Here is a 144,179-nt window from a genome sequence, read left to right on the forward strand (position 1 = left end):
CCATATTTTTATACGAAGTGGAAATATGGACTCTCGGAATTACAAGTATGAGGCGCATAGAAGCCTTTGAGATGTGGGTTTTTCGAAGGATGCTGAAGATCTCTTGGACAGAGCACGTGACCAACAAGAGGTGCTAAGAAGAATGGGTACTGAGAAAGAACTCCTAAATATTGTAAAAAACAGAAAAACGAGTTATCTAGGACATATTTACAGAGGAGAAGAATAAAACTTCCTACGACTTATAATGAAAGGAAAAGTGGAAGGAAGAAGAGGTACAGGAAGAAGAAAATGCTTCTGGTTGAAGAATGTAAGAGACTAGAAAGGCATGGACACACATTCGATACTAAGGACAGCTCAAGATAGAGAGCAATTTGCTGGAGTTATTAATTATACTGAAGCATCAATTATTACTTCATAATTTTCAAATCAAAATATTCCGAAAACGGTACACAGTATCCAGTTTTACCAAGAGTACCTTTTTCGTGTAAAATTGAATGATGTTTAAGTTTACTTAAAATTTTGATGGGGGATAAGTATGAATATGTCTAAAACAGAATATATGCGAATAGGCAGTGAAGACGAAGACCCAGATTTGGAAATTAGACAAATGAAAAGGTGCTACGAATACAAATATTTGGGAAGTATTATCTGCAGTAAAGGAACAACGGAACGAGATATAGACTATAGAGTGCAACAAGGCAGGAAGAGTGTTCAAATTCTGAATTCGATACTTTGGTCCAACAAAGCTACTATGAAAACTAAAATGACTATCTACAAAGTAATTGTAGAGCCCATTCTTACATATGGAGCAGAATGTTGGCAAATGACAGTAAAAGGAAAGAAAAAAGTTGACACGGTTGAAATGGACTACCTAAGAAGAGCTTGCCGTATATCAAGAGTAGAACGTATACCTAATTCTGAAATTAGAAGAAAAACAGATAGAGTACATACAACTTCTGAAAGAATAGAAACTAGCAAGTTAATATGGTATGGACACGTACAGAGGATGGACGACAACAGATGGCCAAAAAGAGCTATGGAATACAATCCAAGTAATAGAAGGAAACGAGGAAGACCAGCCAAGTCTTGGATACAAGGTGTTATGGAAACCATGAAAGACAGAGCCATTGATGAAGACACCTGGAGAGATAGAAAAAGATGGCGATCGAAATGCAGGAAGCGACAGAAGCTGTAGGATCCCCGCTTATATATATATATATATATATATATATATATATATATATATATATATGAAATTTTGATTAATAATTATACTTTTAAAAATGTTATATTGACTAATACTTAGTACGATCCGTGTAACTAGCGCCCTCTATGAGAATCAGATATAAAAACAAATTCATGGGATGTATCAGCTTCCAAAACATATTCGTATAAAATTTCATTACAATGTTGTCAGTAGTTTCGGTAAAATCGTAAAAAATGCGTTTTTTTTCTTCAACGCCCTGTATCTTGAAAACGGATGGCGTTACAAAAATTTTTTACTAAGCAAACCCCAATTATTTTTCAGTTCTTTACCTACCCTAGAGACGGGGTTACCTTTTTTTGAAACACCCTGTATAAACTGTAGTAAAGTGTGGATATTGAAAAAATCAAGTATTATATCACTAACTTTTCAATTTGTTTTAAAACTTTTCCCTTAACATAGGGTATGGTTTGTGAACCATCCACACCACAATTATACTGTTGTTCTATTGTGCTTCATCTAAGAAGATATGATTTATCTCTTTATTTAGGTGTAATGCTTTACATATACTTTGCACGCATTCTAAATGATAACTGTTTAACCTTTACACCTTAATATTGATAAACGTTTATATTTATTGCCAATCTTCATAAATGTTGAATTAATTAACGGCATATTTGGCAAAAGTGATAACAATATTTTAAAACGATTATTACAACATATTACATATTATACATTATGTTATGTTAAAATATTAATGTGTAAGAAACACCATACCACCACAAGAAATGAATTATTTTCTTACTGTAAATATTCATCGCTTTGCTTGAATCTGGTGTTGTACATATTTGGTTATTGTGAGTTGGACCTTATATTATTGTAAAATTTGTTGAAAATTGTAATTAAAATTGGTTAAAATTTGTAATGACATATTTTTTGTTAGCGAAACAATTGAACAACATATAAGTGAGCCAATACCAAGACCGCAACTAGTTATTACTGAAGTTTGAAGCATTATACATATCTCCTGAGTCATTATTCTCACAACGCAGGTTTAAGTTCGAAAAGGCAAAGTGGGACTACTTTGCCTAAGCCCTGTAAAGAGGAATAGCGCTAAGAAAGATACAATATTGTACATTTAATAACATTCTTAAGGCAAAATTAAAAAAAAAAGAAATGCCCCAGGGGCTATCTGTATATAATAATTTTAAAAAACTTACTACGAAGTAAAAATTTCTTGTGTAAATTGGTATAAGTTTATTAAAATTTTTAAAAAGTATTCAAAATAAATTTATAAAGTTTCAGAACGTTTTGAGACCTATCAGACCATCATCAGTGAAAAACATCTATATATCTCAAAAACATCTTAAATAGTAGAAACTAACTACATTACGAAGTCAGATGAACCTTAAATTAAATAATTAAAGTAATAAATTTTATAATTTTTTCTGACACTAGGTCGATGTTAACGGATTTTATTTTTAAGGGAACATACAGATCTCTGCTCGAAAGAGTGGATGTAGTCTAACAAGTGGTAAGAATTAAATGAGTTATACGGAGTCGTAATCACACCAAAATTCTCTCTTTAGTGATCTTCTTGAAGATCATGAGGAAAAACCAAGAAAAAGTTATGATACTATCCCGTCATAATAAGTATTTGGTCTTACATTTTTCTCAATATTAATATCAAGCTCTAATTGTAGTTAATGCTGAATAAAATCAGTAAGTTATGCTATTTTGTAATTAATAGTCCAATTTGGGGTTGTTTAAAGGTCATTTTCTGGAGTCCACGTTATTCTAATAATCTTCACAATTCTAATTATTCGTTTTTTGCAAAAGTTAAAAACAAGTTATGTGAATGTGTTGTTTTCTATCGATAAATATTGGTAGGGTGACTTTATTTAAATATACAGGGTGCGGCAGATAAACGGACAATTAGAAATATCTCAAGAACTAATAAAGAAGTACTTGGGAATGATTAGGTAAAACCTTCGTTTGACAGTCGGTTTTTTAACTGGTCATTGTCAACTAAGCAAACACCTCCACACACTGGGGCTAGCAGACACACCTCTATGTAGGAAGTGTGAACGAGAAAACGAAACTGTAGAGCATGTCCTATGTGAATGCCTGGAGTTATCGTTAATTCGACAGTACGCGTTCGGCGAGTAGTGGCCCACAACTGCCCACATAAGAGATGTCTCCTGGTGACTTGTCCACCTTCCTAGAAATGGCAGGATGGACAATGAGCTAAGGATTACAGCTCCCTGGGAGGATGCACAATGGGTCAATTGTGGCCTAAGTGCTGTAAAACTTAACTCGCCCTCTCTCCTCTACAGATACAGATAAAGGGAAACATTACATATTTATTTTAATTTCCCCTAAACAGTTATTACAAATATTCTAATTTATCAACAAACCTTACATTAAATTTACCCTTCTAACGAAACAGAATTTACACTATGTTTATCAACAAATGTTACATTAAACCTTCTATCAAAACAGACTTTAAAAGTTTGGTTATGTACCAAATGACATAAAAGAATAAACTGACTGTCCTATGTCGAAAAGAAATACCAAACTTTTTCTAATTATTAATTAATTATCAAGGTTAACGTTATTTAAAATAAAAGCTAAAATATGACAATAAGCTGATCCATAAAACGTATTTATTTATAATTTTTAGACTGACTTCCCTCGTTCAGACCCCAAGCTGTCCTCCTCCCTTCCTCTCTTGACCTTGACTCTCATTCCCTGCCAACTCGTCTCTTACCTTACTAGTTTCTAACTGCCAGTCAATTGATTTTCTTTTTAACTTTGCTTTTGATGCGATAACGGACCTTAAAGTGCTGGTCATTCAAATTTCGTGGGAACTTAGATAATTAAGACGCAAATAGACACTGCGCAGTTAATATATTTTTTAGATGACTCGCATATACACCTGGGTAAACAAAGTTCAGATTACTGTTACGTACCATCCAGAGGCGTATCAAATAAATTATTATACCTTTTTATATATTTAAATATTTTATACTTAAGGAAAAAATATCAGGTTACACACTCGCCTCCGGATTGGTGATACTCAACACATGACTACCCACTAAAACGTAATGACAAACCTTAGTGTGACTTAGTGTGTATGTGTAAAAGTATCTTAACGGTAAAACATTGTTTATTGCAGTATCCTAAATATAAAGGGCAACGCAAAATGTATAACATACCACCAACATTAAATAGTTCTCTAGGAAAAAACAGTAATAAAAAAAATTTTCATGTTCCTCAAAGAGTGCAAGCTTTTATCAGAAATCTAGTATTCTATTATATATAGATTTAGTGATTTTTCTGATGGAACACAATCCATATACTCTACTAACCATGCGTAGTTAATTTTGTTATTAATTGTGTATTTTGTTATTAATATAAAAATACTATACAATACACTACAAAATTCATAAGTTTTTAAAAATGACAATATACATAACTTACGCATATGTTTAATTTACCATGATAATAATAAAAATAAAAAAATAATAATATTATTAAATATTAAATATATTTACAAAAGGAACATTTTTATTCTCGAGAGACAATGAGAGAGAAAATATATCTTCTGTCTCTCTCTTACCTATATCTTACACATGTAATGTTTTGCCAATTCACTCCCGTACAAATTTCCAACGTCGAACTTGCATATAGAAGTATAACTTCAAAAAGGTCATTTTCTGTGTTTATTTCAGTCTTTTTAAAACAACTTGCAACCATGCAATAATTAAAATATAGTTGCTATGAATCGGTCTAGCTTATATGTAATTAAAATCTCTTAAAATAATTTGGGTTAAATATTTGTCAGAATATTGCAGTTCCTTAGGAAAAATATTCCAATTTTTTTGTAGAAGACTGTATAATACAGATAATCAAAAAATACAAATAATCAAATATTTATTTATATTTTTCTATGTTCTTTGTTATGATTCTTATCTATTTTTATTTGTATTGTATTTGTTAATTTGCAAAAAAAGGTTCGCTGAAACGATTAAGACAATAGTCCTAGGATGGTATACTTTAAGCGAATGGAAGAATTAAATATAATTAAATGAATATCATTAAAAACCAGAGTCAACATAAAGGTAGGTCAATAATATGATTGGACAAAAACCAAAAACGGGTAAACAATCAACAAAAATAAGAATTATATACGGCTGTAGGACTAATTTCACTCCTAACCGCTTTCCACTAAAAGCTAAAGACCTTTCTAAAAGTGATATCTTTACTGTAGACGTACAGACTATTAAATTAATATGGAATTACATGACCCTCATATATTATCTTTTCTTTACTATTGCGGAAAAATCCATAATTGTTTTGTATATACTGTTTGTTTTAAAAATAGCGAAGTGTTTGTTTCTTGGTCTTATCAATGGATAATGTGGACTAGTAGTTTCCAGTTTGACGAGTAATTTTAATATAAATTCGGATTCATGAAAAAATCGCAATTTTAATAAAAAATATTTTATAATGTATTTCAACAGTCTTGACGTGTATGTTATCACAATAAAAGTAATAAATATATTTTTATCAGTGACGGCACTAATTGTATCTAACACATTCAAAATTGACTTATATTGGGGAGAGTTGCCAATATTGTACCACTTAACATACACTGCGCTCCAAAATTAACGCATAATTTTAAAAACCCTGGTAAATCAAATAATTTTATTGTTTTGATTTTTGTGCTTATATATTATTGTTACCCCCGGTGTATTGTAAAATTTATTGAAAGAACGGTAAAAAACGCTGATGTTTTTACCATTTTTTGCAAAAAAATTAAAAACATGCTAATTGTGCTTCATTTTATTTCGAATTTAGTTGGGTTGGAATACATTGTGCTGAACGATTAAAGGGGGTTTTTAAGTTTATTAAGTGTTTTTTCTTTGAAATGAACCACCAGCCGCAAGAAAATCGAAATTTGTCAGAAAGTGACGGTTTTAGAATCGTTACTCTTCGCGAAGAAGGATACACTCAAGTAGAACTCACTGAACGTTTTAACGTCACCTAGTCAACCATTTCAAGAGTGTTAACACGTTTTTCTGTTACTGGAAGTAACTCGAGAAGACCCGGTCAAGACCGTAGAAGGGTTACAACTCCTAATCAAGACCGGTTTTTGACCCTTCCTACACTGAGACAAAGGTTTATTACCAGTACTTCTATACAAAATGAATTTTTGGATCGTTATAACTTTAGAATCAGCCAAAATATGATTAGAAGAAGACTTTCCGAAAAAGACCTACACCCTGGAAGGGCACCAATTGGCCCATTATTGACCAGAGACCATAGAAGACAAAGATTGTATTTTGCTCGTGAACATGTTGATTGGAATAATGATGATTGGGGAAGAATATTGTTCACCGATAAATCCAGGTACTGCCTTTCTTCTGATGACAGGAGAAACCGAGTGTATAAAAGGCCTAGGGAACGCTACGCACAGTGTAACACCGTAGGGACTGTACAGTATGGTAGCGGCTTAGTAATGGTGTGGGGTGGGATTAATTTAGAGGCTCGTACGGAATTAGTTAAAATAGATCGCGGTCGGCTTACATCGCAGAGGTATATAACAGACATTTTAATTTCATGCTTATGCAAGATAATACCAGGCCACACACCGCAATAATTGTGCAACAGTATCATCAGGAGGTTGGAATTCCTGTCATGGATTGGCCTGCAAGAAGTCCTGACCTCAACCAAATAGAACATGTTTGAGACATTATAGGCAGACGACTACGACAACTACCTAATGCACCAAACACATTAGATGAACTGTTTTTGCGGTTGGTTGAAATTTGGGATCAAATTGATCAAGAAGGAATCAGAACGATTATTCTGAGTATGAGAGGTCGTTGTCAAGCAGTAATATATGCCAGAGGAGGCAATACTCGATACTAGTACACGGTACTAGTATGTTCTTCAACTACATATAAAACTTTCAATTTCGTCATTAATTTATAATGTTAGTTTGTTTAGATCAGTTGTTCGTTTAGATGTTTAGAATTTTTTCATTACAACTCAAAATAAGAATTTTAAAATTATGCGTTAATTTTGGAGCGCAGTGTATTTTAAATTTTAATTTGAATTATATACGTCATATTTAACTGAACGATGTAAATGTAAATACACATTTACACACCCCTGATAATTTTTGTAACTTGATATCATTGATTTTACTGTTAGAAAAGTATGTTTTCCTGGTAGGTTGCAAGTAGTACAATTAAGAAAACTATTTGCCGTATCCCACATGGAAAGCGCTAAACAGACTAAGATCTGGCGTATCACGTTATGCTAGTAACCTAAAGAAATGGGGATACCAGAAGGACGATACCTACGACTGTGGCGCGGTTTATAATAGTCACCATTTACTATCATGCGCAGAGATGAGAGAGACCTGCACAGAAGAAGACAGGGCCATCTATGTGGCCAACCATTGGAAATACAAAATTTAAATCTGTTGGTGTTCTGGACATCGTAAGTAAGTAGTAGTGATGAAGATCATAAGTCTATGGTCGAAAGTGTTGACATCATGACCATGCATCAAACGTGTACGACTTTAAATATTGGTTATCACAAAACAATGAAGGTGGTCAAAATTTTAAAAATATAATTTTCATTTTTGTTTGTGACTATAGTTATGTCGCAAAGTTAATAATAAACGAGATAATTTAATAATTCTAGAATATGGGAAATGAGTCAATACTCACAATCTTAAGTAGTGTTTATTATTAAAGTTGGTAAATTTTGGGCTACCGGCTTTAAGGCTTATACCCCAGTGGGGCATGATGATGGGGCAAATTTGTATTAAAATATAATTTGGGGCATATTTGTATTAAAAACTAAAAGTTAAAACAATATAAAACAAGCAATAAACAACTGAAACACAATAAATGACACTAAATAATAAAAAATTAAGTGAGTGAGCATCTATAACATTGATTGAGAGTGAAATTGACAAACCAAGTATTGTATTGTGACATTAGTGCCATTGAGCATCACCAATATGATGAAAGCTGTACTAAATTGTCAATTAGCCGTTAGTGTAGGCTTTATTAGAGGATTGCAGCGAGGATTTAGTGCAGCTATCAGATTGGTGATGCCCAATGGCACTAATGTCCCAATACAATACTTGATTTGTTAATCTCACTCTCATTTATTGCTATAGCTGCTTATTTACTAAATTTGTTATTATTTAGTGTCATTTATTGTGTTTCAAATGTTTATTGCTTGTTTTATGTTGTTTTAGCTTTTAGTTTTTAATACAAATAAAAATAACGCACTGAGGCCTGATAATGGGGCAAATATTGTAAGCCAAAGTTACCCAAAATTTACCAATTTTAATAATAAAAACTACTTAAGATTGTGAGTATTTACTCATTTACCATATACTAGTATTATGGACTCACATTGGTAAGCTTTTCATCAATTTAATAATTTTACTTGGATCGGCGTCAATTGATTCTATTCACTTTTGTTTTCTTTTTTCTTATTATTGTTTACTTTTATTTCCTTCGTGACATTTGCAAGTATTTCGTTATAAATCAGTCAAGGAGTCATTACCATACAAAGATGAATTGACGACTCTGGATAAGGTTTACTCAATTCTTTACACGTTGCAACCTCTTCAACAGCACATGGCTATGGAATGGCAACTTTACTATTTTTTTGTTCAGGTGTTTCTAAAAAGATAATGCTAAAATGTGGTTTACATTAAATTACATTGGATAAGTTCTGCTAGAAAAAAAAATTTTATTGGTATAAAAATAGTATGCGCAATAAACCTTTCAAACTAAATCGCCCTCAAGTTAAAATTGCCCGTGGTCAAAAACTCAGAAGGTATTTCTAAAATAAATGAAAAATTACCGTTATTAGAATTTATATTCCCAGAAAATACTTATTCACCAATTGTGTATCTCCAGAAAACGAAATAATTGCACCGGAATTAAAGCAACACTAATCTTACTTTTTACTGGACACAAATGTGGTAATTGCATTATTGCTATTTAATTCAGTAGACATATATGTTATGTGCTCTTACATGATTTAATAATGTAAGGCATTATATATTTTTTTTATTATCTCTAGGCATTGTTTTCGACACTCGACGTACATTTAATGTTCTTTTGATTAGTGCCTTTAACGTTCATTCCTCACCTCCATACAACAGTATAGGCAGTACAGGATTTAATAGCACGCCATCAAGTAGTCAGACTCAGGTTTCTGTTTATAAATAGTGCTTTCGTTTTAAAGAACATACTACGACTATTTCGAATATCGATACCCTAATGCTGATAGGTCGTAACCCAATTTTAGAAAATTTTACAAGAGGCACAAAAAACTGTATAGCATCATTATAAAAGATTGCTTGTGTAATGTTTTCTTAAATGAATAATTATGTAATGGCTACTAAGTGAGTTTATTGTAAAAATATAAATTTGTTTAATTTTGATCAGGGTACTAAGAGATACGACATATTGTAACCAACGTCATGGCGGCTTACGAGTATATCGAACTCTTAGAAAATGTAGTAAGTTATTATAACTCAAGATGTTCTCATAAAAGTGTGGTTTACGTCATTTTAAATCATAATCCTTATTTTTTTATTTTTATTAATTTCAAATAAAAACAGATACAAATGTGTGTTTACTTTAAATAAAATGTAGCAAACTAAGCGAATACCATTTAAACAACGTTACAGTTAACATTTTTAGGAATAATTAAAATAAAATAACTAAACAATAAGTAAATAACTAAATAAAATAAGTAAATAATAAGTTTAAATCTTGGCTTTCTTTTTTTGATTTTTGTTATTGTCTTTGGTGATTAAGTCTTCGTGAGGCAGCGTATCATAGAAGTAGTGCACATCTGCAGGTAATACAGACTTTAGATCTTGAAGGTGCTTCCATTTCTTTGTGGTTATTTTTAATCTATTCGAATAAAGTTGATCGTAAACCAAATCGTGATTGACGGTATTCTTTCTCTAAGGAAGGAGTTCATATTTTTGATCATGAGCCACTTTGTATAATATATCCCCATTTGGTTGCTATTTTAAGCCTCTAAGATCTGTTACCTTCAAATCTCCTTTTGATTTACCTGGACGAATTGAGCTGTAGCGAAAGTTTTTAGAGTCATTGTAGTTTAGAAAAAAAAAAGTGGGGGTGAGATAGGATACTTCCAAAGGTGCAGGATTCTTCCTGGCTTCTGATATTACCGAAATATAGTCTGAGGGTAGGAATATTTGCCGATTTTTTAGTCTTCGTTCAATTAGACTGTGGGTAGAGTCACACTCCATCTGAGTGTGGCCTCTTTCTAAAAATTTTTGCTCAATCTCGACTTCATACTTGGAAGCTAAAACCGATAAACCATTCGCAAGGACGACATTTCTATTCTGATAACCACAGCCGTCCGAGAATATTATAACATTTTTCTTTTCAACGGTCAAATATTGATCTAGATGTTTTATTAAACACGTAGTAAATACAGATGAATCAAGGTCTGCCTCAGTCTCATTAGAAACGAAATTCATGCTGCGATGGTTTTCCAAGTTATATACTGTAAAGTTATGTACTTGTAGCTTTGTTTTATAGTACAAAGAACTAGCCTGTAACACAACACAATTTGACTGCCTGCACATTAACGACAAAACAGTAAATTTCTTTATGGATGGTTCTGGTTTTATCGGTTTCTTTTTCGACGCGTGCTAGGTCTTTTGCTCCAATGTGGGATGCGTAATGTTCATCTGTAACCTGTTTCATCTTGTAAGATGAACATATATCACATTGGTTTTTGCGTGGTTTAAACAATGCTAAATTCATTTCGCCAAATTCTGTAGAGAATTTACTATTTGATAAGGGTACCTCCCTGTCTTTACATTGTTCTTTATAAAAATTATATACTTCAGTTTTCGATTTGAAATTATGTTCCAGGTATAACTTTCTAGTAGACTTGCGGCAATAGTGGCTCTCTATTTTAGGAAGCCTGTTCAGAAACTCTCGTAAATTCTGTACTCGCAAAATGTCCTGTTTTGCTTTTGGTGTACACTCTCTTTTTTTTTATCCTTGTTTGCATCATGTCACAACTTTCTAGAAATCCATCTTTTCGTGCCGCACTTACCCAGTTCTGTACCATTTTTTCTCCTACTCCTAGTGTGTTAAGAAACATCAATTTGCAGACTTGTAATTTATCGCCTTTTACTGTCAGAAAGGTCCACTTTACCACTTCGCCTGGAAGGTCCATCTACATAACATCTTATTTTCTCCTTGTATGTAACCATATGAGCGAAGAACATCCTTTTTTGTTCCCATGACATTTCCCAAAATTTTAAAAATATTTCTTTTCTTAAGTTTTCTGATATTGTTTGGCAAAAGCGAGTCGACGTGGTAGCGCAAAACTTCGAGACACAGGCTGGCTTCATTTTACGTTCAGAGCGTAGAATATCATGTTCCACAATGTTTTGTAGCCTTCTATAACCAGTATATTCCCTTCATAACATTCTTGACTGTTTTGTCTGGTTTTTATTCCAGTTCTCCGGATTTGCAACTTTGCGCCTTTTCATTAATCGGACTTCTTGATCTTCTGAATCTTCTATGTTTTCTTTGAGCCTCTCACTTTCCAAGTCAATATCTTCGGGTTGTTGTACATTTCTTTGACCGCCCAGCTCTGTGTCATTAACTTCTTCTGATTCAATGACTTACCTATTTTATAGCTGATTTATAAACTAATTTTAAAGGTCAAACGAATTACTACCAATACGCTTTGCCATTCAAGCTACACTGTGGGATAAGATAAGTTGGAAGTAAACAAACAACGCGAGCGGGTTAGGACTTGTTAGAAATCGCGGGAATGGCCACCTTACTATTTTATTTAGGTTACGAGAATTTAACACCATATAGGGATGCACGGTTGGTTGCCTTTGACACAAAAATATGAATTTTCAATTTTTTGTGGGTTACGATCTGTCAGCATTAGGCTATCGATATAATTTTTTGACTTTATCATCATATCCTATTTATCGATTAGCCACTATCCCAAGTTATTATATATCTTTACTTAATAACATATGTCCTGATTTACAATCCGCACTATGACAATGTCTATAGTTTGCTGATGACCATAAGTTTTGCTTTGTTAATTTTTTTTGACCATAGTTTTGACTTCATTATTGGCTTGATTTATTAGGAACTGTAACTTTTTTTCATTACTGGCAATGAGGACCGTAGCATTAGCATAAAACAATGGGTAATAGGCAAATTTTTCTTAGTAAAGTGTAAATTTGATAGGTGTTCACTTTTTATGAACTTTAGAATTTTTTTATACAATTAAGGTGAAAAAAGCTTAACCCTCCTAGTCACTATCGGTGTCATACACCGACGACAGAATTATTCATTCGGGATTTACAAATAACTGTTATTTTTCTATCGCCACTTTCTGTACCTCTCCCTATCAACCAAACTCGTGTTAGTGTACATTCTTACCTGCCTGGGTACAGTTGTACGAGTTTTATAGTTATTTTCGGTGCGAGATTCCGTAGCGACTAACGGTGTAGCTATTACTTGTTGACATAACTTGCAGATCAGGTAAATATTTCATCATCATCAGTTGGCGCTACAGCCCTTCTTGAACCTTGGCCTGCTTCAAAACATTCTTCCATCCTTCCCTATCGAGTGTCTGTCTTCTCCAGACCCTCACTCCAATCACCCTCAGATCTTCCTGTACATCGTTCAGATATCTGAGTTTAGGTCGCCCCCTTCTTCTTCTTCCGACCGGCCTGTTTAGCATAGTTATTTTAGTGGGATCACTCTCATCCATCCGCATAACGTGGCCCACCCACCTTAGGCGGTTTATTTTGATGGTCTTCACAATATCTGCATCACCAAAAAGTCTATAGAGTTCAAAGTTATATCACCTTCTCCACAGACCCTGTTCGTTTACTCCGCCATATATGGTCCTCAATACTTTTCTTTCAAAGACTCGCAGTAACTTTTCATCTCGGGTCGTCATTGCCCATGTTTCCGATCCGTATGTGAGCACTGGGCGTATTATTGTTTTATAAAGTTTGCACTTTGTTGCTATTGTCATACTTCTCGCTCTTAGTTGAGGGCCCAGGCCAAAACAACAGCGGTTAACCACGCATATTCTTTTTTTTATCTCGTTGGATGTGTTATTTTTGTAGTCTACCAGTGATCCTAAGTAGCAGAATTCTTCTACCATTTCTATCGTTTCGTGTTGCACCTCTAAGTTATTTTGTTGAATTCTTGATATGGCCGGCATATATTTAGTTTTCTGGATGTTAATCAGAAGTCCGATGTTTTCTGTGGCATTTTTGATACGTGTGAAAGCCTCCACTGCTTCATTTTGGGTTCTTCCAATTATGACGATATTATCAGCGTATGCCATTATTTGTATACTACGAATATAATTGGGGTCTGTCAATAGTATCGTACACTGCCTTAAAGTCTACGAAGATGTAATGGCAGTCTATGTCGTACTCCGTCGTTTTTTCTAATATTTGTCTGATGGATGATATGTGATCAATGGTAGATTTATTTTTCAAGAAGCCTCTTTGGTAGGATCCTATTATATTGTCAGTATACCGTGCCAGTCGTTCGTTAAGTATCAGGGACACAATTTTATATGCTGTATTAAGAAGGGAAATCCTTCTAAAGTTGGAACATTCAAGAACGTTTCCTTTTTTGTGTATGGGGCATATAATTCCAGTATTCCAATCTTCTGGTAACGCGCGTTCTTGCTATACCTGTATTAGTAGTTTATGAAGGAGGGTTATAAATGTTTGACCGCCACATTTAAATATTTCTGCGGGTAGGTTGTCTGCTCCGGGTGACTTGTTTCTGGCTAGAGACTGAATTGTTTTGTTTATTTTTTCCAAAGTTGGTAGTTCAGTATCCTTCTGTTCTATTTCTATATCATATCTACCTTCAGCTCTACTGTCTCCATTAAGTAGCGTACTAAAATGTTCCTGCCATCTTTCTAGTACTTCCACTCTCTCGTTTAAAAGAATTCCGTTAAGGGCCTTGACTTGGTTCGCTTGTGGCTTGAAAACTTGTCTTTTTGTGTTAACCTGTTTGTAAATTTTTCTGTATTCGTGTTCTCTATTAAGGTTTTCCATTTCTTCGAACTCTTTATTGATTTGTTGCCGCTTTTTCTGTTTGTGTTTTTGTTTTTCCTCTCGTCTCTTTACTCGATATTCTTCAACATTGCTCCTAGTCCTTCTGTTGATCATTTTCAGATACGCGTCGTTTTTCTCTTTCGTTACTCGTTGGCATTCCTCATCAAACCAGTTGTTTTGCTGTCCCTTGGGTACTTCACCTAGCACTTCCTCTGCGGTCTCTTTGAGCGTGGTTTTCATAAACTCCCAATTTGTGTTAAGTTAAGTGGGATATACCTCACTTCTGGGATGTTCTGATATTTTACGATCTAAGCATATTTGGAAGTTTCACTCGACTTCAGTACACTTTAATTTATCAACATTATAAAGTGATTATTTTTGGTTTAGTTTTATTGTTCCTGGCGTTTGATATATGTGCTCTGATACGTCCAGCTATGAGATAGTGATCGGAGTCAATATTTGCACCTCTATAATTTCTGCAGTCTAGTATATCTGATCCATGTCTTAAATCAATCAGTACGTGGTCTATCTGATAAATATTTAGCATCTTATTATTGAATTTTATCGGTAAGTTTTTGTCAATTTTTATTTATAGATGGCCTTTGAAGCCGAACAAAAACGCTTGCTGGAATTATGGAAAATGGTTCCTACCGACAATGAAAATTATTTTGACGATGGGGGAAGTGAAAACAAAATCGACCAAATTGAGTAACGTGATAGCGGAAGTGAATCGGAACAAGATGTGGCAGACGAGGAATAAGAAAGTGGAAGTAACACCTTAGCGTTTTTGAAAAAGATGGAGTTACCAGATGGAAAAAGGCTGTTCTACCTAGAAATGTTAGAACAAGACAAGAAAATTACGTAGTACGTTTGCCGAGGTCACGATTACATACACGTGACTTAAAGACTTCCAGTGATGTTTAAAAATATTTTGTGAATAACGCTACGTTAGAAATGATTGTGGAAAAGACGAGCAAATAATATATAGACTGAAAATAAGAAATAACTTTGTTCGTGATCGGGATAATAGACACACTGATATATTAGAAGTGTAGGCACTAATAGGACTGATTTATTACGCAGCACGTCTGAAAGGTAATCGTGTGAATCTAGATGAATTTTGGAACACGATTTAAATTCCTTCTTCGGTGTATGCGATCCAATGACAAAGCAACTCGTGAAAACCGACTAAGCGAAGACAAGTTGGCTCCTATACGAAGTTTGTTCGACACTTTTCTAACTCATTGTAAGTGGATACAGTCTTTTCGAATATGTCACCATCGATGAGATGTTACCAGGATTTAGGTGTAAGTATCGATTTCGTCAGTATATCCCATCAAAACCGAACAAGTACGGAATAAAAATTTTTGTCCTCTCTGATGCTAAAATATTTTATACGGCTAATTTAGAGGTATATGTTGGCCAACAACCTGAGGGATGTTTTCAAGTTAGTAACAGACCTAGTGATGTTATTCAACGGCTACGTGAACCTATTTTTGATTTAGGCCGGAATCTAACAATTAATAACTGGTTTACAAGTATCGAGTTGATGAACAAGTTATACGAGAGGAAAATTATAATAATGGGAACCATTAGGAAGAAAAAAAAGAGAATTGCGGTTTGAATTCACTAAAAAAATGTATTGCTTGAATCCTCACTACATCATGATGATGCAATTGATTATAGTAGCGTTAATCAAAATAAACCAACAATTATCGCCCTATACAATTTAACAAACATAGGAGTAAACATGGTAGACCAGCTCAGTGCCAACCTTGCAAATGAGCTTATAGATCCCTATTTAAAAAGTCGAGTTACTACTACAAATCTGCCAGTTAGCCTCAAACGCAGAATTCGTGAAATTTGCGGCATCACAGATGTAACTCCTGCAATTCCAGAAAGAAATCAAATAAAGGGTCGTTGTGTATTTTGTACTACCAAAAAGAACAGGTGTACTCGCTTTTCATGCATAAAGTGCAAAAATTCATGTGCCTTGAACATATTCATGGAATATGTCAGCTTTGCCTGAGTGACGCTACAACGTAAAATGTCTCACTTACTAAATCAATTGAAATGCTTAGTTTATATTTTTGTTAAAAACCTTAGTTATTTTTTTTAGTTAATCTATATTCCTCTACGCTAAAAATTTCCAACTGTTTTTCCATTTCAAAGATTTGAAAAACTTTTTTTTTTAATTTAATTTTATATTACAAATAACAATATATTTTTATAGTAGTGTTTTTCATTTTGTATCTGTTGTTATCAATAAAATAATTCCAAATATATTGTTCAGTCATTCCTATAAACAATATAAAATATTTGTATGAATTTTATAGCAATAACTATTTTTTTAATTGTTGTCTCAGACACCGTAGCGTCTCTTGATGCTCAGTTTTTCCTAGCGACTCACGGAGGGTTAAACTTAAACATTACTTGCAACTTTGTGTATATCTTTTTCTAATAAATCTATATTAATACATTTATTAACTAGTTATTAATCTCTTTTCAGAATATCAAAAACAATATCTTATAAAAAACGATTAACAATATCTTACTAATTATGCTTGTATTAATAATATAAATGTTTTTGTTTACCAGATATAACTCTTTATCATGACTACAATTTTTTCTGTATGTATGCGTCTTTGTTGAATTTGCGCCTCTTTTAGAGGCCGAAATATTGACACCTGGTTTTTTCCTGGTTTAGTTTGTCTGCGTTTACAATTTTTATAATATTTGTTACATATTTGTTTTTTTTTCTGGTTGTTTTTTTCTATTTCTAAGATTTTCAAAATCGGAAGGACTTTTTTTTTATTTTAAACAATAAAAATATACCTAATCTACAAGATTAATGAGCATTTTTTTCTTTAACCTAATTTTCCTGAGATTGTTTGTAAGCTAGATATCACCTGGTCCACAAATGCCCACTTCTTTGTTGTGGCTACACAGCACAGCACTGACTCTTCTTTTAACTAACTGCTCACGTTGTTGTTGTGGATACAATGCACAACACTAACTAAGCCTTGCAGATTACATAAGCTTGAACGGTTTAGTGCTCTTAAGCTTCGCATCTGGGGTTAATTGACAAGAAGCTGAAGTACTTCATGGTTGGGATGCTTATGGAGCCTCTCTTCATGTCTCCTGGCGACTTTTTTAATTTCTTTGGAATATATTCGACTTTAAGGTCTCTACGTAAATCGTCATTCTAAACATACTAAGAAGCACCTACAATATACCTTGATATTCGGTTCAGGAGCGTTTCTAAATTTCTATAATTGTTTTTTTTATACATCTTCATAATTGTAAGCTATAGGTCCACACCGGTTTTAATATATGCTTGTAAATCAGTACTTTGTTCTGGATGTAAAATTGAGAGTCAATTGTTTAATTTTCTTTTTAACATGCTTCTTCCATTGGAGTTTGACATCAAGATGTAAACCCAGGCATTTTGGTGTTTACTTATTAAGAACCATGCTGTTGTTTAATAATTGGGAGATAATTGTTAATCTTGTTGGTAAAGTTAATATAAACTGATTTATGTTCATTAAACTTTGTACGCTATTTTTTGGACCAGCGTTCTATGCCATTAATTGCATTTTGTAGGTTAACCGTATATTCTTCTTTAATTAGTCCTATAGTCAGGACTACTGTATGATTTAAAAATGTGGCTAGTTAAATGTTTTCTCTCTGCGAAATGTCAGATATATACAAAAGGTATAGAACTGGTCTAAGAACGCTACCTTGTGAAACCACTACGTTTATGTTTATTGGATTAAACTCAGAGAACTCGTTTTCCTTTTTCACTTTAACACGTTCGCACCTAACCTATTGATACTAGACGTTCCTCAGAAACGGATATGGGTTTTTAGGTAAAAAACAGGAATATTGGATTAAAACTCGGACACATGGATTAGTATATAGATATTAAAACATTTTTTTTGGTTTACTTAGCCTGTCAGTATACTGGTAGTCAGGATATAGATGTACGTTTTTAACTATATACTAAATACCAGTATACTGGCAGGCTAATCTAGACAAAATAAACAACAATAATCGCTGTATAATTGGGAAAAAAATGTCTCTTATCAATTTTATCATTTTTTTTATTACAAAAGAAACATAATTATCATTATAAACTTAAAACTATAAGAAATAAATTTATTGTTTGACTTGTGTATGGAACAATTTGTAGCAAGGAACTATGCATAGTCCTGGTGAGCGCTGGGACAATAATAACGGGACCTTTTTTGGGTATTTTGCTTAGTGCAATATCGGCACCGAAAACATAGCACTTTTATTTTTTTCCGTGACAGAAACTTGTTCTGGGTAATGCATATTGTTTGCAGTTGTTTGTACCTGAATAGCCTTGTTATTGTCGATAAGGTCCACTACTATGCTCTCATGAAATTGCAAAAAAGAAGTTTTCTTATTCGATGCTCTCTTGTAGATGTAAAAGCTGTTCCAAATACATATGTCTAATAGATGGAAAAACAATTTTCTATACCACCGAAGTGTTTTTCTTGGTACCGAGTAATATGACAACATCTGGTCTGCTCGATCTATCCCAGACATGTGCTTATTGTAGTCAAGCACACAATCGGGTTTAATGTTCGTAGCACCTCGTTTACAAACAACCTCAGTCATAACGTGCTTATGCTTTGTGCTGATCATTCTGACATCACGCTTATCTTTCCATTTAGTAACCAATACGGGCCCTTTACGTTTCCATATAGCATCTCCTTTCTTTAGCTTCTTTTTTAACATGTCCTTGGGGTTTCCATTTCTGTCTTCTCGTAGAGTTCCAACAACGTGTGTCTTTTCCTTGAATAGGGCTTCCGCCAATCCTACGCTGTTGTAGAAATTATCCATGTATAAAACATGACCTTTTCCGAAATAATCCTTCGTCAACTCTTTGACAATATCCGCCGTTTTCAAGGTACCTCTTTCGGTATATACAATAATATTTAATATATATCCATCGTGTGTAGTGAGTTCGTATAGTTTAATCCCATACTTGTGACGTTTACTGGCTATGTATTGTCGAAAGATGAGACGACCACGCCACAATATCATGGCCTCATCAATAGAGAGCTCTCTATTAGGGTATAGACAATTTTGTATATTTTTTAGAACTGCGTCCAAAATATTCCGAATCTTGTAAAGACGGTCCTCAGTATTAACATCAGTATGGTCTACGAATCGTAGCATTTTTAAAATCCCTAGAAATCTATCGCGGGCCATAGTTTTTCCAAAAACAGGGTGGTAGTAAATACTTTCCCTGCTCCAGTGTTTGGCAAGGGAAGGAAATTTTACGATGCCTCCCAAAACACACAAACCTAGGAATTTTTTGATTTGCTCATTAGAAACTTCTTTCCATACACTTCTTTTTCGTTGAAGTGTTGTAGATGTGGATACAATGGGTCGTCTATTAGTTTCACATACAATTGTGTTGATTATATCGTTGTCGAAAAGCACATTAAAATAATCTATTGGTTTTGCATTGGCCGGAAAATTTACATTGATAGACGGTATTCCAGTAAAATCAAATTCTGTTACATCTTCTTCTACTTCGCCCCAACCATAATGTTCATCTGAAATGTATTTTGTAGATTTTTTCTGTGTCATAGTGGTATTTGTTGTCTTATTATGGCAAATATGTGGTTCATCTGTTAGATCAAAATATTGTTCATCCCCAGATTCACTTTGATCGGACTCTGTATCTTCAGAACTATTTACACTAGTTTCGCTAAGATAAGTTTTATCAACTACAGAATCATCGTCAGAAAAATCGTCTTCGGACTCATTAAGATTTTCTGGGAGACTATCTAAACATTCTGCCTCTATTTTATTTGCTTCAATCTGTAATTCTTGTTCTGTTAACGAGCGATTGCTAGCATACTTTGAAAGTCTAGGTTTTTTCATACCACTTGGGCTAAAACAAAAAGAAAAGAATTAATAATGCACAAACTATTGAACCACTTTGTACATAACTTTATTTTTCATCTAAATTTTATAATACTTTTAAAAACAATTAAAACATTTCAATATTATTTATTCGTCCAAGAAACATTCAAGTGTTTATAATGGGACAATAAAAAAAATCTTGTAACTAAATAAAGTGAACAAAATTTAAGAATGCTAAATTTAACTTAAGAGTGAGAGGTTTAAGTTCATACAATCAACTACATTTAAAGTAAAATTATCTAAAAAAATAATAAAAAAATTATCAAAAGTGGAATTAGTTGCACAAGTGCTTTTAATTAATCAGTAACTAAATAACACTAAAATATTAGACCAAAATTATTTTGTTTTATTACTAGCACTATTATGACTTATTCTATAAATGATATTTAATATTTCTTACCCTGGAATATTTGTATTATCCATATTTCATCAATAAAATTCACCAATATCACCATATAACCTTAAAATTATCACGTGCTCTAAATGTGTCAATAATATTCCTTTACTCCTGGTCTGTGTGAATATATAAAGCATTGAAATTAGTAGAGCTGTGAGCCAGTAAAGTGGTAGTCAGTATATTACGGAAAACTCGAACTACCAGTATAGTAGTAGTCAGGTGCGAACGTGTCAAATGTTCGCTGGTGTAGGTGAGACTGCAGTATTTCAACGAGTTGCATAGGAAATATTTTCTTTAGCTTCATTAACAGGCCCTTGAACAAATTTTGTCAAATGCTTTTAGGATATCCAGGAATACTGGTAAACAAATTTTTCCCCTTCCAGTGCTTTCTCTATTTCAGTTATTATTCTATGGATCTGGTCAAACGTGCAGTATTTATCACGAAATTCAAATTGATGTATCGAAATAATAATTTTTTGTTCAATTTAAGGTTCATTCTTCGTAGTAGCAATTTTTCAAACACCTTTGATTACGTATGGTAAGAAGGTTAGTAGGTATAGTAAGCTTGACTATGGCTTTTCAAGGATTTTTTTTTAGTAGTTCACTATTAATTAGGTCAAACCCAGGCGCTTTTTTTATTGATGTTTTTAATTAAGTTTTAAACTTCTTAGTTATATGTTAAATTGGCTTCTTTATCTTTCTTCATCATCATCAGGTATTTCTTTCAGGTACTTACTAATTGATTCGTTTATAATTTTAGCAATTTCTCTTTGCAGCTGTTGTGTGAGCCTGTTTAACTTATTCTTGTTTTCAGTCCTGTGTCATACCTTTCGAACCTTTATTTTTTCTGAATTAACTCGAATTTCTTTGGAATAATTGTTTCCTACTGTTTTTCTTTGGATTATGAGTGTTGTTCAACGCAGCCTGTTGGATTTTTATTAAAAATTGCTCAGTTTTTCATTCCAATTATTCTATTATTTAAAGAAATTGGATGTCCTAAATATTCTTATGTACGGTCGGTACAGTATAAATCCCGATGCATGTCGTCCTCCTCATAATAAGTGACGTCACATGATACCAACACAAAATATTTAAGTCATAGGTCTGTCCCTTCTTAGAATCTTTTAGGCAAATACACTGGAATTACAGCCACTAGATTATATTTTATTATATTTATACGCGCAGAAATAATATATTTAAAGATTTCTATTAATGGGAACTTTAAGAAATACACCAAATTTGTTTCACTTAATTTCTGGATTATAACTGGATTATAAAGCGTTTTCATGAAGCACACTTGTCCCGACAACACTTTAACTGTTATCGAACAAAGGTAATGTGTGGAAAATTTAAAGTAAGTTGCAAAAGGAGCATGTTAACTTGGGCAAGGATCACTACAGGAGCAATGCAACCAATTTGGGGCATTAGAGTTAGAAGAACCTGATGGTGTCCAGGGCAATAACTAACAATAATCACAGAGGAAGCTACAGGTACCTAGGGAAAGGAATGCCAAACGTTCGTCTTACGGGGCAAGATTAAGACAATAATTACGATTTGCACTATATGGCCGCCTTGACTGAACATCAGCATTTGAATGACTTTTTCCAGCCCAGTGTTTGATCTCTTCTAGCTTTCTGACTGTTGTAATATTTTCTTGCAATTTACGACGAATGTGACCTACGTTGCCACCATTCCAACGTCTGGTATCGTGCCTCTTCAGCATCGTGTTACAAACTACTTTCCGTACGATTTCCTCAAGACGTTTATTGTTTTGTTCGTGCTCTTGTGGTAGCACTTTCGTGTTAGTTATCATGGTGTCTAATTGTTTGATCTTCTCTTGTAGAAACTTCTTCAAATTTCTCATTGTTCTGACTACATACTTCTTTAGTTATTTAAGAAGTCTCGTCGTTTTGTCTAGCTACTTTTTTAATAATTTTAGATGTTTCATCAAATCTTTCATCATTCTTTCTAGAAGTTTCTTCAGTCATTTGCGAAACATTTTCAAATTTCTCGTCGAATCTTCTGGAAACATTTTGAAGTTATACTTCTATATGCACGGTCGGCGTTGGAAATTTGCATGAGAGTGAATCTATGAAACCATTACATATGTAAGATAGTGAGTAAGAGGGAGACAGAAGATATATTTTCTCTCTCTTTCTCTCTCTTTTGTATTTCAAAATAATCACTGTTTTACCGAGAACTGTCAATTTTGAAATCCGTTAGTGGCATGTCTAATTGGAAAAATCCTTTACGTGTTTGGTTCATACGCTGGTGGTTGTGAGTTCGAATCCCAATTATAAATTTCCTTTTTTATTTTGAAATATTTAAAAACCTCACGTTAATCTTATTAAATATATGTAATATACGCAAAAAACATAAATTTTAAAATAAAATAAAAATTTACAACATAATCCGAGTTGTTGGTTTTTTATTTTTATCTTCGTAAAGTAAGTTAAATGTATATTGGCAGTTTTAAATATTTATGAATATTACATTTTAATTTATATTGTATTATTATATTGAATTATGTTGCAGTGTATTTATTGTATTGTAATTTTTATATTAATAACAAAATAAACAATGAATTTTACTGCAGAGTATGTGTAAATTTTTTTTTTGCATTCAACTCCTTTTATACATATATAAAAATAAAAATATACATTTTCATTAAAATATTGATACAATCCTTCATTTACTATACTCCTATTACAGGTCAAATATTTATATACAGCAAACGATGCACCCTATACCTATATAACTAATTCTTTTTTTCTTTCTGCTCTCTCTTACCTATAGCATTACATATGTAATGATTGTGCAGATTAACTCCTATATAAATTTTTAACGGCGAACGCGTGTATAGAAGTATAACTTCTACCGGCAGTCCCACTGGACTGCCACACCCGTTTTTTTTTTAATTTATTATAATTTTTTCTAAGAGTTTCTTTAATCATTTGCGACACATTTTTTATTTTCGTTAAAACTGCTTCTTCTGCTAACTGGAACTGGAACGTCTCTGGGTCATCTCCATTCTTGTTGAGAACATCCTTTAGTCGTTTTTGTAGGATCTTCTAGAACCAGCTGCAGTCTTCATCGCGTTCTTCTAGTTGCTCACACAACTCTTTTACTGAAAGTTCTACTAGCAGCATCTTTGGTCAGGCACACACGTACTTTTTAAATATTCTTTTTTTTTTACAAAGTTCACTACCGAACTACGCGGATGTTCCCGACGAACAATACTTTTCAAAAGTCTTTTTTTTAGCAATCACTGCTGAATTTATTTTTAGATCTCACACGGGGCACCACTATACCGTTTTTAAATAAAACGAGCAGTTCTAATTTATATAAATATATTTATTTATAAGCTTACAGCACGATTATATCTTATCAACTAAACTTAGCTAATATCGGAGCTACTTATATATAAAAGTTATAATGTACTATAATATTCTGGAATAGTCCACCTCTATTCTTTTCGTGGAAAGCGCATTGAAGATGGGTGCTATTGAAGTGCCAACACTTAAATGTTCTAGATTTATCCTTCTAAGAATTGTGACACGTACCTCTCATCGGAAATGCGCTATTTCGTTACAATATATGGCATATATATATATATATATATATATATATATATATATATATATATATATGCTGGGTTGAAGTTTTATATTTAAGGTTCATACACCCAGTTAGGTTATGTCTTAAGTGGTGGTATTTTTTTTTTCATTAACTTGCATCTGCCGTGAGACCTAGCTGTGTTGGAAACGCGACTATAGATAGCGGATATAAATGAAGTGTCTATAGTAAAATGAAAATTAAAAGAGAGAGATCATCATGAAGGAGAGAAGTGAAAGAAGATAAAATAAAAACATTACAGATACAATTTTGAATGAACCGTGTTGTGGAGGATAGGAAATATACTTCGGTAAACAAGTCAAGCAAATTACACATTAAAATAAATAAAAACGTAAGCACAAAATAAAAATTCTTGTAGTAAAAAGAAAACCACATTTACCAGATCACGAAAATATCATAATTTAAATAAATATTTCGTGGTTGAAAACTGAATCGTTGCTTTTAAAAGTCCTCATAGGTCAAAAGTTCAATGTTGATAAAGAATGAATTGATCGAACCTTGTTTGCTTTAATCAATTATATATTTTTAAATGTTTTTGTGGAGCGTTTAGTCGTACAGTGTAATCGCGTAGGTTATGGCAATGTTACCAAGGACTAGACACAAAAAGTTAGTTTTAGGATTTAAAGTGTTAAGTTTGGTTTCTGTTTCGGTTGTTTATTTACTAATAAGTGTATTTTCGAGTGAAGAGCGGTCAGATACTTACAATGTTCTAGGTAAGCACAATAATCAATGACGAAAAAACTATATATATATATATATATATATATATATATATATATATATATATATATATATATATATATATATATATATATATATATATATATATATATATAAATTTCATTTTTTTTTAATTTTTAATTTTGTATATATGTATGCTATAGTCAAACCTCGAAACTCCAGCGCTCCTAGGTTTGACTAGTTAATCCTTATGTCCTGACTTACGGTCCTAGTCAATCCCCGAAATAAATTCCATTTTCTGCCTTTAACTAAAGAATTTTCGTTAAACATATGAGAGTCCAATTTGATCAGGCAAACGTCGAAATTTAATTTCATCAGATCGTAGTATGATCAGTCAAACTCCGGTCAGGTATTAAAACATCATAATTTACTAGATTTGATTTAATAAAGTGTCTGTTTTTAATTTTAATGTTTATTATTCTTATATTATCGACATTAAAATAAAAAGGTAGTCCTTATTCTGACATAGTGAGGCTTTATGGCATTTAGAAGAATTGCACAATACATTAGACCTTTTACATTTACATAATTTTGAAAAGCATGTTTTATTGCAGTAGTATTTTATAAAGCCTTGTCCCCCAAATTTGAAATCTTTTGAACTGATTTCTCTTGGAGACAGCTGAATTGTCCTTGTATTCTTTTGCATTATTCTTCGAAAAAAGTGTGTTTATTGTTCTGTGTGGCATTCGTTCTTTATATACACCTGTCCTGAAATCAAAGAAGATTGACTACAACGACCTCAGGATCATATCAAATTTATACTATAAACAGCGAGCAAAAGTACGTGTTAACGAACAGCTGTCAGAAGAAATTGAAATTAGATGTGGAGTAAGACGCTCCGAAGAGGTCCTGAAGAAAGCTCTTGAGGGTGAAACAGCTGGAATAAAGGTAAATGGAGTTCCCATTAACAACATTAGATATGCGGACGACACTGTGATCTTAGCCGAAAACATTGAAGATCTTCAGAGACTGTTGACCAGAATAGCAGAGTATGAAAAAGAGTATGGTCTAACAATGAATATCAAAAAGACGAAATTTATGAGAATATCGAAAACTCAAAGAAATAACGAGAATCTTCTAATAAACGAAACCAACGTCGAACAAGTGGACAAATATGCATACCTGGGAACAATGATTAACTCCACAAATGATTACAATCAGGAGATAAAAATAAGAATAGAAAAGGCTAGAGCAAATTTCAACAAAATGAGAAGAGTTCTATGTACCAGGGATTTAAAACTGGAACTAAGAGTTAGGTTGGCGAGGTGCTATGTTTTTTCGACTTTATTTTATGGAATGGAATCTTCGACCTTGAATGCGACATCAATGAAAAAACTGGAATCATTTGAGCTGTGGGTGTACAGAAGAACTCTGAAAATATCATGAACAGAACACGTCACAAACAAAAAGGTTCTGGGAAGGATGAACAAAGAAATGGAAATTTTAAATTCAATAAAATCAAGAAAGTTAGAATATCTCGGACATATTACACGTGGAGAGAAATACACCTTGCTCCAACTGATTATGCAGGGAAAGATCCAAGGAAAGAGAAGCATAGGGAGGCGTAGAATGTTATGGCTGCGCAACCTGAGAGAGTGGTACGCATGTACATCAAATGAACTTTTCAGAGCAGCCGTCTCAAAAGTCCGAATAGCTGTGATGATTGACGACCTCCGCCGGGGAGATGGCACTTGAAGAAGAAGATACACCGTCAACTGTTATATATTGTGGGATACTCAAAACATTTCGAGCATCTTCTTTGGTTCTATCAAAGGGAATAGGTATGATTACTCTATTTCCAATCGCAATCGGCGAAAATTTTTGTTCAATTAATTATTTCATAACATTAGCCTAAGCATGAGGACCTGCAATCGGCGTTTCTTTATTTATTTTTATATTTTCTGTTGGTGCAAAACGCATGCATGTAACTTTACTTTCGAAGCCTAAAGAATATGCTCCAAGTGTGCTCTCAGCGTACACAACTTAATTGTTGAACAATTTTCTTCCTTTCTTATTGACGACAGTCCAGGGGCTTTGTCAGTATGATGATCTTTAGTTTTTTCTCCGATTATAGTATTTTCTTTCACAGTTAACGATGACCAGTTGTTTCCATTTCATATCTTTGAGCTAAAATAAAATAATATACTTAGCTAAACCAAATTACATGTCAAAATTAAAGGATATATTTTCAAGGTGTCCTGAATCCAACATTTTGATTTTTTGATGTTTTTATTTTATTAAAGATGTTATAGATTTCTTCAGGCCTAGAATAAAGTTTTATGCAATAAAACGGCCTATTTAAAATTTAAAAGTGCATTTGAATTTGGTATTTATTTAAAAAAAGTCTTATCTCCCTACTGGTTTTATTTCCAAGGCATCTTAAATCCGCCTGGCTAATATATCGCATAAAAGTCACGTGACTCATCATGGTTTTTTACTTGTTTACTTTTATAATGGTTGAAGTGTACAGTAAGCAACTAAAATCTGCGTTACAAACGTGCATTGGTTTTTTTATTTATTTGTTCATAATGGCTAGTTTTAAAGAAGAGCTCTCATATGTATTGTACCGCGAGAAAAATATCATCATCATCACCGCCATCAGCCGTTTTGCGTCTACTGCTAAACACTGCTAGACTGCTACTTGCGTCTCGTAAATAATTCTATTTCATCTGATCTAAAGTACTCTATATCCAGTTGTGCTCGATGCGCTTGATGTCGTCTGATTACCTTGTTGGAGGACTTCCTCCATTAAAATATGCATCGTGTCTAGGTCTTCATTCTAAAATTTCCTTTGTCCATCTTTAATCTCTGTCTCTGGCAACATGTTTTCATTTCAGCGTTGTAATTCTTTTAATTGCGTCTGTAACACCAATTTTTCTCCTAACTATTTGATTTTAAACTCTGTTTCTGAGGGATATATTCAACATTGACCTATTCATTGGTCTTTGTGCCACTCATGCCACTGTCATTGTTTCTGCTTCAGACGTTAGAACTGGAAGTACATATTGATCAAAAACCTTTTTTGAAGTTATACTTCTATACGCATGGTCGGCGTTGGAAATTTGCATGAGAGTGAATCTGTGAAACCATTACATATGTAAGATAATGAGTAAGAGAGAGACAGAAGATATATTTTCTCTCTCTTCCTCTCTCGAAAATAAAAATGTTCCTTTTGTATTATATATTTAATATTATATATATTATATAATAATATTGTATATATATTCATAATATTATATATAATATAATATGTATTAATATTATTATTTATGTGATATGTTTTATATTATTTAAAATTAAACGTTTATAATTATTTTAGGCTTTTGTATTTCAAAATAATCACTGTTTTACCGAGAACTGTCAATTTTGAAATCCGTTAGTGTCATGTCTAATTGGCAAATTCTTTACGTGTTTGGTTCATACGCTGGTGGTTCTGAGTTCGAATTCCAATTATGAATTTCCTTTTTTATTTTTAAAATATTTAAAAACCTCGCGTTAATGTTATTAAATATATGTAATATACGCAAAAAACATAAATTTTAAAATAAAATGAAAATTTACAACATAATCCGAGTTGTTGGTTTTTTATTTTTATTTTCGTAAAGTAAGTTAAATGTATATTGGCAGTTTTAAATACTTATGAATAATACATTTTAATTTATATTGTATTATTATATTGAATTATGTTGCAATGTATTTATTGTATTGTAATTTTTATACTAATAACAAAATAAACAATGAATTTTACTGCAGAGTATTTGTAAATTTTTTTTTGCATTCAACTCCTTTTGTACATACATACATACATGTAAAAATAAAAATATATATTTGCATTAAAATATTGATACAATCCTTCATTTACTATACTCCCATTACAGGTCAAATGTCTATATACAGCAAACGATGCACCATATACCTATATAACTAATTCTTTTTCTCTTTCTGCTCTCTCTTACCTATAGCATTACATATGTAATGATTGTGCAGATTGACTTCTATATAAATTTTTAACGGCGAACGCGTCTATAGAAGTATTACTTCTACCGGCAGTCTCACTGGACTGCCACACTCGTTTTTTTTTAAGCAAATCGGAATATCTGATCTAAAGACTTTCCTCAGTTTTCCGTGAGCTGGCCATATTTATTCGGTTTACAATAAGGACTATGTCGTCTACAAATAAAAATCTCGGGAAAGAGAGGAGAAATTTAAGGGAGTGGTATGGGTGCAGTTCAATACAGTTGTTCAGAGTTGCAGCCAACAAAGTAAAGATTGCTGTGATGGTAGCCAACCTCCGATAGGAGATGGTACTGCAAGAAGAAAAAGTCTACAAACCTCAAGTTGTTCGGAAACTCTCCAATTATGTTGACTTCAATATTTTCTCAATAATTATTTATTATTCAACAAAGCGGTGAATAGTTTAGGAGAGATGGTGTCTCCTTGCCTAACACCCTTATCCAAGGGAAATTTGTTTGTGCCATAGTACATTCTTACTGCAGCTGTTGCGCTATTTCTTATTATTCGAAGAAGAGTTGTGTACCTATGATAATTACTGCACCCTGTAAGAGCTCTCAACATGAAGCTATGCTGGCCTGAGTCAAATGCTTTCTCAAAGTCTACAGATATTATCATCATACAACAATGGCTTGTTGTATTATTTAATTTTCTCTATCAAGGATTTTATTACTTGTAGGTGGTCATTCGTTCCAAAGCCTCTCCTACATCCAGCTTGCTCTAGTGGTTGGTGAAAATCTAGCTTAGGTCCCAGTCTGTTAGTAATTATTCTCATAAAGAGCTTATATAAATGAGATCAAGAAAAAGAGCACTAACAAGTTATTTGTTAGTAGGTCGGGTTTTTAGAAGAGTTTAAAAACATTACGGAAAATTGAAGAAGCTTTGCTCCCAAATGATAATTACAGCACTCTGTAAGAGCTCTCAACATGGAGCTATGCTGGAGTGAGTCAAATACTTTCTCAAAGTCTACAGAAATTATTATCAATGGCTTTTTGTATTATTTAATTTTCTCTATCAAGGATTTTATTACTTGTAGGTGGTCATTCGTTCCAAAGCCTCTCCTAAATCCAGCTTGCTCTAGTGGTTGGTGAAAATCTAGCTTAGGTCCCAGTCTGTTAGTAATTATTCTCATAAAGAGCTTATATAAATAAGATAAAGAAAAAGATCACGAACAAGTTATTTGTTAGTAGATCGGTTATTTGGAAGAGTTTAAAAAACATTAAGAAACATTGAAGGAACTTTGCTCCCAAATTATTACCACATTATATTTGAAGTTTTGATATGTGCTATTTCTCGGAAAGGACTGGTTTGCTATTGCATAAAAACTATCAGTAAGAAGGTAAATTAAATCTAAAAGGGAGCTCAATATAACAAAAATAAAATCAATAAAGATAATATGTAGCAGAGTGTGCTGTAAGTCCTGATATTCGTATCTTTTTGTATGTTCACACACGGGTAAAAAGGAGTAAGAAATGATCATCTCTTAAGCCAAACAGATATTGTATACCATTTAAGTAAAAAAGAAAAGTTGTAAGATGTTAAATTAATTTTAAGTAAGCTAAAAATCTTCGAAAGCATTCTGTCTGCCATGTCATTTTGGCAGAAAGTTTTATCAGCTGATATAAGTAATGCTGTTGAAAAGTACATTTTTAATGACGATGATGATAAATAACTTTAAAAAGCTGCTTTATCTAATATAACTTACTGTTCCAGAAATGAACATACCGTTTTAAAATATAAAATAAAAATATAATTCCTTAGACTTTTCTTAGTGTAGAATAAGTAAAATAGTAATTTCATCAAGTTTGCTCGGGATACCCGACTCATTGGCGCCACAGCCTCTTAAATAGTTTTCACACCTAAATACAAGAGGGGTAATCTTTACTTTTACGCATCAAGTAGTATTTTATCAGTTCGTTCTCACACATCGCCCTTGAGGCATGTGCATTTTAAAACACTCTCAATTCACGTATAAAATATTTCTCTACGTCGAAATCGGGCATTTTTCTCATAACGGTTTTCTCTAGCGAAAGATCGCGTGTTATAAAGAAAGAATTATTTGATATTGTATAGTCAGCTACGGCCGTGTTGAGGCTTCTCTACTCTAAAAATAGTTAATTATAAGTCGATAAACTAAAAGTCATTTTACTTCTCTGGAGCTATATTTGCCCACACTAACAATCTTTATCCTTCAACGGTCACTGAAGAACCAAACCTATGGAGATACATCCACTCACAAGTCCTTTGAAGTAAGGCTTGGAATCAAAAGATTTCCAACCCTCGAGTGTAGGTAGCCAGTTACAAGGCTCCCACACTTACTTTAAAGTAATTTAAAGAATAAATACACAATTTTCATTAATTACGTTTTTCTAAAATTATTCTAACAAATTAGGTATGACGTTTTAACATCTGATCGGAGTTTGACTGGTCAAACCCCGATTTCATGAAATTAAGTTTCGACGTTTGCCTGACCAAATTAATCGCTACTGGGTTTAATGAAAATTCTTTACTTTAAGGCCAAAAATGGAATTTATTTCGGGGTTTAACAAAGACCGTGAGTCAGACCTGAGAATTGACTAGTCAAACATATTAGCGCCGGAGATTCGATGTTTGACTATAAAATATATATAATATCTTTTGTCGTAGACAAATATCAAACATTTTTTTATCCTCCACAAAATCGTATTCCGTACTTCTTATTTTCATGTTTTCCTTAGCCTTCCTTTTTTATGCCATTAGACAGTATCAATTTCATAATTTTTTTTGGTACTCCTACTCTGTGTATGTAACCATGTATCAAAAAACTTTCTTTAAAATGAACATAGCGAACAATCTAATATGAAAAACACCGAAATAATAATATTCTAAACTTAACCAGTATCTGGACGCTGCTGCTATGGAAGCATAAGATGAGAGGAACACAAATGTCAGGAATCCACAATGGTATTGATGAACATGCGAGATAGAAAACCTACTCAAGGAGAAAAGGGTCAATTACGAAAAATTGTTTAGTACAGAAACACCAAAGGATGAAGAAATATATAGGTACCAGATACAATTATGAAAAAAAAAGAACAGTAAAGAAAACTAAAAACGAATTATGGGTTAAAGTTAAAAGCTGCTTGAAAAACTGTAATAAGAAATATTACAAAAATCTTTTTAGTAAGAATAGGGTAAATTTTCTCGAAGTGATAAATGAAAAAAATGTAGAAGAGTACTACAAGAACTACCAGTTTTAAATCTACTCTTCTTAAGCTGGTAGTTCTTGTACAGATAAATTATTCTGTCATAGATAGCTAATAGGAAATGCTAAAGAAGTGAATAATGAACTAAACTTAACAGTTATTGACGTGAAAAAAGCTTATGACAGCGTTTCCCTAAATAAGTTGTGGCTGGCATAAAAAAAATATTTGTAAATAGTAAATTTATGATAGTAGTATGTAAGTGATGTTTCCAAGCCTGCTAAGATTTCTATGAAGGCAATGTTAGCTTTATAAGAACATGAAACGGCTGTTCAGCGAAACACGTGTCATAGAATAATAGGTTTGACGAAATGATAATATTCTTTTTCGTATATTTTTAACACATTATTTTATACCTTGCTTAAAGTAGGAAGATGCAAATTATTTCTATATGGCGGAGAATTCTGTAATATTTTATGAAAAAGATCAGGCGCCATCTAGTGACCTTTGGGGAAGAGTGGCAGATAATGTCATTGTATTTGCTTCTATGTAAGCGATATATACAGCCTGTATATTAAACCATATTAGATGGTTACCTTTTCGACGACGAACATCGGGCAAACATTTTAGCCTATACTCTTTCATTTTGGTGTGCATTTTTCCAACTTAAGACTTTCCGTAATATAACCGTTCTCAATTTTATTTTTTTTACGTTAGTTATCTACATCCTTATTTTCTCCTCATTGCTTTTTATTTCTTCTCTTTTTTATGAATGTCATTTTTAATGAAATTTAACACTAAGTTTCTGGCTCAAAGCAGATTATTCAGTTACGAGGAAAAGTAATACATGGCCGTTTACAATATTTTGTTCATTATGGAATATAGTTAAAATAAAATTCACAAATTTTTGTACAAAGAAGAAAGTATATTGCAGGCTAGTTTTGGAGTCTTTTGATACTTTATTTAGAAAAAAGGGCTTCAATCACAGCTCTGCATATTTTATTACGCCAAAAGATAACCAACGTTATAGGAAAAAAGCGCACCATCCCGCAAATCAATTAGCATTCTCTAAATGCACAGAAACCTCGATTTTAGTATTGTCCGATTAGAAAAAACAGGTTCACGTGGCATTCCTTTTCGACTTGTGGGAACCTCATCTATAAGGAGCATACGTCCACAACAGCGTACATATTATGCTGTCAATGCACAAGGCGAAATAAACAGCAGGGATACGACTCGTAAATAATTATATTGCGTACTGTTTTGTATTTTATTCTATTACATATTGTGGTTATATTTTAGTATTTGTTCCGTTTCTTTGTACCTGTTACCTTTTATTTTATCGTTTGTTCCGTTTTCGTATATCCCTTGGGTTTTCATTTAAATTTAGACGTATAACTATAAATCGCAGTGAGATAGGACAAGTCCAGAAATACATTTACCTTGACTTCATTCTAAAATGTAACAAAGAGATTTAAAGAGAGAAAATTTCCAGGAGAGCAGGATTGACATAGGCAAGATTTGAAAAACTCAGTTAGATACTTAAAAACCGCAAAATATCTTAATACTTGGGGAGCAAAGTGTTTAACCAGTGCATTCTTCCTATCACGATATATGGATGTCAAACCTAGACCCTAATCAAGGTAAATATCAATCAACTAGCCACAACAGAAAGGACAATGGAGAGAGCAATGTTATGTATATGACTGTCAGATAAAAAGAGGAACAAATGGGTAATGTTAAAATCAAATGTCGTGGATGTCACAACAAGAACACTGAAGATACAACATTGGAGACCTAACAAAGGTAAATGACCAAGAGGTAGACCACAGATGAAAATGGTAAATGAAATAAAAAGAATAGCCGAAACAAATTAAAAATATGTTGCTCAGGAAAGAGATCGATGAAGGAGTTGGGAGAGGCCGATTTCTTCCTGCCAAATCCTTTATATTTTGGTAATTTCGGATATATGAATATTTATACTACGATTACACTTATCCTCTATAGTATTCCCTTTACTTTGATTTTATGAATATTTATTCTATGATTTTTGATATCAAGTCTAGTCTATTCATAATATTCTCGAGATTTTTTGTTGATAAACGCTTTAATAACAACATTATGGTATCATTAGCATATCAGTAGTTACAATATTATTTTTTTTGAATAAGAATAATAATATACATATTCACTCGATACGTTTAATAGATTGAAAGATTAACACATTCTTGCTAAAATCGGGCTTTTAATTTTAAGTTCTTAGCAAGATGTTTAATCTTATATTGGCTGCATGGTTTACATATTAGTTGATATAAAAACTAGATGTGAAAAGTTTATTATAAAGAAAATACTGCTAAAACAAGACAAATTGTTTGTAAAAAACTTTATATACTCCAAAGAGAACACAGTAGTAATCAAAAGACATATATTATTAAATAATATGCCCAGATAACTGTGTAATTATTGATCTGAAGCTTTTTTTTTGAGGCATATTAATACAGTTTACTATTTTTACTGAGAAGAAACCAGATCGTACTTTAAAATAAGTTTATTTTGACGTTTTAATTTTACTTTGGTAATCGTTCTCAAAATAAAGAAGAGAAAAGTCAAATAAACTTGATAAACTGCGTTAGGTATTCACGGCCATCGTCTAACTTGTTACTTACCCACTTAAAGCAGTGGGTCAAGGGTTAAAGTTTGCCTCAATTTCAAAAGAAAATTTAGTTCGCTATCTTATAATATTATTTGTTACATAGAACAAATGCTATCTATGCTTAGAACCTATGCTTTCTACAAATCGACTCTGAACCAAACTAAGACCGAGAGTAATTTCGAAAAGAGAAGGGAAAATTTGCTAAATGAAAATGGGGTAAAGTCAAAAAGCTTGCTATAAGTCAAAAATACCAAATTTATTTCATAACAGTGTTAAAAATTGTCATAAAATAATATTTTATCATAATTACAATTTTATTATTTGTTTTAGACAATCCATCAAGACGACACCTTCTGCAGGTCAACAACGTGACCGATCATCCCGGTGAAAATTGCACTCCCCCTGCAATTGACGAATTTCCCTCAGATGGCTTTACCAGGGAACAACGAAGACATGGCGCCATCGTTCTGCATATACTGCTGTCTTGTTATTTGTTTGTATTGCTGGCGACAGTATGCGACATCTATTTTGTACCCGCTGTCAAAAAATTCTGTAGTAGTAAGTATAATATTATTGAAATTATGTTTTTTACGGCCATTTCGTAAGCATAATATAAATATTTAGCATTTTATTTAAAAATAAGCTTTATGCGCAATTTATACGCAATAAATTGATATTAAAAATAGAATATGTTATGACAAGAACTTATAATTGGATTAACCCAGCTGAGGCATGTTTATTAAGACTTCAAGGTGAACTGTATATTTTTTTAGAATTGTGGAATAAAAGAGTACGATACATATCCCTCATCAAACACATATATAAGCATGCTACAGCTTGCTTAACTTATAGAGTATACTGGTGGTACCTTTTGTATTGAAAAAGGCGTTCGGATAGGAGAAACATGTCTTCCAAATTAATAAAAACTGTGCTAAATTATACCTGTAAAACAATAGATTGGAACGAGACGAGGAGGGTATCCATGTAAATGGAAAATTCTTAAATAACCGTAAAGTTGAAAATAACATTGTTTTCATTCCCAACAGCTTTGAACAGCCAAGAGCCCATACTGTTACAAGAGTCTTAAACTAAATTTTTCAAAAAAGTAATTTATGACCAATTTGCCCCACAGCAAAAATATCTCAGTTTAAGACAAAGTCATCGAACAAGTTGACTTCTACAAGTATTTGGGCTATATACGAGAATAAGTCAAGACAACCAATCGGTCGAGCTAAAGAGAAGAATAAACCTAACTGGGGTTGCGTTTTGAAAGATGAACGATATTTTTAGGACAAATATTAATTCAGTGCATTATGCCAGTGATAACGTATACCAGAAATCCTACAGTGAATAAACTACAAGTGTGTCTTTTGGAGTAATGTTAGACACGAGGCTCACTTGGAACCAACAAATAGAACAAATAACCAAGAGAACGATAACTACATAATGGTAGCCAGACTCATCTGGTACGCAGTAGGAACTAAAAATGCAGAAGGGTTGGGCGCAGGAATACTCGGTAGTAATGGAAATATGTCGTGTCTGTGCAATATATTTTAAAAAAGATTTTGACAAGTCCGATATAACAAAATCCTAGAAATATTGAAAACAGCTGGATTGAATGATAAAATAATTATAAATCTATACTGGTGTCAAATGGCAAGAACAAAAGTTGAACAAGAACTCTTGGATAAAATAAATATAAAAAGAGAAGTGAGGGAAGGCTGTATACTATCGCCTTTACTTTGTACCTTGTATTTGGAAGAAATATTTTAAAAAGCCCTAATAAAGACAACAGAAGGTATTATTATTAATGGTGTAACCGTAAACAATATAAGATATGCCGACGATAACTTAGTGCTGAATAATTTCGGAGAAACCCTTCAATATTCAAAGAAAAAATACAACAAAGTAGTAGATAGTAAGCAAACAAAACTATATACAGGAAGACGGTATATACTCTGGTATCTCGGCAGTAATATCAATGTCATCTGGGATCTAACCGTAGAAATTAAAAGCCGCATAGAATAAGCCCAAGCTACTTTTGTAAAAACGAGGAACGTACTTTGCAGCCACGATCTTAATATTGACCTTCGGTTTCGAATGACATATTACTATATTTTCCCGTGCTACTATATAAAGTGAAAGTGTGGACCCTAAATAAGGCACTGCTTAAACGCTTGGAAGCCATTGATATGTGGTTATTCAGACGACTACCACGAATAAGCTGGGTTGACAGAGTTAGAAATGGGGAGGTCCTTAGACGATTGAACCAAATAACATAACTGGTCAATATAATAAAGAGACGCAAGCTGTAATATCTTACATTATAAGACATCCTCAAAAATAAGAACTTTTACATCATTTAGGGAAAGATCCAAGGTAAACGTGGTCCTCGTAGAAGAAGGTTAGAATAATATGGCTAAAAAATCTAAGATACAGATACTAAAAATCGACTACATCATTATTTAGAGCTGCTCTCGATAAAATCACGATATGAAATATGGTAGTCAACATGATATCCAACGATCTATAACGGTCATCTAACTAGAAGAAGAAGGTGGAAATATTAACATTTCTGGTATATAGGAAATGAGTAAATACTCACAATCTTCAGCAGTTTTTAATTTGTTAATGATGGTAAATTTTGGGCTAAGCTACTAATAAACAAGCTGAGAACACCAAAGGGGCTTTTTCCCAATTAGTAAAAAGAGTTTTACCACTTTGCAGCCAGTAAAAATATAATTATGGGTTCTACCATACTTTTCCACAAAACATACACAGAAGCACCTGGATATTCTCTGAACAGGAAGTTGTGAACCAGATAGACCACGTGTTGATAGAAAAGCGATCAGCAACAAGCATTCTGGACGTAAAAAATAGACAAAGTTCATGCTGGGGTTCAGACCAGCTGCTAGTTAAGGTACACTTTAGATATATAATCAGTCTACATGTCAAAGATAATCAACCAAGAAAGGAAATTCTAGATATATGAAAACTAAAAAGACCTAAAACTCAAAAGAAGTTTAAAGAAGAATTAAAGAGAAAGCTGACTGAATATGAAGACAATAAAGAAATATCATAAGAAGACCAGTGGAAGCTAATGGGTAGAATCACATTACTTGCAGCAAAATCTTCATCTTCTTCTTTCTTATATGTAGGCTTTAAAGCATGTTTCTTCTTCAATATCTCGACTTATCTCGTGCTATTTGTACTATCCTACCATCTGCCATTCTACTAATGTGATCGTTCCACTTCCTGCATGCTCTTCTTATGTTTTCGTTTCTCTCCCCATTCAACATACTTTTCTCTGTTATTCCTCGAAGTATTTTCATCTCTGTTTCTAGTAGTCGTCTTATTTTAGATGTGTCAGGTCTTCTCTCCGTCTGTATGTTATTATAGGTCTACTGCTTTATAGATTCTTGTTTTTGTGTCTTGTCTTAGGTGTTTATTCTTTCAGATTGTTTTATTAAGAGATTCCGCCGCTTTACCTGCTTTTAAGCTTCAACATCTCCGTAACTAGTTATATCTATTCCCAGATATCTAAATCTTACTTTCTCGCTTTATTATTTTCCCATCAATTTCGATTTTATATCGTCGTGGGTATGTAGGCGTTGTCATACATTTGGTTTTTTCTGCTGATATTATCATATTATTGTATTTCTTGGCTGCTGTATTAAAGAGGTGTAATAATCTTTGGAGCTCGTCTTCTTTCTCGGCGATTAATGCGGCGTCGTCTGCATAACATATTATTTGGATTTCTTTGTTCCCCATTCTGTAACGATGACCTTTAGGTACTGCTTGTACTATTTCGTCGATTATTATATTAAAAAGAAGTAGGCTTAACGAGTCTGACTTAGCTTTGTACTGGTATACTCTGTGTTAGGTTTTGATTTATCTTTGCCTGTATTTGATTATGGAAGTAGATGTTTTCGATGGTTTTGTATAATATTGATTGGTATATTTCTTTTATACAGTAGTGTAAGACGTCTTCGACTTGGATGCAGTCAAAAGCTTTTGTGAGGTCTATAAAACATAGATATGCTGGTTTATTGTACTCGATGGCCTTTTCTGTGATTTGTCTTACAGTACAAATCCGGCGTCTAGGCAGGATTTTCTGGATCTGAATCCTTGTTTTTCATTTGATAGGTTGTTAGTTTATTGATTTTGTTGGTTAGGACTTTGTAATAAGCTTAAGTGCGGTGTTAAGTAGATTTATACCTCTATAATTGTTGGGGTCTTCTTTATCTCCTTTCTTGAACATTGGTATCATTATGCTGTTTCTCCATCTGTCTGATATCTTGCAGTGCAATATTAGTTTTTGTATAAGCTTTGTCATCTTTAGGGTTATACTTTCTCCTCCGTATTTTAGAAGCTCGTTGGTTATTCCGTCTGATTCTGGTGACTTTTTATTTTTAAGTGACTTTATTACTTACTTACTAGCCAACGTCCACCCTTGGCATGTTAGCCATTTGGTGGCTCGCTGACCAGTATAGACGAGCCGTTTCTCGTAGGCGATCTTCATCCTTCTCGGGTGGGTGTTTTCGGGGCTGGGCACTCTGGAAGGTGAGCAGCATCCATCTGGGGCTGATCACATAGTGGATAGTTGTCATTTTCGCGGACGCCGATGCGATGTAGATGGGAGGCCAGGTAGTCATGCCCCGTAGTTGTTCTGAACACGGCTACACTAATGGGTCTCGGCAAGTTGCTAAGGGGATTGGTGACTCTATTAGGTGGGCCCAAGATTTTCCAGCACCGGCTTGTATTTGCTGCTTTTATCTTCGCTTTGATTCTTCTTCTAATGGTGGACTTTGCTGATGTGTACGATTGGAAGCTAGGGGGCTGTGGAAGAGTAGTGCCTTGGGCATGACTAGGGATCCATTGTAGAGTAATCATCCACCCTATGTGGCGGTTGGTGGGGTTAAGTGAATTTATGGCTATCTTTACTTTCTGAAAACTGATTTCTATTTCGTGTCTTAATTCAGGTACGTTATTGTGTTGATTGTTATTTTATTTTCCTTTAAACAGTTCCGTCTGGTATCTTTCCCATTCGTTTGCTGGTATATTATTGTATTCCTTCAATTCTGTCATTTCTTTCCGTTGATTTCATTTGAATCTTTAACTTTGTTTTTGTGTACCGTAGAAGTCGCTTTTTATCATTTTTGAAAACTGTTCCCAGTGTTCATTTTTTGTTCTTCTTACCAACTGCTTTGTTTCATTTCGTATTCTTCTATAGGTGTCTCGGGATTCTAGATTATTTTTTGATGTTCTGTACTTTTTGTAGGCCTCTCGTTTCTCTTTACATTTCTCGTTTATTTCTTTTCGAAACCATGGTGTATTCTTGTAAATTAAAAGAACATTAAAAGAACAGTGGGGAGAATATTGTTAGGGGTCTGTCTACGTGATAGAATATCAGTGTTGCTGTACACATGAGACGTTATTGGAAGACTAACAGCACTAAAATAAAACTAATTAGCTCATGTAGCAGAATATTTGAGCGCAAAATACTAAGGAAGATATTTGGACCAACCCAATGCGGCGATAGTTCGTGGAGAATTAAAATGAACCACGAGCTGGATGAACTAATGCAGAGCGCAGATATTGTCAGATTTGTAAAATCACAAAGACTAAACTGGCTTGGTCACCTTGAAAGAATGCCAGATAATCGAGCTGTAAAAGTAATCCAGAGATGGAAGCCCCAAGGAAACAGAACAAGAGGAAGGCCCCGTAAAAGATGGATAGACGACGTAGAGAGGGATCTTAAAACCATGAACATCAGGCAGTGGCGAAGGAAAGTATCCGACAGGGCAGAATGGAAGAACATTGTTAAGCAGGCCAAGACTCACAAAGGGTTGTAGCGCCATTAGAAGAAGAAGAAGAAGCTCATGTAGCAAGACAAGTTTATGATTGGTGGACGAAAATAATTGTGGAATGATGGATGGCATAAAAAGAGTAACTACAAATTAGATTCAGATGGCGCAAATGACTAAGTGAAAAATCATGCGAGAGGCCTATGTTCAATAGAGGATGATGATTATAAAGAACTTATAGAGAAATATAAATAGAAGATTCGAACCATTATAGAGAAAAACATTTATACACATTTATAAAACCATTATAGAGAAAATATTGATAAAAATATGTTGCTCAATGAATGTTTAGAAACTTGTCAATTTTCTAATGAATTTGTTATAAATTAAACGTATTACATTTTTAACTATATTTTATTAACATGTTGTGACTTCTTTTAAAAAATGTCTGCAATTAGTAGCCTGCAAAAAATTAAATATTACTATAATAAACCGAAATTTACTACAACTCTTTATCAACCGATAAAATAGATAAAACTAGACTAGGTTTAATCGCTAATGATATTTTTTTAAAGTCAATGTTATCGTTACAACCAATATTATGTACATACATATTTACTAATTGGTAGGTTTTTTTATCTAATGATAACAATAATAAAAAATGACAATTTCAACATCAATTAACAAAAATACGATTGCTAAAATTCACTATAGTTTACTTCCTTATACTCAGTGGTTCCCAAAATGTGGGTCACGAATCTGTAGGGATCGCGATAAAAGACAGAGGGGGTCGCGAAATGGTTAAAAAAAAAGAAACTTTTTTTTTTAATCATTAAAAGAATTAAATTAGTTAATTAAAAGAAAAGAAAGAAACGGCGATGGTTTGCGAGGTACCTGGTGCACCTGTCTTCCGACGTTTTATAAAAATTTGATAGGAAATTAGTGCAAACTCGTTATTTGGGAGTTTTTGGGATCGCTGATCAGAAATATCATGACGGTGATGTCTCCAATGCTGCCGGTGCGTAGGACGAGCTTCCTCTCGTAAAGTTTTGTGGAAATTGGATACTTAATCAGTGCAATCTCGTTACTCGGGGTATTTGGGGTTTCAAAACACCAATATTATATCGGAGATGATCTTTGAGGCACAAAAATTTAGTAGGTTTATTGTTTCATTGCCTTACCTATTAACCTTTAACATTTTTTAGATTTGAAGATGAAAGAAGATATTGCTGGAGCAACCATCATGGCGGTTGCCAACTCCAGTGCTGAACTATTTATTAATTGTGTTGGTACGTTTGTAACCGAAGGAGATTTGGGAATTGGTACAATTGTCGGATCAGCAGTATTTAACATATTAGCTATACCAGCGAGTTGCGGTCTTTTTGCAAATATGGTAAATATGTTAATTTTATATACTTATTATATTTTTCTCCTTTTTGATATTAAAAAGTTTAAAGGTAGATAAAATTGTTAATAATTTTCAGTTTGGTCACATGTAATCTATTTTTTAGTTCAAAATAACCTAGGAAAAGGTAAAAACACGATAATGAAAATTTTTGAATGTAGTGTGTATGTATGTATGTATGTGTGTGTAGGTGTGTGTGTGTGTATCTCTGTGTGAGTATGTTTCTTGTGTGTGCTTTACCAAGTAACAACGGATGAGAAAGAAATAATATATTTAAATTTATAAGCAAACATCCTTAGAGATATTTTGCCTGCCTATATGTAGACGATCTTCCTATAGTTGTTCACGGCAAAATCTTCGTGGAGTAGAGACTAAGCTAGAAGCTGAAGTATGTCTCAATTCTATGACCAGAATATTCTAAAACCAAACCCAAGTAAAACAAACAATTGCTCTTTCACTTTCTAAATAAGGACAAGAAATGGCCTTGGAATATATATCCAGTCTAAAATATCTCGAGATGGTACTGAAAGAACACTTTCATATAAACAGCATTGCAAATAAATATCAAGGCAAAAAAGTATCAAGTTCCAGGAGCAAATACCTTAGAAAACTCGCATTAAGTGGATGGAGTGGAATCTCTACAGTTCTTAAAACAATCACGCTACTCGTCAGGGGAATATGCTTGCCCAGTTTGGTAAAGATACGTCCATGAAAGACGGGTAGATGTAGCCTTTAACAAAATATGCCGAATAATTACCGTGTATGTGAAACCTGCATCCCTTACGTGTCTCTAGAGAGACACTGTCTTCGCAACTTCACAACCATAGCAAAACGCCGCAAAACGTATTAAAGGTTTCAAATTAGAGTGAAAATTCTTCATAAGAAAATCCCACTAGAGCCACCTGACAACTATGCATCCCGCCAAGATATTCATAGCAGCACACACCAGGTGTGTACAAACAGAATAAGAACAGATCAAGGCAAATAAAAGTCAGATGGGTTAAGATAAGATCGACGCATGGGACTCACTATACGAATGCAGTGAAGTTCAGAACATTGGAATACCTACTATACCAAAAACAGCCCCTAATACCAGAAGCAATGCCATTGGTGCCGCCGGTTACTCTTCGGAGAAACTTTAAACATTTGGATCCGGACATTAAAAAGTAAAGTAAGTCAATACTAACTACAATTGGCAGGAGCAAGTAGTTTATGTCATATTCACAATGATAGTGAAGTAAAGAATAGTAAGTGTTAATAAAATAGCAAACTAATAATTATACGCTGCTTGTGCTGGACATTGAAATTAAAATCGAAGTGAAACGAAAATATGAGAGAGGAGTAGAAAATATTGGATATTAGAAGGTAAAGAAGAATTTTTACAAAATACTAGAAATAAAAATAGATGAAAAAATCATGAGTTGGAAACCTAAAGGTATATATTATACAATATGGAGAAATGTGGTTGGCATTCCAAGAGAAAAATAATTGGTTTAAAACGAATAAGCAATAAGAGATAAGAGCAAAATACTAAACTTAGAACAATGTGCTAGATGTCAGAATACAATAATGCTTTGTAGTATTGATCGTCAACGTCGGTTAGCACTAATGTGACACATAAAGAAGACAAAGGGGTAGCTAGCACTATTATAAATACTGCCGATAAGAAACTTTAGATGAAAAGTTTAAAAAAAGGACTATCCGGTGTCGGTAAAAATAATTTCCAAAAAATTATACCAAAAGTCTAAAAAATATTTTCGAAATTTTAAACATGCCAAAAAATAAAAAAAGAAAACGATTTTTACCAAAATCTAAAGCAGAAAAGTATAAAAATAAGTTTAATTTGAACCTAGGTAAATTTAATATATTGTTTAAAAAATCTACAAGAAATTATTAAAGATTTACGATAAAATACAATATTACAATGAAACACTAAAAACTTTTGTTTTCAACACTTCCACAAAATTTATTTTAAATTATTATCACTATAGGTGTTTCGTCTTTTCTCGGAGTGATTTTCTCAAGTGATCTATTTTTGGTATGTGAGTACACTTTATAGTTAAGGAGAGAGAACTATTTGTCTCAAGTTAGTCATTTAGAAATATGTCTGTATTAGTAATTTTTAATTTCCATACATTCTAATAAAGATAGCTTAAGACCTTTATTTTGAATGTAAAGAATTTAAAATTCGTCATTGAAAGAATGATTATAGTCTAGAAGGTGAAGTGCTTACGTAGAATCTGTTTTTCTATTACTTAAAGCCCTTTTATGTTCTGCTTTACGTTCGATAATAGTTATACCGGTTTGACCGATGTAAGTTTTTGGATACTCGCAACATTTAAGTTTGTAACACCACTGTGTAAGTGCTTTTTTCTTATTGTTCTTAATATATTTGCCTAAGTTGTTGTTTGTTCTAAAAGCTGGAAATTTTTTTTATGTGCTTGGCTATTTTTGTTTATATCTTGCCTATATATTATGTAAGCCAGTAGAAGGCACTGGATTCTTTCTCTGGTGGTGGAAATACTAATATAAGAGCTATCTTCTGTAGTTTTTTATTTAAAATTTTATTTATTGTTTGCTTGTTCATTTTTCGACCATAAGCTCCAGTATAAATATACATTTAAAAACTACAGGGAGGCACAAATCTATGATTGATTTTATAATCACTAATAGAAAAATCTACCCAAAGCAGATTCTAGATATCCAAACTTTAAACTCAGCAGGGAGTGAACACAGTTAGTACTACCAAAAATAAGAATGAAAATAACACCAAAACATTTTCAACATGAAATCACTGACGAAAAATTTAATGTAGAATCACTGTGGAACGATTCTTCAAGAGAAATGTACCTAAAGAGGCTAGTACAAAAAATACAGCTGAAACAAATAGACGACATCGAAGACATACATGCGAGCTGGAAGAAAATTTAAAACAACATTGAAGAAGCAGCAACAGAAGCTCTAGAAAAACGCAAACTATAGAAAACAAAAGAAATAAAAACAATACACAATGGATCGGAAAAGTAATTAAAGAGAAATGTAAAGAGAAACAAGAGGCCTACACGAAGTACAAAACATCAAATACTTCAGAATCCCGAGACAACTATAAAAGAATAATGTGATGTAATGAAACAAAGCAGTTGGTAAGAAGAACAAAAAATGAACACTGGGAACAGTTTACAAAAAGGATGGAAAGAGACTTTTACGGTAGACACAAACAAATATGGAGATGACAAAACTTATACAAAAACTAATATTGCACTGCAAGATACCAGACTCATGGAGAAACAGCATAATGATACCAATGTTCAAGTAACGAAATAAAGAAGACCCCAACAATTATAAAGGTATAAATCTACTGAACACCGCACTTAAGCTTACTACAAAAGTCATAACCAACAAAATCAATAAACTAACAACTTTATCAGATGAACAACAAGGATTCAGATACAGAAGATCCTGAGTAGATGCCGTGTTTATACTAAGACAAATCACAGAAAAGGCCATCGAGTACAATAACCAGCATATCTATCTTTTATAGACCTGACAAAGGCATTCGATCGCATCCAAGTCGAAGATGTCTTACACCTACTGTATAAAAGAAACATACCAATCAATATTATAGAAACCATGGAAAACATCTATTTACATAACCAAATACAGGCAACGATAAATGGAAGTACAAAGCGGAGTCAGACAAGGTGACTCGTTAAGCCCACTTCCCTTTAATATAATAATTGACGAAATAATCCAAGCAGTACGTAAAGGTCATGGTTACAGAATGGCAAACAAAGAAATCCAAATATCATGTTATCCAAATATTATGTTATGTTATGACAAAATGATAATATCAGCAGAAAAAACCAAATGTATGACAACATCTAAATATTCACTACGATGTAAAATCGAAATTGATGGGAAAATAATAAAGCAGGAAGCCAGGTTTAGATATCTGGGAATAGATATAATTATTTACGGAGATGTTGAAGAAGAAGTACTACAACAAAGCTAAAAAGCAACTAAAGCGGCGGAATCTCTTACTGACACAATCTGAAAAAACAAACACCTAAGACAAGGCACAAAAACAAGAATCTATAAAGCGGAAATTAGATCTATATTAACATACACGGTGGAGACAAGACCCGATACATCTAAAACAAGACAACTACTGGAAACAACAGAGATAAAAATACTCCGACGAATATTAGCGAAAAGTTTATTGAATAGGGAGAGAAGCGAAAACATAAGAAGAGCACACAATATAGAAAACATAAATAAATGGGTGACAAAACGGAAACAGGAATGGAACGAACACATTTGAAGAATAGCAGAGGATAGGATAGTACGAATAGGACGAGATAAGTCGCCAAATGGACGAAGAAGTATTGGCAGACCAAGAAAAAAATGGTACGGTAATTTAAACAACTTATTAGGCTAATATTGAAGAAGAAACAGGCTGTAAAGCCTACATAAAAGAAGAAAGAAGAAGAAGTTTGCTTGCTGTGCCCATTGTTTACTGCTATTTGCTAAATGATATTTAATTCTATCTTGAAGTTGTTTTTTGACATGAAAATTTCTATTAATCTATGTAACATTATAAGGTAGGCTATGTAACATAAGGCTTCCAATTTATGTTATGTAGGATGGAATGATTAATTGTGTATAGTCGCGTCAGTATGGGTAGATTTATGAAATACGATGAACTCATGTGTGTTTTTTTGTCGTACAATTTTTAAAACTAGAAAATTATGGATTGATTCTGTTCTGTTTCTATAACAAATTTAATATGACTATGCAGTGGATTAAAATAGGATAAAAATTAGTCAAGTTGCCTGTTAGTTCCTGTAAAACATAAAAAGATCTAATAGCAATGGGCTTGGAGGATTACCCATTATAAGTCCTGTACTTTTATTTGTATATATTTAAGTATTAAATTCAAAGTAGTTCTGGTTTATGCAAATTTCAAGAAAATGTAACATTTTAGATGTAATGATTCTCTTCGCACGTCAACTTATTCAGTTAAAGACTATAAAATGTAAACTTATACCAAAAACAGATCACTTAAAAAAGGCACTCTGCAGAACAGGCTGTAGTGATAATAATTTATAATAAATGTTGTGGAAGTGTTGAAAACAAAAGTTTTCAGTGTTTTATTGTTATATAAGATGAATTTCCATCAAGTAACGGTCGAATCCATCACTTATATAAAATTAAATGTTTTATTTTTGGTACTTTCACCATAAACTCTTAATAAATATGGTAAATGATTTGCAGAATCGTTGTGACGATTATTTACATCATTATGTGCACGTTTTGAACAGCAATTAATCTATAAATATAATTTTTTAGGCGGCTTGTTTTAAGTTGTTGTCAACTGTGTTATAAGTTGCCTATCTAGTTACTGCGTATTGAGTAAAATTTTTAATATTTTTACTTTCTAAATAATATTAATGAACAGTGACGAACTATTAAGTAAACTAATTATTAAACATGAAAAGTTTTAGTATAATAAATAACTACAAACATTTCATCAAATTTTTTGTCTCGCGATTTTTCGACTAGTATTTTCTGATCTTTTCAGCCTTTAAAGGAGGTATCAAATAATATACTAATTACTAGAAAAACTGTTATACAATAGATGAAGTATAATAATACCAGGTTGTTTTAAAAAAACATAGCATAACAGGTACTGGTGTCACTTTTAACCCTGCTGTCCTGTTCGGGTCTATTTGACCCAAAAAAAATTTATTTCTTATTTTGCAAATTATTACGCGGCGTAACGTTTTGGTGTTTCGTGACTTTATTACCTATTATGAGGTCTTTTAATTGCATAAGAGATAAACAATCAACTTCCTGATTTTTTGATAAAATTGTTACCTATAGTACGTTCGGGTCAATATGACCCACGTATTTAAACCGTTAAAAATTACCTGTGTACTTATGTTTAGTTGGCAGTATTGTATATATGTTCTAACAGTTTGTCAGGCTGGTAGGACACTGATATGCCAAGCGCATTTATTTACATTTTACATTTTAAATTTCACTCCATGTTTGCATGTTGATAATGTCGCATCGAAGAACGCTAACCGAAGATGAGATTTGCGAGCTTTCGAACGTGTCAGAGAGTGATGAGCGCATCAGAAATTCATTTGACGTACTCTTTTCTGACATAGTTGCAAACCAAATTCTAAATATGACCAACATGGAAGGACAGCGTTTTTTGAAACCAACTGGAAAGACTTGGATGAAATTGGTTTTTAAGCATACATTGGTCTTTTATATCTAGAAGCAGAGGACGACCACGAATGAGATGGATTGATGACGTGGAAGAAGACCTACAGATTCTAGGGGTTAGAAGATGGAGGGTAGTTGCCAGGAATCGACAGGAGTGGTGACTTCTTTGTGAGCAGGCCAAGATCCACAACGGATTGTCGAGCCACCTATGATGATGATGGTCTTTTATTGTTAGCTGGAGTTTTTAAGTCCCATGGCGAATCACCTAAAAGTTTGTGGAATAAAGAAACGGGTCGTAGTGTATTTCGAGCCACAATGTCCCTGGAAGTATTTACAAAAATTTCGCAAGTAATACGTTTTGATAACAAGACTACTAGACAGGATAGGAGACGTACTGATAAACTTGCTGCATTACGTGAAATTTGGGAATAATGGGTAGAAAATGACCAAAATTTGTTAACCCTAATGAAAATGTTACCGTCGACGAGCAATTAGTTGCCTTTAGAGGCCGCTGTCCCTTCAATCGGTACATTCCAAGCAAACCAGCGAAATATGGCATAAAAATTTGAGCTTTATGTGACAGTAAAAGTTCGTATGCTCTAAAATTGCAGATCTATACAGGAAAGGAAGCAGGTGCCGCGCCAGAACGGAATCAGGGAATGCGTGTGGTGTGCGACTTGTGTAGTGATTTGAAAGGCCACAATATTACTTGTGATAACTTTTTTACATCATAGAATTTAGGACAACTTCTTCTAAAAAGAAAAAATACAATGCTAGAGACTATAAGAAAAAATAAGCCAGAGCTTCCAGCACAAATTGCGAATAAATAAGTTCATACTTCGTCTTTTTACTTCACGCAAGATACCACTGTTGTTAACTATATTCCTAAAAAGAATAAAAATGTTATTCGTATGAGTACTTCGCATCATGATAAGGCTATTACTGACAGAAATGAAAAAAAGCCCCAAATTATTTTAGATTACAATTTCAGTAAGGGAGCAGTGGTTACTCTAGATCAGCTTATTGATACATATACATGTAAGAGGAAGACAAATCGCTGCCCTATGATTGTTTTTTATAATATGCTGGACATTTCTGCCTACAACGCGATCGTTTTATGGACATCAATAAATCCCCAATGGAACACCAAGAAACTTACAAAACGGCGAATTTTTCTTGAGGAATTGGGAAAAACACTGATGAAACCACTTATCTTTTCCAGAAAAAATTTACCAAGAACTAAAGACTCACAAGAACTGGTAAAAAAAACACGAACAGAAGCGAGTAGATCAGATGGAAATTCTAGTGAATCGTCTATGAACAATCCAACTCCGCCTGCTAAACGAGCACGCTGTAATTTTGCTCTAAAAACGATAAGAAGACACGATAAGATTTTATGTTGTGGATGTCACAAACATATTTGTAAAACCCATTCTTTTTATTACTGCCCCAGTTGTAAATTAAAATTAAATTTTGTAGATATTTGTTCTTAGGCTTTTCTGGGAAAGAAAAAAATGTCTTACATTTTTGTAAATAAGGTTTAATTAACATTAGCAACATAATAATTTTTTGTTAATAAAGTTTTGTTTAGCACCATTAGCTTATTTTATTTTGATTAAGGACCGTAAACCATAGTTGGGTCATATTGACCCGAACAGTACATTTGCATAGTTGATTCGAACGGAACAGCAGGGTTAAAACACGAAAATTTCTAGCATAATCTAAATAAGACTTGAAGCAATCAATGTGTACCATGTAAACCATGTATACATAAATAAAATAAAAGTGACCTTACATTCGACTGCGGAGAACTTAACCACTAAATACATAATGAAATTATGTCATTAAAGATAGGGGCCAAGATCTCTTGCTTTTATTTACTTTTTTAATATTCCACTAAAAATTGTTTTACATTAAGTAAATATTATTTATTAATTTTAATAATTTTAAATATACAAAAAATACAAAGACTTGCTCTTGCTTTTATTTACTTTTTTAATATTCCACTAAAAATTGTCTTACATTAAGTAAATATTATTTATTAATTTTAAATATACAAAAAATACAAATATATATATATATATATATATATATATATATATATATATATATATAAATATATAAATATAAAAAATATAAATAAATGTGATATAAAATGAACTTGAAAATGTTTTTTTTTAATTTTAATAATTTTCAAAAACAAGTCAAACAAAAGTTACAAAGTTTTTTTTTTTAATTTAGGCAATGGATATTGAATGGTGGCCCATCACCCGTGATAGTACAATGTATTGTTTTGCAGTAGTTGCTTTAATTGTAGTTGTAGAAGATGGCACAATTCTACTTAGTGAAGCTATTGCTTTAGTCGTGTTATATTCTTTATATATTTTATGTAAGTATACTTTATTATTATAATAGCAAACGTAATAACTAACATCATATCTCTTATTCTCTGTCTTTATCCCTATGCCAGATCGGCTTCCCTAATTCTTCTTATTCTGGTTGACTAACCTTACAACTCGAAGTAAGTCTTCGCGGCATCCACTATTATACCTCTCGATCTTCTACTATCTTGCGCTTTCATTTCCATTACATTTCTTTATGCGATTGTATTTTGGGTCATATCTATATTAAACCCCTTTACCTATATGCCCTGCTTAAGCGTCTTCTACCAGGTCTTTTTTGGTTTTCTTTTCCTAATTATTTCGAAAACTTGCAAGTCAACACTTTTTCGTATAGACAAGGAGATCCTTTTGCCGATTTGTTGTTAACAGGTTAAGCGACATGGCGGACACGGGTGTCCGATTTGAAAGTCGCCACCTGGGCCACGGCGGACACCGGTATCCTCTTGACTTTAAATTTTTCATCACCCTTACCCGGCCGCCAAGACAAGATTTTATGCGGTTTTTATCATAGGAATGTGTCCGCTATGTCCCTGCAATATAAAATGTTGAGCCAGGTTCTGTGTAGCAATTCCGATTAAAAAAATATAGTGTAAAAACCAACTTGAGGTCTTTCATTAAGAATAGAAATAAGAATACCTACACTTGATAAAAAAATGTATTAAACAAATAAGCTATAGGAATACATATCCATTAAAGGTATGTACATAATATGTACACTTATTTTAAAAAAATTAATCAGTTTTGTGAAATAAATTGAAATATTCCAGACAAAACCTAGGACTATTTTCGCACTGAGCACAGTACGTTATTACTATCTTTACTTTATTTTTATCTATCAGTTCATCCTGTTTTCTCTTGTAACATCCATTGCAGTACCGTCTATTTTCACGGGCCTTGCAGTCTAATTTTGTAAATACGTGAGCATTGAGGTTTACTTTTGCATGACGTGTACGTTCATAAAACTGGCCGCCATCAAATTTTAACAATTCTTCAATAACTGCATATCGAAAATCATTTATGAATATGTTAGTCAGTTCGGCCTCCTTGTATATGAAATGGGCATTAACAACTGAAGTACCTAATAAAATTTCTATAACTATTTTTTTACCAACGGACAGTTCGTCGCAACGCCGTACTGTAACTCGATATCTGATCGGATAAATCAATGGAGACTTTACCTGAATTGTAATCAATTACCGCTTTCGGTTTTTGAATACTATTTCCCCGACGTTGAAGTTGGACCATTTCAGCGTTATGGAAGGTAGATAAAACCAAAACTTTTTGTCAATGGGTGTTGATATCCAAAAGTCTGTGCTCTAATTGAAGGCTTGTGTACCAGTTATCAGTTGCATAAATTCTACCAGACCCTAAAAGACCTCGCGACAATTATACACTTAGGTTCCACGTATAACCATTCTGACTACATAATTTAAATATTTTAATGCCATATTTATAGCGCACTTTTGTGGATTATGCTGCTTGAAGAGTAAACGTTCCCGAAACGGTACCATGGTTTCATCGATTCAAAATGTTTTCCCTGGTGTAAATATTTTTTGATAGTTGCTTATGATTTGGTCTATAAATGGTTACACTTTATACAGTCGGTCTCCTTCTAGCACTTAGAGTTATCTGAGAATTGCCACATTTTCAAACGTAACTTAAATCGGTTGCGGCTCATAAAATTAGGAGCAACATCCACTTCGTTGAATAATAATCCTGAATGGAATTCACTCGCACTATTCTCATGTAGCCCAGTAAACCTAGAAATTGTACAATTTTTTTTCGTCGCGTCATCTGACACCTCGATGAATATGGCTCGTTTTAAATGTCTCCGGTGGGCCATGGCAAACACCGGTGTCCATACGTAGTTCGCGCCAGGCCAAAGCGGACACCGGTGACCGCTCTATTTTGTTTAAAAACTGTTAACAAAAAATGGTTCAAATGGTGGGGATTCGATTTAATTGCGGATTAAATGTTAAAATTTTGTTTAATATTGCTTTGGCCCTAGGGAACATTTTGGTGAAAAATCCTTGGTGCTTAACCTGTTAAACTTGGCCTTGCAATATGCGTTAAAAAAAGCACAGCCAGAGTTGACAAATGGCTTTGCTACCGAGGTATTAAAAATGTTACTGTTGCTTTTGCTAATTACACAATATTTTTTCACATTTAATGTACTATATTATTATTCTTATCACTACAAAATTATCAATAAAAATTATACTAAACTAATTTTTGGAAAAGAAAATGCGAAGGCATGGGAGTACCGGTACGGAACGAATACCTATATACGTTAAGTTTTGCAGACGATCAAGTAGTGATTGCACAAGACCAAGACGACCTCAGCTACATGATGAAGAAACTACAAGAAGAATATACCAAGGCTGGCCTAGATATTAACCTCGCGAAAACAGAGTACCTATCTACAAGTGAAGAAGACATAGAAGATCTACAGATTGATGACAACGTAACAATCAAAGGAAAGGATAAATTCAAATACCTGGGGTTTATAATCACGAAAAAGGCAACAACAGAGGAAGAAATTACACAAAGATTAGGACAAACAAGAACAGCAATCCGACAACTTAACTCAGTATGGTGGGATAGACACCTAAATATGAAGACAAAAACGCAGATTTATAAAACATTAGTGCGAAGTATTATGACATATGGGGCCGAAAATTGGATCATAAACAAGAAAAACAGCAGTAAGATAATAGCAACAGAGATGGACTGCCTGCGAAGATGCTGCAGAGTAACAAGAATGGATAGGAGAAGTAATGACGAAATAAAGCAAAGAACATCAATAGAAACAGACATACTAACATATATAGAAAAAAAAAGACTAAAGTGGTATGGACATGTAAGAAGAGCTAGCGACAGCAGATGGATAAAAAGAATAACCGAATGGAGCCCCATAGGAAGGAGGAAAAGAGGACGACCCCGAAAATCCTGGAGGAACGAAGTAGACAACGCCATGAGTAAGAGAGGAGTAAACGATGGAGAATGGAACAACAGAGAGAGATGGAAACGGTTGAGCGAGGGAAGGCAGTGAATACTGTAGAATCCCTAAATATATACTAATTTTTGCTGATAATTTTGTTTGTTTTGTGTATTTTTGTGTTAAATCTGGATGTTTTTAAGTTAGTTTGTAATAATTTTTTATATGCAATAAGAACGTCATTTATTTTCCTTTCTGACATTTGAAATGTTCATAGAACGGGTGCTTCACATTGTTCTTTTTTGTTTAAAGAAAATGCTCATAATATATTCAATGTTTATTCCATGTTACTTGTTTAATAAAAATAGAAATTTAAGGCAATTTGAAAAATATTAATTTTTTTTTCTCTTTTATTAATTTTCATTATTTTTTAGAATTAAAATAGTCGTATCTCGGCTTCGTAATGACCCACAAATTTTTTTTCAAAACTTAAGAGCGTAGGCGCAAAATTTCGGACCAATGCTTTTTAAATGCATTTATTTTTTTTCGAATCCTGAGAAAACTAATAAGTATTTTTGAAAAATTTAAACGCAGAATGAAAGATTACATTATTACCGAGGGCAGAAAGTCCCTGAAAACTTCTATGATGTTTATTTTAATAAGATACAGAGGTGACAAAGAAGAGAAATTTAAGTGTGTTTTTTAATTTCAAATTAAAACTCATTCAAAAGAAACTTTCTGTTTATTCTTAGGGACTTTCGGCCCTCTGTAATAATGTAATCTTTCATTCTGCGTTTAAATTTTTCAAAAACATTTATTAGTTTTCTCAGGATTCGAAAAAAATTAATGCATTTAAAAAGCATTGGCTCGAAATTTTGCGCCTATGCTCTTTTAAATGCAACTTCTTAATATCAGCTATTTTATAAAAATATTGAGACACACCTATGTAAAAAGAGTCATGAAAAAATCGAAAAATATGTTCATATTATAGCTGAAATTTTGTTAAATTTTCAACCATTTTTTTTGACAAATTCGAAAAATGTTGCTTAAACGGAGTGGTGCATGTTTTATTTATTTTATAATACATCACAAGCTACCAAAAAAAGAAGTTGCAGAGGTTTGTCTTAAAATTTTGAGACACTGATTTTTCAAAAACTTTTTAAAACTGCTTCAGTTTCAGATTTATAAAAAGTAGGCAGGTAAATTGTATGACGCTAGTTTAGAAAACTGAAGATTTCACCTTTATAGACCAAAACGTTCAAAATTGTCTATAAAAGTGGCTTTTTCTTCATCTTAAAGTTCCATCTCCTATCGGAGGTTAGATATCATAACGGCTATGGTCACTTTGTTGGCTGCTGCTCTAAAAAGTTGTAGTGAACTACAGTTAAACCATTCTGTAAGGTTCCTCAGCCAGGAGATGCGTCTTCTTCCTATGCTTCTTCTTCCTTGGATCCTTCCTTGCATAATAATTTTCAGCAGCTCATATTTTTCTCCTCTGGTTATGTGACCCAAATACTCTAGTTTTCTTCTTTTTATGCTGTTCATAATTTCTAACTCCTTATTTAGACGTCGTAGTACCTCAACATTGGTAATCCTTTGAACCCACTGAATTTTTAATATTCATCTGTAACACCACATTTCGAACGCTTCTATTTTTCTTATGTGTTGTTTCTTCAACGTCCAAGCTTCCATTCCGTATGGTAAGATAGAAAATATGTAACATCTTAGAGCCCCCAATCTGAGATGCAACTGAAGGTCTATGTTGGTAAGCATTGTCTTCATTTTCACAAATGCTTGCCTTGCGGTTTCAATTCGGACTTCTGATTTTTCTGCTTTGGTCATTTTTTTCATCAACCCAGGTTCCCAGATATTTGTATGTCTCTACTTTTTCTATTTGGGTTTGCTCTATCATCAATCTTTCATTTCCATATTGCGTTTTTGAGACAATCATAAATTTAGTTTTGGTCTTATTTATTTTTAGTCCGTATCTAATGCAATAATCGTTAATTCTATTTACCAATTCTTGTAGCGATTCCAGGGTGTCTGCCATTATAACGGTGTCATCAGCGAATCTTATGTTATTTACTATTCTTCCGTTTACAGAGATTCCATCACCCAGATCCGCTATTGCTTCCTGGAATATGGCTTCACTGTACACGTTAAACAGTAATGGTGACAGAACACAGCTCTGTCTTACTCCTCTCTTTATATCTATATTTTCGGACTTTTGTTCTATCTTTATATTGGCCTTTTGATTCCAATACAGATTGATAATGATTTGTAAGTCTCGTCTGTCTATATCTTTATTTCTCAGTATTTCTATTAGTTTTTCATGTCGGACCCTGTCGAATGCCTTCTCAAAGTCGATGAAACAGGAATAAATATCTAAGTTCATATCTAAGCATCTTTTAGAGAGGACATTAAAAGCAAACAATGCCTCTCTCGTTCCCAGTCCCTTGCGGAACCCAAACTGAGTATCATCCATATCATCTTCTAGTTTTCTATATAATCTTCCATGAATCACCTTTTGAAATATTTTGAGGGTATAGCTTATTAGTGATATTGTCCTATAGTCTGAACAACCTTTGGCATATACTGTTTTTGGTATTGCTACAAAGGTGGACACCAACCATTCCTGTGGGATTTTTCCAGTTTTATATACTTCATTAAATAGGTCCAGAAGTACAGGTAGAGTTTCATCGTCTAGACAGTTCAGTAGTTCCGCAGGTATTTCGTCTGGACCTACAGTTTTTCCGTTTTTTGCGTTTCGTATTGCTTGTTCGATTTCCTCTATTATGATCTTTGGCCCCGTTTCGCTGTAGATTTCTTCCGGTTCTTGTCGATTATCCTCAAACAGATCTGTTATGTATGTCTTCCATTTTTTTAATTTCTCTTTAATTTCTATAATGATTTTTCCATTTGCGTCTTTCAGAAGGGCATCTTTTGTTTTTCTCAGTGTATTTGTCATTTCCTTTATTTTCTTATGCATGTTGAAGCTATCATACTGTTTAGCATATGCCTCTATTTCACTGCATTGATTAGCAAGCCAGGTGGATTTGGCCTCTTTTATTTTCTTTCCTATCAATCTCTGTAGTTCCTTGTATTTTGCCTTACTCCTGCCTTTATGTTTCCTCCATTAGATCTAAGATTTCTGAAGTCATCCATCTCTGTTTTTTTCTTATTTTTATCTGCAGTAGCTTTTTTCCTGCCTTTATTAAAGTTTTCTGTACCATGTTCCATTTGTCATTAACATCTGTTGTTTTTATCACGTCTTGTTTGATTTTCTTTAAGTTATCATTTATTTCTTGTTTTAAGCTCTGACGTATAGGTTCTTCTTTTATCTTTGAGACATCAAACCGTGGTATATTTGTTTGTTTTTGGATCTTCTTCAATTTTATCTGCATTACGCCTACTAATGGATTATGGTTTGAGTTTATGTCAGCTCCGGGGTATGTTCTCAGAGACTTTATAGCGTTTCTATCTGGTGAACAATGTTGTCTTCTGAATTCGCAGGTGATTTCAACGTTCAAAATTGTCTATAAAAGTGGCTTTTTCGGCTGTATAGAAAAGAGGGACAAAGACATTTAATTTTATTAGTTTAAGGAGTACTACTTGGCTAAGTAGCTGGTTTCTTAGCTAAAAATCCGATTGTCTAGAAACTACGATATATTTATACTAATTCAATATCTCTTTTGTAAAGCGATTAAAGTTTTATTTTTTTCTTGTTTTTAAGATGGTTATTTTGCATACTAATTATTTTATTTGATGTTTAAAGTGATGTGTTTCAACAGCAGCCTTAGCAGAATAGCTCATAAAATAGTTGCGAAAATTAAAAGAAGAAATTATTATGTGGAAGTGATGGGAGAGACGCATCCTCTTCTATACCGGAAGAACGGTAAATATCAGGGAATTGACGAAATCCTTCAAGAGGAAATAACGCTTGAGGACTGCGAAAAATTTGGTAACCAAAACTGCATTATTAATCCTAGAGTTAAGGCTTATTTAAAGCTATAGTATTCAAGTGCATTTTTTTTACTGAATTAGTGTATGGGCTAAATATAATATATCCCATTTAAATTAATATTTTAAAAATAAGTTAATTTTTTATGTAAAATTATTGAAATGCACCGTGCTTAAGCTTTAAATTAAAATATTTAACTGATGTAGTTCAATATACGGTTTCAGACGAACTAAAATAGACAATCAAAATAAATTTATTTACAAATATTTATTTAAATTACCTAATTATTTTAATTTACTGTAAACATAATCGAGTAATATTTAGAAAGAAAGTAAAAAATAAAACTTGGTGCACAAAACAAGTAGGTAAAGTAAAAGCCATGTATGGAGACCGGTTTACCGTTAAATTCTGATAACTTTATTAGTAAATCAAGCAAACGAAGATATCTATTACAAGATCTTTATGTATAACATTTTACTGCTCTATTGTGTCAATCAGCGCTGCTCATCAAGTTTTCGGAATAGTGCGGAATATAATATTATCGTACTTTATACAGTGAATTTATTAATAAACACGTTTTAATGATTTTTGTTTAATTTCTTGTGATGCCTTATGTAGATTTAACAAATAATCAAGGTAATGCCATTCTTGTTTATGTGTCGTCTTCTACTGAAGGTTGCCGATCATCAAACAATAGGTTTCTTTGTTTTGTGCCGCATGTGTTATGTTCGCAGCTTCTGGTATTTGAAACCATTCTCTAAAGTTTCTCAGCCAGGATTTTTTCTTTCTGCCCAAACCTCTTCTACCTTCAATCTTGCCTTCCACGATAAGCTGTAGCAGACTGTACTTATCATTACGAAACACATAACCCAGGTATGACGCTTTCCTCATTTTAACAGTTGTTAACAATTCCACATCTTTACCCATTCGTCTTAATACCTCTGTGTTGGTCACTCTGTCTGTCCAAGGTATTCTCAGTATGCGTCGATACAGCCACATTTCTAGAGCCGCTTACTTTTTTATAGTTGCTGTTGTTAACGTCCACCCTTCAACTCCGTAAAGTAGCGTAGAGAGTACGTAGCATTTCGTGGCGCGCCATCGGAGATTAACACTGAGGTGGCGGTTGCTTAAGAGCTTTCTCATTTTGATGAATTTGGATCTTGCTATTTCAATTCGGATCTTAATCGCTACATCTGGGTTCCACTTATCATTTACTGTATATCCCAGATATTTAAATCGGTGTACTCTTTCAATACGTTCGGCTTCAATATTCAGGTCGATATGTTGAATGTTCTTTTTACTGATCACCATAAATTTAGTTTTCTTTCTATTGATCTTCAGTCCAAATTGGTTGCCAGTTGTATTTACTCTATTTAGCATCATCTGTAAATCTTCGGTATTATCGGCCAGTATAACAGTATCATCTGCATATCAAAAATTACTTATTGGTACGCCATTAATCTTGATGCCCTCGTTGTACTCTTCCAGTGCCTTTAGAAATATTTGTTCCATGTACAGGTTGAAAAGCAGTGGCGAAAGAATACAGCCATGTCTAACCCCTCTCAAAATGGTTACGTTTTCACTCACCATATGTCCATTCTTCATGTGGGCTGTTTGATTCCAATATAGATTTTTTATAATCTGGATGTACTTAGTGTAAAGTCTACATGACCAATGACAATGCCATTAAAAGAACATACTATTATTAAAAAAATTAGGTTCCATCCACATAAATATCATTGAAAAATGATTCATGCTATATAAAAACTGTTATCGACAAAGATATATGTATTGAAAAATGTTATTTAAAACTATTATTTTTATTATAAGACTTTGTTTCCAATCAGGAAGGTTTAACAACTATAATAATTTTCCTAATAACAGGTATTTAGTGTCATAGGTGTTTTTAATAGTGGAATAATAAATGAAAACTTTAAATACTATAATGCAAATTTTTGATAAATTTTGCAACATATAATTCCGAGTAAGTTTTTAAAATTTTAACAAAACAAATAATCTTACTAATTTTTTCTGTTTATAAATCAACACAATAACTACACTACAGGCATGTTTATTTTTATATTGATAAGTTGGGCTTCTTTAATAGCTGAATATGCTTTTTATAAACAGCTGTACATAAGGAGAGTTGCTAAATAAGTTTTGAGACAGTAACACAAATTTAAGTTTATAATTGTTGGTCTTCAAGACGAATTTCGTAAAGGTCTGTCTGTTGTGTCAAACGTCAGCTCTGTGCATAAACTAATACTAGAAATAAAGCAAAAAGTAAAAGTCTGACAAAATTCAGATTCTCACTCAAATTTGTGTCTTCTACAATTTAAAAAGCAAATAAACGATGAAATAAATCGACGTGGGGAATACAAAATTGCATTGCACATCATAGCGCTTCATCTAAGTAAGAATCTTTCATAAACTAGATTCTAATACTCAAAATACGAGTAAATAAAGACACTAAGACAGTTAAAATTTGATTTTACATATAGTGCTTCTACGATTCACTTATACATATTACGTCCTATTTGGAATTCCTACGAAAGCAAACATCCATCTGGACCATAACCAAAGCTTTTAATGTTTTTTTGTGGAGTCTTTTATTATGCTGTTTTTTTGATGTTTTTTTGAAAACTTTCAGCGTTTTTCAAATTTTGAAAATGTTTTTGTATTTTTTAGTAGCGGTAATTTTTAAATTTTAATCATAGCTCTAACGATGGGTTTGTGAGCCGAAAGCTAGGAACTAAATGCTTTATATACTTTTAAAATACTTTTCTTTGCAATTCATTCATTTAAGTGTGTACAAAAGATATCAGTCTTTTGCAATCATTAATATCTGCCCCTGGCGGATTGTTTGATATTTAGATTTTTATCTCTAAGGTTTGTTTTAATAAATAAAACTATCAAATTTAACGAAAAATATTTTTTTACTGGTCTGTCTCAAAACTTCTGGTATTCCACTAATATTATAATAACTACAATCTAAGTGATGATAACAGTCCGATTTAAAATTTTAATAAATTTTTATCTTCACCAGGTTTTTATTTATAGTCCAATTTAAATATATTTTTTTTAATATGTAGACGGTAATGCTAAAGCATTTTACTTATTTTAGATTTCCGAATAGGGCTCGATTTACGCATAATATATATATATATATATATATATATATATATATATATATATATATATATATATATATATATATAAGAAAAAAGAAAAAAGAAGTACTTGTGACTCGTTTGGAAAAAATATATAAATGTTTTTGATAGGTTCGAGTCAATAAAAGGGGCTATTGATATATCTACATATATATATATATATATATATATATATATATATATATATATATATAAAGCTATATATATATATATATATATATATATATATATATATGAGGCTATATATATATATATATATATATATATATATATATATATATATATATATATATATATATATATATATATATGAGGCTATATATATATATATATATATATATATATATATATATATATATATATATATATATATATATATATATATATAGCTTTACCTGCCTAAATTTATGTTTACGAGATACCACGTATTACCTGTGATAGTGTCTATATTGGGCATACCAGTCAACTGCTTTAATCCAGAATTTGTTCTCACAAATATGACACGAAAAACATCACTGCGTCCATAAAATATGGGAATGAGAAGAAAGCATAAATTTGACTTCGAAAATATTAAAATTGTAAAAACCGAGCAAATCAAAAAAAAAGAGGGAGAAATACGAATCAATACAAATAAAAAGAAATCCTAACGTAGTCTTCATAACATAACCCATATAAAAATAATTATATATTAATGACAGTAAACCACGAGATTACCACCATTTTAGAACCTTGACAAATTCAAGCGTTACCTACAGAAACGTAATTCTTTTAATATTATTTTGAGTTGTAAATAAATTTATATAAATATAAACTTTATTTTCAAGAAAAGATCAAATGTTTTGTATAAAACTTAATGAGGTCGCTGGTTAAATGATATTCAATAAATAATAATAACGAAAAAATAAAATAATTTGTTTTTAAGTAAATTAGCGAAAAATAGCAAATGTCCGTAAATGGATATGTAAAATAAAATGCAATTCAAATAACAATTGGCAGATTTAATATCTTATTGTCAATTCTATATGAGATTCACTTACCTTTTGTCTGTGGTTGGGCCTCGCTCGGAGTCTAAGGTCTAAGGGTAAAAATGGGATGCACACCCGATGCTGGTTTGCTTGCTTGTGTTCTTGACGAGAGGTTGGTGTAGAGTGGCCGATCATACGAAACAAAAAATGTATGTACGCGAATCCATTGGGGTGGTTCTTCTGTTCTTAGGACCTCCGTGAATAGCCGTAAATTAAGCTTAAAGTGGCATTTTAAACTTTCTACACAAAGAATGGGTACGTTTCCTTAGGACTCTGAAGTGTTTGGGTTGATAAATGTTTCCCAAAAACATGTTGTTTTCAGACAAGTGAATTCTCAGAACTTGACAATAATTAATCAGCCAAATTGAGTTCGAGAATTTAAAAGATGAACTAAAGCCATATTATACTTAGCTAATATACTATGATTAAATAAAAGATTTAAAACTAAATAAGGTCATATTCTGAATATTAAAAATAAAATATTTAAATGAGTCTTGACACTTTTCCAAACATTCTCCGCCCCAAAACGAATGTTTTTAAAAACAACTACAACGATAAGGATAAAAAACAAACACTGAACTATTAATGTAATAATAATAAAAAAGAAGAAAAATATAGTTGTTAACAAATAGGTAGTGGACAGATCTTGACCACCGGACGTTGTAGGATGCCATCTGAAGCTGTTCTCAGACTAACAACGCGTACAATACCGTCGGTGCCGTAATGCAACTCAATGATTTAGAGAAAAAATTGCAATCATACATCTTTTGGGATATATTGATAGAACTACACAAGAAGATTTTACAATATTTAACGACAGACATGTAATCGTCCTAATATTAGCTGTAAGTACGGGGCAGTACAAAAGTAAATAGTGCAATAAAAAGTAAACCCACCCCATATAAAGAAGAAGAAATAATGATCAAATCTATTTAGACTTAAGTAGGATGTCCTTAACAGGCAATATCTTCGAGTAAAATATATTCATTTTAGTAAGGTAATAAAATATATAGCCACTTTTACTATGAATGTAGTAGCACCGTAATAATTGTACCGACCTTATTGATTGTTTTAATATTGTCACTATAACGTCCGTAAAAGCAATTTCAATACACATTTGGAATATCCTAAAACTAAAACTAAATTTATTTTAAATAAATAAGTTTCTTATTTATTTAGTTGATATTTACTAAATCTGCTCTCCATTTTAGGTATCTTTTTGTTACATTTGTTAATACTTATATACTAGACTAGTTGTTATAATTTGTACTTTATAAACTCATTGTTATGAAACTCTGGTTTTGAAAAACAATAGATGTTTATCTATCTATCGCCATTACACAATTGTCACTACTGGACAGCAGATTATCTTTATTAAGTCAATATCTGTTGTGGTATACTCAACGAGCAAATTATTAATAATTTCGTTTTTGAGGAAAACTTAAACGCACAGTAATTTTTAAATTCAGTTAGTTGACTGTTCATTTTATTTTCATTACACTTATGATTTAAGTTGAAATATTACAAAAACTGTATTTAAAAACTTATTTACAAAAAATGTATAATTAAAAAGACCTTTTCGGTCTACAGACCGAAATATAACAGAACGTTTTCGGAATAACAAGTTCGTCATCAGTGCAGTTACCAGGTCTAGATGAGTGAAGCTACTAAATATGTGGATAAAAACCATTTAAATGATATTAAATTTCGGTAAGATAGTTTCGAAACAAATTCAGATTTCTGCTTTAATCTGGAGCCTTCTAAAAATTGCAAGACATGACCAGACGATGATAAAGATGTTAAAGAAGACATGGGGAATCTAAAATTTGCATTCCACGACATGTCTATTCATCTAGGCAGAAATCCTAACGAATTTGTTTCTCGTACTCATACAGAGTAGATCCGAATAAAATGAAAAAGACAGAAAAGATTTTATTTCACGTTCAAAGCGTCTATGTATCTATTGATACGTATTTCGACTTAAAAAGTCTCATCAGACTTATAGAACGGCTATGAATAACTATTCTGATGAGACTTTTTAAGTCGAAATACGTATCAATAGATACATAGACGCTTTGAACGTGAAATAAAATCTTTTCTGTCTTTTTCATGATATTAAATTTGTTATTTATTACATCTTTTCTGATAAATTCGTACGATGTTAAAGTTTTAAATAGATTACTGCATGTGTAATGTGGAATGTGGTTTCATAGACGTGATTAAAGATAAAGCATTGCTAAGAATTGGAACCGGAAAATGTCTTATGTGGGACATATAGTGAGGGGAAATCGATATATTACCACTGATCCTTAAGGGAAAAATAAAAACCCGTAGAGGTGTAGGAAAACAACCAGATTTCTTGATTAAAAATATTCGTAAATGGACCCAGATAACAAATGCAGGACAATTATTTCATGTGACAGATCAAGAAGCCTTGACAATGGTGATTGTTAACGTCGGATAACTCTGACATGCCACGTGAAGCAGAAGAATAATGCATGGCAGCGCAAGACTTCCAATTGGAGGTTGCTAATCCTGAGTCTCTAATGGACATTATCATAATTCCCCTAGTTCCCTATGACATCACTTAGACAATACGTTTCTTCTTGTGCCATACACCACTTGAGTACGTCAAGATTGGGGAGTGGAGTAGTCGAACTATAATTCTCATCGGAAGATGACTCAGTTAAAGTGCTATAAGCTAGTTGAGGGGAGTTCTCTTCTTCTTCAAGTGCCATCTCCGCGGCGGAGGTGGGCAATCATCACAGCTATTCGGACTTTTGAGACGGCTGCTCTGAAAAGTTCATTTGATGTACATCCGTACCACTCTCTCAGGTTGCGCAGCCATGACATTCTACGCCTCCCTATGCTTCTCTTTCCTTGGATCTTTGCCTGCATAATCAGTTGGAGCAAGGTGCATTTCTCTCCACGTGTAATATGTCCGAGATATTCCAATTTTCTTGTTTTTATTGAATTTAAATATCCATTTCTTTGTTCATCCTTCCCAGAACTTCTTTGTTTGTGACGTGTTCTGTCCATGATATTTTCAGAATTTTTCTGTACACCCACAGCTCAAATTATTCCAGTTTTTTCATTAATGTTGCATTCAAGGTCCAAGATTCCATTCCATAAAATAAAGTCGAAAAAACATAGCACCTCGCCAACCTAACTCTTAGTTTCAGTTTTAAATCTCTGGTACATAGAACTCTTCTCATTTTGTTGAAATTGGCTCTAGCCTTTTCTATTCTTATTTTTATCTCCTGATTGTAATCATTTGTGGAGTTAATCATTGTTCCCAGGTATGCATATTTGTCCACTTGTTCGACGTTGGTTCCGTTTATTAGAAGATTCTCGTTATTTCTTTGAGTTTTTGATATTCTCATAAATTTCGTCTTCTTGACATTCATTGTTAGACCATACTCTTTTCCATACTCTGCTATTCTGGTCACCAGTCTCTGAAGATCTTCAATGTTTTCGGCTAAGATCACAGTGTCGTCCGCATATCTAATGTTGTTAATGGGAACTCCATTTACCTTTATTCCAGCTGTTTCACCCTCAAGAGCTTTTTTCAGGACCTCTTCGGAGTAGGCATTGAAAAGAATTGGCGACAACACGCATCCCTGTCTTACTCCACATCTAATTTCAATTTCTTCTGACAGGGGAGTACGGCGACTTTTACTTTCTAAATTGAAAAAAAAACAATTTTTAAATAAAAAAGAAAAACCATTACATTTATATTTATAGTTACATTTTTTTATACATTGTTAAGAACATATTTAGGTATACAAAAGATTTTTTTTGCACTTTTAGTGGTTTTTCACCACTGCAGAAAGCATCTTCCAAAATGTGTATTTTAATTTGGGAGACACTTTTCTGCTTTTTAACTTACTTATTAACTTTTTTAACTTTTATTACTAAAAAGTAATAAATAAACCTTTATAAACTTTCTAAGCTAAATCTTTACAAAAGATCTACCAGTTTCGAAATAGCCATTTCGAGTAAAAACATAAAATGGTTATATTAATTTTTTCCATCTAGTCAGCCGTTTCTGGTGAATATTGGATGCACTTATTGCCCAATGAAAATTGTAAATGGTCTATCAAAGCCTTTTTTCATAATTTTACCCTCTCTTGGTGTCTCGCTGCTGATTCAATTTGCTTGAGCAATAAGAGCTTTGTCTATATTTTCCGACCAACTCCTTACTATTTCTCCAATTGTTATTCCCATAAGGTCTATTACTTTGAGGTTGATTTTATTCAATTTCTTTTTTCATGTCTTCGATATAATTTGGATATCTCTGAATAGCAGTACATAAAAAACTGACATTTCTGGAATACTTTTAGAGATAACTTAGTCGTGTTAGGGACGTTAGTGGTTGAAGATTTGGCATTTTCAATCTTCTACCTCTTTTTTCTTCTTTTTCATTTATTTCTTAACATTTTTTTAAATCTTGTTCGTGGTTTTTTCTTTGTTTTTCTGATGGCGTCTCTTTCTTTTTTATATTTAATAATCGCCGATAGGATATTCGCCTACGTTTTGCTGTTGCCTTACCGATGTTATTAATGTAAAATACATTATACAATTCTCTGGATCTTTTCAAAATATTTATGGTTAAATCAATTTTTATTTTTTTACCAGATTCTTTGTGATTGGCCGAAGAATAAGTTTTGTGAAAAACGTATTACATGGAAACCTCAATCTTATTAAGCTCTGATTTTTTTACTGCATAATAATCAAAACGATGATTTTTACCTCCAACTTTATAGCTTTTTCTGTTCATTTTCCAATTATTGAAAAAATGCCCACCAAAGACGTAAAATCGCTCTTCATCCATGGGCTATCTTCAGATCTCCTTAAGGGAGATCCCCATTACTGAAGGTTGGCTATAACTACAGCAAATTGCTCTCTATCTTGAGCTGTTCTTAGTATCGAATATGTGTCCATGCCTGTCCAGTCTCTTACATTCTTCAACCAGGAGCATTTTCTTCTTCCTGAATCTCTTTTTCCTTCCACTTTCCCTTCCAATATAAGTCGTAGGAAGTTGTAGAAAATAAATCTTCAGATACCGTCAAATAATTAGCTTCATTTTCATCTTTCTCGCTCAATTTTATTTCATCCTTTACTGACTTTTAAGTTATAAACTCAAAATAATATTTTGAAGCTTTATGCATTTTAAAAATTGCAGAATAATAAAGAATAGCGGTAACAGTAAAGTTTACGATATATCCATCAAATTCAAGAACGTTTTAGGTCATTATACCCTAAATCAAGAATTCTCGTTACGTGAATTCTCCGCACAACACTCGACATAAATTTTGAAATTTTATTGTGTAAATAAAATTTCTTTTTTGCACTTAATATGTTAAGAAAAAGTTAAAAACAAAAGATTTAAAGCACAATATTACATAATTTATATAGCTTTATTAGAGCACAATATTACGTTATTTTTTGTCGATCAGCTGGGCAATTCAGAATTGTTTTCTGCAGCAAACTGGTTTGATTTTATTTCATGTTATGCTTATTTTGATGCCTTTTCTTACTTTGATTGTCTTTTAAATGACCACCAGGTCCAGACGTTTTTTCCGATTTTTAAAACAATAAATGTCAATAAAATTCAATATTGAGGACGTGCTGTCGTTATAAATTTTAGAAAGCAACTATTCAGTTGCAGTTGTTCAAGTAAGGCGTTGCGCTCCATGCTTCGGCCACAAAAAAATATAAAAACACTAACAAAAACCGGCGGAAGCCACCAAAAAATTAACAAAACCTAAAAATCAGTCCACGTAGAGCCCAAACCCTTTAGCACCAAGTCAAACTGGGGACACAAGTAAGCAATTTTAGTTTGGCGGCCAAGTCACAAGAGGATAACAGCAGTAAAGCGCTTAGCGCTAGCCTAAATTTCAGTCGTTTTTTTTTTATTTAGAAAGTAAAAGTTCCCATAACTCTACATGTGTGTATGGTATTCTATGCTTGTGCATATGTGTGTCATGTATTATTAACCAATATTAATGTGCTACATGCCCATAGTATGTATGGGAATAATAAATTACTCGACCAGTCTGTCCGCGCGATGTCTTCTAGATCACACTTATAGTTTGAGCCTGGCATGGAACCTAAACAAAATATTGTTTTTTCTTATATATTGTAAATAAATCCAAATATTTAAAGATTATAAATTAATTTGGGATTATTTACCTTCGACTTACCCAAAACTTATCAAAATTGGACCATAAATAAAAAAGATAGTTAAGATCAAAAAAATTTTTAACATTTTAAAATGGCTCGTTCTAGCACCTGAGTGCAGTTTAACCTAAACAACAACGAGATCTAAACAGGTAATAATAGTTTTAAAATTTTACAGAGGAATCTACAAATATCTGGATCTGGCCCAAAGAGGAGACAATCAAGGGGAAGCTTTGGTGGATATTTACCTGGCCTTTATCATTTCTTCTCTTTCTGACTATACCAGACTGTAGAAAGTATCCCAGATTGTATGTGATTACATTTATTATGTGCATTATTTGGATTGGGATCACTTCCTACGTAATTTCATGGCTAATAACTATTATTGGTAAGTACTGATCTGTAGTATCTCGAGTTGTAATGACTCATTGAGAAAAATAATTATAGTTGGGGTATATGTAAAAGTAAATAGCTGTTATCAGTGGTCAATTCAATAATCAGTAGATTTTAGCGAAGAAAATTAAAAGAGAATTAAAATATATTTAATTAATTAAATCTACATAACTGCAAAATTCTGAAAACATTTGTTTGGAAACTTCGACAAAATTTATTATAATTTTTTATCACTACAGCTCATCTATTTTTGGTATTCGTTTACACTTTATAGTCCTTAACTGCAAGTTGAGGACGAAAAAATGTCTTAAGTTAGTCAATTAGAATTATGTTTGTATTCTTTAATTTTTTAATTTCCATAGGTTCTAATCAAGAAAAATAGCCTTTTATTTTAAATGTCAAGAATTTGAAATTCGTTATTAAAATAATGATTATAGTCCAGAAAGTGCGTACATAGAATCTGTTTTTCTATTATTGAAAGAACTTTTATGTTCTGCTATACGTTTGTTAAAAGATCTATCAGTTTGACCAATGTAAGTTCTTGAAATTTAATTCTATCTCGAAGTTGTTTTTTGACACGGAATTTCTATTCATCTATATAACATGCTATGGTAGGCTGCCAATTTATGTTGTGTAGGATGAGATGACGATTTTTGTATAGCCGTGTCAGTATGGGTAGTTTTATGAAATACGGAGAAGTCATGTTTGTTTTTGAGTCTTACGATTCTATTTTGTTTCTATTGTAAATTTATAATGACTATAAAGTGAATTATTGTAGCATAAAAATTGGTCAAATTGCCTGTTAGTTCCTGTAAAACCAGTACATTGTCTACAAACCTTCACCAATTTAAAAACTGTTTGAATACGGGCTGTTTTGAAATCTTTGTTTCTAGATGATCCATAAAAATTATTAATAAGTTATATAAGCACTGTTATTTATATACATTTAATTATTAAATTCATAGTAATCCTCTTTTATGAAGATTTTAAGAAGACCTATGTTACAAATGTAATATTGGATTTATATAATCATGGTTATTTACTAGAACCAAAGTAAACTCACCAAAATATCACATCTCTTAGCTTAGCAATATCTTACCTTAGTGCATTTTAAATATGTAAATATTTATTTTTTATTAATAAGAATATTTATTCTTTCAGGTAATACTTTATCAATACCTGATTCAGTAATGGGGCTGACATTTTTAGCCGCCGGAACTAGTGTACCTGAAGCTGTTTCTAGTGTTATAGTAACTAAACAAGGTAAGACTTAAAGCAATGTAAAAAGAGCATTATTTATTAGTAAACAATAAGGTAAATATATAGCGTAAAACATTTATTAATTGGTAAAGGTATCCTTCAAAATAAATTTAGTAGCTCAAACGATAGTGTTTGATTATTATGTGAAAGGTTAGGGTTTGACTCATGGCACAAACAAAATAGTTTTTTAAAATTTTCATAGGCCTCAGATTTATTAAGACTGTATAGAACAAAATGTTGGGTAAAATCGACTTGATGTTGTCGCTTTGAAGCCCAGAAGTTCTATGGAAGGACGGAAGATTTTATTTCTTTTCTATCAATTTAGTGGTGCTTCTATTCCATTGGTTTTGCCAAACATCGTGCAGTTTTGCTTTTAACCTTCGGAGTACGGAAATTATTTTACTTACTTAGATTGCGATGATGGGTCATGCGTGATCCTTAATTCAACAACAAACACAGGAACATAAAAATTATAATCCTAAATTATTGTAATTAATTTTTTTACGATGGTTTACCATCCTTGGTTTTCTTGGCAGTAGTTGCATTTAATTTTGACAATATGGACTTCTTCGCGTTTTGAATGAGGATTACAAACAAATCTTTTACACATGTCACACCTTTTTGAATATTTATTGTCACTACCCCTACAAGAATAACAACGAACTCATTTTGTTACAGATTGCGGTACTTATATTTGCTTTTTTATACTACCACCGGTGGTCTCTATTGCAGGGATTACGCATTTATGGTACCCGGTGGGTTCTTCTTGTATTGATTCAGCTCTTCGTTTTATATTGAGTGAGGTTATTTGATTTTCAAGCTCCTCCAGAAACAGTTTTCTGTCATGTTTTATATTTACTTGGGTGTTCTATTCCGGATTTTTCATATTCCATAGAACGAAAGCATTGTATCATGCAATATCCTAAAAGTTAAAAAACATACGCAAGGGCCATGTTCTTGTTGCTTTTTACATGTGTACTCTCTTATCAATGTATCTTAAATATCAACTCCACTTTTGGTTTTGTTGTAATCCAAAATATTCTTTGGTTTAAATTTTTGGTCGTCACCAGAAATTTCATGTTCATTGTGTAAGGTCGATAATAATACAACAAACTTGTTAGACTTGGTTACATATGAAACTAGAGTAATATTTCTGAAGAAAACAGTAAGAGATTTGTCATTTTAAGCAATGATTTGGGTAAACTCTTTCTATTTTTTCTGATAGTACCCAAACGAGTTAAATTTTTGGATAAAAGTTCTTCAGATAAAGCAATGTCGGTAAAAAAATTGTCAGTTGTAATATTTTCACCAGACCTATACCAATGTTCTGCAAGTGTTTTGACTCTTGGGCATTGGTAACGTTCAGATTAATCACCAATCTTTCCAGTATATATCTCAAAGTTACAACAATAAAAATTTTTAGCGTCAAATAGGGTCCAAGCCTTTATACCGTATTTTTTCGCTTTACTAGGTATATAAATCAGAAAACGTCCCCTAAAATCTATAAGCTGCTTGTCGATAGTACCAAAAGCAGATGGTTTATATGATTTTCTACAATTTTGGGCAAATAGATCAGCGAGTTCTCAAATAGGAGCTAATTTATCTCGTTCTTTTCTTTCTGTTCTCGTATCCAAACTATCAAAGCGAATATACTTTAAAATACTTATAAATCTATTTCGGCTTAGAGATGCTTTATAAATAGGACGCGTAAATGTATTATTTGTATTGGACCATAAATTGTTCACCTTCTCATGAGACTCTCTGAACCTTCCACATAATATAGGTATACCAAAGAAAGCACTCAGTTCGACTAGATAAACGTCAATCCAACACTTCATTTTTTTTCTCGTTTTTAATATTATACACAGCTATGAACCCAATAGCTCTCTTATTGGTATACTCGAGACTCATTTTGACTTTTCGTCATGAGACCTATATTTTTCTGTAATAAATTACATGCCAATGTCTTATCCTTTTTTGGAGCTAAATAACGCCATGTTCGTCCTTAGCACATAACATCAGACACATTATATCGTTCACTATCTGTATTTTCAAAAGTTGTCGCTAAAACTTCCTCGTTTTTGAGTTCAGTAGTTGATAAATTACCTTCATGTATTACAATCTGGATTACAACCGTCATTTTCACTCGCTTCACTATTGCTTTCATCCAGCTCTGCAACGTCATCTTCTTCAATATCTGATAGGAGTAAGGCATACAACTCAGCTTCACTCAAAGATTTATTATTTTTTCACATTTTAATATAATACTGTACACTTCAGATCGACGCTTGAATTAAATTTATAAAAAAAATCGGTTGCCTGTAAAGTCGGTTTTACGGGCGAAGATTTTACGTGACGTCTTTTTCTCGGTAGAATATTTATTGATATAAATATTATTAAATTGCACAATAGTTGTTTGCAGTTGAAACGCGCTGTTTCTTCTCAATCGATTGAATTACGATTAATTGCAGAGTGATTTAAACTAATAATTTACTTAACACTATCAACATTTGTCAATAGTATGACATAACCTATAAACTCAGTTTCTCAACTTTTGTGTCAATCTAACAATTAATCAATCAATCATAGTTTACGATAATGAAATATTAGTGTACAATTATTTACCTTTATTGTTGTAGTTGTTGTAAATGACGAATCTAAGCACTCCACATTTTCACTACAGACACAGCTGACGATACTTTAACCACACGTGTGAACTTGTATTATGACGCTTTCTCGGTTTTCCAACGCCAAGAACGCTCGAGAAAGACAGAGACACAAGCACGCACCGATTCAACGCGCCTAATTCTCTAGTGCTGCGCGCGCAGCGGACCGATCATGTTTGAGTGGGAGAGAGACGCAAGGCATTTGCCGGTCCGGCGGGCCTTTCTCTCGTTCGGTGACTCATCGTAACAGACGTGAGCGAGCGTTACACTTTTTCATGAGTGACTTCGAGCCACAACCTAATTTAAGACGTTGTCACGTCAAAACGTGAAATACCGCTTTACACCAAAGTTAGACCTCTCGTCTCGGACGTTCTCATAAAATATGCCTATTAGACACTACACTTACTCCCAAAGTTAATTACGATCTACTAATATTTCTATAAACATAATCGTTTGGCCTTGAATACGTTCACTAGTAACCAGAGACAGCTGCGTCTTACGTGTACCTACAAATATATTGAAAATATTCTTCGAAATCCGAAGACCGGGTCAGGACTAACCCGACGTCATAGATGTTACGTATTGGAAAAACTGTAATTTGCATGTTCACGAATGATACACGAAAAATTTGATTGAAACAAATAAGGAGAACTTACGATCAATCGGATTTGTAAAAAAATTATTTCATGAAATATTAAGAAATCAGTGAATTTCGGGTTACGCTTGACCCAGTCTTCGTACTCCAAAGGTTAAGCAAGGTTTTAAATCTAAATGCACCGTTAGATTTTCCACGGATACGGCTGTACTGGTTACTGCGGACGTAGCTAGACTATCTGCCTTTTCGTTACCATCTATTCCAACGTAGACAGTAAGTACCTAGAGGAACTATACTGTCAAATTGTTTTGGTATATACGGTATAAAATTAACTTAATCTGTTCTAATGTTGACTGAGAGGGATAAATCTGAGAAATTGATGTTAGACTACTAAGTGAATCAGATATTATAAGGGATTTGGTAAGTTCTTTTTTCTAGAATAAAGGTTAAGGCCTTAATTATGGCAAATAGTTCTGCTGTAGAAATACTTGTCTCAGTAGAAAATTTATAGATGGAATGTTCATGTCATATCACAAAGCATGCTACTATTTCATTCATGGTCTTAGATGCGTCCGTGTATATAAGACGGTAATTTTTGTACTGTGTTGAAACATGTAGAATAAAGACGCTTTGTTTCGTTAATAAGGTAATATTCTACAATTCACTATCTGTATGTTCACTATATGTAAATAGTGTGATATTTTGCCCAGATGAACGAAAGCTGTATAAATATCACAGGTTTTATAGTACTGTTTAAATTTTTAGTTTTATAATATTTTAACATTTTTATTAAATTAAGATTGTATTGCATTAAAAAATTGGTCAAAAGTGAGTCAAAATGTTTTTTTTTTCAATTCATCTGTGTACCTATTATAATACTAATCTTATAAATATTATGGCAAATGACAATTGATGTCAATGAATTAACCCAATGGTCCCTTCAATTAATCCATAAAAAATATATTTTTACTATTTTTACAACCTTTAATTACGTTAATACTGATTTAAATGAACTTTCACATAAAATAATTTTTAACTCTAAAAAGGTAAAATTTTTGGCGGTAGCTAGAGTTTTCTTATGATAATGTCTTATAGTTCGATAGCTCTGTCAAATCATTTCAAATGTATACGGACATATATTTTTCAGGACATGCAACAATGGGGTTAAGCAGTTCAATCGGATCTAACACTTTTGATATATTGTTATGTTTGGGAATACCTTGGTTGATAAAAGCTGCATTTTATCCCAAAATACCTGGCTCACACTGGGTAGAAATTCACTCTGATGGTATTAATATTTGTACAGGGGCACTACTGTCTTCACTAGTCTTGTTCTATGCATCTCTCGCTTTTAACAAGTTCAGGTAAGTCAATATTTTTTTTCCTAATCTAGATCTCAACTACATTGTGGCATTTCATTAGTTAGCCCATTTAGGGTAAAAATTAATTTAGTGTTATTTACCAAAATACTAAACCTTAAACGCACAGCGTAGTTTGTCTCTTTATATGTATACAAAGAGACAAAATAGTTTATAGTAATACTCGTCGGTATCGGTACTAATCTGACGCCAGCACAAAAATATTAAGCGTGTTATCATATATCGCGACTAGCGATTTAATGTATTCTCGGTGTATTGACTGTTGATGCTATTATTAGAGATTCATTTTCTCTGCGAAAAATTATTTAAATAAAAAAAATTAATCAATTATGAAATGATTAAAATCAATTCATTTTCCAAACAATTTCCAAACAATGGCTATAGCGGGATAAGATGGTCAAAATTGCACCATGCTCGATTCAGTTAAATTTTCAAGTCCCTATGTGCCTCTGGGGGTTTACTAAGAAAAAAAAAAACGTATTAAAAAAAATTTTTAGACGCTGTATTACTGCAAAAAATCTGAAAAAATTCATGAAAGCGTATTTTAGTAATAAAAAACTGCCTGATTTTTTTCAGATGCTTAGCTTGAAAATTGAGCCAAGAAAGAATATTTGAAATTTTCAGGGATATTTTAGGTTATGTCGGAAATTGTCGGCCAACTTTAAAACAAGGTTTTTTTATGGGGCTTTTCTCGTTCGTTCAAATAGTATAGCTATTATTACCATTTTCAACGTGGAAAATGCCTAAAAATCGAAAAAACTGCTTTTTTTTGTCATTTTTCTGAAGTTTTTGACTCCTAACCTCAACAACATACACCTAAATTAATGATAATTCATATTTTTATATGTATTTTCACCTTTACAATCGAAATAAGCTATTAAAACTATTATTTTTTGTACAGTATGCTCCAAAAACCGAAAAATCCCGTTTTTTTTGGCGTTGTTTTTAGCTTTCGCTATATAACCTCTAAATTCAGTGTCTTGAATGGTAATTTACATTTTCACATGTATCTTTCCCTTTACAATCAAAATTAGCTATTCAAAGCATTAGTTTTATCTCACATTCTCAAAAACCGAAAAACCTTGTTTTCTCCATGTTTTTACTACATAACCTCAAAAGACTCTGAAATATGAATCGTGAATTAGAACGCACTTGTACACTCAAAAGTTGTAGAATTTTAAGCTAGCGAATATATCTCTATATACGTGATATTATATCACAATGTACATCCATTTATACACAGACGCATATCTATAAAGTTCCATGACTTTTGAGATCCTTGTTATATACATTCATAAGCTCATACCACGCTCGTCCATGCCTTACTCTTCCGCTTAGATACAAGAGCGTTATACCCATGCTTATATCATTATTCTTTTATTTTATATTTTATATTTACTTAACTGTTTTGGCCTTCATGTCTTAGCCCTACATCCCGCATATCCAGGGAGCCTGATTGTAACATAAAGCATGGCGTTAATAGTTGCGCCGTACTGTAGTTGGTATTACGCGGCGCAACTACCAAATTTATAAATGTTACATTGAGTATAAGCTAGAATCTATTGGCTACAATGCAATTTTACGTCACTCGTGCGATTGTGCTAATGGATTGAGAACTGTTGGATCCCACTCACATGTTGCTGCTATTATATATTATTTAAGCAATGCTAGGTACAAATCGGACATTATTAGACCAGCTAAATTTCTTTCAGAAATATTTGGTGAAACGGAGATTGGTCCGGTAATCGACGATATAGTGAGGAAGATTCATAAAATGTAATTATTCTGTCATTCAATGTAACTAGATTAAATAGAATATTGTAAATATAGGTTGTTAATTAGTAAATATATAAATTTTATTTACCTCTAAAAAAAATATTTTGTTTTCGTGCGTACGATCAGCTGTAAAAATTAATCAAAAGATATCGAAAATATGGTTAATTTTTTAGAGTCTTTTGAGGTTATGTAATAAAAGCAAGGAGATAATGGGGTTCTTCGATTTTTGAGAATGTTGTGAGATAAAACTAATGCTTTAAATAGCTGATTTTGATTGTAGAGGGAAAGATACATGTGAAAATGTAAATTACCATTTATTTAGACACTGAATTTAGAGGTTACATAGCGAAAACTTAAAAACAACGCCGAAAAAACGGGGTTTTTCGGTTTTTTAGCATGCCGTAGGAAATAAATAATAGTTTTAATAGCTTATTTCGATTGTAAAGGTTAGAATACATATAAAAATATGAATTATAATTTAGGTGTATGTTGTTGAGGTTATGAGTCAAAAACTTCAGAAAAATGTCAAAAAATCAGTTTTTTCGATTTTTAGGTTTTTTCGATTTTTCGATTAAAAATTTCCGACGTAACCTAAAATATCACTGAAAATTTCAAATATTTTACCTGGGTTCAATTTTCAAGCTTAAAATCTGAAAAAAAAATCAGGCAGTTTTGTATTATTAAAATACGATTTCATGAATTTTTTCAGATTTTTTGTAGAAATACAGCGTCTAAAAAAAATCTTTTTTTAAAAAATACTTTTTTTTCCTATAGCTAACCCCCAGAGGTACCTAGGCACTTGAAAATTTAACTGAGTGAGTTTCTAATTATGTCCTTTCGAATGGCCAGACCCAAAACTGAATCGAGCATGGTGCAATTTTGACCATCTTATCCCGCTATAGTCTTTCCAAACAGTTTTCGAACAATTTGTATTTTCTCTGCTTTCGTCCGCCTTTCATAGGTCACTCAAATAATGCAGTTCATTTCTCTTTCTTTTCATCCCATATATTTATTTTTTAATTTCCAATAATAATATTTTCATTATGAAAAACAGTTTACAATTTTCTGAAATAATTTTTTAAATTCAAAATCATTCAAAAGTTTTTTAGAACAGTAAATTTTTGAAACCAGTTACGATTGCTTTTATATTAATTTATTGCGTGATCATAAAAAAATATGGCTGGGCACAGTCGCATAAATAAAAAATACGTTAAGAATTCAGATTGACATTAAAAATTTATTATAACAACACATTACAATACCATTCATCGCTGGAATGATAAGATTTTTTAAAATTCGTTAACTAGACTATCTTTATCTATGTTTAGAGCAAGCTCTTGTTCAGCAAAATGCACCATTATATTATGTTCTAAATGGTCTTACAGCATCGTCTACAGAAGTTTCGATTTTATTATGCTCAGCTTAAAGCTATTTGAAATTGTGTCAAATTTTACCATAAGTTGGTTAAATACTGGAAACATTGATTTTCTATTATGCTAAGACATCTAATGGAGTCAGTCGAGAGCTTTTGAAGGTGGAAAATTTTACTTTTCTCTTTTTAAAGCCTTTTAAAAACGTTTAGCTTCTAATTCTCAAAAATTCAAATCAAAATGTCTGAGGTGTATTCTAAATCTTGATTTGCTAGCTCATTTATATTTAATAATATGATTTTGCCTACTGAATAAATTTTTTTTTATTCTTTACTGACTGAATCATTCGGTCTGATAGAGCATAAAATACAAAGTGTTTCACTTCTTTTTTATGGATGGCTGTAAATGCATTCCCAGCATTACTATTTAATCTATTGGAAACTTTACGTTTTCTCGGGGTATGAATCTCAATTTTAAGCTTATAACAAGTGCCTTTTACTTTGGAATAAATATTATCAAATATAGATGGTTCGTTCTTTAATTCTTTTAAAGAAAGCGCCAAGTTTGAAACTTCTTTATTGTTCAATTTTTTCATGTCATTTTTTCGTTGTATTACTAACTACCATTCTACCACAATTTTACAATTATTTCCCATTCTTTAACTCTTCCTACTCAAATTTTAACCCCACCTCATTAGAAATACAGAAAGTTGTAACATAGCAAACAAGAAGACGGCCTCTTGGCTGTTTTCTATCGCTGAGAATAGACGCTCTCTCTTCCCTGTTGACTATCGTTAGTAACAGAGGATACTTTTTACTGTTGACTGCCGCTAACAACAGACATTCTCTCTCTTTCTCACCCGCTTTTCTTCTTCTTCTTTGTTAACCATTTTCCATCCACTCCTGAATGTAGGTCTCTCTTCTCTATCTTGCGCCAATTTAATCCACTGTTTGCCTGCCACTGTTCTTATGTCATCTACCCATCTTTTTTGAGGTCTTCCCATGCTTCTTGTTGTCGTCCTTGGTCTCCATTCTAGAATTCTCCGTGTCCACCTGTTGTCATTATATCGGGCTCCGTGACCTGCCCAGTGCCATTTCATTTTTGCAATTTCTTCCACAATATCCCTAATCTTTGTTCTACGTCTTATCTCGGTGTTTCTAATCTTGTCTCTTAGTGATATTCCAAGCATGATTCGTTCCATTGTTTTTTGCGTTGTTTCTAATTTTTTAGCAGATTTTTTGGTAAGGGCTACTGTCTCCAAGCCGTAAGTACAAACTGGTAGTATGCACGTGTTATACACCTTTTTCTTTAAGTTTTGAAGGAATGGAGGTGTTTTTCAAGATATATGCTAATTGGCCGAAAGCGCCCCATGTCAGTTGTGTTCTTCTCTTAATTTCAGCATCCTGATTTGGTTTTCCTAGTTTGATAACATGACCTAAATATACATACTGTTCAACATTTTCTATGGTATGATTTTGTATTGTTATATTTGTCTGGTCTCGGCTCAGTATTTTTGTTTTGCTGTAGTTCATTTTTAAGCCTACCGCTCCTGAAACTGCATTTAATTGTTGTAACATATCATTTAGTTCTTGGATATTATCGGGTAGCGGGTAGGGACTCCTCTGGATAGTCCTATCAGGGAAATGAATCAATCCCTGCCCTTTGCAGATTTCAGGGGTTTCCTGACCCGGGAAACTAGTACCTGCTTAGGATCCCTTATCCAGGGTCACGGATGAAGTCCACAACGGCAGACACGGTGGAGAAGAATACCTTCGGTACGGTGTGGATGGCGGAAGTGGCAATTCCCTGATTTTAGGGATTGTATAGAATCACTCGCCAACGCGCTCGGCAAGCGTGGCGTTTTAAATATGCTAAATCCTCTCAAGTTGAAAATGTCGAGTATCAATACAAAATTACCCCAGGTGAGTAGAGTTAAACACTCAGAATCTTACACTGAACAATCGGTCAGCCTCGTAGATTATGGGGGAGGCAAATATTCGACTGAATCAAATAAGAAAAAAACCCGCTTTTAGTTACTCGAAAAATACCGCAAATATTGTTTTAAATCGTGTACAGACGCAAATGTGCTCTATCTCGTGATCTCAGTATTAGTACTGCGAGATACTTGTTTAGAAACCGGTACCCGGACAGATTCCCCGTATGAAGAACCACCGCGAGAGAAAGCCTATAAATACCGCGAGTGTGTGTGCACCAGTAGTATTAGTAAGACTTTATATAAACTTAATTTGCTATAATCTGTATTATGTCCAGTGATTAAAGTAATTTTCTAATTTTGACAACCATTTTCAGAATTGGGTGCATTATTTCTCAACACATAATAAAACCAAATAATTTTATTTGATGTAGTATCCCTATACCGTTATCTCTAGCTTTTGCATCAGTTGCATCATCAGCTGTCTCTTCAATGGCTTCTATAATAATTGGTTCAGGCTAATTTTTGACCAGAACAACTGTCAGCACGACATGCCCAACGTGTTTCAGATTAAAATTTCAATGTTTTTAACTTATTATTCACAACCTTAACAATTTCTTCAACAACAGCGTGCCTTTTGGAATGTCTTCAATATAAAAATAAACCAATTGTGTTACAACAAAAAATCGAAAATTATTGGATTTTTTTTTATTTTCAATATGATTAACGCAAGCGGCTACCAATGCTAAGGTAAGGCAATAAGCCTTGCAATGAATATATAAAATTTTAATATTTTTCTCTTTACATCTCTTTTACACCAGTAAAGTTTCCTGACAGCGCTGAATCTCCGTCAAAGCATACAGCTTAACGTCCTCCCAGAAACATTCATATCAATCAAATTAGAATTTATTATTTCAAAAATGGTTTCTTCGTCAGTTAAATTTAAAAGTTTTAATATTACTAGGTTTTCAACTAAAAACGTAGTATCTTTAGGGACGTATTTAAAATCAATAACAATGCTCGTGACATCAGAGGTCTCGTCTGAAATTACAAAAAGAGGCTGCTCTTTCACTTTATTCTAAATATCTCTTACAATTTTAAGAGAACGTAGAATATCATTTTGAATGTTGTTGCCAAGATAAGTGCAGTTTTCTGCAGCAGATTCCAAGTACCTATACCTTAAATGTAAGGTAATATTTTTTTAGGAAATTGTACAATTTCAAAAAACCATCCTTTTTTGTTGCTTTCTTCCGTTTCATCATGACGACAGGTATGTTTTCCACATTTTATCAGAACTATAATTATATCAATTAGTTTCTTCATATAATCTAATTTTTTTGTCGCTACTTATCTCTGGCTTTCAGTTCAGCCTCTTTTTTCTTTTGAATATAAAGATTAACGGACTTATTCACGTTATAACCTAAAGTTTCTATTTTAAATTCATGTCAACTTGTATTTTGTATTTTGATGCATTTTAAAATAGTTCTATAGCTTTATTCTATGACGAAAATGTACTAGAAATAAAAGCAGTCTTTATCAATCGTAAAAACTGGTGTTTTGTATAAAACTTAGAGGTCGCTGGTTAAATGAATTCAGAAATAATAATGGAGAAAAATGCGATATTTTGACTATAAATAAAAGTAGCGAAAATGACAAATATTTAATCGTAAATAAATTACAAGAATTAACTAGCTTTAACTCATTACTGTTAACTGTACAAAGAACATAGACTTACCCTTTGGTATACTCGTATATTCAATCGTAGCCAGTGGAGTAGATTGGTAGCGTTGACCGTCGCAACGCCATCCGAGGCGCAAAAAGAAAGGACGTCCCGTGCTTACTGTACGCTGTCTCGGTAAGAAGTGTTTCTTGAGATGATCAGAAAGAACCCTCTGACCTCTAGGTGGTTTATGGGACAAGTGCATCCCATAAATCAACCCTATTGCAGGGCGCTTCTGAATAGCCACAATCCAAATCAATGGTCACAGTAATATGATACTTTACACGTTTTGTGTGTATTGGCGACAGACACAAAAATAACAAAAGAGAAAAGTCAAATTCTCTGAACTTAAAACAGAATAAATAAGCTAGCCAGTTTAACAATGCGATTTTACTGAATAACAGGAAACAATATATTTTAAAGCAAAGTCGATATAATATACGATTAAACTAGATCATATTATGGTAAAGTAAAAGAAAGTAAAAAATGTAAAAATATGAAAATAAATACTACATACTTTCCCAAACAACTGGTAACACTAGACTTTTAATCAGTCTCATTTTGTTTACAGTTTGTGTGATTTTTATGTTTTATTCAAATTGTTGGTAATTTTGCTTAGAGCTTTTTGCAACTGGTGATCGGTGCTTTATTTCTTCAATACAACCAATATTGTTAGTGATTAAATGCACATATACAAAAAATGATCTACAACTGCGATATTGTTTATTATTCTTAAATGATTTTGATTTTCTCCTATATGATAATATAGGTAAAGGATTAATTTACCTCATTTTTTCATTTAGTTTATCATGTAGTTTTAATCATTTATTTTGTCAATAGTAGTAATAAAATTTATAAAAGCTATTGAAGTGTTTCTATTATCTATTTTACGGTGAACCCCCTATGAAGTACCAAATTTACTTATCAATATACAGTGCATGTCTAAGAGGGAGTTAGCTCCAGTCTCGTGTAAGTAATATTACAGTAGATATTGCCAGCAAAACTGCTTTATTTTATAAAATCGGCTCTGAAATATTTGCAGATATTCGACTGTATCGCACTCGTCATTGTCAACGCTTTGAGCTGTCGTGGTTAACTAGAACGCTGGAGCTCAAAGGATGAGTAAATAAGAAAGATGTCACGTCAAAAATTAATAAATGTACTAGATTAAAAAGTATTTCTTAAGCAGCAATACATGTCACTCTCGTGTAAATAATAATAGTTATATACGAGATATTCTCAATAAGAGGCACAATATAAACGTATACATTTTTGAAAATTAGAAGAACACCATATTTAATTTTATTGACATGCACTATATGACTATACGACTTAACATGCACTTAAGAAATTTTTTACTGTTTAAATATTGGATAAAAGTTTAATAATTTTTTCATGGGAATAACAAAAAAAAACATATTTTCTTTTGGTACATGAATTACAGGAGCATTAATTTAAAATTTATTTTTTCAGACTGGATTGGAAGGTTGGACTAACTTGTTTATTGATCTACATGGGATTCATAGTGCTGGCATGTCTGGTGGAACTGAACGTCTTCTTCGTGGTCAATGTTCCCACCTGCGATCAGTGATATTTAATATTTATTTTTATTTTTAATGTTATGTATATTTTATTAATAATATTACTGCTGTTTTTTTTAATAAAACTATTAAATTTGTATAGTTTTTGTCAATCCTTATGTAACGTGTAATCCATGTTATTTTGCTTCTTGCTCTAGCTTATCTCTGAAAGAAAATTGTATCTTATAAGACACAATAATGAATAATAAAATATTTTAGAATATTTTGTTATGTATAGTGGAACATTTTAAAACAAATTTTCTATAACTCTAGAGGTGGCGTCTTATAAAAATATTTAATTTACGATTAAATATAATAAGGAAAATTTATTGCGATGAAAAATATCCTATCATATAAGTTGTTCCAAGCAATATGTGTACTTTCACAAAATAAACTTCATAATTCCATTGTAATCGGTTCAAATCCTATTTATTGAAGTTATACTTCTATACGCGCGCTCCACGTTGGAAATTTGTATGGGAGTGAATCTGTAAAATCATTACATATGTAAGATAATGAGTAAGAGAGAGACAGAAGATATATTTTCTCTCTTTCTCTCTCGAATATAAAAATTTTCCTTTTGTATATATAATTTAATATTATATATATATTATATAAAGATATTGTTGTGATCTGCTTTATGATGTTTTATTATTAATTAACAATAATTTAATTAATCCAATTATTTAATTAATTAATTCACTAATTTATGCAGAGTCATACAAATCAATTACTATTAAAAATTCTCAGGGTGCCTTTTTAATTTTACTTTAATCAGTTTACTTTATATATCTCTTTTAGTGGGTTCAGTATCTCCCAGTTGCTCATAATCGGGATAGAACAGGAAACGGAACTAACATTAAAACAACATAAATATGCACACAAATTATTATTTATTTTCAATAAGCAATACGATGAATATTAATAAATAGCTTTTGTGGGCAATTATCTTTCCCAACAAACTCCTATACTCTTAATTTTATTTTAATTACAAACTATCTATTGATCTGTTTTATAATAATATCTACTAAAAAAAAATGACCATATAAAAATATAATTTATTCACAAAAAAAATAACTCTTTGAAACTTAGAATCTTAGTTCGTATGCTTATATTTGATTTTATCTTTAGAATATCTTAAAATTTTCTTTCATTCAAATTATTTGACTGACCTTTATTTTTTTTTACACCAATGATGTCTCCTCTCGATCAAACCACAGTTCCTTCCTTGATTGATTATGTCCGGCTACCATCAAATCTTTCCCGTTCTCAGCATCGATCCAAACCGCATACCAGCAAACTACTCCTCCGAAAACACAAGCCCAAGCCTCTTTTGACAGGTACTCTTTATTCACAAATTCTCCTTTCTTTCTCAAATATATGTCGTGGACTATGCAGACTCAAAAGAGGTATTAATCTTCCCGATTTTGATCTGCTCTCAGCTTCCACCTTTTTCACTAACAAACGAAAACACTGGTACTCAGATTTACTACACGAAAACACGTCTTCTCTTCTGGTCTGCCGCTAACATAATAATCTTTTCAATCTTCCCAGACAACCTTCTCAACTCTCTCATTCCCCATCATTCCTTTTTAACCAATCATAAGCATTCATCTTTCCCACTAATTTTCGATTTAGAAAATTTTCAACATAATATTTAAAACAAATAAACTACTTTCACTCAAATTACTTTTCAGAAACCATTAACAATTTTGCCTTTTTCAACAGAAATAAGTTTCCAAATTCTTGTTATCTCATATCTAAATCTAATTCTTATTTACTTTCGAAAACGCCCACCGCAAAATACAATTACAAGTTTATTCTTAAATCTATAATGATACGGGTTCCATTGTCCTTTCACTATTTACTCAGTCTTTCAGGGAAAAACTCGTCCGGGTACCGTCACGGAACAATGTCTTCTCTTATTCTAACTATTACAAATAAGTACAGGGTTGTATTTTAACTTATATGCCCTCGGTATATTAAAATAATAAAAAAACTCATTATTCTATTTCTGATCGATAAACTGATCCATAACAATATATATACATATAATATATATATATATATATATATATATATATATATATATATATATATATAATATATATATATATATATATATATATATATATATATATATAATAAAATATTTATTAATATGATTATTTATGTGATATGTTTTGTATTATTTATTAAATGTTCATAATTATATTAGTCTTTTGTATTTCAAAATAATAATCTCAATAAATCACTGTGTGACCCAGAAGTGTCAATTTTGAAATAGGTTTGTGTCATATCCTCGGTAGTATAGTAGTCAGTATCCCCGCTTGTCACGCGGGAGACCGTAAAAAGTTATGTATATTATTGTCATTTTTAAATACTTATGAATATTGCATCTTAATTTGTATTGTATTATTATATTGAATTATGTTGCACTGTATTGTAGTGTATTTCTTTAAGTATATTATTGTTATTTTTTAATACTTATGAATATTGCATTTTAATTTGTATTGTATTATTATATTAATAACAAAATAAACAATGAATTTTACTGCAGAGTATGTGTAAAAAAATTTTTGCATTCAACTCCTTTCATACATATATGAAAATAAAAATATACATTTTCATCAAAATATTGATTCAATCCTTCATTTACTATACTCCTATTACAGGTCAAAAGTTGTTTATTAATGTTAGTAAGTTGTTATTAATTCTGTTTCTCTTTCTGCTATGTCTTACCTATAGCATTACATATGTAATGATTGTGCAGATTGACTCCCAAATAAATTTGTAACGGCGAATGCGTGTATAGAAGTGTAACTTCCACCGGCAGTCCCACTGGACTGCCACACCCGTTTTTTTATTATTGGTAGTCAAATATTTTCGCCAAATAGGTGAAACTACTATTAATTTCAATGGTTCAAAAGTTCTCAGGGCTAATCCTGCTTTAATTTAAATTTATTTTACATTCAGAATAATACAAATAGCAACTGGAAACAAAAGACAAAATATATATACAAAAAATCAAATTTATTTAAACTATCAATCACTCAAATCAAAAATATATAAGTTCAAAAATACAAAAGTTTTTATGTAGCTTTGCTAATGCAACAATTAAAATTTTATATAATTTATTTACTCTTTATCTGATCAGATATTGCAATAAACCCCTATTATGAAAATATTTATATGTACTATGATAACAGTAATAACAGTTGAGATTGTTTTTATATAATTTATATCAAATTATAGCAATGATTATCTACCTCTATGATTGACTAAGCTTATATGAAAATCTCTTTTTACATCTGAATCAAAATATTCAAAACTCCCTTTCTTCAAAATCAAATGACTTACAAATTATCCCCAATGATGCTCTGCTTTCAAATTTGGTATGATGCACTGGTCTCAATACTCTTACTCACAACAGAAAAAACTTTTTATCATTACAACAAAATTTTTAATTTAAATACCGTATTTTTTCTTGGTTACTTCCTTTCTTACTGCCATCAACTGTCTACCTCAAATTTTGCTATTCCACACCAGTAAAACAAACTTTCCTGAACATCCTTATTTCCAAGTGAAATTAAACAACCATTTTAGAAACAAATTTAATTTCTTTGTTAATCTTATCTAAATAATCGATTATCATACTCTCCGTTCAAAATTCAAAGTATTGTATCGTACATCAATTTCTTCGATTTAACCACCCAATAAGTCCCGTACACACTTAATGTATATGTTAAGAGCAATGTCCGAAACTGGACAATCCTAGCACTGTACAGAAAATCTTGTCCACTTCTAGCATTGTACCCCTTTATTGTACAATCTCCGACATATGTATAATCGGCGGACTTTGTATAAAAGAATTGCTGTACAATGTTCGAATTTCAATAAGTAGCCATGCGTCAAAGTTTGAGATAATATATCAGATATCGATTCATATCGATTTTTACGATTATTCCCCATTTGTTATTAACGACAAACAAACATCAATTGAGGTAATAAATCTATAATTAATCAGCGTTTTTGACTTTTGGATTCGTAGAATTAAATTATTGTAAATTATCATAAATATCTCTTGAAAATCTAAGATGTTTTACAAACATCTTCCCTATATTATAGTGATGTATCTATCTCTTAAAGCTTTGAAATGTTTCACTAACAATATTTCTATTGTAGTTCTTCTTTAATTCGATTTTTCAATTTTTGATTTGGTGTGTCGCTTGTCAATAATAATCGATTCGAACCGATGAGCGTTTCGATAAATATTTTGATTATTTCGGATATTGTACAGTTTGGGGGTACAATGCTAGAAGTGGACAATAATTTGTGTACAATGTTACGATTGGCCAATTTCGGGCTTTGCTCGTAACATATACACAAAATAAAACGCATTTCACTCTACTAAGCGTCCTTCAAAATTTATATGAATGATTAAATACTTTTCTTTACAGCAATAATATTAACTGATTTCAAACTATACTAAACAATTTCGTTTTTTTTTCTAAATGTCAAACTGTCTTGTTCATTTAAATCATTTGTAATAATATATATATATATATATATATATATATATATATATATATATATATATATATATATATATATATATATATATAAATAAGTTCAAATTATCGGGTATAGTGGTCTATAATAAAAATCTTTCTTTTTTCTAAATTACTCAATATTTCGCTATTTATTTAAAAGCTTCCTCAGAAGTAAACTAAAAACAATTTGAACATTACAAAAAACGGCGTACAAATACATTTTAAAACACTTACAGAATTTAAAAGATTTCGCAAATAAAAACTGACATTGAAGTATTTGAAATATTGAATGTCAAGATTAAATTGTCTTAAGCACGTTCGTTACAGCTATACGATAAAAAATTAAAATTATTTCAAATGTAAAAATAAAAATAACAATAAAAGAAAAATTAGAAGAATAGTTAAACCTTAATAATTCATCAAATAAATATTATTCTTCTAACTTTTCTTTTATTGTTATTTTTATTTTTACATTTGAAATAATTTTAATTTTTTATCGTATAGCTGTAACGAACGTGCTTAAGACAATTTAATCTTGACATTCAATATTTCAAATACTTCAATATCAGTTTTTATTTGCGAAATCTTTTAATTTCTGTAAGTGTTTTAAAATGTATTTGTACGTAGTTTTTTGTAATGTTCAAATTGTTTTTAGTTTACTCCTGAGAAAGCTTTTAAATAAATAGCGAAATATTGAGTAATTTAGAAAAAAGAAAGATTTTTATTATAGACCACTATACCCGATAATTTGAACTTATTTATAAATTATTTTTTGGTCGAAATAATCACTTCTAATATATATATATATATATATATATATATATATATATATATATATATATATATATATATATATATATATATATATATAAATAGTAAACTCTTAAATATTGGGGAAATCTGCAAGAAATACTCTAATGTGTATCAATTGTTTCGCCGAACGTTTTCGCCAAAGAGAATTAATTTGGCTTCTTCAGGGCTGAAAGAGAATAAATTATAATAAACTTAATGTAGCTTGTAGATCAGCCCTAACAATTAATAATCTTTATTCTAAGATAAAAGATAAGACTCCCATAGATAGGCTTAGTAATATTGTCTACAACATTCCATGTCTCTCTTGCAACAATTCCTACATCGGTCAAACATCTCAATTATTGAAATCACGTATTACACTACACAAAAGTGATTCTCGACTTCACCCTGACCGTTGTGCATTAGCCAAACATGTCCATTCCACTGGTCATCTCATGGACTATACCAACACCACAATTCTCCACCGTGAGAACAATAAATCTAAAAGAGAGTTCATTGAAATGTCTTATATTTTTCTTAACGATTTCTCCATTAATGTTAAGAGTGACATCAAGAATCTAAGCGATATATACCACCTGTTACTTAAATCAGATACCAAGAACAATACTATATCACAGATTACTAACTTGACTGATATATCCATTAACAACTAACATACCTTTATAATTAATTTTCATTAACAAAAAATATATAACATTCCCTTGCTTTTCTTAGATACGTCTCAATAAGATTCAATAATACATGAACAATATAATATAATTAAATAAAGAAAATCAAAATAATATTTCCCTTTACTGGGATTTAAATTCATTCGTTTTTTACCAATGAACCTTAACGACATTAAGATTCATACCAACGATAATGAAGTTGTCAGCGCTTGCGTTCTGGCTTAAACAGAACCTCACTTTTAACTATCTAAAAATCAAAAATTTAGTTATTGCCGACATTTCAAAGAATTACCTCCTTTTAAATGTAGTTGCATTGGGTTTTTCGATTAACCTTGGGTAAGCCTTTACGTGTCAAGTTCGAAGCTACCATACATTTCAATTCTTATAAAAAAACTTTTTTTGCACATAGTAACAAAAAAACACCACTATGTTACTAGCAAAGTTTTTTAATATTCTAACTCTACAATTCTAAGTTACGGTAAGATCAATAATGTTTTAATAGATAATATATGGTAGCTAATTATAATTTATTCTCTTTCAGCCCTGAAGAAGCCAAATTAATTCTCTTTGGCGAAAACGTTCGGCGAAACAATTGATACACATTAGAGTATTTCTTGCAGATTTCCCCAATATTTAAGAGTTTACTATATATATATATATATATATATATATATATATATATATATATATATATATATATATATATATATATATATATATATATATATATATTCAATAATGTTTTGTATTTAGAGAACGATTTCCGAAGTGAAAAGTGAATGGTCAATAAACTATTTTAAACTTAAATTATTGCCCTAGAAAAGGCAGTTCGAGACACACGAATTAGAGACGGAGGTACTATTTACAAAAAATTGATATACACATTAGCCTACTACGCTGATGAAATTGACCTATAGAGCATAGCAAGGGAGATGTTAAGCAATATTTTCTAGCTTTGGAAACGGCGGCGAAATAGGTTGGTCTAGTCATCAACGAAAACAAGGATCCTACAGCAAATGAGGAAAGAGAAAAAGTCTTTGGAAATCAAAATAAGCCTAATAAACCAAACAAATGGAACATATTATGGTTTCCAAAAACAATTTCACTCAAGAAACATTTAAAGAACTGAAATTATTATATACAAAACACAGAAGAGTAAAAGACTTTTGGGAGTATTCGAACGTAAAATACTACTCAAAATATTTGGAGCTATAAACGATCAAGGGCAGTGGAGAAAAAATATAAATTCGAATTATACCAACTCTTTAATAAACCGCGCGTCGCAACGTTCATTAAAATAAAGCAACTTAGGTAGGCTTGAATATTACGAATACCAAACACGATGGCTAAATAGCTAACCACAAGAACACCTGTAGGAAGAAGCATTGGCCGACCGCGAATTAGGTGGTTAAATAGAGTTGTAATCAACTTAGGGGTATTAAAAATCAGAAGTTGGCAATAGGTCGCCAGAAACCAAAGAGAATGACGACGATTTTTAGAGCACGTCAGGATCCACAAAGGATTGTCGAGCCAAAGATCATGATGCGGATTATGAAGCCACACCCTGAGGAAACTGACGAGCCACGATGGAAACATCGCCGACCAAAAATACAACTGATATGATTACAGGTAAAAAAAACTCCAGGATAGAAAGGTACATGTAAAAAGAGATTTCAATATAATTTACTTTTCCTTTGGTTATAAAAACACCAAAATATCGACTTTTACTTGAAAAAAAAAATGAAGACCAATAATACCAAAAATTATTGGCCCCTATACAGCCCCTGGACGGAGAAAGACTAAATACACTGAGTGCATAAAAATGGAGGACTGACTATCTAAGGCTACCTCGTCGAACAAAATAATTAAATAGAACTTTTAAATTAAATGATTATAATATACTGATGCGAGAAACTTAGTACTATTTTCAAAATTATAAATATAAATATATAAATTTCGATTTTTTTGGATATTTATACATTGTCACAACAATGCGCCAAAAAGATCAAGATAGTACCTACATACTTTTCATTAATGACAATTTATATAAACTTTTTTTATAAATAATTAAACCTATGCTCAGGTTCCAAGTAATTACAGATTAAGTATGGATAATATAACAGCAAATAACGGTTTAAACAAATAGTCTTGTAGTCTTCTAAAAGTTTCTATGGAGTTGAATAATTGAATCCATACTATTAAATAATAATTGTTTAGGTATTCAACTTAACTGACGTAACTTCTGCTAAAAAATTATAAACATATAAATTGAGATCACATGTAAAATTCATCTTTATTTGCTGCAGTATAATCCATTTGTCCCTAGATTGGATATATCACATGTAAACAGTCTAAGTGTTCTTTGATAATGTTAATATTATCTTATCATTTGTTAAGTATTGTTCTTTATGAGACATAAATTACCTGTCAATAATCTTATAAACTTCACAGCATTCTCGTTATTTATAACATAATAAATATATCCTAGAAGAAAAACATGCATAGACTTTTAGAAGTGATTTTATATGATTTTTTTCAGTAATAGGGTAATACTCCAGTCGTCAGTCAATTGCCAGTCAAAACTGCCAGACAAAACTGCCACTGAACCTATAAGAAGCAAACGAACAAGCTGAATTTTGCGAGGTATTTCAATTTTAAGATTCCAAAAAATATAATATTAAATAAGTTTACCACTATTACCCCTCGGCTTCCCCCTAAAACTCCTTTTTGTGAGGCGGTAAAACGAAAAAAATTATTCTTCGAAGAATATGTACGCCGTACAATATAATGTTTTAAATAAAAAAATTAGCAGAGATAACTATAAATAAAAATGTTTATTCGAACTTTTTGTGTATACTAAACTGTTCTCTGGGAAACAACACTTGCGAAGCGAAATGAAATTTTGAATGTCATTTACGCGACCGAAATCAATTTTAAATAAAACTTTTATCCACTTGATAGTAAAAATTCAATATCTTTTGACCAGAGTGTCCCATCGACAAAAATTACTTGGATCACCTGTCAACGTTCGGTAGAATTTCTTTATGTTTTTCACTATTTTCTGAAAAAAATCCTTTTTATATTTTAGACAAGCTAAAAATCAAAATTACCCTTATATATGTTTTATCTCACTCTTCCAAATGCTTCCAGAACCAAGTAGAATTCTCCTGGCGGCGTTGAAACACCTGTAACTCAAATCGTCGCCTAGCATGTTCGATCAGAAGCATAGCAAGGACATGGCTTAAGAATATGTTTTCTATTTGATAAGGATTTTTTTTTTTATTTTCAATCAGTCTGAACTGAGAGCAGAACAATATTCATATATATATATATATATATATATATATATATATATATATATATATATATATATATACTCAGGGATCCTACAGTATTCAGTGCCTTCCCTCGCTTAACCGTTTCCATCTCTCTCTGTTGTCCCATTCTCCATCATTTAGGCCTCTCTTACTCATGGCGTCGTCTACTTCGTTCCTCCAGGATTTGAGGGTCGTCCTCTTTTCCTCAATATTCAACACTTCATTATTAAGTAGAAAATTTACTAACTTATTCCATCAGCTATGTTTTTTTATCGAAGCCATCTATTGTAAACCGGCATTAAAATAAATTCAAACAAAACCAAAATTTTAGGTTTTAGTTGTAATCCACATCCAGATGCGGAGCTTCAATTAAATGGAATCCAAGTTGAAAAAGTTCACAAAATTACGTATTTGGAAACTGTCATAATGGACTAGCTAGATCTAGATATAGAAATAAAATAGAAAAAAAAAATAAAGAATAGCAATTACTAAAACTACTTTTATGAAAATAAAGACATTTCTTCATGCAATAATCATCTCAGTTTAGAACTAAGACAAAGAATGGTTAAAATGCTATATTTGGTCTGTACTCTTATATGAAGCAGAAGTGTGGACACTAAAAGTATTAAGTATGAACAGAATTCAGCATTGGAAATATGGATTCATAGACGGATGATAAAGATACCTTGGGCAGCAAGAAAAACTAATGACGAAGTACAAAGGAGGGTCAACAAAGATATGTATATAATTGCTAAAGACTGTTAAACACCGGAAAATGTCTTATTTGGGAAAAATCGATATAGAATATTACAACTGATTAATAAACGTAAAATAGAAGGGTGTAAAGATGTAGGAAGAAACCAGGTTTCTTGGTTAAAAAAAAATTCGTGAATGGACTGAGATATCTCAAATACGGGACAATTATCCCATGTGGCAGAAGATCGAGAAGCTTTCGCAATGGTGATTACTAACATCAGATAACTCTGATATGGCACGTGAAGAAGAATCAGGATGGTGACTGCGTGCCAAGGCTATGAATATTTTTGTAACATTGCTATATGACCTGCTATACTTCTTCCTTGCTTTTTTAGCAACTTTTTGTTGCAGGATATAATGTTATTGTCTCGAGGACTTTCCTTGCCCTCGGATTTTGGCAGTGTCCAAGATAGTCCAAAAGACTCAAAAAATGAGTGAGTTTTCTGAATCCATAAATAAAAATAAAAAACAAACGAGAATATGATAAAAATGGAGAGGCAACGGGAATATAAGCGACCATGGTCGCGAACTCTGTATCTGTCTCAAGTTATTTCCTAATCCTACTCTTACAGGCAAACTTTCAGTACAATAAGGTAGCTTTCGCAGGATTTACTGTTGTTAAGAGAGGATTTGATATCGCCTTATACAAGAGGTTTGAGTATATGAGGGTCAAATTTATTGCTCGTGGAGCTTTAAAGTAATGACTAATCTCTTTTTTAGCAGAAGAAGTTTACTGTAAAGGTTATCCCAGTTTTGTTTACATTTTTCATTATTATTTTAAATAAAATCAAATGTTTGAGAAGTCATTCCGTTATACTTAATAAAATGTCCAGAATCTTTCCCATCGCATTAAACAAATGGTTATAGTTTAGTAGGTTACCAAAGAATTCAGTCCAATAAAATTTTAGATTATCTGAAAGACGTGAGTAAACGTAAAAGTCTGCACTTCCCATTTAGTAGACAATGTATTATAATTAAGCTCCGAAATTCGGCATCGATCGAACTGGCTATAGAAATGAAGAGTATCACTTTCACGTTGTATGTACCCTTAATTACGTATGGTACATTCTTAGGCAATTGATGAAGATATGGCTATTTATTATTTTTTTATTAGTAGTAGAGAGAAGATATTGAATGAGGCGGCTTAATAACTTTGAGTTTTCAATAACTTCATTGTCTCTGTATGATAATCAAGAGTATAAATTAAAGTATGTGTTTTTTATTTAGGAAAATTATCTATTTGCTGAAGGAGAAATGTATAATTTTCTTCATAAACTTAATATGTAACTGTGCTTTGGATGAGTAGCTACAATTCTCAGTAGAGTCATTGTCGATAACAATGTTAAGCCTAAATTTTATCCTATCAAATCTTCATTGAAAATTGTGGGGCTTACATGAGAAACTAGCAATCTTTTTAAGGGGGTAATTAATTGCCGATCAACTAGACGCGTGCTGTTAATTATGATCACTACATTATTATTAAGAAGATCGTAGACAAACTTCTTATCTCCTAAATATAGGTAAACTCAATTGTTAGATATACGTGAACGTAAGTAAAAACTGTGGATTAATATATTTGGTAATGGAGTGGAGTTTTGATCTAACGCTGCTGAGTACGTTTTCAAATGAGCTATCGCGTGACCTTGGTTTGTATTTAAAAAAATCGTCGATTACGTCATTACGCCAACACTGATGACGTAATGTTCAACACATATATATCTTCTTCTTCAAGTGCCATCTCCGCGGCGGAGGTCGGCAATCATCATAGCTATTCGGACTTTTGAGACGGCTGCTCTGAAAAGTTCATTTGATGTACATCCGTACCACTCTCTCAGGTTGCGCAGCCATGACATTCTACGCCTCCCTATGCTTCTCTTTTCTTGGATCTTTCCCTGCATAATCAGTTGGAGCAAGGTGAATTTCTCTCCACGTGTAATATGTCCGAGATATTCTAATTTTCTTGTTTTTATTGTATTTAAAATTTCCATTTCTTTGTTCATATGTCACAGAACCTCTTTGTTTGTGACGTGTTCTGTCCATGATATTTTCAGAATTCTTCTGTACACCCACAGCTCGAATGATCGTTTTTTTATTGATGTCGCATTCAAGGTCTAAGATTTCATTCCATAAAATAAAGTCGAAAAAACATAGCACCTCGCCAACCTAATTCTTAGTTCCAGTTTTAAATCCCTGGTACATAGCACTCTTCTCATTTTGTTGATATTTGCTCTAGCCTTTTCCATTCTTATTTTTATTTATATCATCATATATATTAACATATATATCAGTTGATGGTAATTCAAAAATTAAAATTGACGTATTTTAACATTTTTTTTAAACTCGTCTGTTTCTCAAATAATGAATTTATTTCATACATTTGCATCATACTGTATACATTAGATTAACCACGTACTGAACGGCTCTCCGATGTAGTTATATCGGAAAATGTAAAGAAAGTGTATGAAATTTATTTTTGCTGATTGTAAAGTGATGTGCGTAATTAAATAAAAATTAGTAAAGAACACACTAGTCATACTTTGAACGAACTTTTAAAAATGAAAAAATGACTGCCGATGGGTGCTGCGTTTGCTAACCATTGACCTAAAACATGATCGTGTGGCCATTTCGCAGCAGTGCTTGGACTTTATGAAGTGCAATCCGTCAGACTTTGGGCAAATATTGGTAAACGTTGATGAAATCTGGCCACACTACTATATATCAGATAACATAATGAACGTACGGCACTGAAAGGAAGCCGGCAAAAATGATACGGAAAGATTGCGGATACTGTATTTTGAAATTGCAACGGCAATATTTTTATTGACTTTCTGGATAAAGGTAAAACTATCAATATCCAATATTATTAAACAAAGTAAACTAGAAACTCAGCAAGGAACGCCACCATATACAGAAGAAAAAATATTGTTTCTCTAAGACAGGTTGCAATCCAGCGGCTGACAAGAGCCTTATAATATTGGCAACAATTTATAAGTTGGCTTCGACTTGCTTTATCATCCGACTTATTTTCTCGGTGTGTTCCCTTTGATTATAACCGCATATGTAGAAAAAAATTGTTTCTCCAAGACCGGCTCCATTCCACTTTTACAAGAGCCTTACAATAATATCAACAAATTATAAGTTGGACGTTGACTTACTTTGTCATCCGTTGGTAAATACAAAATTCAGCTCTAACTTATTAATAATTAACAAAACAGACGCCTATAGAGGGCCGAACAGAACTTCCAGAATCGTATTATACGGATGACATAAAGAAGTTCGCATGAATCGCTGTATTCAGCCAAAAATAAGACTTTATCAAATAAAATAAAGGAGTTTTTTGAAAAAATATGTTTCCATCTTGTAGATATGACATTCTGATACAGACGCATGCATCATGTACACCTAAATCAAGCGCCACTACTTTGTAAGGTGTTTGTTCTTTTCGAGACTCACTTTGAACTAAGGTAATCTTCTGTTTTCTTAACTACTAAACTAGTTAGGTCAGTAATGTAAAATATTTTCGAGTTTAAAATTTGCACATGCTGTGGATGGACATACGTTGGCAATGTGTACGATCTACTAAAGTTAGATAAAATAAGAACAACAAAGTATTAAAAAAAAAACTTCGGTACGTTAGTTAGAACTCAGGAGGTTACCAATAACACATGGTATAAACAAATTATGATGATAGCATAACATTCACTTATTATTTTAAATGTAAGATAATTACCTGTAATTTGTTTAAGCAGTATTTTATCTTTTCAAAAAATCTAAATCTAGTAAACAGTTATGAAATATAAGCAAGTACAACAATAAATGTTTTAAAATTACTTAAGTATTTTTTTTGTTTCCAATTAGACGTCTTTAAATCTGTAAATTGTTGTTTCTGATCTTTAAATGACAAAGCTGTCTGGAAAGATCAAAAGATGCGATGTGATATTAACCTAATTAAAGAAATTCTGTTTTTCCGTAAACAAGTATTAGCATTTTATGATCTCCAATAATGTGGTGTAAAAATTTGTAATTGTTATCATGAGACGGTTTATTTCGGTTATGATAATAATAAGGTGTTTTACAAAGGATTGTAAAATACAATTTAGAAAAACCCAAAAAGGAAAGTCAAAACAAATATTTCTAGGTATTAATCGAGAAAATTGTATAATTTTATAAAAGCAAAACATGTAGAATATATTACAGACTAAAAATAAAGACTGAAAAGTTTAAGAAGTTAACAATTTTAAGACCAATTCCGACCAAAATCCTGTTGTAAAAAGGCGCGCAAGATAAAAACTAATAAAGAAACAAACCTTAAAACAAACTAGACATCCAATTATTGAAAAAGGATACAGTACAATCATCATCATCATCAATTAGCCTATATTTGTCCACTGCTGAACGTATGCTTCCCGTACGTAAATTACAGAAAAGGTCATCGAGTACAATAAACCAGCATATCTATGTTTTATAGACCTAACAGAGGCTTTCGATCGCATCCAAGTCGAAGACGTCTTAGACCTACTGTATAAACGAAACATACCAATCAATATTATACAAACCATCGAAAACATCTACTTCCATAATCGAATACATAATCATCATCAATTAGCCTATATTGGTCCACTGCTGAACGTAAGCCTCCCGTAAAATTTTCCACCTATTTCTATCTTGAGCTTCAACTTCATGGGTATTTTTTTAACTGCATCTGTGACTCCTGTTCTTCTTCTTATTTCTAGGTTTGGTACTTTACTCTGATAGTAATACCTAATATTGATCTTTCCATAGCGCGTTGTGTAACTCATATTTTATCTATTGTTCTTTTTGTCAGAGTCAGTGTTTCTGCACCATATGTAAGAACCAGTAAAACGCACTGGTTAGAAACCTTTCTTTTTAAACAAATTGGGATAACAGACTTGAAAATGTTATTCAATCAACCAAAGGCCAATGTGAGACCTATCCTTCTTTGTATTTCAGTTGTCTGATTATCTCGATGCCTAGATATTTGTAAGCTATTACTTGATCGATGCTATGGCTCTCAATGTGGATTTTACCGATGACCAAGGTTGGTCATAAATTTTGTCTTTGAGGTGTTGATTTTAAGACCAATTGTTTTTGACACATTATAGAGCGTGTGCAGCATTTTTGTAGCTTAATCAACTCTATCAGATATTAATACGATGTCATCGGCAAATCTTAGGTGGTTCAGATCATCCCCATTTATATTAATTCCCATGTTATCCTCTCGTTCCATTTGCTTTAACATATATTCAAGAACAGCTGTAAACAATTTATGGGAGATAATATGACCCTGTCTAATTCCACGTTATATTTGAAACTTCGTGGTATCTTCATGAAGGCGGAAACAAGCTGTACCAGTTTCGTAAATAGTTACTTTTAATCAATGCGATGTATTGGTAGTCAATGCGGCTGTCAGCCAATGCTCGAAGCATTTTATGATGAAATAGAGACGATATAGCAGTATATAAAGAATTCAACGAATATTTAAGAAATATTGACCAATATAGAATCACTGAGTCTGATTATTTAAACATACTGTGAAAAACTATTAAACAGCAGATAAACAACGTCATATAAAAACACCTAAAAGCAACACCCAGAAAGAACCAACAGGAATGGATAACAGAAGAGATTTCACAATTGATGGACAAATGAATAAAATTAAAAGAAAAATATGACAAGGACAAAAAATACTAAATACTAAATAGAATACTTAAAAAAAATACCAGGGGCAAAATAGAAATGGCTGGAAACAAAATACTTCGAAGTAGAAGAACTGTAACAAAGGTACGATCTCTTTAATTTACATAGAAAGATAAAAGACTTCGCATCTGCTAACAAGGCACAACCTCACATACCATGCTGAACACGGATGACAAACTAATTGTGTCGATCGAAGGAAAACTAAAAAAATGGGAAAACTATATGAAAATAATTTTTAACGACATATGAAAAGAACGAAGAAGATTAAAAAATAATAACTAAGGATCAGAAAGTGTGTAAACCAAAATTATAAATGCCGTCAAAATAATTAAGAGGCCAGGTCCAAGATGTACCCAGAAACGTTAAAATTAATCAACGAAAACAAACATCGAAATATTTTAAATTTTCTATCTATCTATCTATACAGCCCTTGCTGTCTAATTTTGGACATAGACCTCCTCTTCCTTCTTCCACGTCTCTCTATTGTAGGCAGTTTGTATCCACTTGTGACCTTCCTCTTTTTCGTTTGTAACTATAATTATAGTCTCCAGTGTATAATCATCTTATTCCACCTGTCGTCTTTCTGTCTTATGGTATGTCCAGCGAACTTCTACTTAAGTTTTGCTATCTGCGTTAATACATTGGTCACTTTTGTTTTGTTGCGGATCCAAGTATTTCTTTTCTTGTCTGATGTTCAGCATTTGCCTCTCCATGGCTCTTTGGGTCTTTGCTATTTTTTCCATTTTTTCCTTTGTAAACGTCCAAGTTTGAGAACCGTAGGTGAGAACAGGAAGTATACATTGGTTGAAGATATTTTTTTACTTGTTATATAGTTGCTTGTGCAATTGTAATTATTAATTCTTCTGGTTGGTTGGTCATAATTTTCGTTTTATTATAATTCATTTGTAGACCTATTTTTGTTGATTCGCTATTTAATTATCCATCATATTTTGTAATTCTTCCCTTTTATCTGTTATTAATACAATGTCGTCTGCATATCTCAAGTGATTCAAGTATTGGTCATTTATGTTAATACCCATTTTTCCCATTATAATTTCCCCATAACATCTTCCAAAGCTTGATTGAATAGTTTGGGTGATATAGTGTCACCCTGTCTGACTTCTCGCCGTATCTTAATGGGCTCCGTTTGTTCAACTATTTTAATAGATGTTGTTGCTTGATCATATATATTGGAAATTAAGTCCGTGTATCTATAGTCTATTCTTCCATTGTTTAAAGACTTCTTTACTGCCCAATGTTCCACCTTATCGAATGCTGTTTCAAAGTCTACAAATGCCATATACATTGGGATTTGATATTCGTTGGCCTTTTCAATTAATACTTTTATCGTAAGCAGATGATCGCTTGTACTGAATCCTTTTCTAAAACCGGCTTGCTCTCTTGACTAGTAATTATCTAACTTAGTTGTTAATCTGTTTGTTAGTAGTTTAGTTAACAGTTTGTACATTACATTCAGTAGCGTTATGGGCCTATAGTTTTTCAGATCTTTTCTATCGCCTTTTTTAAACAGTAATAGTGTTATTGCCTCATTCCATGAGGTGGGTATTTGTTTTTTGTTCAATATTTTATTCATTAGTACATAAAGGACTTCCACTGTAGTTTTCCCGCATTTTTTAACATCTCCACAGTTATTTCATCTTTCCCAGGAGATTAGTTATTCTTCATTTCTTTGAGTGCCTTTTTTATTTCATTTCTACTGATTTCTGGTTGTAGGTCAGAGTTAACGTTCTTTATTTTCAGTTGTAACTGATTACGGATTCCTTGGGTTGATTTTTGTTCTGTTTTATAGAGATTTGTATAATATTCGTGCGTTATCTGTAAAATTTCTTTTATATTGTTGGTCTCCACTCCTTCTTTGTTCTTTATGCTATTAATTTGTATGTTTCTCAGGTTCTGCTTTAAGCACTTCATGTTTCTATTTTTTTTTTCAATTGTTTTCTTCTTGTACTATCTTTTCTTCCTGTACTATCCGTTTACACTCCTTGATATTTTTTCTAATAGTTTTGTTTATTTCTTTGTATTCCATTTTATTTTTGTTTTCTTGTTCAAGTAATGTTCTTCTTGTATTCATAAGAATCTTTGTTTCCTGGGATATAAAACTTTCTTTTTTTGTTATTGTCTGTGCTATTTCTTTACCCACTTTCATTAGAGTTTCAGTAAATATCGTGTTTATTTCATCGATATGTTTGTGTTCTATATCTTCCTTGGTCGGCAATATTTCCTTTATTCTTTCTTCGTACATCTGTTTTTCTTGTTTTAGTTTTCCATGTCTAATTTCTGATTATTTTCCATTTTCTTTCTTGTTTCAAATCTACTATCAATGATCAGCTTGGCTCTTTCATTGGATTTTTCATTTTATTTAATCGAATTCATGATACAGAATAATAGCCAAAAACTGGCTAAAATCAATATTCATTATTTCACCGAAAAAACCAAACTCTCTACACTTAGTTAAGCACTGTCAAGTTTATTACTTCTGACCCAAACTTTCTATGAGCAACAAAAAGATGGACTAATATGCTTTATAGACTTTAAAAAAGCATTTGATAGAATTAAACATGACCTAGTATTAGAAGCAAGAAGTCGCTTTAAATGGGAAGGCCATAAAGCTCTTGAAAAACTTATACTGGAAAAAACACTAAAATTAATATAGAAGGTTACACATCGGCAGAGCTAGAAATAAGAAGAGAAATTAGACAGGGATATGCTTTATCACCTCTGCTGTTTCCTTCCGAACCCATTGGTACGTAAATTCTCAACTAACTTTGCGGTTTTTAACTTATTGCTTGTCAAATTTAACGTGATACTTGGCCGATTTGAAATTAGGCTCCACACACGATGCGCATTCGACCACAACACATTTCGTCCTTATTATTTCTTGGCACTTCGAAGTGCAAGGTACTTGTATAGTCTGCGACAAAGTTTTTTTTATTGTACTTATGTTTAAAGTTACTGTGTGTTGAAGAAATATCGTATTACAATAGATTTGACTTTTTAAATAATTATTGTTAAGTACTTTAAATTATAAACATGGATTTTCATTGAAAATAAGAAGGCAAAGTCTTGTCTGGACAAACGAGGGAGGTAATAGCCAATGTAATTATTTTTATGCAGAGAGAAGCGATGCAAAATCCGCATGTTAAAGATTTTAAAAAAGTTCAAGAGCGTGTTTCCTTAGTAACGGGAGTAAGTATAGCCACTATAAAACGGATCTCTCGTGAAATGAAAAATATAGAAGAAGGTGCTTCTACATCAACTTCGACTCCTAACAAAAGAATGAGATCTGCCCCAAAATCCAACTTGGACGATTTTGACAAAGGTTTACTTCGGCGTATAATAATAAATTATTATATCACGGAAAAACGAGTTCCTACATTGCGACATATAACAAAAAAAATTAATGAAGACAATATTTATACAGGGTCGCATGAAACTTTGAGAAATGTGATGAGAGGTATTAGATTTCGATGGAAGAAAGCGAAGAATAACAGGAAAATCCTAATGGAAAAACCCGATATACAAGTGCTCCGGAGGAAGTTTCTCAGAAATATTAAACAATATAGGGAAGAAAATCGGCCCATAATTTACATGGATGAAACTTATATTCATTCCTCTCATACCCATGACAGATACACAATACCACCGAAGGTTTGCACAAGCCAGTGTCCAAAGGGCAAAGGCTGATTATTGTTCACGCCGGCGGCCAAATGGGGTTCATAAAAAACGCATGTTTGACATTTAAATCTGGTACGAAGTCTGGAGATTATCATAGCGAAATGAACTATAATAATTATAACATTGGGACATGTGGATCCCACTATTCCATTGGAACACACATATCTCTGTAGGAGCTGGGTTGTACGCTTGTGTGTGTGTGTGTGTTTTTATTTAAAATAAAAATTATTCTTATGCTATTTTCTTGTGGCATAATAATGTAATTTACTATTTTTATTGGGAATAAGCCACAATTTTAGTTCAAAATAAGTTTATTTTGAACAATTCTTCTAATAATTTTATTTTATCTGACTTATTTATATTGACAACTCAGTCTCTATATATTTCTCCTTACAAAAATAAAATATTCGGGAAAGTTAATAAAGTTATACAGTTTAGTACCTAAATACCAGATGTTGACAGCCATCCCAACAGGGCTGGTATTATTCTATTGTAAAGAAATAAACAACAGATTAAAATATTTATAACTTACTAAAATGCTAAAATGCCAAAGATCCGAAGAATAAAATTATATGACTATAATATAAAATATTACGACAACTCTAGTATAAAAATTGAGTAATAAATGTTTCGTCGGTATGTTCCAGGTGTAAGATTAACTACTCTTCTTTTATTCTTATACAGTTTACTGTAATGCAAATGTAAAGCTTTCATCTCTGCCAATATTCCTCTTATAAAATTACAGAACGAGACATTTATGGAAGTGTTCGAAAAAACTGCCGCTTCAACATGACTGAATGGTCAATATTAATGAGTCAAATAAAATATAATTATTAGAAGAATTTTTTACCAAGTAACAAAAACAAAATAATTTGTATTTTGAGAAAAATTTCCGAAGGAAAAATTTAAACGTCAAAATAACATACAATATAGACATATCATAGAAGTTCCATTAATAAATAAGGTCACTTTCTGTAAACTTGTAGTATGGAGTGTACCAAGGAGGCGAAGATACCGAGCGCATTATGTATCTCTTTCCCTCCGAATGCGTTCTCACTTAATTTTCTACGCAGGTGGACAAATTTGTCAAGTATCACCTTAAATTTGACAAGCAATACCTGTGTTAATTCTATAAATTCTTTAGATTAAAATCTTATACTTGACTTATTCTTGTTCTATGCAATTAACTGGGACAGCTGTAGCGTTAATAAGACATTTTGTTGGTAAAAGAATCTCTACTTTAATTGTCGAAAAGGTAAAAATTCTTTTGCATATTCGCCTTCTTTTTGTCTACTAGCGGTACCTATAAACCAGGGGAACTAAGGATTTTCCCGTGACATTCGTTGATACAGGTATCTAACAACTGCTTTTGATAAATTTGGTAATAACACTATGTAATAAACAAAATATGCAAAAGATTAACCCTATTTTTGTACTCATAAACAATATACGTTGGGCCAAATTTATTTAGAACCCATTTTGACCTTAAATAACTTACTTTAGTTTTGTTCCGATTTTGATCAAAATTTAAATCTATATTGATAGCGCATATTTAACTTAAAATTTACAAAACAAATTAAAAAAAAAATAAACACTGACGGAAAAATCTAAGGGGAGTCTAATTAAGGGTTGTTTTTATAAAGGCTTACTTTCGAGGTTCTTGCAAGCAAAAGTCACCCTGTTAATATTTTTCTTTTCCTCGGTCATCCCAATGATCTTCTTCCATTAGGCGATTTGTCTCTTGCTATTTGTTCTATTCTATTTTCTGTCATTCTTTCGATGTGTTAATTCCATTCCATTTTTATTTTTATTTTCCACACGTTTATTTCCTCTGTACCACATCTTGCTCGTATTTCCTCACTTCTTACTTTGTCTCTTAGAGTTTGGTTAGTTATTTTTCGTAAGACTTTCATTTCTGTTGTTTCCAGTAGTCTTTGTGTTTTTGCCGTATCTGCTCTTGTTTTCGCTGTGTACGTCATTATCGGTCTTATTGTTGATTTATATATTCTGATTTTCGTTTCCGTTGTGAGGTACTTGTTTCTCCACTTTGTGTTGTTGAGACATATTGCTGCTCTGTTTGCCATGTTCACTTGTTTTTGTACTTCTTCCACTTTTCCGTAGCTTGACAGTTTTATTCCCAAGTATTCAGTTTCCATCAGTTGTTCTATTATTTTGTTATTTACGACTAGTTTACATCGTCTCGGTTCCGCTGATATCACTATCGTTTTAGTTTTCTCTGTTGAGATCTCCATGTTGTATATGAGCGCCGTATCTTCGAATTCTTAATTAATCTTTGTAGGTCATCTTCATTTTCGGCTGTTACTCCGCCTGCATTGCCCACTATTTGGATCGAGTAGCTTGGTGGGTGATGTTGCCGGTCCCAAGCCCGGCTAAAGGAGGAAGGTTGTAGGGTTAGGTTAGCAGCCTGCCATATATTAAACTAAAAAAAAAGCTCAAAGAACCGGTGATGAGCCTCGGACTAGGACAGAAAATATGGTAACGACAAAGGCGAGAAAAAGGACGACGAACTGGAAAACGAAAAATATAATGAAAGTGGCGACGTGGAACATAAAAAGCCTGTTAATATTTAAATTCAAAAATTAGTATTACTATTAATAAATATCCGGAAAGACTACCTTAAGATCGTATTAAAAATTTTTAAGCGTTTAGAACAAAATAAATGACATTCTGAAAGGGTGTACAGATTCATGATGGATATTTCTCTCATGGTTTTTTACTACAGCTTGCAGTCTTTGACTCCACTGTTTATTTGATCGGTTATTACTTTCTTGGTCGAATTGGTTCCAACACAAAACTATCCGATGTTTTACGTTGCAAGCAATAACTGGCAGTAGACATTAATGTGTTGCAAGAGTTGTTGTAAGCGAATATAATTGAAAACTAACAAAATAAACAATTAAAAGTGTATGTAAATAAACCCAACACAAGGACCTATGTAATTGAACAATTAAAGCAGCTAGCGATAAGGACTTAGTCACGTTCTACTAAACGTTACCGTTGCCAACCTGTAGCAGAAGTCGATGAAAAAGAAAATATTAACATTGATTATTTATTAAAGGAAATGCAATTAAATCCGCTGATTAAATTAAATTATTAAATCAACAAAGTACTTGGAAAAATCCAATGAGGAACCTATCTTTCGAAGTATCGATCTGGGCGAGGTTCCTAAACAAGGAAATAAAAAGAATATCAAGAGAAATATATATATATATATATATATATATATATATATATATATATATATATATATATATATATATATATATATATATATATGTATATATATTATATACAAGAAATGCTAGTGACTGTCGATGTAAACAAACAACACAGTTTATTAGGGTTACAGTCAGAAAATTGGCAGGTATGGTAATGAAACACTCTTTTGACTTTTTGTCTACCTTGCGGAATGTATTTATTCCTTTTTCAAGACACTGTAATAAGAAAAATATGTAAATATTTATCAAATATCACAATTCTCCAGTACAACTTACTAGTCGTTGAGATTATTTATAAAAGCATTGACATTAAAAACACACATATAAATATATATATATATATATATATATATATATATATATATATATATATATATATATATATATATATATATATATATATATATATCTATATATATACATGTATAGTATACATATATAGTATATTTGAATTCACTCTTGTTTTAACATGTTATATTTTTAAAAAATCTACTTTGACAATGCTAAACTACTAAATTTTGAGATAATAAATACATTTATTTATGTATGTTTGTATAACATACATAAATTTGAGAAGTCAAATCAAGAGACGAACAATCAATTATAGACTATACTATAGTGCAAAAAACAGAGAAGAACTGGATAAGAGACGTAAGGGTAAAAAGAAGTTATGAAATTGGTAGTGACCACTATCTACTAGAAACCACATTCAAAAGCAAAAGAAAAGAAATAAAAAGAAATGAGAACATAAACAGAAAACACAAAGAAATAATAAAAATTTATAAACTAAGGGAAGAAACAACGAGAATAAGATACTCAGAAGGACTAGAGAAAGAGATGGATAATGAACATGAAATAACCGAAACAATAGAAGAAGAATGGGGAAAATTTAAAAATGCGATGATAAAAACAGCTAAATCAATATGTGGAACCACAAGAAATAACAACAGAGGAAAACGAACATCTTGGTGGAACGATGAAGTGAAAAGAGAAATAAAAGAAAAGAAGAAATTATGGAAAGAATACATCCAAGACAAAACACAACAAAAATATGAAAATTATAAGAGACAAAGAACAAAAGTTAAAGAGATAGTTAAGAAAGAGAAAAAGAAAAGTTGGGAAAAATTCGGGGAAAAAATGGAAGAAAACAGCACAGAAAACGTAAAATTATTTTACAGAACACTGAAAAACCTAAGAAGCAACAAAGAAACGAAACTGAAACAAATAATGAACAAGGAAGGAACAATAATAAACGACGATAAGACAATAATGGAAAGATGGAGGGAACATTTTCAGCTGATACTGAATGGAAATCAAGCGAATACAATGGAGAAGGAAAGCCACAACAGGAGAGTATCCATGAGAAACACGGAAAATACAGAAACTATAGAAAAAGAAGAACTGGAAGAAGCAATAAGAAAGATAAAGATTGGAAAAGCGCCAGGAAGCGATGAATTAGCACCAGAAATGATGAAATATATAGGAGTAAAAGCAAAAGAAAAATTGTTATACATATATAACCTAATATGGAAGAGAAAAGTAATACCCAGAGAATGGACAAATGCAGTAATTATACCTATATACAAGAAAGGAAACACAAAAGACTGTAGGAACTATAGAGGTATATCACTACTATGTGTAGCAGCAAAAGTATACGAAACCATAATAGAAAGAAAAATTAGAAAAGAAATAGAACATAAATTAGAGGATGTACAAAGTGGATTCAGAAAAGGACACAACACACAAGACCATATATTCACCATGCAACAAGTGATAGAAAAAGCCTTAAAGAAAAATAAAGAAATACATCTGAGCTTTATAGACATGGAAAAAGCATTCGACTCAGTCAAAAGAAAAGATATATGGGAAAGCCTAAAGAAGAAACAAGTAAGTGAAGAACTGATAGAAGCAACAAAGAGTATATACATGAAAACAACAAATACAGTAAGAATGTTAAATATACAGTCAGAACCATTTGAAACAACCCAAGGAGTTAGACAAGGGGGAAGTCTCAGCCCAGTACTATTCATAAATGTAATAGATGAGATAGTGAAAGAATGTAAGAAAACATTCAAGAAATACTGCATCGGTTGGAACAGAATGCAAATGATAAATGCTGAGATGTGTATATTTGCAGACGACATAGTATTAATTGCGGAAACTGCAGAAAAACTGAAATACAACTTAGAGAAATGGAACCTAGAAGCAAGCAAATACAACTTAAACGTAAACAAAGAGAAGACTCAAATAATGAAAATATCAAGGAAACAAGGGACGGAAGATCAAATAGAAGTAATGATAGACCAACAAAAAATAATACAGACAAATTCATACAAATACTTAGGAACAGTAATCAACAACAAAGAAGACATCGAGGATGATCTTAACAACAGAATGGAAAACACAGGAAAACTATTCCAAGCACTAAATAGAGGATTCCTTAATAACTAAGAAATATCAACAAAGACCAAGATGACAATATACAAAACAATATATAGACCTACAGTGGGAGCAAAAAATTGGATATTAAACAAAAGACATCAGAGCAAAATTCAGGCAGCAGAGATGAAATACCTCAGAAGAACGATAGGAGTAAAAAGAACTGATAGAATCAGAAATGCAGAAATAAGAGAAAGACTCAAAATCAAACCGATACTCGAGTCAATCAAAGAGAAAAAATTGGCATGGTTCGGACATCTAACCCGGATAGACAATAATAGACAAGTTAAAAGAGTGTGGGACGCCAAACCAATAGGGAAGAACAGAAGAGGGAGACCCATTAAAGAATGGAACAGTGACATCTCGCAGATACTACAGAGTAAGGGTAAGACTTGACAGGAAGCAACACAGATGGCATCCAATAGGAAGGAATGGAGAAAGTTCGTTAAGAGCTAGGACACCTCAGAAGACTGTCAAATAGTGTAATGTAATGAATTGTATTTTAAACGGCCCAACACCGAAAGGTACAAATGGGTCTACTGATTAAGTAAGTAAGTTGTATAACATATTTTAGAATAAACGTTTTGTGACTCACCACAGTAAATTAAAGTTTGTACATAGCCATTCATTTTGATCAGATAGAAGTAATAAAAATTACCTTAAAGGTGTTAATTAATTAAAAAAATATTTTATCTCTCATTTTCCACAATTAGATCAAAACACGCAACCGAAAATTTCATTAATAAAACAATTGAATACGGATAACTTGCTAATAGCAGTCAATTATCTAGACATTTAAAATTCCTTCTGATAATGCGTTCATTATAACCTTCACTGTATTAAAAACACTATACAAAGCAAAATATTAAAATAAAAATTTTACTTTTGCTGTAAGTTACAGCAGGTTAGTTTGAATTTGACGGTGGTGCGTGTAGACAATGTTATATAGCCGAAATGTATTAATTATTGGTTTTTAATGGTTTTGGTTTTAAAGTGCGGAAAATAACTAACTAAATCAATGGTAAATAGTTTTTTATTTAATATATTAATATAGCGTCAGCTTCAAATATACTGAAACACTTGATCTTTAGAGATATGAGTTAATACGTGAGAAACTAAAGAAATTTTACTCATTTTACCGACTAAAATATGTATACAGAGTGGATCAAAAGTCAGGAAGCGCCTAATTATCTCTTCAATGGATAGTCCGAAGTATACAAAAAGAGGGATACCCCTATTCTGCAATATGAAGATTTGAAATTTAATATTTGCAACGTTGCCAGATTTGTAATTTTTATAATAGCATTACTCACTTTGGTTTTTTAAGTACAACACCCTATAGATTGTATTTTGTAGTCAGGAATATCTCAAAAAGATATAAAAAAGCCTAGAAACGCCTAATCGTCTCAATAATTTTTTTTATTCAAAATGTATGTTATTCATGTTCAAACTAAATTTGAACATGACAATGAAAAATTTACTACATTGACTAATTAATGTCTACCTTATCTTTTCCTCCGTTGTAGTCTATAATTGCTGTGGGTCATGTCGATTCCATGTCTGATCGTCAAGAAGAGGACATCACGTTTATCGTGCCATTTGTCTATTATAATGCCATCACGATGTTCCTTTCCAATTATCTCTCCCTTTTTACCCAAAGTATATCTTCTGGAATATATTTTCTATTTTTACGTGTCCCTAATAAGTGACTATTAGCATCTAATAATTGTTTTGCTAAAAACACAGACGAGTAGTAATTATCGGTTATTACAACTCTTTCTTTTTGTAGCTGGCCTTTTGCTATATTTAGTACAATATTATCCAATAAATCCTGCCCTTTATTAGCCATTTTGCTGGTATACGTAATGATTTTTACAGTATAACTTGCAGGAGTACATAATTTAAACAGTTTCAGGTCATAGCGGTGACGCTTTGAAGGTATATATTGTTTGAAAAGTAGTTTTCCTCGAAAGGGAACCATACTTTCATCAACAACTAATATTGAGCCAGGATTACATTATTGGGCCAAACCATTACAAATAATTTTCAAATTTTATGGCAACGATTGTTTGGTAAAGCAGCCGTGTAAACAGCAAAATGTAAGAATTTCAAAAGAAGCTGAAATCTGTTTCTGGTCATTACAAAAGAAATAAAAGTAAAATTATACAATGCTGACTTACTCCAATATTCAGCAATTTTGGGAAGCTTGACAATTCTCAAATACATAACACAACCCAAAATGCTATAACGTTGTGCATTGTTTACTTGTGAAGCATTTCTGTTAGTCTCCTTTACAATAAATTGTAAAACTTCATCATCGATCAGTTTCCTGTATACATGAAAATGAGTTACTTCGGTTATATTTTGAGAATAAATATCATAGACATATTATTCATTACCAGAAAACTATATATGGAGACGTAAATGAGTACAGTACACTTCGTCCCATTTTGTTTATTGTTATTGTTATGCATTTTCATCCAATAAGCTCGACTTATTGTTACATTCATCTTCGTTATCAGATTCTTTTTCATCAGTCGCGTTGTATTCTAAACCGGATAACAAAAATTCAGAATTCAGAATTCTCCTCCTCTACCAATTGGAGCAACTCCGCCTCTCTTAATTTTTTATTTTTATTTGGCATACGCTGCGTTTTACTTGTACTTGATAAATTATCCATCATCTAAAACACAAATTCCAATTAGAAACAGTAACTTTACAAGCACTATTTTTTATTCATTAAAAAAACGGGCGTGGCAGTCCAGTGGGACTGCCGGTAGAAGTACTTCTATACACGCGTTCGCCGTTAAAAATTTATATAGGAGTCAATCTGCACAATCATTACATATAATGCTATAGGTAAGAGAGAGCAGAAAGAGAAAAAGAATTAGTTATATAGGTATATGGTGCATCGTTTGCTGTATATAAACATTTGACCTGTAATAGGAGTATAGTAAATGAAGGATTGTATCACTATTTTAATGAAAATATATATTTTTATTTTTATATATGTATAAAAGGAGTTGAATACAAAAAAAAATTCACATACTCTGCAGTAAAATTCATTGTTTATTTTGTTTTTGATTAATATAAAAATTACAATACAATAAATACACTGCAACATAATTCAATATATTAATACAATATAAATTAAAATGTAATATTCATAAGTATTTAAAACTGCCAATATACATTTATAACTTACTTTACGAAGATAAAAATAAAAAACCAAGAACTCGGATTATGTTGTAAATTTTCATTTTATTTTAAAATTTATGTTTTTTGAGTATATTACATATATTTAATAAGATTAACGTGAGGTTTTTAAATATTTCAAAAATAAAAAAGGAAATTCATAATTGGGATTCGAACTCACAACCACCAGCGCGCGTATGAACCAAGCAAGTAAAGGATTTGCCAATTAGATATGACACTGATTTTAAAATTGACAGTTCTCGGTAAAACAGTGATTATTTTGAAAGTACAAAAGCCTAAAATAATTATTTTTTTTTATTAACATTTAAGATTTTTACAATCTGTTTTTCAGTGAAAACAATAAGTAAAATTTTTTGTCTTTTCATGACAGAGAGATGTAAGGTCCAGTGACCAAATCATCACGACACAAATTGGCTTTTTACCGGTAGGATGCGCACATACACTGAATTATAAACACTAAAATAATTATAAACGTTTAATTTTAAATAATACAAAACATATCACATAAATAATAATATTAATACATATTATATTATATTATATATACAATATTATATAATATATAACATTAAATATATATACAAAAGGAACATTTTTATTCTCGAGAGAGGAAGAGAGAGAAAATATATCTGATGTCTCTCTCTTACTCATTATCTTACATATGTAATGGTTTCACAGATTCACTCTCATGCAAATTTCCAACGCCGACCGTGCGTATAGAAGTATAACTTCAAAAATGTAAGCAAAAACATTTGAGGTTATGTAAAATAAATACTGTAATATTTTGTTTATGCGTACAAAAAATAAGGTATAAGAATAAACTAGATATACTTAATTTATATAATCTCAAATTCCGTAGAAAAACTTGATAATGAATGTCATTAATCATTTCTACAACCTAATTCTTAACTCTCGTTCAAGCTATTTACGACATTATCCCGCCTAACAAAAGAACACACAAGCTATGGGTTCCTAGTGTGCCACAGTAAAACTATTTGATCATCCTCACAGTGCCGACCATTATAATAATTATGAAAGTTAAATACGCACAAGTAACACCGGTGATACGATTCCGAATGGCACATTTGTAATCAGTTAGGACCGCCGGTGATCCTTGTGGAGCCAATGTGCTAGAAATCAATATGGATTCATCGATAATTCTTTACCTTAGCTCTGCAACACTTACTGGTTTAGTTATTTAAAATTTACTTTAAAAGTATTTTTAATAAAAATAATCTTTGGGATTTAAATCTGGTAAGCCAGGAGGACATTTAATACCACTTAATCAACCAATTTATTGTGGGGGAAATATCTGATCTAAGTAACGCCGAACAGTTATATTTAAATGAGCTGGAGCTTCGTCTTGCTAAAACCATACTATAGTCGACCCTACTGTAGTCTGTGAGTGGTTTTTACGTATCCAGTGTGAATTTACCTTACTCCAGTACCTTAAATTTTGGCGATTTACATTTGTACACAGTGTAAATATTGCTTTGTCGGAAAATCGTATCTTGTTAATGAAGTTCTCTTCAGTTACAATTTTATTTATCATTACCTCACTAAAGTCTAATCTAAGGACGTAACCATCTTCATTTAATTCTTGTAAGAACTGAATTTTGTAGGGTTTAAATGAAGTACTAGGTAATACATGCAAGAATGAACAATGACCTACATCATGTATTTGTGCAGCTCTGCGTGGGGATGTATGTGAATCTTTAACGGAACTTTGCATTAAATCTAAAGTTAACAGTTTTTGGTCTAACTGTTCAAATGCCATCTTTTATTTGTCCAGTTTCCTCGAAGCGCTTTACAATTTTTTGTATATATCGGAATGGTTTGAGAAAGTATCGTTGAACAAGTTCGCTCCTTCAGTATATCTTTTTCTATTTCTATAGCCCCCCATGAAAACAGTCAATCGCTTCTTTACATTACAAACAATCTTTATAGCAAAGCTTTTAAAAATACAGAACAATTGTCAGCTGTAATTATTAGTACACTTTATTTCACAAAATTTCTCAGTAAACGTCAAGATATTGTTAGTTTTATGCACTAATGCGACAGCATTCTACATTTGGCGAATTACTGCAAAACTATTTGGCACTGAGAAGTTCTATTTATTTAAGATCTTCGTAACTAGATAAAATACCAAGTATTACATATAATAGAACTCGTACTGAAGTGAGCATTCGAATAATAATACAATATACAAAGCGTTGTATTTAAAAAATCAAAGTGATTAATGATCTCAAAAAAATATTAAATCTATTAACATGGCCAAGCATTAAATTTGAAATCTTTATATTGCAGAATAGGCGTATCACGGTTTTTGTACAATTTGGACTATCTATTTAAGAAATAATTAGGCTTTTCCAGCCTTTGGGTCCACTCGTATATACACAAAAGAAAGGAATAATGGATAAGCAGCAAAAGTAACAGTTCACTGCTAGGTACAACGTCTTCTTCTTCTACCTACTTTATGGCCTGGCCATCTTTTCCTCGGTCGTCCCAATGATCTTCTTCCATTTGGCGATTTGTCTCTTGCTATTCGTACTATTCTATTTTATGTCATTCTTTCGATGTGTTGATTCTATTCCACTTTTCGTCTTCTGATCCACGCGTTTATTTGCTCTATACCACATCTCGCTCGTATTTCCTCACTTCTTACTCTGTCTCTTAGAGTTTGGTTTGTTATTTTTCGTAAGACTTTCATTTCCGTTGTTTCCAGTAGTTTTTGTGTTTTCGCCGTATCTGCTCTTGTTTCCGCTGTGTACATCATTATCGGTCTTATTGTTGATTTATATATCCTGGTTTTCATTTTCGTTGTGAGGTATTTGTTTCTCCAGATTGTGTTGTTGAGACATCCTGCTGCTCTGTTTGCCATGTTCACTTGTTTTCGTACTTCTTCTTTCACTTTTCCGTAGCTTGACAGTTTTATTCCCAAGTATTCAGTTTTCATCACTTGTTCTATTATTTTGTTATTTACGACTAGTTTACATCGTCTCGGTTCCGCTGATAGCACTATCGTTTTAGTTTTCTCTGTTGAGATTTCCATGTTGTATATGAGCGCCGTATCTTCGAATTATTTATTTAATCTTTGTAGGTCATCTTCATTTTCGGCTGTTATTATGGCGTCGTCGGCGTAGCATATTATCCTTTTTTCCTTTTCTCCCATTCTATATCCTCTTCTTTTTTAACTTTCTTTATGATTTCATCCATTATCAGATTAAATATTAAGGGGCTCAGCAAATCTTCTTGTCTAATGCCAGTTTCATATTTGATAGGTTGCGATAGTTTTCCTTTACATCTTACCATAGCTATATTATCTTTATATATATTCTCAATGGTTTTTACTAAATCTAGTGATACTCCTTTTTCATACAATAAATGTATCGCCTCTTGAATTCTCACTCTATCAAATGCTTTCTTCAAATATATTAGACACATATATGCTGGTTTGTTGTATTCCAGCTACTTTTCTTTTATTTGTCTTATTACAAAAACTGCATCCGTGCATGATCTTCTTGTCCGAAATCCTTGCTGTTCCTCTTGCAGGAATATTCGTTCGTACAACGTTCGTAGGTACAACGTCAACTTTATTAAGTTTGTTTCGGTAAAAGAAATATTTACAGTGCTTTAACTTGGCGACATTTGTCCATGATACAACAAGTAAAAGTTGACAATGACTTAATGTGACAGTTTTGTTTTGTATTTATTTATAACTGGACTCTACCTTTATTTTTATTTAGATAAATTTCTATATCAGCCACAATAGAAAACCATAATTTTTAGATTTCTACATTAGAATCTACATTATTTCGATGTTGATTTCTTTTTACATTGAACTCTGTATCTAAAAACAATAAATGTGAGTAAATCTCACTTACCTAAGTGGCTGATATCAGATTTCTTGTTTATGGTTTTCTCTATTTAAGAGATAAAAGCCATCTCAAGAAAAAATATTTTGAAATAAATTGGCTTTTGTGTAATTCATTATGCGATCGTTTTGCTTAACATGCATAGCTAAATTACAACTATCTAGATATATCTCATCTAGAATCACTCTTGTCTGCAAATGAGCGAAAATTTCTGCAGATGAGCGGTCGAACCACTCCTCAGGTCTTTCAGCCACGAGTTCTGGCGTCTTCCTACTGATCTTTTGCCCAGTACTTTTCCTTCCTGTGTCGTTCAATTACGAGCAACATCGCCTACAACAAATATCATGACGTTGGACATATATATGAGGGACATCATATGATTTTCATTCAGGGTGTCGACCATATAACGTCCAAAATGGAAATCAACATATTAAAGGACTGAAACTGTACCATCGGTGCTTAAATTTTAGTGGTTTTAACTTTCCCCTATAAGTTTCCAAAGTAAATACACCACAAGTATTTTTTTTTGCCTTAGGTTCAAGACCTATTTAGCCAGACAATTGGTTTAATACGTAAAAACAATATCCTACACTTCCTTTAAATTCATGACAATTTCCTAACCGTTCGTTCGTTCACTCGATTTGCTAACCTTTCCATTGAAAACACTATTGGGTGACTATACAAAAAGGATTGAACAGGAACACACGCTTCACGCTAAGGTGCCCTTCATAGCCACTTTTTTTACACAAACAATACAGGCAACGGTTAAAGGTAAATGAAATAAAAGAAAAGACAATGGGAAATACAACAACTAAAGTTATAACCTACCATTTCGGATTCACACAACACTGAAAAAGACAGTTTAAATTTTCCGTTTAGTGTTTGAAAAATTCCCATAAAATTGATCTAATAGTTGATACACCACAAGTAAATAGCACCACTATAAGCACAAGTAGTTGTGCTTATTTATTTACTTGTGGTGTATTTACTTCGAATTGTCATATTGTTTGCTAAATTTTACATATATTCTTGAAAAAGAATATGAAAATTTAAGGAGACTCCATAAATTAAAAAACAAACAGATAAACAGTGCTTATTTGAATATTTACGTTCTTTAAATATAAAACACATATTTTAAAAGTACTTAGACTTTAGCCTTTTACGTCAGTAAATTTACCGAGATCTCTCACTACACTTAAGCTTATAAAGATGGATTATAGTTATAATAGTTATTAGGTATTATAGATTTCAGGAAGATAAAAATATGAAGCTTCGCCAAAAAGTAAACAGTTTTCAACAATGGTCACTTTACTGTTTATATTGTTAATTATGTTGTTTCTTATTCTGCATATTTCTTTAAATTTCTTATGGATCATTCGTTCATCATATTTTTCTGTAAAAACCTTTTTTTCTCACAGACACCTTTAGATTATTTTTTGGTGCCCTAATTAATTCTGTTTTTAACAGTATCAGTATTTTATTTTAATATATTTCTTAATATCCTGGTTCTTGTCTTCCTTTATCCATTAACTCAAAAATCTCTTTCGAATAATTTTTCGTTTTTTTTTGTGGCGTTCTACTTCTTTCACGTGCCTTGTTCTGCCTTTCAAACGTTTGCCATTACTATAGCAAAACATATTTTATTCTGTGCCGTATGTAAATGCTGTTCAGCAGTTTTTATGCTTATCCATTCTCAAATGTTTCGGATTCATGTTTGTTGTTTTCTTCCAGTTCTCCGGCCTTTGGTTTGACTCATAAATATCAGTTTTTGTAAATAATATTTTTCTCGCTGAGTACGTGTCTTTTTTTATACGCTATTTTTTTGCACTTTGTTGTGTTAAATAATTTTTTCTTGGTACGAGCCCTTTCTAGAACATTTGTGTTATAAACTTGCGTGCATAGAAATTGATCCACTTTAAACTTTTAACTTGCACTATATCTTTTTCTGAAACAAATTACTCGGATCAAAAAAAGGATATAATTAGACTTCGGCAAATATGCAAATAAAAATGTAGAAAATATGCGCATAAATATGCACGTGTTTACCCGAAAATATGCAAATATTTTACAAAATATGCATACAAATAAATAAAAAAATCGTAAAATAGTAACAATTTTATTTAAAAAAAATTCCTACTATTCATTAAGATTTACATTTATTTTAAGTAACTACATCATTTTTAAGTATGAATAAACTTATTTAGAATTATGGTAACAATAAATGACCAAGTGGTGTTCAAAATTTTCTAACAAAAACTTGTGACTTCTGTCTGAGTACATATATTTATATATGGAAAAACTTCGTTCAACATCAACTGATGTAACGGGAGCATTTTTCAAACTTACCAAAACATTTGGTTCTAAATTAATTGTTTCCGAAATATTTCCAGCTAGAACACTGACTACTTCAGAAAGAATATGGTAACCTTTATTTTTTTCCATAGTAGCTTCAAATTTTTTTAAAATATCTTTTCCAATATTACCTCTAACGTTCCGACAACATGACGCAAATTCTTTTATTAATGCTGTACTTTCGAACAATGACAGTTTTGGTGATTCTAACTGAGTAATTGTTTTTTGAACAAAACTAAAATTTGATTTTATAAATCAAAGTTCTTGTTGAAGCAAGTTACTCTGAAAAGTTTGTTTAGAATCCAAAAGAGATTGGGAACTTTCATCTGTTAACGTATCAATTATGTTCTTTATTTTAACAAAATGATCTGCATAAAAATTAGCTGCTTCTAACCATGTTCCCCATCGCGTTAAAATAGGTTGTGGTGGAAGAGGAATGTTAGGTAGCATTTCCTTATAAAGTTGAATTCTTATAGGAGATTTAAGAAATACTTTTTTGACACTGGATATCATGGTATTTACAAGAGGAAACTTTTTTCGTATTGCCTCTGCAACTCTGTTTAATCCATGCGCTACACAAGTAACATGTATTAAATCTGGGAAAAATATTTTTAAATTTTGTCCTGCTTTCACCATATAAGGAGCAGCATCCGATAAAATAAGCAGTAATTTATTAGAAGGAATAGTTGTCGGAAGAAAAAAAGTTGCTAATGTTTCTTGTATAAAACGCGAAATTGTTAAAGCATTTGTTTTCTCAAGTTGCTGGCATGAAATAAGATGAGATTTTGGTAAGGTATCTTCTTTAAGAACACCAATCAATAAATGAGCAATATACTTTCCTGAGGAATCATTGGTTTCGTCTACAGATATGTAAAAATAATTATCTGCAATTTCTTCCTTAATATTAATTAACACCGACGAGTATAGCCCGTTCACATTATTTCTTCTTAGAGACCGATCACTTGGAACATTAAGTTTGCAATATTTTTTTAGAAACGAACTAAAATTTACATTTGCTAATTTTGAAAGCGGTATGTTTGCAGACACTAATGCGCGACACATGTCTTCATTAAAAGTTTCTTGCTCATCTAATTTTTTTGAAGTAGATTGGAAACATTTAGCCATTGAAGTTTGATGTTTTCCTCCTATTTTTCCTTTTTTTGCAATGTGTGAAGCAGTTCTCACATGTTGGTCTATCTGAAATTTCTTCTCACATGCTATCTATAAATAAAAATAAAAACCTTTATTTTAACCCAACCTTTAAAATATAAAAATATACAAGGTGTTTTTGGTTAATCAAATAACTGGTTTGAAAAAAAAAACACTCGCTAAGTGTTTTAAATGCAGTATTAATCCACAAATTAATTTTTGTTACTAACCATTAGTACATCATATAACTTATTTTAAAATTCAACAAAAGTTTTTTTTTGTTAATTCAATTACAATAAAAATAATTGTGTTTTAGAATAGCTGACTTCATAAAAAAAAGTAAAGGTGAAAAATTTTTCTAAATACACACCATTGTATTGTACCATGGACAATTTTTTCTCACTAAAGGAAGCTATTTTTCATTTAAAAACAACCTACGAGTACTAAATTTCAAGTAAATACGTTTATTGGTTTTAAAGTTATTGTTGTTATTAACTAAAAGAATTTAATTTTTTTTAATTTTAACACCCTGTATCTCGAAAAGTAAATAAGTTTGACCCCTCATTAACTATATCGTTTTGTTCAATTTTTCGAGAAGTATCTACAGTCAAACGTTGTAAGTGTCATTTGGAAACACCTTGTATGTATGAAATATTAGATATTTAATAGAAAATATTAGATACTTACAATTTTGCCACATACTGAACAGTAGATTTTTCCCATATCCATAGACAGCTCTTTATAAGGTTTAATCCAAGTTGAAGCACTGGTTGTTTTAGGCATTATAAAATCACAATCTTCCTTTTTGTTACGCACAACGAGTGTTTACCGCTTTGAATATCAAAACAAAAATGATTTACAAATCTGAGCATCAAATTAGAAATGTTTAGGTACCTAATTCAATAAAATGCAAATGAGCGAACCCCTAGCGATTATCCAATAACTGAATGCCTCAGTGACCAAGACTTTCTAAGAATGTTGAGGGCTACTTAAATTGATCTTCTTTTAAATTGAAAATGTTTTGTACCTGTAGAGATTACATACTTAGATCATTTCTTGATTAAAATGACTACAAAATTTTATACAAGAATTGAAATAAATTGGTATGTTTAAAAATTTTCAAATACAGTATAAAAATCTGAACTTTTATGCACTTTATGCAAACTTTTATACAAATATGCCAAAATATGAAATATTTGCATAAAATATGCACAATATGCAAAATATGCAATATGCATATTTGCCGAAGTCTAGATATAATGTTAGAAAGATCATTTAATACTCTTTAATATGAGTATAAATTTGTCATGAATTACTTATCATTTATATACGTAGCCACCGATAAACATTAAAAAGTGTTTATTTGATGTTTATAGTGATAATAAGAAATTTGTCAAAATTTGTTATCATTGTCTTTGCAACACGGAATTGCATGTTGTTCTTCTTCATCTTCCTTCTTGTATCTAGGCTTTAAAGCCTGTTTATTCTTTAATATTAGCCTCCTAAATTGTTTAAATTGACGCACCATCTTTTTCTTGGTCTGCCAATACTTCTTCGTCCATTTGGTGACTTATCTCGTGCTATTCGTACTATATTTTGCCAATCTTCTAATGTGTTCGTTTCACTCCTGTTTTCATTTTGTCATTCATCCATTTATGTCTTCTATATTGCATGCTCTTCTTATTTTTTCGCTTCTCTCCCTATCCAACAGACTTTTCCCTGATATTTTTCGGAGTATTTTCATCTCAGTTGTTTGTAGTAGTCGTCTCGTTTTAGATGTGTCAGGTCTTGTCTCCGCCATGTATGTTAATAGGGGTCTAATTGCTGCTTTAAGCCGGCCACTCAAGATACTGCGGTGTCGTTCGACAAAATTGTCGATGATGTCAATTCTGTAGTACTGCATCATAGAAACCAGTTTCTCTGTGGTAAAATTCTAACGACTTTGTTGGATGCACGGTCACAGACGATCAAAATGTTTGTCAATTAGTTAAATTCGATAAAATTTAACGACGTCGCAGTATCGTGAATGGCCGGCTTTATAGATTCTTGTTTTTGTGTCTTGTCTTAGGTATTTGTTCTTCCAGATTGTGTCATTAAGAGATCCCGCCGCTTTACTTACTTTTAAGCTTTGTTGTCGTACTTCTTCTTCAACATCTCCGTAACTAGTATTCTATTCCCAAACATATAAACCTTACTTCCTGCTTTATTATTTTTTCACCAATTTCGATTTTACATCGTAGTGGGTAGTTAGATGTTGTCATACATTTGGTTTTTTCTGCTGATATTTATCATATTGTATTTCTTGGCTGTTGTATTTAAGATATGTGTTAATCTTTGAAGCTCGTCTTCTGTCTTGGCGATTAATGCGCCGTCGTCTGCATAACATAATATTTGGATTTCTTTGTTCCTAATTCTGTAACCATGCCTTTACGTACTTCTTGTATTCTTTCATCCATTATTATTTTAAAGAGAAGTGGGCTTAACTAGTCACCCTGTCTGACTTCGCTTTGTACTGATATACCCTGTATTAGTTTTCCATTTATCTTTGCCTGTCCGATTATGTAAGTAGATGTTTTCGATGGTTTGTATAACATTTATGGGTATGGTTCTTTTATACAGTAGGTGTAAGACGCCTTCGACTTGGATGCGATCGAAAGCCTTTGTCAGGTCTATAAAACATAGATATGCTGGTTTATTCTACTCTCTGTGATTTGTCTTAGTACAAATACGGTGTCTACGCAGGATTTTCCGGATCTGAATCCTTATTGTTTATCTAATAAAGTTGTTAGTTTATTGATTTTTTTGGTTAGGACTTTTGTGGTAAGCCTAAGTGCGGTTTTCAGTAGATTTATACCTCTATAATTGATGGGGTCTTCTTATGCTCCTTTCTTGAACATTGGTATCATTATGCTGTTTCTCCATGCGTCTGGTATCTTGCAGTGCAATATTAGTTTTTGTATAAGGTTTATCATCTCTAGGGTTATACTTTCTCCTCCGTATTTTAGAAGCTCGCTGGTTATATCGTCTGGTCCTGGTGACATTCTATTTTTAAGTGAGTTTATGGCTATCTCTACTTCCTGAAAACTGACTTCTATTTCTTGGTCTTGTCTAAATTCAGGCACGTTATTGTGTTGAATATCATTTTCCTTTTCTTTAAACAGTTCCGTCAGGTATCTTTCCCATTCGTTTGCTGGTATGTTATTGTATTCCTTCACTTCTGCAAATTTTTTCCGTTGGTTTCTTATGAATCTCTATATTTGTTTTTGTGTACAGTAGAAGTCGCTTTTTATCCTTTTTGTAAACTGTTACCAGTGTTCATTTTTTGTTTTTTTTGTCAACTGCTTTGTTTCATTTTGTATTCTTCTATAGGTGTCTCGGGATTCTGGAGTATTTGATGTTTTGTACTTTGTGTAGGCCTCTCGTTTTTTTATATTTCTCTTTTATTTCTTTTCTGAACCATGCAAAATCATTGTTGTTTTCTTTTTCAGTATGACTTTGCGTTTTCCTGAAGCTTCTGTTGCTGCTTCTTCAATGTTGTTTTTAATTTTCTCCCAGCTCGCGTTTATATCTTCGATGTCGTCTATTTGTTTTAGCTGTATCTTCTGTGCTAGCCTCCTTTGGTACATATCTCTTGTAGGGTCATTTCACAGTGATTCTACATTGAATTTTTATTCGGTAGTGCCTGTAGAAAATGTTTTGGTGTTATTTTCATTCTTATTTTTGCTAGTACTAGTTTACTCCCTGCGTTTACTGAGTTTAAAGTTCGGGTATCTAGAATCTATTTTGGGTGGATTTTTCTATTATTTACTATAAAATCAATCATGGATTTGTGCCCCCTGAAGTTTTTAGATGTATATTTATACTGGACCTTATGGTCGAAAAATGTATTGATATTCAGTTCGTTAAAAGCACAGAGATTAGCCATGAATTCTCCATTTGCGTTGACATGGTTTTCAGTAAATCTTTGTTTTACTCCTGGAACTATTTCGTTTCCGATATATATATATATATATATATATATATATATATATATATATATATATATATATATATATATATATAGAGAGAGAGAGAGAGAGAAAAGAAATTTAATCTTTGCAGACAAGTTATTATATTAACAGATCAATAATGTTTTAATAGATAATATATGGTAGCTAATTATAATTTATTCTCTTTCAGCCCTGAAGAAGCCAAATTAATTCTCTTTGGCGAAAACGTTCGGCGAAACAATTGATACCCATTAGAGTCTTTCTTGCAGATTTCCCCAATATTTAACAGTTATATATATATATATATATATATATATATATATATATATATATATAAATATATATATATAACATTTAATTTTTCATTATCCATTGTGATGTTCATATGTATTATTTTTTTTTGAAATGTACCGGCAGTTATTTATGTTATCTTTAAATTTTTTATGGACAAATATACCTACACCTGCTCTTGCTCGTTCTTCTTTCTTCACTCCACTGCAGAAAAGTATGCTAGATAATATTGGTTATAGTCTCTTTGGCCTTTACTTTTCTTCTTGGTTTCTTGGACTGCACAAATATCTATGGTTTTATTTATCAGTTCTTCTAATATCTCTTGGTCTTTGTTATTGAAAGAAGTAATGTTCCATGTTGCTAATCTGATCATGGGCTTATTCTTTCTTCCCGTTTTCCTTTTCTTTGCTGTGGTTCATCATCTTAGGTTCCGTCTGGTTCTGAGGCTTTATATCAGTTCTTTGAGCCTTGTTTTCTTTTACAATGCTAACCTGGCCCATCAACTCTCCTCTTTTATCCGGGCTTAAGACCGGCTGTGGGCTTCTGAGCTACTCAATCCACCCAGTCCTCGAGTTCATAACCCCCAGGCAGAGTTCATATTGTTCTTTTTCATAATTAATTTATTAGTGTTTAAATGTAGTTAAGATACTACACTAGAGATAGCCGTCCAAGTTATGGCAATAATAAAAAATAGACTTATCCAGCGAGTTGTTGCTGTACAACTGGATATGACCCGAGCAGCAGTTCAAAGAGTGTTTCAACGTTATGAGGTGACTGAATCCTTTCGTAGGCGACCTGGAACAGGTAAAAAGCGATTTATAACTGCTCGTGATGATTGCTTTATTATGTCAAAAATATTAAGAAATTGTTACCTTAGTGCCATCTAATTTCAACAACAGCTCTGTGAAATAAGGGGAATGGTTATTAGTCAGTGGGCAGTAAGACGAAGACTGAAGGAAAATAAGCACGCCTTCGTTTTGCACGGGATCATTTAAACTGAACATTAAAATAATGGGGATCAGTTCTGTTCTTAGATAATACCAGAATATGCCTCTATAGTAGCGATTAAAAAAGGAAATTGTATTGAAGATAAGGAGAGAGATTTACAGATTATTGCATTAAAGAGCGTATTCTTGATGGCGGTAGTTCCTGCATGATTTGGGGTGGAATTTCTACAGAAGCACAAACCGTTCTTTTTTTCTATTGTAGAGGTAACCTTTTTTACAAGCGAAGAGGTTTACCGAGTTTAAGTTATGCATGGAGTACCCTTCGTTGATTACATTGGAGATGAATTTATTTTTATTCAGCAGAATATAAGGTTGCTTACCCCAAGAATCATGCACGGTTACAATACCACAGTCGGTTTTCGGGTCATCGAATGGCCAGGGTGGAGTTAAGATCTCAATCCCATAGATCATATTATATGAGATAAGCTGAAACAAAGAATTACAGTTACACTCTTCATATCCCAAATTCAATCTCAGAGCTTATTGTCGCAGCAAAAGAAGAGTGGCTTGACATTCCACAAGAAACAATAGCGAACTTGATTAGATATATGCCAAATCCTATGAGAGAAGTTATTAATGTAAGAAGTCATACATATTATTAAAACATGTGTTGATAAATGTGTAATTGTCTAATACCCTATTTGTGTTAGAAACAACAAAAAGTTAATTTGCTTGACGTATTTATTTCACAATGTTAAACATATAAGAAGTCGAAATAAATTTTCATAAATGTATTCCCATATTAAAGCTTATTAAATTATCTTTCAAACGGTATATCCCTTTTTTTAATACGTTTAATAGTTTCTGAAAAAAAAAAAAAATAGTTTGTCAAACGTTTAAAGTGGGCTGATTTTCTATCGATGCAAGTTTATTAATGTTTGACCTTTTTTATATAGTTTCCTATTAGTAACATCATGACTATCTTTCTGAAAATTTTTCAGGTAACACTTAAACTAGGCTACTTAGAAGTTGCAATAAGAAGATAATCGTCAGAATAAGCTCTTTTTATGCCCATTTAATTTTTTTTTCTGTGATATAGTCGTCAGATATTTTTGTTATTATTATAACATAGTCTATTCGGTTTTTATTGTAGGTCTCAGCATTTTCTTGGAGTGATTTTTATGTATACTATCTGCCGATTTTATCAATGTATTATTATTGAGTAAATTTTATTCTTGGCTAAACTGCAATAGCAATACTCTCGACCATTCCTTTAACTTATTTCGCTTCTATGGTCCTAGCTCCCTTCGCAGATATTCTTAGTACTCTTTGACGATCGAAGGTCAGCTGCAGACTAGAGACAACGTCTTCGTTATAGTTATCATAGTCATTGACTGAATATGTTAGGAATATCCTTTGAGACCTTCAATATAGTGTTTGTTGACTATTTTTATATTCCTGTGTCTGAATCATTTAGTTAATCTGCCTTAAGAGCACAATTATTATTCCCCTTAGATTTAGCTAGTTTACATAAAGCTGATTGTAAAGCGAAAGATTGCTTAAATCAGCAATCTTTCAGTAAAATTTTTGTCATATTTAATTACCTCACTTACTTTAGTCTGCATTTGTGGTACTTGTAGCTATAAGTGAGGATTGAATGTCTTACGAAGAACCAATTGTTTAAAAAAAATCACCTTCATTCCATGACTCTTGTTGGGACCATTTCAAAAACAAAAGATAGTACCACCTCTACAACTCATTCCATACAGAAGTAATAACACCTTCTCCGTTTACATAAACTCTTCTTCTTTCTTTAGGTGCCGTCTTCTTAGCGAAGGTTGGCGATAACCTTTGCAAAGTCTTGCCTATTTTGGGTTTTCCTTATTAAACTTTAAAAGTCTAATCCTGTCCAATCTTTGATGTTGCGCAGCCAGGTCATTTGTCGTCTACCCGGGCCGCGTCTGCCTTCTATTTTTTCTTCTATAATAAGCTGAAGGAAGTTATACCTGTCGTGTCTAAATATGTGTCCAAGATAAGACGTCACCATAAACTAAAGTTACATTTTCTGTATAAAATCCCCAAAGAAAAAAGAAAGCTAAAACTATTAAGTACTAAAAAAAATCATGCTTGACTAAAACACATGAACTAAAATCTAATGAAATATTGCAGTTACTGGAACCAACTAGGAGAATATTCGAAGAAGCATAGTATAAATTCAGTTTTGACCAAATCCTAAGGTTTCATTGAAAATATTAAAGAACACAAAGAACCGTTCATCTTAGTTAAAACATACACGGAGAATGTTAATGAATTTTTAATACTGTTAACCGAAGTATGAAAAACGGAAGTACGAGAATAATACGTAAGATTAAAAAGCAACTAAAATGGACCCAGTAGCAATAAAGATATTATTTCTAGAAGAACAATCCAACACCTGTCAGGCAGTATTATAATGCTTCTGCACAAACCCAACAAAGACAAATTAAACATAGACTCGTACCGTCATATATCACCCACTAATGTATCATGCAAAGTTTTAGAAAAAAAATATAAACAAAAGAAAAACATTTAATTCCTCAGCAAAGTAGATTCCGTCAAAATAGATCATGCATAGACAATTTACTAGATTTACAGTCAGAGATACATGAAGGTTTTGCAACCAATCAAGAGATCACCAAGGCATACAACACGGTTAGGAGGTTTAATATTATACCAAAATGCCACAAATGGGAAATGAGAGGTAATATGTTAAGATTCATAGAAAACTTTCTTCAGTCAAGAACTTTCTCCGTTCGCGTGGATAATTTCATTTCAACAACTAACTCTCTTTTTCGTGGCTATCAACGAAATACTGGATCACTGCTTCCCTTGCGTCCACTAGCAAATCTCCCCATTAAAAACAAGATGGATGCTTTTCTCAAGTAAGCACCGGTACCAAGAACACCTTTAAAACTGTATGGCGAGGCGCTCACTTTCTAAGACAAAAATAATTTTCTCGAAAGGGTATTTGAACAAAAACTAACGCAGATACAACATATTTCAGACATAAAAAAGTTTTGCTAAAATGGATTAAATGTAATGAAAACATTATCAAATAAAAAACCACTCTGTTAAATATTTATAAGTCACTCGTTAGATCAATAATAATTATAGAGCTATTGTATTTATTTAGCTCTGCTAAAAGAACATGCTATCCAGAAAATTAAAATTATTTAAAACACAACACTTGGCATTGTTGCAGATGCAATGAGAACCACACCAGTTAAGAATCTCTAATGCCTTACAGCAGAACCACCTCTTACCCTACAAAGAAAGTATTTATGCCTCTCATATGCATCTTCAGTTACAAGTAACAATTATCACCCATTGTTTCGAAATACATTTACGTACCGTTACCTAAAAACTTAAAAAAACTGAGTTCGAGATATCTCGATCGTTATAAATACTGATTTTCAGTACTTCGTCTTTAATTTTTTCAATCCAGTTTCCAAAACATTAATGCTTTTTAACAGTAAACTATTATATTTACACTATTATCATAAAGGATTATTAAATCAACTTTTGGATCGTGTGATTTGCAGTTATCTTTTTTTTTATCAAAGCTATCATCACTTATCAAGGGATTAATCTTTGAAGGACCGTTTGTAGATCTTGAAGATTATTTTTTATTGATGACATCATTTATAAATCGCATGTTACTCGTACGTTAATTGTATTTGTATTGTTTTGAGACCATGAATTTTAACTGATATTTTTTGTCTGGATTTCCTTGATTTATGGGTATCTCTATACAAGGTTCGGCATTGACGCGACGAAGTCAAATTTCTTATTTGTCATATAAAAAAAATTAATTTTGTTCTGAAGCTATTTTCTTATGGCATTATAAAGTAATTACTATTTAAATGGTAATAAGCCACAATTAAAGGTTAAAATACGTTTATTGACGTTTCAATTTCCACTTCGGAAATCGTTGCACAACGAATTAGCACAAAAGAAGAATTAGCTTGAGAAAGTTAAACGAACAGTTGGAGCTACTAAGATAGAAACAGAAAAATTATTCAAGGAGAAGACTTATGGTACACCCAACACGAGAAAGCGAACTATGTGTAGTATGTTTGGAGTCTGGATCAAATGAATTATGGTGGAGATGTCGTCTCTGTGGTGTCTGGGCTCATGCAGACTGCACGGAAGCGGATACTGCTACTCTATAAATTTGCTCAAACTGTAAATGTAACTAAAAAAATATGTATTTTATACTTAAACCTAAGTAAACTTAACAATAGAACTTGTCCATCTGTGATCAATATTTCCCACCCTTGATCGATATTACCCATCTCGATTGTCGATATTACCCGATTGATCAATTTTACCGGAATTTTTTGAGTTTCAAAAATATCTATTTTTAAATTATTAGTAATTAATTTATAATATTTTTGAAGTAGTAATTGGTTATCTGAATAAACCAAATGTAAAAAGTTTCAAATTCGTAAAAGCTATAGCAAACAGTCTAATAACAGTTTCGTCTTAGGTAGTCGATATTTCCCCACCTTCCCCTAATACATTTAATTTGCATTTGTACTTATTTGTATTTTATACACTTTGTAACCTTTAAATTGTCTTAAATTTTAAACTTCTGATGGGTGTGTCTTAAAATATTTTCTAGACAGTTTTTTATAGCCCTAACTGCGTCTTCGAATACAGTATTTTCAGCCATCCCTATAACTGTGTCTGGGTTCGAATATACATACTTCCCTATGAACACGTGCTGTGCTTGTCCTAAACTACTGCATTCATATATGTATAATACCCATAATCTCTCAAGATTAAACTAGTTTTGAGTTGTTGTTTTTGAGTAAACGAAACCAACACTTTCACCTAGTTGTAATAATTAATATTTGCTTATAGGGGACTAAAAGGGAAGACTGAACAATTACTGGGTTTAAAGATAAGGTAAGCAAATAAATTGAAACGTTAGCGAACGGCTACTTGTGTTTTGGTTGGAGAACTGAGTCGTGGATAAGGATATCTTTATTTGGGGGGACTTAGAGAACTAACATCTTCATAGTAGTATTGCTGGAGGACATTTTGTAGTCAAAAGAATACTGGCCAGAGTTCAACAGATTTTACTGGATCAATTGACACCGAGATGTAGAATATCGGTGCAAGTAATTTAATGTATGTAACGGTTCTATGTCCCATAGCAACACTTCCGATGAAAGTGGCCTGATTTTGCTTACAGTACCTAGCAGAAACATTTATACCACTCGTCTTATCAAGACTTAAGAGTTACATTCTAATCATACAAGTGATTAATCCTTGTTTGTAATAATAGAATAATAAAAAAATAATAGAAAAATACGAAACAAAGCAGTTGGTAAGAAGAACAAAAAATGAACACTTTACAAAAAGGTTGGAAAGGGACTTCTACGGTACACAAAAACAAATATGGAAATTCGTACAAAACCAATGGAAAATAATGACAGAACTAAATAAATACACTAATATACCAGCAAACGAATATGAAAGATACCTGACGGAACTGTTTAAAGGAAAGAAAATAATAATCAAAACAATAAAGTACCTAAATTAAGACACGAAATAGAAATCGGTTTCCAGGAAGTAGGGACGGCTACAAATTGACTCAAAAATAGAAAGTCACCAGGGCCAGACGAAATAACCAACGAGCTTCTAAAACACATATGAGAAAGAATAACCCTAGAGATGACAAAACTTATACAAAAACTAATATTGCACTGCAAGATACCAGATGCATGGAGAAACAGCATCATGATACCAATGTTCAAGAAAGGAGATAAAGATAACCCCAACAATTATAGAGGTATAAATATACTGAACACTACACTATAGCTTACCACAAAAGTCCTAACCAGCAAAATCAATGAACTAACAACTTTATCAGATGAACAACAAGTATTCAAATCCGAAAGATCCTGCTTAGACGCCGTATTTCTACTAAGAAAAATCACAGAAAAGGCCATCGAGTACAATAAACTAGCATCTCTATGTTTTATAGACCGGACGAAGGATTTTGATCGCATCCAAGTCGAAGATGTCTTAAATCTACTGAATAAAAGTAACATACCAACCAATGTTTTAAAAGCCATCGAAAACATCTACTTCCATAATCGAATACAGGCAAAAATGAATGGAAAACCAACGCAGTGTATACCAGTACAAAGCGAAGTCAGACAGGGTGACTTGTTAAGCCCACTTCTTTTTGGAACAACAATGGACGAAATAATGCAAGCAGTACATAAAGGTCATGGTTACAGAATGGGGAACAAAGAAATCCAAATATTATGTTATGCAGACAACGCCCCATTAATTGCCGAGACATAAGACGAGCTCCAAAGAATAATATATATCTTCAATACAATAGTCAAGAAATACAATATGATAATATCAGCAGAAAAAACCAAATGTATAACAACATCTAAATACCCACTACGATGTAAAATCGAAATTAATGGGAAAATAATAAAGCAGGAAGCAACGTTTAGATATCTGGGAATCAATATAACTAGTTACAGAGATGTTAAGGAAGAAGTATTACAAGAAAGTTTAGAAGCAGGTAAAGCGGCGGGATTTTTTCATGACACAATCTGGAAGAACAAACATTTAGGACAAGACACAAAAACAAGAATCTATAAAGCAGCAATTAGACCAATATTAACATACATGGCGGAGAAAAGAGCTGACACATCCAAAACGAGACAACTACTAGAAACAACACAGATCAAAATACTTGGAAATATCATGGAAAAATCTGTTGGATAGGGAGAGAAGCGAAAACATAAGAAGAGCATGCAATATAGAAGACATAAATGGATGGGTGACAAAACGGAAACAGGAGGGGAACGAACACATTAGTAGAATGGCAGAGGATAGGATAGTACGAATATGACGAGATAAGTCACCAAATGGACGAAGAAGTATTGACAGACCAACAAAAAACTGGTGATGAAGATGTTTGTAATACCACATAAATGAAAAATTTTACAGCTTTTAGCAGAACAATAGAAATAAGTAAAGCACATGTTTTTACTGCTTTACAGCAGAGCAAGAGACATGTAGAGATATGTTTTTCAAAGCTTAAGCTGATGCAAGTAGGAACTATTCTTTTCTTTTTTTAGTTACTTGTGGTTGCTTATTGGTCCTGATCATAACTAATCTTGGTTAATAATTTAATTAACCCAAATGTAAAAAAATCGATACCATTTAGCTCCTACAAATCTATATTAAAATTAAACCAGATATTTAATTCTTATTAGGAAATATATGATAAAATACTGCGAAGTAGAATCGGAAATTAAATAATTTAAATAAAACTGCATATTAATACGAACTTAAATAAGGAATTAAGATAAGAATAAGATATAAACACGAGATATTAAAACATTACAACATTAGAGAAGATACGATTAAGATGATTTATTAAACAAATTGAAGTTCTCACCAATTGACATAAACCAGTTTTAAATTTGTGTTAATTAAAAATTAATTAAATATTATATTTATATGGGGTTAACTTACAATTGATTGCAACAAAAATTACATTCTTATACATTTTGACGTTTAAAAATGTAATTTTCATTACAATCAATTATAACTTGACCTATAAATATACGCTTATAAATAAAGTCTAACGAATTCATGTAGAAGATGAACTTCCACGATTCTAATTTGCTAGGTGGATTACGAATAATAATTACTTGTTGTATAGCCTATTTACTGACGAAGTTCAATGTACGAGCGATGGAATAAATAAGTCGCGCAACCCACTTGCTTGTGCAGACCAAATTCTCATGCAAATATCGTTCGTAATATAGATTTTTTCTGAATGTTTGAATAGGAGTACTTAATAGACAGACAACTAATAGGCTTTCATTTCTTAAATACATTATTGGCAAATGCTGTGTACTTAGATTTCTCACAAACTATTTTGCCGAATCTAGTACTTAATGTATCTAATTTATGTACGATGGGGAATCACTACATTGCTCAGTTTCTCTTAGCCAACATCTTCTGAATCTTATAGAAATAGGTGGCTAGGACGCGAGAGAGCACCTAGGTCACCTGATTTTAACCCTATCGACTATTTCATATGCAGTAGGTTTAAAAGAAACGGTATATCGGAAAAATATAAATACACGATAAGAATTAATTATCAAAATGATTGATTTTTGTAACGTTATTAGACATGATCCCTTATCCTGATCCCCGTTTTATGTTCATACAAAGACGTATATAGAAAACAGGATTTCATTTCAAATATTTGATATAAATATTCTTCTTACTGTGTTATCTTCTTTAGAAGGTTGACGATCCAAGTGGCAATTGTAGCTGCACAAACTGCTGCATGAAAGATTTCTGTGGATGAGCAGTCAAACCATCTCCTCAGGTCTTTCAGCCACGAGTTCTGATGTCTTCCAACAAGAAAGCGGCGTAATATAAATCTGCTTGCATAATATAAATCTCAAAAATTTTATTTTTTTTTGTTTCTTTAGTTCTTTTAAGTAATTGTATACATTTTTTGTCTATTCTTAATTTTTTTTTAAATGTATATTCGTTTATTGTTAACGTTCTGTGTATTTTCTTTTTTGTAATTTAAAAAAGATTCATTGTATTTTTTTTTAATTCTGATATTTCAATAGAACGACTCTAACGATAAATCACTAAACCAATATTATATAGGGAGATGTTTTAGTTTTATTTAAAATAACTTATACCTTTTGAAATTCTGGAAATTAGCTACTGGGGTTGTATTATTTAAAATGTACAGTACGTGTTGTGGTAGTATTAATACTTATAAATTTAACTAGTGATTTTGCCCATCACCATGCGGCGGAGGATCCAATCAATTGCATCTACAATCACTACGCTTCATTTTTTCTGTCTTTCTCCTATTTAAGGCTAGAACGGCAACAGAATAATATTTTAATCTGTTATAACAAATAAGTCACTTTTGGAGTGTTGCTGAACTTTTTGCGTAAAGTCGTCTTATGAAATCAACGAGAAAGCTCGAGGTTTGTATTATATTTTTTACCTATTACCAAATTCTCAGCCAACTTTTTAAGATCAACAAAATTTTCAAAACAATTAAAAATTCAATTTATAAAACAAATTTCTTCCGTGAAAGGTTCTGTCTTTTTACCTCCAGATAAATATTGTCCTATCTGACAGATAGTTATCTGAAGGATAGACATATTTATAAAATAAAATGTAGCCGTGTTTGTACATCTCTTTTGATTATACAATTTGTGGTAACATTAAAATATTATACAAGGTTAGCTCAAACATTTTCAACTTCAAAAAGTTCAGTAATGTCTTCATTTAGCAATTCATCTGCAAAATTGTCTTAACTCGGCGCCAGTGTGGTGGGGTATGACATACCCCAGTGAGTTTAAAATTAGCGCCAATATTTTTATCGGTAAATTAGCGCGACAGGCATTTCAGTACCTTTCGTGAGAACCTTGAAGGAGGTCTCGCAGTTGTTGATTAACTTTAGAAGTGAACGCAAGCATAGCAGTTTTGATCCAAACGTCATTGGGGTATCATATACCCCACCACACAGGTAAGTTAATATATTTATGGTACTATTCTTTGAGTTGGGCATTCACATTTTTATATAATTTCCGTTGAAATTATTTATTTTTATTTAAAATGTGAAATTTTATACATTAATTATTTATGTTTTTGTTCTAGAATATGGCTTTATGGGACGATTCTCAAGACGATGATGTAGTAATTGGATCTGCAAGCGAGAACGAATCCGACAATGAAGACAACAGTAGCCACAACTCTGACAGCGAGGAAGATGCTATTCATTTAGAACAGTCGGTGGCTGATATAGAAATCGAAAATGAACTTTTCGGGCGAGGACAGAAGAGTTAAAAGAAACATTACGTAGGTAAGGACGTCACTAAATGGTCTTCAACATGCTTTCCTATAAATACAAGAACACGCTCAGTAAATATCATTACGCATTTACCTGGTGTAAAACGAAATGCAAAAATTGCGAAAACTCCCGTGGAATGTTTCAATTTACTTTTTACACCTAGTATGAAGGACGATGTCGTAACTTGAGTATGCAGTTCGCGAAACCAATGCATTTGAAATAAGAGCATTGTTTGGAATATTGTACTTGGCTGGGGTGTTCAAGTCTGCTCGGCTTAATTTAGAAGATCTTTGGTCTACCGATGGAACCGGAATAAGCTTATTCAGAGTGACGATGTTTTTACAACGATTTATTTTTTATAGTCTTGTCTACGTTTTGACAATATAAAAAATTGAGAAGAAAGAAAAAACTCGATAAAATAACATGACTAATAAAAATTTGTGCAAAATAGCCAAGACGTCTATACGCCAAGCAAATACTTTACTATTGATGAAAAGCTGGAGGCATTTAGAGGCGGCTGTGGTTTTCGCCAGTATATGTTGAGAAAGTCTACATGATACGTATTAAAGATATTCGCTCTCGTTAATGAAAAAACATTTGATGTTTTGAATTTAGAACTATACGTGGGATTGCAGCCAGAGGGACCCTTTCATTGAGCAATAAACCTAGCGACGTAGTTCTCCGACTTGTAACACCGATATCTGGAACCAAACGAAATGTAACCTTCGATAATTGGTTCACAAGTTATGAGCTGATGCTGAAGCTTTCAAAAGATCATCAACTGACGTCTACTGGAACTGTAAGAAAAAACAAAAGGCAAATACCTGAAAGTTTTATAACATGTAGGAACAGGCCAGTATACTCCTCAAAATTCGGATTTCAAGACAGTATAACGTTAGTTTCATATGTACCAAAAAAAGGAAAAGTGGTTCTTCTGATGTCAACTTTACACCACACTCCTGATATTGACGATAATACTGGCGAAAGTAAGAAACCAGAAATAATTTCTTTTTATAACGCTACAAAATGTGGGGTAGATATGGTAGATGAATTGTCGGCTTCATACGATGTTTCACGTAATAGCAAAAGGTGGCCCATTACAATTTTTTATACCATACTCAACTGTGCAGGTATAAATGCTAGAGTAATTTATTAACAAAATACTGGCGATGTACTGGAAATTTACAAGTCCATCCTGAAGGAACTGTAACAAATGATGAAGTGCAATCAGTTAAACGAATGAAAGTAGCCAAAAGATGTAATGCTTGTCAGAGAAAAAATGACAGAAAGACCTTTTATAATTGTGCGATTTGTAAAAAGCTATATGTTTAGAGCATTCAGTAGTGCATTGTGATTTTTGCTATGTAGCTAAAAACAATTAAAATGTATTCTGTATGTTATGGTTTTTTCAAACATTTATTTATTTTTACTAGTTCTCTGATCTTTTTTTTTATAATCGAGAAAAATGAGTGTGACGTTTTTTCATGCTGTGAAATGAGACTTTTTTTTGCAATATTCAAGTATTTAGTTTGCAATTTGTTTCTAAACACTAGTTCCTTTTCCTTTTAAATTTGTTATATGTTGAAATATAAATAATCACAATATAAATTTTCTAAAAACGTGTTATTTTTATCTAATTTTTTTTTTTTAATTTGGGGTATCTGATACCCCACCACACAGGTTTTCTACCACACTGGCGCCGGCTTAATTTGATCTCTCGCTAGGTTATACTCGTAGAATGTTGCTGTAGATTAGAACAGTTGAATCTTTTCAACATTACAGCCATTTCCACTGGATGAAATAGTACGTAAACGTTCTCTTCCGTAAAAAAAGATATGTTGCATATCTGGTTCTAATACGAAATTCATTATAAAACTTGGATTGTTTAGCAGACTCTTTAAAAATGACTTCTATTTATAATCAGAATCTTCTTGTAAGAACCCATTTCTATTATCCTCATTTAAATTTTTTATCAAGAATACAGAAATATTTATTCCTACCTAGAAAAATATATCCAAGAAGTATCATGAAATTGTCAGAATATAAAATCAATAGTTCATATATTATATAGAAGATTTCAAATGATGAGTGAGTTGCCTATGTAAGTCAATTATACTAGTATATGGGAAATGAGTCAATACTCGCAAATAATATTTGGATAGAGTGAACCAAAACTCGAAATTGAAAGTTTTTAGTACGAAAGTTTAAAGTTGTACAGGTGTAAAATATACACAATATAATATAATCTTGTTGACTGCATTTCGATGCGCATCGCCCCGCCTCGAATTTTACCATTGGCTCTTGACCTGGAAATCCCTATTTATCGCTCGAACAGCGCATATAAATATTGGCGATTTCCAGGTCAGCCAAGTCAGTCCCTCACGGGCTCTCCGAGAGCTTAGTGCTCTCGGGGCTCTGCTTACTGCATTTATTTTCCATACTCTGTGGCTGAGAATTGTTTCAACTTAACTTGGTGTTTTTATTTCGACGAAGAAATTGTCATGTAAAAAATATCTTGCCTTTTTCAAGGCAAGACACCGAAGATAAATATTTTCCAAGTCCATAACCCGAAAATGGACTTAAGTAGAGAAGCTCTCGACAGTATATTCGAAGCCCTCTACAGAACACCCGGAGACAACAGAAGGTGGTTAGACCCTTAATTGTTCCCCCGAGGTGACATTATCAGTGTTGGCAGTACATAGTTCACATTGGCAAACTTTTTAGCATTTAGTTCTCTTTGGCATGAGAAGTATAAATAAATCGTTCTTTTTGTTTGTAATCAGGTTTATTAACACATACATAACACAATTGAACTAACAATACATAAGAATAAAATAAAAAAATAATAGTAGCAATATTTAGATCATTGTTCGTCTCATTTTCCTTTTCATTGTTATTGTCGTTCTCTTCTTCCATGTCATCTTCCAGTAGTTCACTTTGTTGAAGTTTATTGTAAAATTGGTGATGGCATGGTGGTACGAATTACAAAAGTGATCTGATATCAGTAAATTTTGCTTGACTTAATTTTCGTCCTTCAGGGTAAATAATGCTTAAGTTTAAAGAAGCTAGGTTTACAGGTCGGTTTTTCAATCTCTTATTTAGATTTACTGAATAAAATTGTCTTTCTTTGTAATGTTTTTATTTAAATTCCATAACTCCTAAATGGTCTTGAGTAAATTTCATTTGTTTTATTTTTGATCATTCTCCTTTTTGTTCATCTGAGTCGTTTATGCGATTTACCAGATTTTGTTTTAATGCATCCATACACTTGTAATCCTCTTTTTTCATGCATACTACTTTAAATTTGTTTTTTTTTTTAAATCTTAAGCTTGAAATATTGCTATGCCATTGTGTAGGCACATAAATTTCCGGATGAGATTTTAACTTTTTTTCTATATTACTAAAATCTCTATCGTTTTGTAGATATGAATGTCCTGGCTCAGCAAACTTATGAACTACTTCCTTTATGTTTAAATTAGGGCACTGCACTATGTACATCCATAACGTTGTACCAAGCAATCAATATGTCCATATGATCATGGGTATTTATGAATTTTAAAATACATGATTATGATTATATTTTAATCTGTTATCCCAGATTCCTGGGAACCTCGTGAGGCAGTGCTCTCATCCCAAACATGCATTGTCCAGACATAATTGTCAAAATTATGCTGCCAAAATGCTACAAGATTGTAACATTAAAGCTGCTTCTTATAGTAAACAACTCCTGTTGTTAGTTTAGGAAGAAGCATTACTTTCTGAAGATCAGAATTAATTACTGTAGCTTTCCTTTTTTTACTAATCGTTACGTCTTCATTTAGTTCTGAGCGAGCTAACTGTACTTTTATGTGTCTGGTTTAGTATCTTAGCCTTTAACATTGGTTCAATTTTGATTTCCTCAGCTGCCTTTATTTTAATGCTCAACCTGTCGTATGTTTGTCACGTATCTTTTCGTGGAGGTTTAAAACTAAGATTAAAATCACGTCTGAACACTTTTTCATAAAGCAATTGGTTTGGAATTTTGTCGACAATTTTCTCTCTTAAACTATCAATATAGAGTCTGTACATCCTTTTAAATTTTAATGAAAGCAATTATTACTTTTAGCAAAAAAAATGTCTAATTTGGAAAAATTAAAATGTTAATTGTTACCTTAATTTCACTTATTTCACAAAAAAAAAATTACTACATCTCTGGGATTGAAACTAAACGGACAAATTCTCTACAGGAACAAAGGAAACTATTTCCATACTTCAGGAACGACGATCTAAGACGTAAATGGGGCTGGATCAAGCAGGCAAATGACAACAAATCTGGTGGGACATCCTATACAATCATTTTCCAAAATTTCTTCAGTTCCGGTGTACTGCACAAATCTTATGGTGATTACTCTGTTCTAAACTACCATTATGCAAAGAGTATTATCACCTTAACAGTCTTAAAACATTACACAAAAAAAAATGAATCGACTCCCGATTTAAAATTGCCCAAACATCTATCCTCTCTAAGATCTCCTGCTTGACTCCTAAATGCCTTAAATTTTACAAAATTCAACGCCAAATAATTTCCCTTCACGTCTCCTGAACCAGTTGTGCCTACAAACTTAAAACAAACATAATACCCTCGACAATCGTTTGTAACAACCTTGAAATATTTCCAGTTTTACTATGTCTTAGGAAAACCGCATACCTGACTTGCAATATTATATTAGGGGACTCGAATGTAAACAAATGACAAAAACAACTGAATACCAAAACTTGATATTTAGAATCTCAACTTAAAATGCCATAATATGTTGATCGTTTTAAAATTCATTTGCAAACTAAAAAACGAAAATATTCCAACGACAGGGGCGTCTTTAGAAATTTTTAACATATAAATATTTCGTAGTTAAAAAAAAATTAAAACGCTACAACAGTAATGACTTACTATGGTAGGGAAACTTTGTATGTGATTTTTCGTTGAATCCATTGTGGATGGTGAAGTTTTGTTATGAGGCACTTTTTTCCCTCTAAGATCACTTAAATTTTTTTTTTAAGAAAAGCGCGACGTACTCTACTTCTATTGATTTGTAATATTTCCATAAACATTTTTTTGCATACTTTAATATCTTCGTTTTCAGAAGGGATATAAAATATAGATTTCCTTTTTTTTTAATATCAGTGTTTTTACGACGTCTTACTATCGTTCTACATTTTACACCTCCACTTATTATGCTTGTTTGAGTTTTCCAAGACTGTGACCCGTTATAAAACAAATTAAAAAAAACTTTTCTTTTTGCTGTGCTGTAAGCTTATTGACAGAAGATATATTTATAAAAACATATATTTTCATTAAATTATTGATTCAATCCTTCATTTACTATACTCCTATTACAGATCAAATGTTTATACACAGCAAACGATGCACCATATACCTATATACCTAATTCTTTTTCTCTTTCTGCACTATCTTACCTATACCATTACATATGTAATGATTGTGCAGATTGACTCCCATATAAATTTGTAACGGCGAACGCGTGTATAGAAGTATAAGTTCTACCGGCAGTCCCACTGAACTGCCACACCCGTTTTTTTTTTAGTACAAATAAAAATAACATACTGGGGCGTGATGATGGGGCAAATATTGTAAGCCTTGAAACCGGTAGCTCAAAATTTACCTTTATTTAACTTTAATAAATAAAAACTAGTTAAGATTGTAAGTATTAACTTATTTCCGATATACTGGTACAGAAGGTTTATTGAAAGTTTTGAAAATTTCCTACTACACTCTGGATATTTTGTATACTTACACTAAGTCTTTTTTATATATAATTTAATGTATTTTATAATTATTAAAAGAATCTAGATACCTAGATACTATGTGTATATTTTTCATTTGGAAATCCGATACTACTATTATTGTATCAATGGCACTAATATCTCTTGAAAAAGGTTAATTAATCTATTTTTTAAGTATCAAGATTATGAAAATATTTATTCTCTAAACTAAGTAAATGAAAATATGTATACACCTACTTTTAAAAACATTTATTAACTGTTTACAATATTTTCTCAGAATATAATTCACTGTCGGTTTACTTAATCTTAACGTTTTAAAAAAGTCTTTATCATTACAAAAATTAAAATGTTCAATTCTGCATCAAATATTATATATTTGTATCAATGACTCACTTGACTTCAATCAACCATGGGAGCTTATCGTCTATGCTTCGCCCAGCTCAGTCTCTCAAGTGTGAATCCGTCTTAAACTATGAATTAGACCATGAAAATTTAGCTGGTAATAAATAAAACAATAATCTAACTAATCATATTTATTCAAAATAAAAAATAATATTTAAGTAGCAAAAACAACCCTGCATAATGCTTTACATTAAATAAATTTGGAAGTCATACTTATGGCATCGATGGGCTGCTTGTTTCTAATTATATGTTGCCTGCAGATTATGTGGGCAGGTCCTGTTGCCGGCTCCAAAGCGTGTAAATAAGTTTAAAGACAGTTGTTTAGGCCCACATTACTCCATAAAGTATTTTCAATAAAATGTTCTAGGAATATCCCATAAACTAGAATATTAAACCGCCTATTTTAGAGAAACATCAAAGGGGGTTAACTTCCTTGCCAATTATTTTAACAAATTTACAATTAAACAAATAGCAGATCGCAAGGATAAAATGAAATAGAATTACTATTATCAATTAATTTTGTTAGATTCCTACGTACATAAAATTGAAAACGTGGTTTCGAAAGAAGTGAGGTTCTGAATATTGAAAATGCAGGCAAAATTATAGAATATAGATTAGAATGAAAGTACTCACCCCAAGAGATTTCAGCAGACGATAAAATGAACCCTATAACAATTTTTACCTTCTTTTTAAATTTCAGAATCAGACAAAAAATATTGTTTTGAAGCTATTTTCTTGTGGCATGCTAAAGTAATTACTATTTAAATGGAAATAAGTCACAATTAAAGGTTAAAGTAAGTTTATTCACGTTTCAATTTACACTTCGGAAATCGTTCTCAAAATACAAACATTAGTATATAGACAAAAAATAATATTCCCACCAGGTTAGAAAAGCTAATTGACAGAATGTAAGTGGGAGACTGCAGTAAAGTTTAGCACAGATGCCATAGGACGTATGCCTATGATGGAATTAGCTCTTCTATCAACATAGAACAGAATATTTAGTCTACCGGACAGAAAGAGAGAGAGAGGGCGCCAACTACTTTTTTATAGAAAAAATAGTAAAAAAGGAACTGAAGGTAAAGGAATTAATAAATTAATAAAGAAATTAAAATAAAATATTTATATAAATATAAATTAATAAAGATGTGACGTTTATAACGTTACATATTTTCGCACTAAGGTTATAAACATTAAACATCATTATTGATTATACTCTTCGATTTCATTAAATCTTTTAATATTCGTGTCTCTAACCTACACTAAACAACAATATTTAGGTTGTATTTTTGATTTCGCGATAACCTACAACATAAAAACGAACTATAATAAACACAACTTATTTTCCAGATAACTTTTTATTTAGTACTTTATTTGGCAAAATAAATATTTTATATTTTACATGTCAGATAAGTTTAATTTATTTTATCTGTTTAGATTTTTTCCTATGTGACGCTAGAATTTTAAATCTAAACTAAGATAAAACTTAAAACTATTTTGTATTAAATCATACTCAAAAAATATTAATAATATCATTTATTAAATATATTAATATGTAATTAACATTTTTTTGTATTAATAATTAAACGTATCGTTTCAAAAACAAAATATGATTGACTCATAGGTTGAAATGTCATTCGTTCAGGTTTTTTTGTTTTGCGTTGGGGAGGGCGATGCCCAACATTGGGAGACCGAAATCTGAAAGGAGCAGGGTCTTACACGGTGTTGTACAGTCGATCGTTTTTACGCGGCACCAGTTTGGAGCGGGGCGGTAGAGATAACGGTCTATAGGAGGCTTATGACACGAGTGGACAGAACAAGTCTGTTGCGAGTGGCATGCGCCTACAAGACTGTGTCAGCGGTAGCCTTGTCGACCATCATTGGATGTGTCCAGTGATAGTCGACAGATGGTCGGAGTGATGGTAAGGCCCAAATCTTGCTATGGCCGAGAAAATACAGGTAAGGGAAATGTCAATTAAAAGATGGCAAGACGAATGGCATAACACGGAGGATGTGGCACAGTGGACGAAAATGCTGATCCCGAACATAAGAGATTGGGTGGACCATGGCCACAGGCGACTGGATTATTTCCTGACGCAGGTGCTCACAGGACACGGGTGTTTTAGGGCTTACCTTTTTAGGTTCGGAAAGGCTGACACAGATGATTGCGTATACTGCGGACACTCGGACACTGTGACGCATACGATGTTAGAGTGCAACAGACCGATAATAGAAAGGAACAGAAAGGAAAGAGAGACAGGTGTGAATTTTGTTACAGTGAGAGAAATGATTGAAATTAAAGCAGGTTGGACTAGTATACACAACTATATCCGTGCAGTTATCAAGAAAAAAGAAGAGGAACAAAGATAGCTGAACCAACGGTAAAGGCAAGAAGGAAAGATGCTGGAAGTTGAAGTTAGAAAAGTAGAAGAGTGGATCAGACTGTATAAGTTAGACTGTATGAGTCAGACTGTGGGGAAGCCGGCCTTACAGCGGCCATTCCGGTTTCGGATCGCTGGATCACAGAGGACGGTCTGGTTTGGCAGGTAGGCGTTCGGCGTAGACTCGGCGACGAGAGGGCATTTTAAAGTACCTCTGGAACTATCGCCGGGAATACGAAAAACGAATCCTGCACTAAGGTTAGCCAGGCGGCGTCCTGGACTGAGATGTCTTTTCATATTTTTTTCAAAAAAAAAAAAATATTTCTTTGTTCAGATGTTGTTAGGATTTTAAATCTAAACTAACATAAAGTTTTAAATTATTCTGTACTAAATTCTTCTTCTTCTTCTTCCTACTTTATAAATAGGCAAAATGCCTGTTTTACTTTGGTTTTTAGCCTTAATTGACGTTGTCTGACCATCTTTTCCTCGGTCGTCTCAATGATCTTATTCCATTTGGCGATTTGTCTCTTGCTATTCGTACTATTTTATTTTCTGTCATTCTTTCGATGTGTTGATTCCATTCCACTTTTCTTCTTTTAGTCCACGCGTTTATTTCCTCTATACCACATCTCGCTCGTATTTCCTTACTTCTTACTCTATCTCTTAGAGTTTGGTTTGATTTTTTTTTCGTAAGACTTTCATTTCTGTTGTTTCCAGTAGTCTTTGTGTTTTCGCCGTATCTGCTCTTGTTTCTGCTGTGTACGTCATTATCGGTCTTATTCTTGATGTATATATCCTGGTTTTAGTTTCCGTTGTAAGGTATTTGTTTCTCCAGATTGTGTTGTTGAGACATCCTGCTGCTCTGTTTGCTATGTTCACTTAATTTTGTACTTCTTCTTCCACTTTTCCGTAGCTTAACAGTTTTATTCCCAAGTATTCAGTTTCCATCACTTGTTCTATTATTTTGTTATTTACGACTAGTTTACATCTTCTCGGTGCCGCTGATATCACTATCGCTTTAGTTTTCTCTGTTGAGATCTCCATGTTGTATATGAGCGCCGTATCTTCGAATTCTTTAACTAATCTTTGTAGGTCATTTTCATTTTCGGCTGTTATTATGGCGTCGTCGGCGTAGCATATTATCCTTATTTCCTTTTCTCCCATTCTGTATCCTCTTCTTTTTGTAACTTTCTTTAGGATTTCATCCATTATCAGATTAAATATTAATGGGCTCAGCGAATCTCCTTGTCTAATGCCAGTTTCATATTTGATAGGTTGCGATAGTTTTCCTTTACATCTAACCATAGCTGTGTTATCTTTATATATATTCTCAATACTTTTTACTAAATCCAGTGATATTCCCTTTATCATATAATTAATGTATCGCGTCCCGAATTCTCACTCTATCAAACGCTTTCTTCAAATCTATCAGACACATATATGCTGGTTTGTTGTATTCCAGCGACTTTTCTTTTATTTGTCTTATTACAAAAACTGCATCCGTGCATGATCTTCCTGTCCGAAATCCTTGCTGTTCCTCTTGCAAAGATATTCGTTCGATTATTTTTGTCGCTATGTATGTCTTGTTGTCAATTTGAGTGTTGTATTTAATAGATTAATTGCTCGATAATTATTGGGGTCTTTCTTATCTCCTTTTTTGATGAACATCACCATGATCGCTCTCCTCCATTCATCTGGTATTCTGTTCGTGGTGATTATTTTATTAATAAGAAGTTGCAGTTGTTGTACAAGATGATCACCTCCATATTTAAAGAGTTCATTTGGTATTTGATCTTTTTCTGCTGACTTTCTGTTTTTTAATTTGTTTATTTCTTCTTTCACATCGTTTTGGGAGATTTCGGTCTTTTCCTCAGTTATTATATTTGGTGTTTCTGGTAAAGGTTCTTCGTTTTGTTTTTTAAACATTT

The 144,179-nt window shown here is 32.2% G+C and overlaps 2 protein-coding genes across 2 annotated transcripts in view; both read left to right on the plus strand.

The window, feature by feature from the left end:
• The first annotated feature begins 24,894 nt into the window (after positions 1-24,894).
• Positions 24,895-82,848, plus strand: LOC140432403 (sodium/potassium/calcium exchanger 5-like). The gene is made up of 9 exons (XM_072520280.1): positions 24,895-25,079; positions 35,284-35,511; positions 41,966-42,153; positions 50,641-50,788; positions 57,515-57,700; positions 68,257-68,466; positions 69,633-69,734; positions 74,140-74,356; positions 82,644-82,848. Exons 1-9 carry the CDS (start codon positions 24,941-24,943, stop codon positions 82,759-82,761), a joined length of 1,536 nt encoding a protein of 511 aa, XP_072376381.1. The 5' UTR covers positions 24,895-24,940; the 3' UTR covers positions 82,762-82,848.
• Positions 82,849-108,840: 25,992 nt separating this feature from the next.
• Positions 108,841-144,179, plus strand: part of LOC140432404 (sodium/potassium/calcium exchanger 5-like) — a 169,242-nt gene continuing 133,903 nt past the window's right edge. Inside the window, exon 1 of the mRNA XM_072520281.1 lies at positions 108,841-108,970. The gene's annotated coding sequence lies outside the window, so the exon portion shown is untranslated. The remainder of the gene's footprint in view (positions 108,971-144,179) is intronic.

Source organism: Diabrotica undecimpunctata, chromosome 1 (assembly GCF_040954645.1).
Source record: "Diabrotica undecimpunctata isolate CICGRU chromosome 1, icDiaUnde3, whole genome shotgun sequence".
Lineage (NCBI taxonomy): Eukaryota > Metazoa > Arthropoda > Insecta > Coleoptera > Chrysomelidae > Diabrotica > Diabrotica undecimpunctata.

Coding starts and splice junctions, on each gene's coding strand:
- LOC140432403 (XM_072520280.1), top strand. CDS start 24,941: ATGGCAATGTTACCAAGGACTAGACACAAAAAGTTAGTTTTAGGATTT. Junction 68,467..69,632: donor ATGGCTAATAACTATTATTG/GTAAGTACTGAT, acceptor TTATTCTTTCAG/GTAATACTTTATCAATACCT. Junction 74,357..82,643: donor CTCGCTTTTAACAAGTTCAG/GTAAGTCAATAT, acceptor TTATTTTTTCAG/ACTGGATTGGAAGGTTGGAC.